Raw genomic sequence first — 144179 nt, forward strand, 5'->3', positions numbered from 1 at the left:
ATTTAGCTATAGGATTGCTGATCTAATCTAATCCGTTTATTTGGTAAAGATCTATCATACTTAACGAAAAGCAGTGTGTAAATGAATCTCAAAGCTGAAATGAATATTTACCATATAACTTAGGGACAATTTTCTCATTTGCGTATTCATATGAGGTTCAATGTCTAAGGCAATTATAATTCATACTCATAGAAATTCATATTCTTATATCTATCTGCAAATCGATCATGATCTTCGGACATCACTGACTTTTTCTGTTGCTATCTCAGTTTACATAGTGCTCATTTAACTCAGGAACATTGAAGTACAAAAAAAACATTGAAGTGACAAACTAAACATTGCTACAGCACAGCAGCACAAGGGCAAGCAATCACTCCTGCAGTAATGCAATTTCTTTAAAACAAATTCCACTTGTCTCAGCTCACACTCTTCATGACAGCAGGCAAACCCTCCCCTTCTAAAACAAAAGAAACCTTGTAGTGAGTCGACAGGCTTCAGTGCCTTACAATGAAGCATGGTCCTCTGATCATCAGATTATTGCATTGGACGTTCTACTCCTGGCTGAGCAAGGCGAGTCAATGTCCATGTTGTAAAGATTGTATCTATGCAAAATTTAGCTTGTAAACCACACAAAAACGTAAGGATCATCCAATATTATTTCCAAAGTTCTAACTGGGATATCTAACACAAATTGGAATATCCATCATAATGCAACATGGGGGCAGACATACCCCCATCCATATAAACGGGACTGAGGTGGAGCGCGTCTCCAACTACAAATTCCTCGGGGTACACATCACGGAGGATCTGTCCTGGTCCCTCAATACCTCCAAACTGATCAAAAAGGCGCAGCAGCGCCTTTACTTCCTGAGGAGGCTCAAGAAAGCTCACCTGTCCCCCCAGATCGTGACCAACTTTTACCGCTGTACCATCGAAAGCATCCTGACCACCTGCTTCACGGTATGGTACAGCAGTTGCACCGTAGCTGACAGGAAGGCACTACAACGGGTGGTGAAAACCGCTCAGTACATCATCGGTGCCCCACTCCCTGCCATGGATGCCCTCCACCGAAAACGGTGTCTGAGACGGGCCGGGAAGATCATCAAGGACCCCTCCCACCCTAACCATGGACTGTTTGCCCTCCTCCCATCAGGGAGGCGGTACAGGAGCCTCAGGTCTCGTACAAGTAGGATGAGGAACAGCTTCTTCAACAACACCATTACACTGCTGAACTCGGAGTCCCGCCGATAGATTTCTCCAGTCTCTCCGTCCACATTGTTTGCTTATAACCATATAACAACATATAACCATATAACAATTACAGCACGGAAACAGGCCATCTCGGCCCTACAAGTCCGTGCCGACCAATTATTTTCCCTTAGTCCCACCTGCCTGCACTCATACCATAACCCTCCATTCCCTTCTCATCCATATGCCTATCCAATTTATTTTTAAAAGATACCAACGAACCTGCCTCCACCACTTCCACTGGAAGCTCATTCCACACAGCTACCACTCTCTGAGTAAAGAAGTTCCCCCTCATGTTACCCCTAAACTTCTGTCCCTTAATTCTGAAGTCATGTCCTCTTGTTTGAATCTTCCCTATTCTCAAAGGGAAAAGCTTGTCCACATCAACTCTGTCTATCCCTCTCATCATTTTAAAGACCTCTATCAAGTCCCCCCTTAACCTTCTGCGCTCCAGAGAATAAAGACCTAACTTATTCAACCTTTCTCTGTAACTTAGTTGTTGAAACCCAGGCAACATTCTAGTAAATATTCTGTATTTTTATTTCTATATTGCACTATTACTACGAACAGACGCTAAACTGCATTTCGTTGTACCCATACTTGTATATGTGCAATGACAATAAAGTTGAATTGAATTGAATTGATTGAATTCACATGAATTGTAAATAAAGTTACAACCAAGCAGCAACCTGCTTCTAAATTGCTCGCATGAGATCCTCTGTCAATTCCTATACAGGAGCTCTAATTCCATACAGTGAACTCTTATTTTAACGGACCCCTTTATAACGGATTTTAGTTATAATGGACGGTCCTGCTGATCCACCGCAGGCTCGCACCACTTTTCCAGCCCTGGCTTCCGCCATCAAGGTGCATCAGTGAGCCCTTCTTCATCCAGGCCTGGCTTGTCCACCGCGGAACTGGGAGAGGGAAGCCACCGAGCCTGGCCCCCTGGTCACCCCGAAGGCCGGGCAGGAGGTGGAGAAAATCGGCCATGACGGTGGATGCTGGACAAGGAAGAACCGGGGAGCATCTAACCTTCCGCAACCTCAAGATCAGCTGCGGGAGGCGCCCCCAGGGAACGAAGGTGTAAGATGGCCGGGCCAAGTAGAAGGACGACGGGTCACGGGACGACTGGATGGAGGCGATGTCTTTATAGCCAGCTGCAGTTGGGAGTGGGAAATAGCACCAAAAGGAACTTTACAATCATTTTTAGATTTATCCCAGGGATTGCCAAGTTATTTCCTCCATCTCTACTGCTGCATTTGATCTATTTCTGAGGACTGGACTTTCCCTATCCTGGGCTTCACTATTCAATAATTTGCTAAACCTCTGTCACCCAATTCCCGATACGCTGTTACATCTCTCTATGATTTCCAAACACTTTACAAAACACTTCAGTCGGTCCCAAACTCTAACTAATTCCACTTTCCCTTCGAGTTGACATCTCTAAATTCAAGCACTTTCAGACAAGGCGTATAAAGAAAATGGTGTAACTCAGCGGGTCAGGCAGCATCTCCAGAAGATATGAATAAATTATGTTTCTGGTCCGGACTGACCCGAAATGTCACCCATCCATGTTCTCACGATATATTGCCTGGCCCGCTGAGTTACTCCAGCCCATTTTTTTGTATTATGTTCTCACTGTCAATAGTTCCGCAGCCTTTCACTTTTCTCATATCCAGTTAATACCAAATATAAGTAAAGACAGCAAAATATATTCATAAAGAATGCTTCATGTTTCAGTTAGGTACCTTAGACGTTTGAGACAATTGCAGCCTCAGTGCAGTGCTTTTTCTGAGGAGCTACCATTCTGTATTTAATATTCTCTGTCTTGGAACCAAGTTCCAGTTACACCTTGTGAGCAATTGCTTTGAGTAGATTTCGCATCAGAGTTTCAGTCACTTCAGAACACACAGAAATAAAATGAAAGCAGTTTTTGACTCAAGGGACTATCTCAGATGAAGAGTCAATTGACAAAAATTTGCGAAGATGTTTTCACAATCTTGAAGTGGCAAACATGTCAGTGTTCACGTTTTAATCGTGAATCCATCCTGTTTATAATCAATGAAATTGCAACTGTCAGGAACCTGGGGTACGATAATTTTGTGATGAAAATATCACACGTTTATTTCCTGCATGTTAAGTTGCTGATATCATTGTAATGGTGGATGTAAGGAACTAGGCTTCAGTGCACTGAGCGAATAACTCCGTTCTCCTTAAACAATCAGGTTGCAAGATTGTAAACGGCACAAGGGTTTGATGAAGAAAGTAGAAATTCTTAAGTATAAGCAAGTGAGCTCAATTTTAATCAGATACATGAAGAGCCATAAATAGAGAAAATAAGACAGACGCGGTGCTGGGGTAACTCAATGGGTCAGGCAGCATCTCTGGAGAACATGGATGGGTGACGTTTCGGGCCGTGAGTTTGAAGAAGTCATATAGCCTTTTTTTTCAGAGATGCTGCCTGACCCACAGAGTTACTCCAGCACTTTGTGTCTATCTTTGGTATAAACCAGCATCTGCAGTTCTTTATTTATATAGAAAATACAATCAGATTATAAGAGCAAGGAGGAAGAACCGGAAAGAATAAGAACAAATATTGATAAACATTCACAATAAAGCCAAATTTAAAAAAAACGTTCTCAGTCCTATGCATAACTGAGGTTTGTTTAAATGTTTGCTCTGTTCTCCAGTTTTCTCTTATTTTATCTGGTGTCGAATCATGCCTCAACAAAATAAATATTGTTGATGTATAATTCATTGACATCAGTAGTCGCTTAGTTTCCTGTTCAACTTCCATTCTGTGTGCAGTCAGAGGACAGGACATTTTGTTTCAGCTTGGCACAGGTAGAGCCATCCAAAGCCACATCAACAATAACATTCCGTGGCTTTGGACTTTTTAGCTTTTAGTTTAGTTTAGAGATACAACGCGGAAACATGCCCTTCGGCCCACCAAGTCCGCACCGACCCCCGCACATTAACACAATGCTACACACACTAGGGACAATTTTACACATACACAAAGCCAACTAACCTACTTACCTGGACGTGTATGGAGTGTGGGAGGAAACCGAAGATCTCAGAGAAAACCTACGCGGTCACGGTACAATCTCTGTGCAGACAGCACCCTTAGTCAGGATCGAACCCAGGTTTACGGCTCTGCAAGCACAATTATGCCCCTGTCCCACTTAGGAAACTTGAATGGAAACCTCTGGAGACTTTGCGCCCCGCCCAAGGTTTCCGTGCGGTTCCTGGAGGTTTTTGTCAGTCTCCCTACCTGCTTCCACTACCTGCAACCTACGGCAACCACCTGCAACCTCCGGGAACCGCACAGAAACCTTGGGTGGGGCACAAAGTCTCCAGAGGTTTCCATTCAGGTTTTCTAAGTGTTACAGGGGCATAAAAGGCTGCGACTCTACCGCTGCGCCACCGTGAGCGCTTTATTGTAGCTTTTCACAAAAAAGTGGCTGGAGTTTAATAACTGACCTATCATGTTTATATATTATTTATGGACCTTACAGTCATAAATACTTCAAGAAGGAAATACTTGCTCTTTTTATATATTATTTAAAACATGTTCTGTGTGCATCACTAGAAGACTAGTTTTTTGATACTATTTGATCATCAATCAAGAGTTCAAGAGTTCAAGAGAGATGTATTGTTATGTGTCCCTGGCCCTCTCTGATGTCAACTGCGATAAATTAAGGAGTCTCCATGACAATGCAAAATTTGATTTCTGGAGAACAATCTTGGTTTTCAGAATAGAAATTCACAACATCATTTGAAAAATATGTAATGATTAGATTATTTCTGTCAACTCCTCATTGAATAACAATCAAAACACCAAGTACTTGTGCTTTAACAGCAGGATGAGCGCTCAACTAAGAAAACCACGCCCAAAGCCAAAGTACTATCTAACTGAATATACCAAGTTATGCTAAGGACAATAACTAACTCCATATGCATTAAAAAGCTGCCTACATGTTAACAAGCTCATTTTTAAAAAAAAGATCATGTAGATCTATCACAGAAATATTTCAAATGTCATTAGAAACGGGAATAGTCCCCGAGGATTGGCGTACTGCGCATGTTGTTCCATTGTTTAAAAAGGGTTCTAAGAGTAAACCTAGCAATTATAGACCTGTTAGTTTGACTTCAGTGGTGGGCAAATTAATGGAAAAGATACTTAGAGATAATATATATAAGCATCTGGATAAACAGGGTCTGATTAGGAACAGTCAACATGGATTTGTGCCTGGAAGGTCATGTTTGACTAATCTTCTTGAATTTTTTGAAGAGGTTACTAGGGAAATTGACGAGGGTAAAGCAGTGGATGTTGTCTATATGGACTTTAGTAAGGCCTTTGACAAGGTTCCTCATGGAAGGTTGGTTAAGAAGGTTAAACTGTTGGGTATAAATGCAGGAATAGCAAGATGGATTCAGCAGTGGCTGAATGGGAGAAGCCAGAGGGTAATGGTGGATGGCTGTTTGTCGGGTTGGAGGCAGGTGACTAGTGGGGTGCCTCAGGGATCTGTGTTGGGTCCTTTGTTGTTTGTCATGTACATCAATGATCTGGATGAAGGGGTGGTAAATTGGATTAGTAAGTATGCAGATGATACCAAGATAGGGGGTGTTGTGGATAATGAAGAGGATTTCCAAAGTCTACAGAGTGATTTAGGCCATTTGGAAAAATGGGCTGAAAGATGGCAGATGGAGTTTAATGCTGATAAATGTGAGGTGTTACACCTTGGCAGGACAAATCAAATTAGGACGTACATGATAAATGGTAGGGAATTGAAGAATACAGTTGAACAGAGGGATCTGGGAATAACCGTGCATAGTTCCTTGAAGGTGGAATCTCATACAGATAGGGTGGTAAAGAAAGCTTTTGGTATGCTAGCCTTTATAAATCAGAGCATTGAGTATAGAAGCTGGGATGTAATGTTAAAATTGTACAAGGCATTGGTGAGACCAAATCTGGAGTATGGTGTACAATTTTGGTCGCCCAATTATAGGAAGGATGTCAACAAAATAGAGAGAGTACAGAGGAGATTTACTAGAATGTTGCCTGGGTTTCAAAAACTAAGTTACAGAGATAGGTTGAATAAGTTAGGTCTTTATTCTCTGGAGCGCAGAAGGTTAAGGGGGGACTTGATAGAGGTCTTTAAAATGATGAGAGGGATAGACAGAGTTGATGTGATCAAGCTTTTCCCTTTGAGAATAGGGAAGATTCAAACAAGAGGACATGACTTCAGAATTAAGGGACAGAAGTTTAGGGGTAACATGAGGGGGAACTTCTTTACTCAGAGAGTGGTAGCGGTGTGGAATGAGCTTCCAGTGAAAGTGGTGGCGGCAGGTTCGTTGGTATCATTTAAGAATAAATTGGATAGGCATATGGATGAGAAGGGAATGGATGGTTATGGTATGAGTGCAGGCAGGTGGGATTAAGGGAAAAAAATTGTTCAGCGCGGACTTGTAGGGCCGAGATGGCCTGTTTCCGTGCTGTAATTGTTATATGGTTATATGGTTATATGGTTAGATGCAAGTATATCATTAGGGTATCCCGGGCACCTCCCTTCACTGGTGTGTCGTTGAGTAAGGGCCTGTCACACTTGGGCGATTTTTCAGCAGACTGCCGGCGACTGTCGTGTTCGCAGCACTCACTGAAAAAACGGGAACTGGAATGGCGAGTGTCAGAGTGGAACGCACACACACACACACACACACACACACACACACACACACACACACACACACACACACACACACACACACACACACACACACACACACACACACACACACACATATATACTCACACACAAACACATCGCAAAGACGGGGGCCAGGGAAAGCGGGGGAGCACTGTCTGAAATTCACACGGTGCAAAGCCAAGGTGATAGAGACACTGCGATGAATAGGAAGGTTAAGACAGCTAGCTCAGTGTACGGTAAGTCCCTTAAGAGGGGGGGGGGGGAGAGGGGGTAGAAGAGGGGAGAAGGGGGGAGAAGGAGTGGAGACACTTTTAAGAAGCCAGACAACTTTTAATAAGCCAGAGATACACAGCTATGAAGTTTAGCGGGCATTTAACATTATAGGTTGGTTCTCCTTGGTTCTGAAAACTCGTGCTTGCGTTTTTTTTCCCCAATGAGAATGCCCGGTCAGCAAAGGCGATTAACTAAAACTACCTACGACTACCTCGACTACCCATAACTACATGGCGACCCCACTAGAACTGCACCTACGACTACAGGTTTATCGATTTTCTCCATGGCGACCAATTTTTGGTCGCAAATTTTTTTTCAACATGTTGAAAAATTTGCGACGACCACACTGAGGCCGCGACTAGTTCCCAGAATGCGGGAACTCCTCGCGACCACGAAGGAGTCTCACCAGAGACCACCAGCGAACATGTGGCGAGCATGTGGCGATCAAGAGGCGAGCGCAGAGTCTCCTGCACTCGCCTAAAAGGTCGCCTAAGTGGGACAGGCCCTTTAGGCCCACGACACCTCGGGAAAACTCAACAGTTAGTTCTGGCATCCCACAACAACCACCCTCAATACCTGCTCTCACTACATATGCTATCAGTATCTACTAAGTAAAGGAAACTGCATCAAATTATGTTTATCATCACTTAAAAGTATTTGTCGAAATTGATGCGTGTTGTTTATTGTAGATACTGGTGTATTTGTTTGGCCTTTAGTGAACAGTTTGTCACCTTATTAACAATAAAGACAATTAACTAGTATTTAGTATATTTACATTCTGTCTTATGAGTAAATGACTGCACATTAAAATTAAGCATCACAATGGAAAATACATGGAAGTCTATAGCCAAAATTAATGAAAAAAGTAACTATAATTAAATTGGTTCTGTTTCTAATCAAAAAACATGTTCTAAAAGCTGTTGGTTTTCTTAATTAACCTCGTAAATTAATTCATGGCTATGCTCGTCTTAGATACTAAATGGTATGGAATTCACATTTTACTATTTAAAAAAAAGTAAATGTTACAACTATAACAGAATACATCAACAGCTCTCGCATATGTCAAGGCGGTGCCATACAGTGGAATGGCAGGAATGAGATCCTGTCAGGGTGAATCACAACTATATAACCTCACGGTTCTACTGAAACACTTACAGAATTGTTAAATGTTTGTTTCTGCCACATAAAGATGCTATTTTTTTAGTGGTCGGTACAGTGGCTCAGCGGTGGAGTTGCTGCCTTACAGTGCCAGAGACCCAGGTTCGATCCTGACTATGGGCCTTGTCTGTACCAAATTTGTATGATACCCCTGTGACCGCGTGGGTTTTCTCTGGGTGCTCTCACACTGCAAAGACGTGGGTTAATTGGCTTCGGTAAAATAGTAAATTGTTTGGTAAAAAGTCTAAACTTTTCCTCCATGAGTGCAAGGTGTTATTCTCTAACTTTTTCTTCAAGTCTTGGTAATGTTCTTCAAAGGTTAACTGAATCTTGCAGCCTCTTTAGCTGTTGTGTTTCCAGTTCCAGGGCTTAAAGTCCTGGACAGTTTCACAGTCCAGTAAATGGACACTGGACAGTAAATGAAAAACTGGAATCCAAAAATAAACTTTCATCAAAGCCAATGACCAAGACATAGCTTACAATCTGATATGCCTTAACCATTGAATTGAATTGAATTGAATACCTTTATTGTCATTCAGACCTTACGGTCTGAACGAAATTTCGTGCCTGCAGTCATACATACAATCATACAATAATAAACAACAATAAACACAAATTAACACCACCACAGTGTATCCTCCAAGCACCTCCTCACTGTGGTGGAGGCAAAAATCTTAGGGTTACTGTCTCTTCCCTGCTCTTCTCCCTCTGCGCTGAGGCGATTCCCCACCGGGCGATGGCACAACAGTCCCGCGGCTCACCGAACCCCGCATGTGGAGTAAAGAGAAAGACATCTCCAATTATAGCAGTATTAAGTATTATTATTTTTAGTTTAGTTTTGAGATACAGCGTAGAAACAGGCCCTTCAGCCCACCAGTCCACTCCGACCTGCGATCTACACACTTGGGACAATTTACAATCTTACTGAAGCCAATTTATCTACAAACCTGTATGTCATTGGAATGTGGGAGGAAACTGGAGTACCTGGAGAAAACTCATGCAGTCACGGGGAGAATTTCAAACTCCATATGGACAGCACCCATAGTCAGGATCGATCCCGGGTCTCAGGCGCTGTAAGGCAACAACTCTACCGCTGTGCCACCGTGTCACTCCCAATTAATAATACCTGGTTTTGTATTTTACTTGTTTAATGAAAATGTACTTTAATTTGATGCCTATTTAGTTCATTCAAACATGCAAAGGTTTGAGTAATGACAGACATGTGAATGTTGGACCTTTCAATGACTGACCGGTGGCCCAAGCTTGCATTTTGCCTGTCTAGGCACCATGCTCTCTGCTCCAGCATTGTCCCAGGCACTGTCTTCCTCCAGGGGGCCCAGACCCATCTGGTCAGTGAGCTACAGGGCTACTCACAGTGCAAGCAGTGGGTGTACTCTCAGGACGGCCCTGATAAGATGCAGAAGACGATATTACCTGGACATGTGGGCTTATGTTACAGGGAGAGGTTGGCTAGGCTGGGACATTTCTCTTTGGAGCATAGGAGGTTGAGGGTAACCTTTTTGAGGTATACAAAATCACAAGGGGCATGAATGGTGAACATTCAGTCTCTTTCAAAATGTAGAGGATTTTAAAACTAGAGGGCACATGCTTAAAGGAGGAGGGGAGAGATTTAAGACGGACATCAGGGGCAACTTTTATATTCATGGGTAGTCTGCGTCTGGAAGAGGAAGCTATAGAAGAAGATACAATTTCAACTTTTAAAAGACATTTTGGAGAGATATATGGACAGGAAGGGTCTAGAGGGCTATGGGCCAAATGCTGACGAAATGGAACTAGCCCAGATTGCCAACAGCCAGCAAGACTGGTACAAGATGGGTTGAAGGGCCTGTTTCTGTGTTGTACAGCTCTATCACTCTATGCTATTGGATAAAGCTCCAACCCCAGAAGTGATAATGAAAAAGTTAAATAGTTGGCCTCTTTAAAAAAACATATTCCTGTGCACTTACATGCAAATACATATTAAATGAAATACCCTTCAGTAGGTCAAGTGGATCTGTTAGTTTTTAAGTGGAAGTGGAAGATTTGCCCTCATAATTTATTCACATGAACCACATCGGGGATGCGAGAATAAAAATCCCAGGCTCACATATGGAATAATTCTGAATATTTTTTCGCTAAACAATCTAATAATTGAATCCTGTCCAGCAGATCTCTTACATTGAATTAGACATTGCCTATTATATTAAAAAATCCCTCCATCCCAACGAGAAAGAAATACAAAAGTTAGACACAAAAAGCTGGAGTAACTCAGCGGGACAGACAGCATCTCTGGGGAGAAGGAATGGGTGAGGAACGTTCCTTCTCTCCAGAGGTGCTGACTGTCCCGTTGAGTTACTCCAGCTCTTTGTGTCTATCTTCGGTTTAAACCAGCATCTACAGTTCCTTCCTATACTCAGAAAGAAATACAATTCTTTCTTGATGAATTATGACACTGATGGCAGTCTGTCGAGGGAAAATAACTCTGCATTCACACGCTGTATCAGTCCCCCTGGATCTATCTAATTGAAATAAACAGTTGACAGCAAAACAGTATTTCTCTTTGTCGCTTTGTAAACCTATATCACTGCTGCTCAAAACTAGAGTGTGATGCCCCATTTTTACTCAGCCAATCTATACTTCTCCAAAATGTAGGCTCCCAGTACTTCTGATGAATGGTCATCTAGGTTAAGAGTAACTAAACCTTATCCTTACTAAGGTGGTGCGGTGCCTTGCAGCACCGGAGACCTGGGTTCGATCCAGACTACGGGTGCTGTCTGTACGGAGTTTGTGCCTGCGTGGGTTTTCTGCGAGATCTTCGGTTTCCTCCCAAATTCCAAAGAGGTACAGGTATTTGGCTTATTAAATGTAAAAATTGTCCCTAGTGTGTGTAGGATAGTGTTAATATGCGGGGATCGCTGGTCGGCACGGCACGGCATTTTAGTATCTCTAAAACTAAAACTAAAATCTGTAACTAAAACTCTATCAATGCTGCCCGAACCTTTCAGTGTTTCTGATATTTTCTGTTTCCAAACTATGTGACAAAACTATATTCAGATTAGTTTGGGTTAATTTAACAAAATATGAACATCATATATAAAATCAGAAACCAGCCATTCAGCCCCTTATTCCTGGTTCGACATGCAATAATATTAGAGATGATCTTTTATCTTAATGCAATTTTCCTACATTAACTAATTATTCGTGAATTCACTTAATAGCCAGGAGAATTACAGACCTTTGCCTTGACTATGCCACATACATAAATCTCCACGCTGCTCTAGGGCAGAGAGTTTGCTACCACTTGGGAGAGGAAATGTCTTCTTATCTTTGAAGTGTCTTTTTGCATAGCTTTCATTCATTTGTTTTATGTACCTTTCCATGTCTCTCGGTTCCCTCTCCACTGACTCTCAGTCTGAAAAAGGGTCTCAACTCGAAACGTCACCTATTCCTTTTCTCCAGAAGTGATGCCTGATCCTTTGTTACTTCAGCTTCTTGTCTCTATTTTCCTGTCTCAATCCTAAATGACTAATTTCTTATTTTAAGTCTGTGACCTTTGATTTTAGACACCCAAGCTAAGAGAAATATCATCTCTGCACCAACTGTGTCAATCCGACCTTAACATTGTACTTTCACACCAACTGGGGATCTAGATTGGGGAGATTCAATCTGATTACTAACTCAGCAGTTCTTCTCCTTGATTCTGAGACATTTACGCACGAATTGTTGACTCTTTGCTAACTCACACCAGCATCGCTGGGAACTCCACGTCAGGCAGTGTCGTGTCATATCTTTGTGTGCTGTGCCCTTCAATTTCAATATAATTGTATTCAATTTCAATTTATTGTCATTATCTCATACTAGAGACAACGAAATGATTTTTCCTTACAGTCAAGTATCATAATAAATAAATAAATAATAAATAAATAAAATATATTAAAATGAAAAAAAAAGCACAAACACAGAAGTCCACGACACAACATAAACACAACACAACACAGTGGCACCAAAGTTGAGGAAGGTACCATAGTCCAGCCAGCCTCCCCTCCGATCTTCCCAGATGTTCACCCGTGGTCGGGGCCTCCCACGCACCCGCAGTCGCCGCCACGGGCAGCCCAATGCTCAGGCCCTCACGCCTGGATGATGGAACACCGACGCCGAACCCCGACAGAGAACATCCTCAGCGGCCCGGACCTCCAGATCAGCCACCTCCCACCGGAGTCCGCGGCTCCCGAGTCCACATGCCGAGCCGGGCGGAGTCGCCGGACTCCGCGATGTTGATCAGCGCCGCCCGCGTTGGGAGCTCCGCGAACCACAGTTCCGCAATGTAGGTGCAGCAGGCCCAGCACTCCGGGGCTCCAAACGGCGATCCCCGGTAAGGCATCGCCCGCCCCGCGATGTATCCAGCGCTGCACCGCCGCTGCTGCTGCTGGAGCTCTGGTCAGTCCCGGCAGGAAAGGCCGCGCCAATCCAGTAGGTAGGCCGCTGGGGTGGGGGGGGGGGTGAGGATGCAACTCGAATAATTGTCGCATCCTCTCCAGGAAGCGACTGAAGGACGGTATCCCCCTTACCGTACCCTCTTCCCCCACATAAAGACATTTAAAAAACCCCACAAAAAACCTACTTCAACATAACAAAAAAAAAAAAAAAAGATACCGGACTGAAGGTGGAGGTAGCTAGCACCAGCGCCACCGGAAATACACCCACAGTGCTGTTTATGAAATCAGGGATTTTCTGCTTGGTTTCTTCTGCATGTTTTCAAAATAACATATGTAAGAACGTTAGACACCTACATAAAAAGAACAAGATGAAATGTTATTGCAAAAACGCAAAATTGCATTACCAGACTCAAGGTAAAAATGTGGTTTGTCAAATCAATTTCATTAGGATGCCGTTTCTGGGATTTTCATTCATGTTTGAGTGGCCACACTATGTGTAGGTGATCCCTGCAGAAATCCCTGCGTTCCAGTTTTCCACCCTTGCCCATCTCAGACTTCTTCACACCCAGTAATCTTGCGATCACTCTTCCACCCACTGATTACCTGCCTTGTCATTGTGGGATTCCTCCCATTCCTCACTCCAGAGTCTGACTGCCAATCCTTACCCAACTGGGTGATTGATCCACAATCACCCAAGACCTCCTACCCCTTTCAGATCTGTGATCCCTACTGGACTTCTCCATGGCCCCAGCCACACTGATGCCCTTCTTAGAGTCAAGCAAGAGTGCTCCATTGTTATATCTACCGACAATGCATCATTACAACACATCAATAGGCATCGCTACACGTACATGATATTCTTACCTGCAACAATGTAGCAGGCCCATAAATGCAATATACGCAGATAATAAATAATTATTTTAAAATTCAATAAATTAATCACCACAATAAGGATACAAAGGATACAAAGGATACAAAGGACATTTGTTATCACATACACCAAATGGTAAAGTGAAATTTGACTTGCCAATGCAGCACATGAATAAAGATAAGACACATTAAAGAATTTAACAATAAACATAAAAACATCAAATAGTGCAAAAAACAGGTTACAATAGCACTAATCATTTAAATGGATTAGGAGCCTGCCACAATGATTTGTGCTTTCCTTTATGCGCTGAAGTTCAAAATGGCTATATTTGATCTTAACTTGTTCTGCTGCTTGCAAAACATCGCCACATTCCTGCGCCAATGTTTCAAGAAGCTTTCTCTCGGTTGAGGATAATTTAGCGTAGCCCATTGCCTGAGGCCCACAACCAAACTGGTCACTGGAGAATCATGGAGCAACCGTTTAATGCACCTAGATTTACATCTAAATGCAAGCACAGCAATGCCAACCTCAGTGTGTAACTGTATGGCTGTGGTACATTCGTCTCATTATTGCTCAGGGGAAATGATAGCAATTGCATGAATTCACGCAGGATGTGAAAAACAAAGCTGACATAAATGTGAATTGTCACATAGAAACATAGAAACATAGAAATTAGGTGCAGGAGTAGGCCATTCGGCCCTTCGAGCCTGCACCGCCATTCAATATGATCATGGCTGATCATCCAACTCAGTATCCCGTACCTGCCTTCTCTCCATACCCTCTGATCCCCTTAGCCACAAGGGCCACATCTAACGCCCTCTTAAATATAGCCAATGAACTGGCCTCGACTACCCTCTGTGGCAGAGAGTTCCAGAGATTCACCACTCTCTGTGTGAAAAAAGTTCTTCTCATCTCGGTTTTAAAGGATTTCCCCCTTATCCTTAAGCTGTGACCCATTGTCCTGGACTTCCCCAACATCGGGAGCAATCTTCCTGCATCTAGCCTGTCCAACCCCTTAAGAATTTTATAAGTTTCTATAAGATCCCCTCTCAATCTCCTAAATTCTAGAGAGTATAAACCAAGTCTATCCAGTCTTTCTTCATAAGACAGTCCTGACATCCCAGGAATCAGTCTGTTCAGATGTAAAACATAAGCCAAACAAACAGGTAATGGGCAGGTTTCTCGTTAGTTCGAGATTTCTAATCAGCTCCATTTTGTGTACCTGTACACTCACATAAATATGGGTAATTGTCACATTCTTACAAGAGCACATTTACAAGAATATGTGGTAAGCTCCAGCACTTTCATTAAATCTCCTTTTTTACTTTCAATTAGAAATAATCTTTGTTTATTTAACAGTAGCATTTTGTGTTTTTCTTTTATTAATAAACCATCAATTTCTGAAATACTTATGAAAATGCAATATCAATTTTGTGCTCCACTATGTACACTCAGCAGGCAAAGTTCATGCTGCAGGGATGTAAATTCATTCAGTTATCCATTTTCTAATATTTTTCAGCTAACTCCCTGACAGGTACACTCAATGAGGTTTTGGTGTAAAAAAAAATTGAAAGAAGCACATACAGAAAATAATTCCCACAATACAGACTTCCGCAACGGGTTAGGCAACCTCAGGGTATAAGGTTAATGTTGCTGTCATTTTGAAATGTCTTTAAATGCATTATTTACTGGAAGAACATAAAAGCTAATATGGTAAGATCCGAATAGCCAATGGAGTGGGCCATTTAAACTATTAGAAACATAGAAACATAGAAAATAGGTGCAGGAGTAGGCCATTCGGCCCTTCGAGCCTGCACCGCCATTGTCTCCTAATCTGAGGAAAGACATTCTTGCCATAGAGGGAGTATAGAGAAGGTTCACCAGACTGATTCCTGGGATGTCAGGACTTTCATATGAAGAAAGACTGGATAGACTCGGCTTGTACTCGCTAGAATTTAGAAGATTGAGGGGGGATCTTATAGAAACTTACAACATTCTTAAGGGGTTGGACAGGCTAGATGCAGGAAGATTGTTCCAGAACAAGGGGTCACAGTTTAAAGATAAGGGGGAAATCTTTTAGGACCGAGATGAGGAAAACATTTTTCACACAGAGAGTGGTGAATCTCTGGAATTCTCTGCCACAGAAGGTAGTTGAGGCCAGTTCATTGGCTATATTTAAGAGGGAGTTAGATGTGGCCCTTGTGGCTAAAGGGATCAGGGGGTATGGAGAGAAGGCAGGTACAGGATACTGAGTTGGATGATCAGCCATGATCATATTGAATGGCGGTGCAGGCTCGAAGGGCCGAATGGCCTACTCCTGCACCTATTTTCTATGTTTCTAGGTTTCTATGCCGACCAGTGATCCCTGCATGGTCTGCACAGTAGGGACAATTTACTATTTTACAAAGGCATTGAACCTGCAGGCCTGTACGTCTTTGGAGTGTGGGAGGAAGTCGTAGAACCCGGGGGAAACCCACGCAGGTTACGGGGAGAACGTACAAACACCATTCAGACACGCACCAGTAGTCAGGATCGAACCCAGTTCCCTGGCGCTGAAAGGCAACAACTCTACCGCTGCGCCACCGTGCCTCCCCAATTGTATCGGTGCATCTCGTATATGAGCAGGGTCTGTGAAATTGATCCCTGGGATGGCGGGACTGTCATATGAGGAAAGATTGAAAAGACTAGGCTTGTATTCACTGGAGTTTAGAAGGATGAGGGGGTTCTTATAGAAACATATAAAATTATAAATGGACTGGACAAGCTAGATGCAGGAAAAAATGTTCCCAATGTTGTGCGAGTCCAGAACCAGGGGCCACAGAATTAGAATAAAGGGGAGGCCATTTAAGTCTGAGGTGAGAAAAAACTTTTTCACCCAGAGAGTTGTGAATTTGTGGAATTCCCTGCCACAGAGGACAGTGGAGGCCAAATCACTGGATGGATTTAAGAGAGAGTTAGATAGAGCTCTAGGGGCTAGTGGAATCAAGGGGGAGAAGGCAGGCACAGGTTATTGATTGGGGACGATCAGCCATGATCACAATGGATGGCGGTGCTGGCTCGAAGGGCCGAATAGCTTCCTCCTACACCTAGTTTCTATGTTTCTATGTTTCTAAATGCAGCCAATGTTTTCTTATAAAACATTAAAAGATTCTTCCTTCCAATCATCTCATCTTACTTATTTTCTGAATTTTTTTTCATGCACTTGGCTGCAGATCCATGTCCCCCCCCCACGGGGTCTCTGACCTAATGAATAATTCTTCACGAGAATAATTCTTCACAAGTGAGCCTTTTTAGACAGATAGGCAGGCATTGGAGCAGCAGCACATGAACCTGGCATTTGATCAACCAGTATTTGCAATGTTGGCACGAGTTTTGCCAATGATTGCGAACAACTGTCTCTACACCTTCTGTGTCAACAGAGCACCCGTTACTACATCTTAATATTTATTGCAGAACATGCCTTCGGCAAACTGGAACATGGAGCCGACATGGCCTGTGACAGTCATTGTCCCTGATCAGAGGCAGCAGGCAGCAGCGGCTAATGTGGTAGCTACACATGTGTCACTTCTGCTACTTTTCACAGAAATTAACGTCGCAAAGCTCCCAAACATACCTTCATTGCCGCATGTAAGAAAAAGGAGGAAATATTTAACAGTTAGATCGTGTTAGCTGCGAGCTTCAAAGGAGCCTCTATTTCACTGAGGGGAGAGTTGTGGTGTGTACAATAATGAGGAACCGGGGCTGAGTAAACAGGAAGGATCCTGGAGCGGCACGGTGGCGCAGCAATAGAGTTGCTGCCTTACAGCGCCAAAGACCCGGGATCTATTCTGACTATGGGTTCTGTCTGTACGGAGTTTGTACGTTCTCCCTGTGACCACGTGGGGTTTCTCTGGGTGCAGGTTTGTAAGTTGATTGGCTTCTATAAATTGTAAATTGTCCCTAGCCTGCTAGTGTACGGGGTGATCGCTGGTCAGCACGGACTTAGTGGGCCGAAGGGCCTGTTTCCATGCTGTATCTCTAAAGCCTAAAGTCTAAAGAACCATTTGCCTTAGTGGGGAGACAAAAACGTTTCGATCTGGAACGTCACCTTTTCCTTTTCTCCAGAGATGCAGTCTTACCCGCTGAGTTACTCCAGCGTATCGTGTTTATCTTCAACATTAACATATAGCTTAACCTGTCTTTCTGTCTTCAAGTTTTTTGCTGTCCATTTCTTGTAGTAGAGCAGTAGAGAGCATGCTGACTGGTGGCATCGTGTCTTGTTTCGGCAACGTGAGTGCCCTGGAGAGGAAAAGACTACAAAAAGTAGTAAACACTGCACAGTCCATCATCGGCTCTGACCTCCCTTCCATCGAGGGGATCTATCACAGTCGCTGCCTCAAAAAGGCTGGCAGTATCATCAAGGACCCACACCATCCTGGCCACACACTCATCTCCCTGATACCTTCAGGTAGAAGGTACAGGAGCATGAAGACTGCAACGACCAGGTTCAGGAATAGCTACTTCCCCCACAGCCATCAGGCTATTAAACTTGGCTCGGACAAAACTCTGAACATTAATAGCCCATTATCTGTTATTGGCACTTTATCAGTTTATTTATTCATGTGTGAGTATATTCATATAATGGTATATGGACACACTGATCTGTTCTGTAGTCATGTTCTGTTCTGTTGTGCTGAAGCAAAGCGAGAATTTCATTGTTCTTTCAGGGACACAAGACAATAAACTCTCTTGAATCGTGAATCTTGTATTCATCACACTCTTATATTCCTGTCTTCATTCTCTCTCTGTGAACCATATCTGCACCTCAGGCTCTGTCACCTCTGTGTTCAATATTATTGCTGGGTAGATGCTTATGGGTGTGGCAGTGGAACAAATATTTTGTGCGTTGAATAATTCTTTGCTTCATGTGCGAGAATCAGTGTGTATATTAATACGAGTGTGCTTTTAAATAGTTCAGTACCAACTGTGCCATTTCAATGTAAGATTTTATTTTAAAATGAATGACTTTCCATTAGTGCTGCAAACATAATTTTTGTAATTAATAGAAATGCATAATTAGCAGATATTTGGCATCTGCATTTATTAATCTCCATCCAGTTTAAAATTGTTGCATTCTACTAATAATGTTCCATTTGTGACTGGGAAAAAACTGTCTTGATATCGTGGGCCAGGAATAGAAGATTTATTGGAGAGATTCAAACAAGCAGCTCTAGATGAAGATGAAAGCAGTTTTGGAAACTCCTGTACATTAAAATACTTCAGAGAGGAAAGTGAGGGTATAGATTTAGTCATGTTTAAAAGTTATGTTTAAAAAATGTTGAGATCAGCTGATTGGTCCTCTCGCCTGTCAATCACCACAATGAAGGTAACGCCCCTTCTGGGGGGGGGGGGGGGGGGGGGGGGGGGTCAGGACAATAAATCCCCAGATACCTGGACGTGAGTCAGTCACTCTGGAAGATCGCGTGGGAGAGTCCACAACTCATTCTAAGCTGTGAATCAACTGGACTGTGAGTCTTCAATGTACTTGCAATAAATGATTTGTTAGCCCTTAATGATAATGCAATGAGTTGTTTGGCAATTTGGTGGCCTGCACTCTGCTCGAAATGCTATGAAATTGAATGTGGTGGGCTGCACTCTGCTAGAAATGCTATGAAATTGAATGTAGTGGCCTGCACTCTGCTTGAAATGCTATGACATTGAATGTGGTGGCCTGCACTCTGCTTGAAATGCTAAGAAATTGAATGTGGTGGCCTGCACTCTGCTTGAAATGCTATAAAATGGAATGTGGTGGCCTGCACTCTGCTCGAAATGCTATGAAATTGATTGTGGTGGTCTGCACTCTGCTTGAAATGCTATGAAATTGATTGTGGTGGTCTGCACTCTGCTTGAAATGCTATGAAATTGAATTTGGTGGCCTGCACTCTGTTTGAAATGGAATTTCAAAGAATAGCCGTGAGTGAACTGCCAGCCCACCAGCCCTGAGTGACTGATCTGCCAGCCCACCAGGCCTGAGTGACTGAGCTGCCAGCAGTAGAAACCATTTGGCCCACAATGTCCATACTAGCCCTCTGGAAACCAGTCCCTTCGGCCCACAACACCCGTACTAGTGCTCCAGAAATCTGCCCCCCCCCACCACTGGCCACCAATATTGGAATTGGTGGAGAGGTGGAATATTGCGTTGGGGGACCAGCCCTCCCATGTGAACATGGGACCCAATGGATAAGTTAGTCAGTCTGTTTCCAAGGATAGGGAAGTCTAAAATGAGAGAGCATAAGTTCAAGCTAAGAATGAAAAGGTTTGAAGGGTATCTTAGGAACACAGAAGGTATTGCTAAATGGAATGAGCTGCCAGAGGAGGTGGTAGAGGCAATTACAACATTTACAAGGCATTTGGACAATGCTTGTCTGAAGAAGAGTCCCGACCCGAAACATCACCCATCCTTTTTCTCCAGTGATGCTGCCTGACCCGCTGAGTTACTCCAGCATTTTGTGTCTATCTTTTGAACAATACATGGATAGGAGAGGTTTAGAAGGATATGTGCCAAATACAGGCAAATAGAATTGTTTAGGCAGGTATTTTAGACATTATGGATGAGTTGGGCCGAATTACCTGTTTCGGTGCTGTGTAACTCTGTGAATCTATCAACTATGAACTATTGTGGGACACTATTGTGGGATTAAGGCTGCTCCATTAGCGCCCAGAGAAATATTGCTACTTTCCACCTTGTAATCACATGCCTTCCTCCAAGGCGACTGTGCTATAAGGTCATATAATTTGTGCAAGAAGAAACAGTAGATGCTGGTTTATACCGAAGATAGACTCATAGTGCTGGAGCAACTCAGCAGGTCAGGCAGCATCTCTGGAGAAAAGGAATAGGTGACATTTTGGGTTGAAATCCTTCTTCAGTCTGCTTGCTGGATATATGTTTAAGAAGGAACTGCAGATACTGGAAAATCGAAGGTGGCCAAAAATGCTGGAGAAACTCAGCGGGTCAGGCAGCATCTATGAAGCGAAGAAAATAGGCAATGTTTCGCTTTGAAGAAGGGTTTCAACCCGAAACGTTGCCTATTTCCGTCGCTCCATAGATGTTGCCTCACCCGCTGAGTTTCTCCAGCATTTTTGTCTACCTGCTGGATATATGTCTTGAGATGTATGTTATGTTTATATATGCTGGATATATGGTATATCCAGCATTTGACTTACCGGATATCTATATTACTAAAAGTCTGTTCTTGACCAGTTTTGGCCTTCTGTGCTGCAATTTCCGAGAGAACGCCGCCACCTACGGCCGTCATTTTTGGCCACCTCGCTCAGAGGCCCCCTCCGCCGCATGTGTACCGAGGATTTTTCCCGTCAATTAAAAATGACAGAGATATTAATGTTTTTACAAAATTCCCCATTCTCTCTGCTGCCCCCGCTGGCGGCAGGGGGAGGGACTATAAAACCAGGAAGTGGTGTGCCACACAGTCTCTTCAAGATGGAGGAAGGCAGAGGGTCACGTTTCTCTGAGCTGTGAATAACACTGAACACATGTCTACTCAAATGTAAATGCCCTTAGTGGTTCTAGAATGCTTGCAGAATGTGTCTATTGGTTCTAAAGCTTGCAAAAAAGCGTGTATTGGTTCTAAAGTATGCAAAAAAATCTATTGGTTCTAAAGCTTGCAAAAAAATGTCTATTGGTTCTAAAGCTTTCAAAAAATGTCTATTGGTTCTAAAGCTTGCAAAAAGTGTCTCTATTGGTTCTAAAGCTTGCAAAAAATGTCCATTAGTTCTAAACCTTGCAAAAAATGTCCATTGGTTCTAAAGCTTGCAAAAAAATGTCTATTGGTTCTAAAGCTTGCAAAAAAATGTCTATTGGTTCTAAAGCTTGCAAACGGTGTCTCTATTGGTTCTAAAGCTTGCAAAAAATGTCTATTGGTTCTAAAGCTTGCAAAAAAATGTCTATTGGTTCTAAAGCTTGCAAAAAAATGTCTATTGGTTCTAAAGCTTGCAAAAAAATGTCTATTGGTTCTAAAGCTTTCAAAAAATGTCTATTAGTTCTAAAGCTTGCAAAAAGTGTCTCTATTGGTTCTAAAGCTTGCAAAAAAATGTCTATTGGTTCTAAAATGGTTCATACTAGCACTCCAGAAAGCCCTCCCCCCTCCCCCCTCCCTCCCCTGGTTGGCTTGGCTTGGGTGTGTCTTGAAATTGAAAGGCACTACTTACTGCAAATGCTGGCATGAAGTTGAAAGGCACTACTTACTGCAAATGGTGGCTTGGGAGCTTTGGCTTGAAGTTGAAAGGCACTACTTACTGCAAATGGTGGCTTGGTTGCTTTGGCTTGAAGTTGAAATGCACTATTACTGCAAATGGTGGCTTGGTTGCTTTGGCTTGCAGTTGAAAGGCACTACTTACTGCAAATGGTGGATTGGTTGCTTTGGTTTGAAGTTGAAAGGCACTATTACTGCAAATGGTGGCTTGGTTGCTTTGGCTTGAAGTTGAAAGGCACTACTTACTGCAAATGGTGGCTTGCGTGTGGCTTGAAGTTGAAAGACACCACTTACTGCAAATGGTGGCTTGGGAGCTTTGAAGTTGAAAGGCACTACTTACTGCAAATGATGGCTTGGGTGTGGCTTGGGTGTGGCTTGAAGTTGAAAGGCACTACTTACTGCAAATGGTGGCATGGGAGCTTTGGCTTGAAGTTGAAAGGCACTATTACTGCGAATGGTGGCTTGGTTGCTTTAGCTTGAAGTTGAAAGGCACTACTTACTGCAAATGGTGGCTTGGGTGTGGCTTGAAGTTGAAAGACACCACTTACTGCAAATGGTGGCATGAGGTTGAAAGGCACTACTTACTGCAAATGATGGCTTGGGTGTGGCTTGGGTGTGGCTTGAAGTTGAAAGACACCACTTACTGCAAATGGTGGCTTGGTTGCTTTGGCTTGAAGTTGAAAGGCACTACTTACTGCAAATGGTGGCTTGGTTGCTTTGGCTTGAAGTTGAAAGGCACTACTTACTGCAAATGGTGGCTTGGGAGCTTTGACTTGAAGTTGAAAGGCACTACTTCCTGCAAATGATGGCTTGGGTGTGGCTTGAAGTTGAAAGGCACTACTTACTGCAAATGGTGGCTTGGTTGCAATGGCTTGAAGTTAAAATGCATTACTTACTGCAAATGGGAGCGTGGGTACTTTGGCTTGAAGTTGAAAGGCACTACTTACTGCAAATGGTGGCTTGAAGTTGAAAGGCACTATTTACTGCAAATGGTAGCTTGGGTGCTTTGGCATTAAGTTGAAAGGCACTGCAAATTGTGGCATGAAGTTGAAAGGCACTACTTAATGCTAATGGTGGCTTGGGTGTGGCTTGGGTGTGGTTTGAAGTTGAAAGGCACTACTTACTGCAAATGGTGGCTTGGATGCAATGGCTTGAAGTTAAAAGGCATTACTTACTGCAAATGGGGGCGTGGGTGCATTGGCTTGAAGTTGAAAGGCACCACTTACTGCAAATGGTGGCATGAAGTTGAAATGCACTACTTACTGCAAATGGTAGCGTGGGTGCATTGGCTTGAAGTTGAAAGGCACTACTGTAAATGCACTTACTTCCTGATTGCACTGTATTGATTTTAGATAAAACGCTACCACTTACGGCTGTGATTTTTGGCCATCTTACTCAGTCCCCCCTCCGCTGAGCAGGTGCAGAGAATTCTTCCCACCAATGAAAAATAAAAGTGTTATTAGTTTTTTTTTAAATGTTGAGAATCTCTCTCCTGTCAATCACTCCATGAAAGCCACACCTTTTCCGGTGGGGGGGGGGGGGGGGAAGGTTATAAAACTCGAAAATGTGGGCGTGGCTCAGTCTCTGCAAGATGGAGGAGGGAGAGGTCATGACTCGCTGTCTTTAGTGGCTTCGCACCCTACTTCAAATGGTATGAAACTGCACTTGAATTTGGTGGCCTTGCACCCTGCTAGAAGTGGTAAGAAACTGCACTTGAATTTGGTGGCCTTATACCCTGCTTGAAATAGAATTTCAAGGATTAGCCGTGAGTCAACTACCAGCCCACCAGCCGTGAGTGAGTGAGTTGCCAGCACAACAGGCTTGATTGACTGAGACGCCAGCCCAAGAATCCATTTGGCGCACAATTTGCATACTAGCCCTCTGGAAACCAGTCCCTTCAGCCCACAACACCCATACTAGCACTCCAGAAAGCCCCCCCCCCCCCCCAACTGGCCACCAATATTAGAATTGGTGGAGAGGTGGAATATTGCGTTGGATGACCAGCCCTCCTGTGTGATGCTGGGTCCCAACGGGTCCCACTTAGTCTAGTCTATATTGCTAAAAGTCTCATCTTGACCACTTCCTGTTGTTCTGTATATCGATTTAAGAAAAAACGCTGCCACTTACAGCTGTGATTTTCAGCCATCTTACTCAGTCCCCTCCACTGCGCAGGACAAGAGGATTTTTTCCCATTGATGAAAAATAAAAGAGTTAGTAGTGTTTAAAAAATGTTGAGATTCTCTCTCCTGAAGGACATGCCCCTTCCGGACGGACTATAAAACCCGGAAGTGTTGATTGCCTCAGTCAGTCTCTGCAAGATGGGGGAAGCAAGAGGGTCACGTCTCTCAGCCTGAGCTGTGAAGAACACTGAACACATGTCTACTAAACTGTGAGTGGTTCTACTTACCTGTCATTGCCCTTAATGGAGTTTGAAAATATAGTTTGGAAATGCTAAAGCTGTGTTGCCTTTGGTTTGGAAATGCTAAAGCTGTGTTGCCTTTGGTTTGGAAATGCTAAAGCTGTGTTGCCTTTGGTTTGGAAATGCTAAAGCTGTGTTGCCTTTGTTTCGGAAATGCCAAAGCTGTGTTACCTTTGGTTTGGAAATGCTAAAGCTGTGTTGCCTTTGGTTTGGAAATGCTAAAGCTGTGTTGCCTTTGGTTTGGAAATGCTAAAGCTGTGTTGCCTTTGGTTTGGAAATGCTAAAGCTGTGTTGCCTTTGTTTTGGAAATGCCAAAGCTGTGTTACCTTTGGTTTGGAAATGCTAAAGCTGTGTTGCCTAATTAAAGTTGCCTTGCCTAATTAAAGTTGCCTTGCCTAATTAAAGTTGCCTTGCCTTCTATATAATTAAAATTCTAAACTTGACCACTTCCCGTTTGCGCTTTCTATTGATTTTAGAAAAAACGCTACCACGTACGGCTGTGATTTTTGGCCATCTTATTCAGTCCCCCTCCGCTCATCAGGTACCGAGGATTTTCCCATCGATGAAAAATAAAAGTTATTAGTGTTTAAAAAATGTTGAGATTCTCTCTCCTGTCAATCACGCCATGAAGGCCACCACCCTTCTGGTGGGAGGGGGAGTGACTATAAAACTCAGAAGTGTGGGCGTGGCTCAGTCTCTGCAAGATGGAGGAGGGAGAGGTCACGACTCGCTGTCTTTAGTGGTCTTGCACCCTGTTTGAAATGGTATGAAACTGCACATGAATTTGGTGGCCTTGCACCCTGCTTGAAGTGGTATGAAACTGCACTTGAATTTGGTGGCCTTGCACCCTGCTTGAAATGGAATTTCAAGGAATAGCTGTGAGTCAACTGCCAGCACAACAGGCTTGAGTGACTGAGCCGCCAGCCCAAGAATCCATTCGGCCCACAATGTCCATACTAGCCCTCTGGAAACCAATCCCTTCAGCTGACAACACCCATACTAGCACTCCAGAAAGCCCCCCCTTCCCCCCCCCCCCCACTGGCCACCAATATTGGAATTGGTGGAGAGGTGGAATATTGTGTTTGGGGACCAGCCCTCCCATGTGATGCTGGGACCCAACGGGTCCTACTTAGTTTAGTATGTTAATATATCCTTGTCTTTCAAAGTAAATTGGGGATTATGTGGCTAACCTGGCGACCGCACATTTCACTGAACCAATTGGTACATGTGACAAATAAACATATCTTGGAACGTACCTGAGAGTTCATATCCCCCCAATCTTCTATCTTCACTATCTTACTGTGGATGTGACGTTTCAGAAGCAGACAGCTGCTTTGTTACCTCTTCTCCCCGTTTGAGATTGGACAAGTTCTTTATCATTATCCAAATGCCTTCTGAATACAGAAATGAAAGGAATCCTTCTGCTCAGCCTCATTAAGGGATGTCAAATTGATTCAGATAGTCTTCCTTTAGCAGACCCACCATCTGCTTGCAAAAGAAACAGCACCTGAGGTATTGCAGATTACGTCTGCATGCTAGCTTGTTATTTGAAGGGATTGATAAAACAAGATGTCCATCATAAATCTTTCAGAACAGGAATATCATCATTTCAAAATACCGAAGGTATGTTAAATTACACCCATGTAGAAGACAACAACTTAAAAATGTTTTATCATGCAATCCAATAATCTGTAAGCACATTGTAAAGCCACCAAGGAAATTTTGTGTAACAGTTGAGAAATTTACACTAGATTCTGAGTGGTTTGAAATTTGGGATTTAGGGATTAATCCCCGGACTGATCTTTATTATTCAAGCAGAAGAACTAATCCCAAATCCCTCATGTAAATAACTGAAATGAATAAGAAAGGAAGTCATTTTAGGGTGAGGGGGGAAGATTTAATAGGAACCCCTAGGGGCAACTTTTTTTACACAAATGGCGGTGAGTGTATGGAACGAGCTGTCAGAGGAGGTAGTTGAGGCAGGCACTATCACATTTGGACAGGTACATGGATAAGAGCACCCATATAGTTGAAGGATTTTGGCCAAATGCAGGCAGGTGGGACTAGTGTAGATGAGACATGATGGTTGGCGTGGACAAATAGGGGCAAGGGGCCAGTCTCTGTGCTGTATGACTCTATGACTCAAAGTAACCTCGAGAGATCAGATCTAGTATTGGACGTATGTTTGTGTCTGTGTTTGGATGAGGGGACAGGAGGGAGGGGGGGGGGGGATAGGGTTGAAGAAGAAATTGAGGTTGTAGCTACCGAGGGTCAACAAGATTGGAGAGTTAGCAATACTTAAAGGTTTAGCTTGCTTTGATCTAGGGTAGGGAAATGGAGCATAAAGAACTAGCTCTTTATTTATTTTTATTGTAATTGGCTATCAGATAGTACCAAACCCCCTTTCCAGCCTCGGTTTATTAACAAAACCATTATTCCACATTTATCCAGTAATGGCTTTCACAACAGTAACCAATCTTTCAGCCTGATTATTCTTCTCTCGTACAGTAGCTACATCCTCTCAGTTCTGGCTACATCCCACTAAAACTCTACTAAATCATCGTACCTCCCACAGTGCTTCAATATTTTTTGTGCATTAGAAGATCAGAACTGTACACAGTAATCCAAGCAAAGTTATATATTCAACATCGCTTCCACGCATTTATATTCCAATCTCAACACTTTGTTTGATCTGCATATTAGTCAATCGATTATCACTTGTAGATGAGAATGGGTAATTGATCCATCAGTATGTATTTGTTTCTTGAAGATGGACCCAAAATGCTGGAGTAACTCAGCGGGTCAGGCAGCATCTCTGGAGAAAAGGAATAGGTGATGTTTTGGGTCGGGATCCTTCTTCAGACTCATTACCCTTCCCAGATCTCTTTGTTCCACAATCAATTATTCTGCCAGACCTTCAAAGAATAACTAACTTCTCCCATCCAACTAATATTAATCCCCTTCAATTTGCAAAGTTGAATTTTATTTTTCAATTCTCCACCCTTTCTACAAGCTTGGTTATTTTTTCCTGTATTTTACTTTCATGTTATTTACTATGTTCTCAGATTTGGAATCAGCAGCAAATTTCAACAAGATTACCTCAATTTCCTGTAAACATGTACCTCCAAGCCATCAGATATTTGAATTTGCACTAATCACTCTGCACTTTCTTTTGCACTTGCACTTACGCTTAACATGACGCTGCTGGGTACTGTCCTTCCTGTATATATTGTCCTTCGTACGGTATTGTCTGTATTATTTATGGTGGTGTATGTGGTGGTTGTATTGTACTGTATTGTATCTGTCAGAGTGAACCAAGACACATTCCTATCAACTGTTGACATGGCAATAAACTTCTTGAATCTTGAATCTTGAATCTTGAGATCCTTGGGAACAACATCTCCCATTTTCCATTAAAATGAAGCTGGTCGACAAGGACACGGTGGGCCAAAGATCCTATTTCCCCGCTGTATCTCCAAACTAAACTTAACTAAACTCAAGTAAGTGTATTAAAATTGTGAAAGGCATTGTCTGAAGCTTCATAAGTTCATAAGTTATTGGGACAGAATTAAATCATTCATCCAATCAAGTCTACTCTGCCGTTCAATCATGGCTTATCTATCTTTCCCTCCCCCCTCAACCTTCCTTCTCCCCGTAACCCCTCTTACCCTTAAAGGGCTTTCTCACGGTGCGACCTGAAGCAAGACTTAACAAGAGTTTAACATCGTGGGAACCTTCTGCGATAGCAGTACGGCATTCGTGGACCACCGAGGACCTCCGTGGCGCTAACGGCAGGTAGTCGTGTAACTTTGTAAGGTCGGGAGAAAATTCAAACATTTTTGAATTTCTCCAAGAGTGACTTGAGCAGCGTTGCAACATTGTATGAACGCAGATGCCAGTGCGATATCCGTGCGATATCCGTAATGACTCTACACGGGTACCGTGGGAACTCCTGCGAACGGTAAACCCGGAAGCTTGACAGAAGGGACATAAGGTGAGTAAAAAAGGTGGTCTCAATATCGCCAATGGACATTAGGACGTCCCACCTAATTGTCATTGTTTGAGAATCTTTTTCACAGTAAAAAGACTTGCAGAGATGCCTCTCAGAAAAGCGCAAAGAAAGGGGTCAAAGAAAGTCAGAAAGTGTTTAGCCATGCAGGTAAATGAGGAGGAAACTCAGCAAGAGAGACAGATGGAGAGGCAAGAGGAGATGCCAGAGATACCACTGCCTGTGGGCTCCTTGGAGCAGGGAGAGGGTGATCAAGGTGGATTTGAGATTGCCTCCCCAGTAGCTGTTGCCTCCCCAATATCCTCAGCAGACGATAACATAAAGGTAAGATGGCAGAAGGTAAGGCCATATAACTTCAACAGGGAACAAGAGGGGGAACTGGTGGAGTGGTACCAATGCAATGAGATTCTCTATGACAAATCCAGAGAGGATTATAGAAATAGGGAGAGAAAGCGCAACCTGCTGGAGACGAAGGCTGCGGAGTATCCCCGGTGCTCATGTGAGTATCTATAACAATATATTAGTTTATGCACAGGAGAACAATTTAATGTTATCCATGATTTAAAAACATACAATGCTACAGATGTAAAAGTGCTGTTTTTGCAGTTACCTTTAATTTATCTTATAAGTCTGTCTGTTCCCTGCAGCTGCAATGTAAAAGTAGTGGCAGACAGCTTTTACACCCTCTTTGTTTGAAGTGAGAATCATGTCTCTAAGAGCCATAAAATAAATTATGCATGAGGGCAGGCAATTTTCACTTGTAATGCTTGTCTTCAAAAAGGCCATCTGTATTTACCAACTTGTGCTCTGTTATCCAAGAAGAACAAGAAGTAGCACATTAAATGCGGAGGGCATGCTCTTAAACAAGCCTCTCTTTACTGACCAAAACTTTAATTTAACGGAATAGATCCAATGCTTGAAGTTCTATTTAATTCCAGCACACTACTTTAATGCAGATGACCAACTTTTGCAATGGTTCGCTAACCAGAGGACCATTTACGGAAAAATCACCGCACTTGGGACCAGATCCAGTCTTCTTCAGCAGAGGTCCCAAATTATTCTTTAACTCATTAAAGAGCTCGGGTGAAATTCTGACAAAGTTTTTGAATGCACTTTTATCCTCTTCGCACAGCACATTAAGCAGTTGCTCATATTGTCCAAATTGAGGTCTCCGTTGAAACATGGGCTTAACCCAGTGAGACTTCCTCTTAATTCTCTTTTTAATTAATCTCACCCTTCTGCCTTCACGCAATCGTTTTCGATGCACATGTTGCGCTAATGCATACAGCGCGTCAATGAAAATAACAACCAGCCTGTACTCGAACCAACTTTGTATAGGCATGTCTGCAAATGAGCCAATTCTACGAACGGAGGATATTTATATAGTGAGTGAAAAAAAGTGACATCATTTGTGCCACGTGATTAACTACACTACAGTCCACGATGTTCATTCACGATTAACGGGAAAGATCGGGAAACGGACAAGTCACTCGCACAAATGACAGAATTGCCGAGTACCGTGGGAACTCTTTATTTACCCCCCGTTATATCGTGCGGAACTCGTGCTGGACCACGACCACTTCACTCTTGTGACATCTTGGGTCAGGTCGCACCGTGAGAACCGGCCATTACTAACCACGCATTTCAATCTCCCATGTAGAAATACCCATTGGCGGCAGATTCACCACCCTCTACCTAAATAAATCCTTCCTCATCTCCTATCTAAAGCTATGTCCTTTTATTCTGAGGTTATGGCTTCTGGTCTGAGCCTAGACTCCCCCACTAGTGTAAACATCCTCTCCACATCCACCAGACCTTTCCCTATTCGATAAGTTTCAATGAGGTCCCCCTCATTCTCCAAAACTCCAGTGAGTACAGGCCCAGTGCCTTCAAACGCTCATCATATGTTAATCCAATCATTCTGGGATAATTCTCGTAAACCTCCTCTGGACCCTCTCCAATGCCAGCACGTCCTTCCTCAGAGATGGGGCCCAAAACAGCTCACAATACTCCAAATGAGGCCTGACCAGGGTTTTAAAAGCCTCAGCATTACATCCAGAAACTTCTCTGAATCCAATTTTCACTGACATTCTGCATCCAGCCGCTGACTCAAATTTATTCAGTCTTCAAATTACATGAATAACCAAATGACAAATTTTATTCAAGGGAAATTTATATTTTATTTTCTATGCAGTGATTAAAAATGTAGGTGCGTGTGTATAATAGAGTGCAGCGGTAGATGAGAAGATTAAATGTTCTGAATAAATGTCAGCTCTTATATTTATAAACTTATTAAAGACATGCTAAGCAGAGAGCAAAGATACTTTTCTTCATACTGAGATTCAGTATTGAAAATGCTGAGCTTTGAAGCCACGCAATTATCCTGTGCAACTTGATATGCATTAAGAAGGATATAAGCAAATTCCTAATGTTGCTAAATTGAGGATCTAATTGTTAATCCAGTACCAGGTGCAGAGTGAAGGAAATAAAAACAAGACCATAACGCACAGGCGACAACGTCTTTCACAATTTTAATACATTTAATTGAGTTTAGTTAAGTTTAGTTTAGAGATACAGCATGGGAGTAGGCTCTTTGGCCCACTGTGTACGTGTCAACCAGCGATCCCCTGCACATTAACACTTACCCTACACATGCTAGGGATCATTTACTATTTTACCAAGCCAATTAACCTATAAAACTGTACGTCTTTGGAGTGCGGGAGGAAACTGGAGCAATGCAGTAAACCCATGCAGGTCACAGGGAGAACATACAAACTCTGTACAGACAGCACCCAAAGTCAGGATTGAACCAGGGTCTCTGCCACTGTAAGGCAGCAACTTATCAAATGCATTCTTACAAGAGATCCATATTTAATGCAATGTATACTCACTTCCTGTTTATAAATCTTTATTTTCCATTACCTTCATTTGACAATTTTACTTCAGCTATTCCTCATTTTACCGTCACCTTTAGAGGTAGGAGATGTGCCCTTATACCTGAATCACATTCTCACTCCTCAGTTATGCTTCTGTATATCCTATACTGATCTGCAACGAAGCCCCGCTTGCAACAGCCTGTTCTGCTTCTCATTTTGCTTTATAGATTGTTATTTACTTATTGATGCCAATATTAATTCACCCAGGGGTTAGCAGGTACATGGAATGAGCTGCCAGAGGAGGTCCTATGACACAATTTAAAAGACACTTTGGATAGGAAAGGTTTAGAGGGATATGGGCTAAACACAGGCAGGTGAGACTCGTGTAGATGGGGGATCTTGAACAGTATGGGCAAATTAGACCGAAGGGTCTATTCCCAAGCTGTTTGACTGTATGGCTCAAACTTAAGGACATATGTGTCAGGATTCCCACTGTGTGGCAGCATTGGTGGTCACCGTAGTTCTCAAAGTTACTTTGACTGTTTTGAGAAACGTCTGGGTGTTATTTTTTTCAACATTTTAAGACCTTAGGAAAATGCATAAAAAGTGTGTGACAAGGAGGCAGAACAGAATAACAGCAGACAAATTCCAGCTCATGTCTGCTTCGAGGTGGTTTCAGAACTTTGTTATCCGCAGCAAGACAACTTGTGGACAGGCTGTAATCTACTACTGCTAGAGCTCATTCATGCCCCTAACCACAGTCCCTGAGACCTGTTGATAAGTATTGAAGTATGCTTGTCCATGTGTCAGACAGATGAGCGATTTATCCATCAACATAACCATCATGTTCACCTCCTTCATTATTGAACATGCTTTCTGTGTGCAAGAGATCAATGAGTTCTGTCGCCTGTCCATACTGTAGCACGTTGCTAATGTTGGTAAGCAGCCATATTTATGATCCAAAGATCAGTCCTAGTCTTACAGCATGGAAACAGGCCCTCCCGCCCAACTTGCCCATGCCGACCAACTTGCCCCCTCTACACTAGTCCCACCTGCCTGTGTTTTGCCCATATCCCATCCAAACCTTGTCCAAATGTAACTTAAAAGTTGCGATAGTACCTGTCTCAACAACCTCCTCTGGCAGCCATATATCCACCACCCCTTGTGTAATACGTTGCACCTTAGTTACCTCTGAAATCTTTCTCCCCTCATCTTAAACCTATGTCCTCTTGTTCTTGATTCCCCTACTCTGGCTAAAAGACTCTGTGCGTTTACGTATCTAATCCTCTCATGATCTTATACACCTCTATGAGATCACCCCTCATCCTCCTGCACTCCAAGGAATAAAGTCCTGGAGGAAAGAACTCAGTGGGTCGGCCAGTATTGGTGGATGGAATGGACAGGCAATGTTTTGCGCTCGGGACCTTTCTTCAGACTGACCTGCTGAAGTCCTCCAGCCGTTTGTGTTTTGCTCTAAATTCCAGCATCTGCAATTCCTCGTGTCTTGATATTTTTGATCCATTGGTTAGATCAATGAAAACTTGGAAGATTCAGTTGTAAGTTGTGATGGAAAAGTGGAAGGGCCTGTTCTGTGGTCAGGATTGGTGGAAAAGCCTGGAGAGTCTTCAAATTCACCACCAAACAAATAAGTGTGATGCTCCATGCAAATTCATATTCATGCAAGAAAATCGGTTTCCTGATGTACACTTTATGTCACAAGCATTCAGTATTTCCTAAATTTATCTGTTTAATTTTGAGCTTCAGAACACTTTTGAAGTATAAATAATGCTTTTGATTAAATCTTACTGTGATATTTGCTATTCACATTGATGTTATTTTTCTAAACCAGTTTTGTAATTTCACACATTTATGTTACTGAAATTACATTAGAAATATTATTTGCTTCCCACCAGTCCTTGTAACATTTATCTTCAATGCAGAATTATATTTAAGCAGAAGCATGTTCATGGTAATGTGCATGGAATGTAAATAATAGAAAATATGAATCAGAAAATGTTTCAGTAACATTAAATGATTGCAGATAATGCTGGTCCAATTCAATGTACCATTACAAATAAGATGCAGCCTAACAACATATCAAATGCTGGTGGAGCCGTTGCCTCCAGGACCAGAGACCCTGGATTCGATCCTGACCTTGGGTGCTGACTGTGTGGAGTTTGCACGTTCTTCCTGTGACCGTGAGTTTCCTCCTCCAGGTGCTCTGGTTTCCTCCCACATCGCAAAGACATGTGAGTTTGTAGATTAATTGGCCTCTGTAAATTGTACCAAGATAGAGCAAGTGTACGGGGATCACTGGTCGGTGCGGACTCGGTGAGCCGAAGGGCATGGTTTCCACGCTGTATCTCAAAATTAAACTAAACTAAACATAAACTCTGTAAATTGTCCCTAATGTGCAGTGAGTGGATGAGAAAATGGGAGAACATAGAACTAGTGTTAATGGGTGTCCGTGTGTCGGCATGGACTCGGTGAGCTGAGGAGCCAATTTCCAAGCTGTATCGCTAAACTCAACAGTAAAAATGTTCACTTTAGGCTGTAGAGTAAATCAGGAAATGAAATGCCTTTATTTGTCGTTGTAAGCATTGCATACAACAAAATTGTTATTGCCACTCCATTGGTGCATAATATACAAACATAAAAACACAGGACAATGTTTAAAAACTAGGTATCAAGATAACTAAGTAATCAGTACTGCACATGGTGATAGTAAAGCTCAAGGTGGGTAGCAGCATGGAAGAGTGCAGCATGAATAATACTCAGTGTTTTTTCATGTTGAGTGTGAAGATTGCTTTGGGGAAGAAATTATCTCTGAGTCTGGAGGTGCGTGTTTAGGCTGACCTGTAACGCCTGCCAGAGGACAACAGTTCAAAAAAGTGGTGTGTGGAGTCCTTGATGATTTTAGTGGCTCTGCTGAGGTAGCGTGAGGTGGCAATATCCTCCAGAGGTATCAAGCAGATTGTTCATTAATCTAATTGATACAATCACACAGTGCCACAACTTCTTGCTTTTGCAGTAAGATAACCAGTAAAGCTTTAATGAAAACATTAATGTGGAAGTAATCATAGCAAGACGCTAGTTTTGGAAGCCACAGTGCAGTGAAGAAGGTGTGTTGATAAGAATAATTTTCATCTACAGAGGAAACAGCACTAGAAATACATGAGAATATTGATACACATCACCAACAATTACTGTGAGATTTGGTGCCTTGTCATTAAATGGACAATCTCCTTTTACCCACTATGTTTCGGGAAATTAACAGTGAGGAAAATCTGCCCAAACATACTCACGTTATAATGTACGTTATAATGAACGTTATAATTATCACGTTATAATATCTTAATGGAGAGGCCAAATAAAATATATAAATCAAGGGGTCAATTAAACCATTGATTTCATAAGATCATAAGATAATGTGATAGGAGCAGAATTAGGCCATTCGGCCCATCGTCTACTCCGCCATTCAATCATGGCTGATCTATCTCTCCCTCCTAACCCCATTCTCCTGCCTTCTATGAATTTCCATGGGGCATCAGTTATTTCAACAGAACAAAAACTTCAATAGCACATGGAGCACAAAGAAGTTACTTTGAAAACTGATAATGAAAGTCTTCACAATGAAATGAATGTTATACCCGCACCGATTTCTGGTTAGGTTATGGAGTGGAAGTATCAGGTCAACCCTCTAGTTGCAACCTGTCTTGAGAATGAGCAAAATGGTGGCTTTAACTCAGCTCTGTCACTACCTCAGAATGAGAGGAATAGATTGTTTTGCACCTCTCCCTGTTAGACAGTCAACGTTACCATCACAGTTTGAGAATTAGATCAAGAATTTACACAATTTTGGAGAATTAAGGCAGCAGGTAGAGATATTAGGAGCTAGACTGTCGCCTGATCTCACATCAGTGCTTTAAGAAGGCCCATGCCTATTCCCAATGTGAGCTCCAGCTACCTTTAGTGAAAGTCAAAACAAAAATTGGAACGTGTGGATCTCCCGCAGTAAGTTAATTAGATATTTTTGGCAGACTGCATCTGGCTAATTCCTAATTATCAATGTAAACAAGACAAATCTCTGCAGAAATTCCAAGTTAATCATTTTAGATCTGAATTGATTTGTATCTTTGAGAAAATGGCATGGTTAAAAAGGATGGGAAGGTTTAGATGGATATGGGCCAAAGGCAGGCACTAGTTTGGATGGGCATCTTGGTCGGCATGGACAAGTTGGGCTGAGTGGCCAGTTTCTGTGCTGTATGACTTTGTTCAATGATTCGATGATACTTTATTGCCTCACTCAGTTCAGTTTAGTTTATTGTCACGTGTACCGAAGTACAGTGAAAAGCTTTTTGTTGCTTGCTATTTACAGTATATAGATGCACCAATGAGATAGCTAGTAGATCAGGACTGCTCGCTAGTAGATCAGGACTGCTCGCTAGTTGTGGTACAATGATTCAGTTGCCTGATAACAGCTTGGAAGAGACTGTCCCTGAATCTGGAGGTGTACGTTTTCACACTTCTATACCTTTGGCCCGATGGGAGAGGGGAGAAAAGGGAGTGACCAGGGTCCTTGATTATGCTGCTGGCCTTGCTGAGGCAGCGTGTGATATAAATGGAGTCAATGGAAGGGAGGTTGGTTTGTGTGATGGTCTGTGCTGCGTCCACAATTCGCTGCAATTTCTTGCGGTCTTGGATGGAGCTGTTCACAAACCAAGCTGTGATGATCTCATGTACCGAGGTACAGTGAAATACTTTGTTTTGCATACAACCCGGTAAAATTGCACAGCAGACCTCACCTATGCAGTACATATGACTCTAAATCAGAGTAGTTTATCTAAAATTAACACCTGTTGCCTGAAATAAAGGCTGGTATTTACATGGTGTCTTTCACACAGAGTATCTCAATAAAGTATATTTTAAGTGCAGTTGTTGCTGAAATTCAATGCTTTGTCAGAATCATTAATATAATTGCGCTTAAATCCAGAAGCTGACGTTAATTTATAAATGGATTTTTTAAGATTAGTACAAATACCATTAAGCTTATGGTTATGCAAATTAAGTTAAACACAAGATGTCTAATCTTACTAGCTACTGAAAATGAACATTAAGCTTAAAGTGTCGATTTTAATTCATTAGATTCTTCGTATAATATAGAACATTCAGATTCATATCACAATATTAATTTTGTTCCACAAAACTTATTTGAAACCTGGTTCTTAATTACTAATGGGAATATTGTGCGAGTATCTCTGGCCTTAGCCAGTGCTCTTATAGCAGTCTCTTACTGTGTGGATATTCATGCAGAAAACATTCAGTAATTAAATAGCTTTTTGTTCCATGCAGATATTTGAAAGCATAGATATTACTTTCAACAAAGGCTTTCTCTTTTGCATGAAAGTGCGAACAATCTCATTTAGAAAGATTTGTTATGACATCGAATCAATGAGCAGGGTTTTTCACATACACTGGAGGCACAAACCTAATATTTTCACAATGTTTCGAACTAATGATTAGTATTCCCATGATCTAAGATCTTGCCTGGCAGCATCCTCCAAAAATATAATCTCGTTCCTACGTTATGAATGTTTGAAGTGGAAACTAGAAAGCTGATTTAGTTTTGCATATGCAAATATAATTAATTGGATCTGACCTAAACTATGACAAACAAAGACAAGAAAACATGAGGTAACTAAACCAGCATGAGTAGCACGGTGGCACAGCTGGTGGAGCTGACCATGATCATGACCTCGGGTACTGTCTGTGTGGAGTTTGCACCCTCTCACTGTGACCGTGTGGCTTTCCTGCGGATGCTTGGGTTGTCTGCCACATCACGAGGGGGATGTATGGATTCGTAGGTTAATTGGCCTCTGGAAATTGGCCCCTGTTTGTAGGGAATGGATGAGAAAGTGGGATAGCATAGAACTAGTGTGAACAGGTGATTAACAGTCGGATATCGACTCAGTGGGTCAAAGGGTCTGTTTCTATGCTGAACCTTGAATTGTTTTCCAAATATAGCCTTAACTCAGCCAGATGTAAATATTCCCCAATCACATCCATAGATCGGAGCGGTCAGTGAACATACTGTCCAACACCACCATAATAAATTAACCAATCATTCTCAATATTGTTTGAAAATAGACACAAAAAGTCAGAGTAACTCAGTGGGTCAGACAGCATCTCTGGAGAAAAGGAATAAGCAATGTTTCGGGTCGAGGCTCTTCCACTTCATATTGTTTGAAATGGCCGCAGTGTTTTCTTGGAAAGCACCAATGAATGCAGCTAAGACTTTGCTGGACATGATAACATTTATTTTATCCTCCTTTGGTGATCAGAACATGCTTCAAGTAACCTGAAAAACCATGAATAGATTATGAAGCGTTGGACAAATCATTGTCGCCCATCCCTGCCAGCTGCGTTTGCAAAATGGAAGGGATTTGGCTTTGATGAGATGCACTGGAGCTGGAATCAGAATAGGATAGTCAACAGGAGGTTGACCGATAGGCAACTTGCTGGTCAAAATAATATCTTCGGCCAGCAAGTTGATTTTATTGAGTTGCTTTCTATTGGCCAGGTATCGCAAAATATTTCTTTCCTAACGTATAAAGTAACTTCAACTCCTCGGTGGCACAGAGGTGCAGCGGTAGAGTTGCTGCCTTACAGCTCTTACAGCGCCGAAGACCTGGGTTCGATTCCCGACTACGGGTGCTGTCTGTACAGAGTTTATACCTTCTCCCCATGACCGCATGGGTTTTCTACGAGGTCTTCGATTTCCTCCCACTCTCCAAAGACGTACAGGTTTGTAGGTTAATTGGCTTGATATAAATGTAAAATTTACCCTAGTGTGTGTAGGATAGTGTTATTGTGTGGGTAGTGCTGGTCGGTGCGGACCCGGTGGGCCGAAGGGCCTGTTTCCAGGCTGTACCTCTAAACTAAACTATATCCACATCCACCTTGTCAAGCCACATAAAAAGTTTGTACATCTTAGAGAGAACTGTCATTCTTCTAAACCCAGGGGAGTATAGATTCAAGCTGCATAATTTATCCTGATGTTTCAAACCCCTCATCCCATGAAACAATCTGGTGAGCCTTTACTGCATTCCATCTTTATCTTGCCTTCGGTAGGGAAACATGACGTACACAGTGCTCCAGATGTGGATCTACCAGAGCTCGATACAATTGGAGCAAGATGCCTCTACTCTTGTACTGAAATCCTTTTGCATTACAAGCCTGCATTTTCTTTACCTTTGTAATTGCGTGCTGAATATGCATATTAACTTCCAGTGATTTATGTACAAGGTCACCAACTCCTCTGAGTATCATCATCTTTCAATCTGTTCCTATTTAAAACCTATTCTGCATTTTTTGCTCTCTATCAGATCCCCGTCATCTATTTTATTCTTGTTTTAATAATTTGATGCAATATTATACATCTGTACACCTCTGCTGTAAATTATTTATTTACTTTTTTACATTTTAAATGTTTGTAAATGATTTGCGTTTTGCTGAGAATAAGCTTCATATTTGTCATCCTAAAATCATTAACTTTGGAGGGCATGATCAGTGGAAAAGACCTCTCTCTAAATCTAAATTTTCCAGAGTTTTGCATTGCACTTTTTTCAATTTCTATCAGTTTTGATCAATTATTTGATCCTCTTAATGTTATTCTTTGCTGTCCCTTCTTCCCAGACAGATACTGAAGAAACACATACAAAAACCACTCACAGTTGAATGAGTGAGGTTCGATCTTCAACAACTGCCTGTGAATGAAAGGCAATCTAGGCCATTGTTCTCAGCTTCAGTTCCTGTTGTCATGGTGATACACGGTGAGATGTAATAGCTCTCTAACCTCATGTCTTTGGTGAGAATGATTTCTTCTAAGGTCGTATTACTAACCCTCGTGATGACGTCATGCAGTCTCATAGTTGAGACGCTGGTCGTAGTTCTTTATGACTTCCAGTAAAACATGGAAAGGCACAGAGTGCTGGAGTTACTCAGCGCGAATAAGCTTCATAGTTTCAGGCAGCATCTCTGGAGAATATGGATAGGTGACGTTTTGGGTCGGGTCCCTTCTTGACCCGTTGAATTAAACCAGCATCTGCAGTTCCCTGTTTCTCCAGTTAAACATTCTCTTTCATGAACTTACCATGGATGTTGGGACAGAGAGAAACCAATTTTGTTTTTGAGTTTTAGAGAGGGTGGTGAGAGATGGAAAAAAAAAGGGACATCTCTGATAGAGGCAGATTTGCTGTGGGGATAGATCATCCAGGTCATCCAGGGTATAGGTTAAATCAAGGCAGTTAAAGAAAGTAGATGAGAAAAAGTTAGGGCAGTTAGAGTGTGATACAAAAATGCAGTTATATAGCGGGCAACACAATGATAGTGCTTATTAACCTGTAGATCTCGGCATCCCCCTTCCTAACATTCTCCTTGTATCCCACTAAGATAAAACCTTATTTATATCCAATTCCTCTTTGAACATTGTGATTGAATTTATTTTATACACTTTCAGCTTGTACAACCTAAACATTGCCTCTAACTCTTTCTCTGTCAACTTAAATCAGGGTCCACTGCTTTCCAAGCCTTCTATTGCTGAAAACTGTTTCTCTTTCTCAATTTATCTTGTTTTTGAACGTTATTCCTCAATCTTCTGTTAACTTTCTCTGCTATTGCAGGAAAAGTCGTGCTTTTTTCCACCTCCACATAGCACAGCTGTTGTTTTTTATAAATGTATTTTCTTTCTTGTAATGAAGCTGGGGATCTGAAATGCTTTTCAATAATTTTCTTGTTCTGCCACCATCAAAGAACTGGGTATGTACTTCCCCGGGTCTCCCTTTTGATTGATTGAAAGATAGAGTAAGGAAACTCGGCCCAATGAGTCCATGCCGACCATCGATCACCTGTTCGTACTAGTTCCATGTTATCCCACTTTCGCATCCAATCCCTACATGCTAGGGGCAATCTTACAGAGGACAGTTAACCCACAAACCAACATGTCTTTGGGATATGGAAGAAATTTCACACTCATCCGCTACTTCTTTGTCCCTGTGTACGTCCTTCTGTGAATGTCTTCTCGAAGTCAGGTACGAACCCTTCATCATTTTCTATATTTCTGAATTTCATCTCATGGACAACATTTGAAATGATGAGAGTATATAAAAATGATTTATGCTCCAGTACAGATCATTAATACAGATTAAAAAAATCAATGGACTTGGTAACGTCTCCCGAGGGGCCCCTCCCTTCAGAACTAACATTTCATGCAACTCTCTGCTGCCAATGTTTAACCCAATTCGATGTCATCTTTTGGGAGGGGGAGCAGGTCGTAGTCAGAGAATGAAGAAGGGTCTCGACCCGAAACATCACCCATTCCTTCTCTCCAGAGATGCTGCCTGTCCCGCTGAGTTACTTCAGCCTTTTGTGTCTGTCTTCGATTATCATCTTGCTTATTTATCTTTAATCCCTTTGGTTTGATTTTTCTAACCAGCCAACTGGTTCACCTTGTAAAATGTATCTAAGAGAGGTCAAAGTGCAGTGGTTAAGATACTGGGCCAGCAGTCAAGGTTCTGGGACCAAAGACATGGAATGAAATCCCACCGTAGCATCAGGCGAATTATAAGTAAATTAGAAATTAAATGTTGTACCTTGTCTCAGTAAATTAAATCTGGTGCTTCCTCCGGTCAGTGAAAATAGGTATGGGCATAAAATTGTTGGCATTGCTAGTGATATCCTGTGAATAAAAATATAAATCTATGTGACCCACAACGGTGTTGGGAATTTTGCACAAACACAATTAGCGCAAGAATTGCCAAGTTACTGTCAATGATGCATCTTCTTCACGGGCTTCAGTTCTTGTAATCTTCTCCAGCACAATCAAGGGCCTTCACAGTGGCGCAGCGGTAGGGTTGCTGCCTTACAGTGCCAGAGACCTAGGTTCAATCCTCACTATGGGTGCTGTCTGTTCGGAGTTTGTATGTTCTCCCCGTGACCGCGTGGGTTTTCTTCGGGTACTCTGGTTTCCTCTCATATCCCAAAGACGTGCAGGTTTGTAGGTTAATTGGCTTCTATAATTTGTCCCTATAGTGTAGGATAGAACTAGTGTATGGGGTGATCGCTGGTCGGTGTGGACTCGATGGGCCGAAGGGCCTGTTTTTACACTGTATCTCTAAACGAAACTAAACACAATGAAAATCTTAAAGTTTACTGCACAAAATGGAGGTGCGCTTTTAATACTGTACTAATTTGTATTTACTGCTGAATAATTTAATCCTAAAATCTAATTTTCTCGTTTTGTTTTATAAATCCCTCATGCACATGTATTAACATTGAGAGATTTTAATTATTCATTTTTAAAACATTTATGATGTCTTGGTGCCTACCTTCTTCATATTCATATGCTTCAGTCTTTAGTTAGAATAACAACTGTTTAATTAAAAACCATGCATTTTGAGTCCATTAAACAATGCAAGAGAAATTCACAATGTGACTAGCTGCTTAATGGCATCAGAGCCAACAATGCTTTTGAATTGTATCATTGATATTGTATCATTGATATTGGTGACACCAGTGGGCCTCAAAAAAAGGGAAGTTCTCACCACAGCGAAAACTAGATCTTTGGAGACACTAGAGACTGCAAATACCGTAATCTTGAGCTAGAAACATAGAAACATATTGCTCGAGAACCTCAGCAGACCAGGCAGCATCTATGGAGGGAAATGGACAGGCGGCGTTGTGATTCGGGACCTTTCCCTTCAGACCTGCTGAGTTCCTCCAGCACTTTGTTTTTCTCTCCAGATTACTGCATCTGCAGTCTCTTGCATCACCTTTTAATTGCTCCACTGCAAAATCTCATCAAAGTAAACCGGCTTTGAAGAAGTTCTCTTCCTCTCTCCTTTCTCCAATCAGAGTTCTATGAGACCATCTCTCACAGCGACCTCTTTGTGATTCTTTCAGCTCTCCTGCAGGTCGACCATGTTCCGACCCAAAACTCAATCTTTGTTGGGAGCATCATTCAAGTTCAGTAGTAAATGCTGCTGCTTGTCGCTAACCACAAATCTGGGGCCATTTATCTTATCCCCTCTGACAGTTCATCCAGTATCCTGCCATCAGCAATTCCCCTCATTAAATCATGAAATAACTCTCATAAAGTAGCAAACAACAAATTATTAATAGCATTGTTAACAGATAATGTCTCTAAGGGTTTTACCTCCAAGTGCCAGGCCTAATGAGTTACATGGTTAAGACTCTCTCTTTTCATCAAGAAAGGTGCATTTATTGCAACATAAATTGATAAATAGTCTATTCAGTTTCCATTCATTTCCTTCGTGACCCTCATTGTGACCCATCGGGAGTCAAGGTCTTCCTGTTATGCGGAGTGCTAATCTTTTGATCCAATTCATTGGATCCACTAACCCTTCCTTTAATGCTACATCGGCAAAATCTCTCTATTAGTGAAGACAAATACAAAGTGTTTATTTGGTACCTCAGCAATGTCATCTGCCTCCACAATAATAAATAATTTTAATTGTTCAATCAACGCATTGACATCCGTTTTGTTATTTATATGTTTCTGAATTTACCGTACCTCTTTATCAGCCCAGCAACCTGTTCATATACTCTGTCATAGCCAATGTAGTTTCTAATTGCAGCTCATTTTCTGCAGTGTTATGAACCCTACATTTGTCACAAACCTTTACTGTTCTGTTTTACCTTGAACTTTAACAGTAGGGCCCTGTGGACTATTGTACTGCAGTGGGATCTAGGAACACAAGGACATACAGAAGTTCCCTGAAAGCGGCATCACAGGTAAATAGGATGGTGAAGAAACTTTTTGAAATGTTGATCTTCATCAGCCACGGAATTGTTTCTTGAAGTTGGGATGTTATGTTACAGTTGGTGAAGCTACATTTGGAACATTGAGTTCAGTTTTGGTCACCGTGCTGCAGGAATAATGCCATTGAGCTGGAAAGAGTGCAAAGAAGATTTACAATGATGTTGCCAGGACCTTTAAGGAGTTTGGGCAAGCTAGGAATCTACTACTTTAATCAATGTTGACAGAGGGGGTGATTTTATAGAGGTGTACAAAATCACGAGGGGAATAAATAGGGTGGTTGCACAGTCTTTTTCTTCGTGGGGTAGAGAAATCAAGAACTAAAGGGCATCAGTATATGGATCGAGGGGAAACCTGAGGGGCAACCTTTTCATTCAGAGGTTAGTGGGGATATGGAATGAGCTGCCAGAGGTGGCAGTTGAGGCAGGTACAGTATCAATATTAAAAAGACATTTGGACAGATACATGGATAGGAAAGATTTAGAGGGATGAGGGTCAAATATGGACAAATAGGTCTATGGTTGATGGGGTATTTTGGTTGACTTGGATAGTTTGGGCCAAATAGCCTGTTTCTGTACTATGTGACTCAGCAATGTTACAAAATGTTCAGATTTTAAAAATCAAGTCTTTAATTTATCCCATCAGATAAAGCATAAAAAGAAGTTTAATTTGACACCTAATTCACTTTCATATCTTCAGTATTAAAAATGTTATGGCCATTTTCATACTCGGAAATTGGCATCTTGTTGCTTTTTCATTGACTTAACACAAAAGCTGTGATCGAGAACATTTAAAGGCCGATAACTTTCTTAAAATTTAAGAGAACTGAAAGAAATGTTCAGTTATTATAGATTGAAGCATTCTGAAACAAATATGAAACAATCTTACTTAGATTACTTGAAATTAAAGCATATAATTAGTTAGTTACCTAATTGTAGCTAATTACAAAATTCAATTACTAGATCTAAACATCTATCCATTTCTTAAGAATAGATTAACATTTTTAAATAGCCTAAGTGTCCAAATAACATTCACACAAGAATTCAGAATATAACATAATTTGAAAATCTCATTGTCATGGGTTCATAGGCCAAATGGAAGGAATTTAATGTTAATACCTGTAAATTAATGGCCATTTAAATCAGCTTGCGAGTGGGATTTTCTGGAACGGGATCATTTAGAACGTTCAGATGCAGTGAATTTATACCCCCATATCTGCAGCAAAAACATTGCCGGATCTTCGGGGGAAAAAATCACCATTTCGCAACTTAAAATGTCAATTAAATACATCTTATGAAACTTTTATACATTAAAAAAAAAAACTTTCTTTTACCTGGTCCTCCATAAAATCCGTCCCAGTTGTCGGCATTGACGGCTTCAGAAGCTGCTTTTAAAATCATTCCAGCGATTAACTTGTCAGGTGAATTTCTTTTTAAAACACACAGAACGGCCGTAGGAACGATTCTTTAGCAAAATCTTGCACTCCAACAAATATAATTCAGGACCCGGTCTGGAAAAAACCCCGTTTTAACCCCGCCTCCCCCTCAAACGCGCCAAAATCGAGCACACGGCCAGTGGCAGAATTACAGCGCCGCTGAAGGTAAGTTTTGTAACATGCCTATATGACTATGACTACCCAGTGAGCTTGAGTTTGGGATAATTGCTTTTCTTGGGGCACAGACAGTGTAGCAAAGGTCACATTTAATGCCTACTAGCTTTCAAATGACAAAAGATACAGATATGCTGGGTAATTTCAACAATGCAATAAATGTTGTGATATTTCAACATGAATGTATTCAGTAATTTTACTTAAAGAGGCAATTAATCAATTCCTGCTTTAAAAAGGTGATTATTTAATGGAAGATGAGCATAAACTTGAACCCTTGTATTGGCTCTTACCTCACTTAGGACAACACAGGGGAGCATTGCCAGAGACCCAGGTTCAATCCTGACCTTGGGCGCTGCCTATGTGGAGATTGCACCTACTCCCTGTGACTTGAGGGGGTTTCCTCCCACATCCCAAATACGTAGGTTAATCGGCCTCAGTAAAATTACCCCAAAAGTGTAGAGGGTGGATGAGAAATGGGATAACATAGAACTAATAGGAATGGGTGATCGATGATCAGCGTGGACTTTGTGGGCCGAAGGACCTGTTTCCATGCAGGAATTTATCCATGACAGTGACAAAGAGACTGCGTGTCATATGTAGGAAGGAACTGCAGATGCTATTTTAACTGAAGATGGGCTCAAAATGCTGACAGGCAGCATCTCTGGAATGGGTGACGTCTCGGGTCGAAATGTCACCCATTCCTTCTCGTCAGAGATGCTGCCTATCCCGCTGAGTTACTCCAGCATTTTATGTCTACCTTAAGGGCCTGTCCCACTTGGGCGTCATTTGCGCATCACGCAGGTGGCGCGCGAAGATTTTTGAATCCCAAAATCCTGGGGCGCCGCGCGCTACTGCTTTAGCCACCACGCCTCACCACGCGTAATGCACGCCATGCGCGCGTCACGTGAAGTCGCGTAAATGACGCGCAAATGACGCCCAAGTGGGACGGGCCCTTAAGATTGCATGTCATACTCTGCTTCTGAAATTTGGTTCTCTTAACTAAATCTACGAAGCGATACAGACACTGCCACATTCCACAGGTAACTGAAACATCTGAGAATGGATTCTTTATTTCTTTATTAAATCAATCCTGGCACTGGCTGCTTCAAACTGCAAAGGCAGATGACAAATAAATAGAGTAAAGTGGACAAGGTAGACTTTAAATGCAATAAAGTCAGTTGTAGGAGTGTCACTGATAAAAACACTTTTTATCATCCATCTCACTATTGATTTTTGCTGAGTGCAGCGGGTACATCAAGCCAGGGTCTGTGCAAGGATAACCTCAGGAACTAGTGATGCTCCCTTATATATAAAAATCTGCTTTGAAATGCTGTTTATCTGACTGCTGACCAATATCTGAAGAAGTGTCCCTACTTGAAACGTCACCTATCCATGTTCCCCAGAGATGCTGCCAGACCCGCTTAGTTATCCAGCACTTTGTGTCTTTTATTGTCATTTTATTACTGTATTCGTGTTTATTAAAGGACATTCTCATTAATGTGCACTTCTTATGTCAATTTCAGCCATTAATAACATTTCAATTAAATTACTAACGTTTATCTCCCATAACATGTCAGTCTTTCCAAAAGATAAGGCAATGGATTTGTTGGCTTTGACTTTGCGTGTGAGTTGCTTAACAGATTAAAATTAGTTTTAAAGCTGCCAGTGTGAATCATTTTGAATCGAGACCAGGTTTATAATCCACCTTTGTTGAATGCTCTCCGAATTTGTAATTGTGTCTGTCAGTGTCTGCTTTTACTTTGAGACCTGAACTTAGTTCATAAAATAAACTCACAGTACTGACAATGGATGGTGTATGCAGGCTTGGGGCTCAGAGCAATGGGGGTCTGGTCCTTCCCAGTTGCAACCAACGGTTCTAATAGGAATCACAGAATGATTGGTTGAATGATTGACAGATACAGCATGAAACAGTCCCTTCGGCCCACCGAATGCACACCGACCATCGATCACCTGCTCACACTAGTTCTATGTTATCCCACTTTCTCATCCACCTCCCTACACACTCGGGATGATTGGATACAAACCCAGCACATCTGTGGCATGTGGGAGGAAACCGGATCTCCAGGAGAAAACCCACATGGTTATCAATCAATCAATCAATTAATCAACCTTTATTGTCATCTTGCAAGCAACAGTGTACAGTGCAAAATGAAAAGACGTTTCCCAGGGAATAGCGGAGCATCGCACATGAAATTTAAAACATTTCACACATAATAACACTAAAAACATCCAGTCCCTGATGGAACAGTATAAATAAATAGTTAAAAGCAGGTAAAACACAACGTTAAAATACAATAAACCAATCATAAAAATGTCCGGGGCAGCTGATTTGAGTGGCCAGTGCCAGTTATTAAAGTGACCAGTGCCAGTTATTAAAGTGTCCGTGCCAGCCGCAGAATCAAGTGACTGTGAGTACAGAGTGACTGTTTAGCAGCCTCACAGTCTGTGGTAGGAAGCTGTTTAGCAGTCTTGTAGTCCGGGCTTTGATGCTTCGATATCTCTTGCCTGATGGCAGGAGATCCAGGTGTATGTGGAGGGGGTGCAGTTTGTCCTTAGCAATTCTCTGAGCTTTTTTCAGACAGCGGCTCTGGAACAGTTCTTGTACCGAGGGTAGGGAGACGCCAATGATCCTCTCTGCTCCCCTCACTACCCTCTGCAGAGCCTTCCTGTCCGAGCAGTTGCAGGTGGAGTACCACGTATTTATGCAGTACGTGAGTACAGACTCCACCGTGCCCCTGTAGAAAGTCCTGTGGATGTTGGTGGGGAGTGAGGCCTGTTTTAGTTTCCTCAGGAAGTGCAGTCGCTGATGGGCCCGTTTGACGGTCCCAGTGGTGTTCCTGGACCAGGTGAGGCTGTCTGTAATTTGCACACCGAGGAACTTTATGCTCTCCACTCTCTCCACTGTAGTGCCACTGATGTTGAGGGGTGTATGCTTTGGCTGCGCCCTCCTGAAGTCGACAACCATCTCCTTCGTTTTGTCGACATTTAATTCTAGATTATTTTTGCTGCACCAGTCCACTAGTTGTTTTACTTCCTCCCTGTACATTGATTCATCATCTCCGCTGATGAATCCCACCACTGTTGTGTCATCCGCGAATTTTATGATCTTATTGTCCCTGAATCTGGCCGCACAGTCATGTGTGAGCAATGTGAACAACAGCGGGCTGAGCACACAGCTTTGAGGGGAGCCGGTGCTCAGCGTGATCGAGCCTGAAGTGTTCTTGCCAACACGGACTGACTGCGGTCTCTCTGTCAGAAAGTCCAAGATCCAGTGACACAGGGTGGTGTTGAGGCCCAGCAGGGTTAGTTTCTCCACAAGTCTCTGTGGGATGATGGTGTTAAATGCTGAGCTGAAGTCAATGTACAGGATTCTGGCGTATGTGTTTTTGTTTTCCAGATGCGTGAGTACTGTGTGCAGCGTGGTAGAGATGGCATCCTCTGTAGAACGGTTGGGGCGATAGGCAAACTGGAGGGGGTCTAACGATGAGGGGAGGCTGGCAGTAATGTGGGGTTTCACCAGGCGTTCAAAACACTTCATTATTATTGGGGTCAGGGCGACAGGGCGGTAGTCATTTAGGCAGGCAACCACTGGTTTCTTCGCTATGGGGATTATCGTGGAAGTTTTGAGGCATGTGGGGACAATGGCTTGACTAAGGGAGATGTTAAAGATGTCTGTTAGCACATCTGCTAACTCCTCAGCACATTCCTTGAGCACACGTCCTGGGATGTTGTCGGGTCCGACTGCTTTCCACGGGTTGACCTTAGACAGGATTCTCCGTGTGTCCATTGAGTCTATGGTCACGACTGGCTGGTCGGTTTGTAAGCAGGGGCTGGCTCTCCCCTTGGGTGTGGTGTTAGCTGCATCAAAACGTGCAAAGAAGTTGTTCAGTTCATCTGGGAGAGAAGTGTCCGTGTCAGTTACCTGCTGCCTTGCCTTGTACCCCGTCAGTGTTTGGATTCCCTTCCACATCCTCCTGGTGCCTCCTGTGTCACAGAGGTGTCCCTGGATTTTCCCCGCGTAGGCACGTTTCGCTGCCCTGATTCCTTTTTCCAGTGCATTCCTGGTAGATCGAAGAGCGGCTGTGTTACCGGCTCTGTAGGCTGCATCACGGGCCCTCAGCAGCGAGCGCACCTCTGCTGTCATCCATGGCTTTTCGTTTCCACGTGCAGTGAAGGTTTTCATGATAGTGACATCCTCGGTGCACTTGGCAATGTAGCTGGTTACAGTCTCTGCGTACTCCTCGATGTTGATGAGGTCATCATAGGATGCTGCTGTCCTGAACACATCCCAGTCAGTGAGCAGGAAGCAATCCTGCAGTGCTGAGGCTGCTCCCTCTGGCCAGACCCTGGTGTGTTTTCTCTCCGCTCTGACTTGTTTTTCCAGAGGTCTGTAGGCTGGTGATAAAAACACTGAAATGTGGTCCGAGTGGCCCAGGTGAGGGCGTGGGGCTGCCTTGTAAGCCTCTGGGGTGTTGGTGTAAACCAAGTCCAAGATGTTCTCTCCCCTGGTCTCAAAATCCACATATTGCTTGAATTTTGGGAGCACAGTCTTAAGGCTGGTGTGATTAAAATCCCCAGCCACCACAATGAAGCTATCAGGGTGAAAGTGCAAACTACACACAAACAACGCCCGAGGTTAGGATCGAACTGGGCTCTCTGGTGCTGTGAGGCAGCAGCTCTACCAGCTGCGCCACATTTAATCCAATAGCACATTAAAAAATGAAAATAACTCATCGGGTCCTGACATTTCGGACTTACATGAACTTAAATGTTAGAAACTTCACCATCATCATAGCATTTGACAATAGTAACAACTTTCAATGTCAAACAATTCAAAGTGTTGCACAAAATTTGCCACTGAGCAAATAGAATGGACATGGAGACGTTGTTTCCACTAGTGGGAGAGTCTTGGACTATAGGTTATAGCCTCAGAATTAAAGGACATTCCTTTAGTCAGAGGATGGTGAATCTGTGGAATGCTTTGTCACAGAAGGCTGAGAAGGCCATGTCAATGGAGGTTTCTAATGCAGAGATAGATAGATTCTTCATTAGTATGGGTGTCATGGGTTATGGAGGAGGCAGGGGAATGGGGTTAGGAGGGAGAGATAGATCAGCCATGATTGAATTGCGGAGGAGGCTTGATGGGCCGAATGGCCTAATTAAACACTGATCACTTATGACCATATGACCTTACGAGCAACATCATGAGATAATAGTTTCGTTTAGTTTATTATTGTCACAATTACTGAGGTACAGTGAAAAGCTTTTTGTTGTATATTATCCAGTCAGCGAAAAGACTATACATGATTTCCATCAAGCCACCCACTGTGTACAGTTACAGAATTAAAGGTATAATGTTAACTGCAAGATAAAGTCCAATAAAAGAAACAATTAAAAATAGTTCAAAGATCTCCAATGAGGTAGATGGGACGTCAGGACCACCCTCAAGTTGGCGAGAAGACAGTTCAGTTGCCTGATAACAGCAGGGAAAAAACTGTCCCTGAATATGGAGGTATGCATTTTCACACTTTTGTACCTCTTGCCTGATTGGTGAGGGGAAACGAAGAGGTGACGAGGGTGAGACTGGTCCTTGATTATGCTGGTGGCCTTGATGAGGCAGCATGGAGTCAATGGAAGGGAGGTTGGTTTGCGAGATCGTCTGGCCTGCATCCACAACGCTCTGCAATTGTACACGGAAATAGGTAACGTTACCTATTTCCTTCGCTCCGTAGATGCTGCTGCACCCGCTGAGTTTCTCCAGCATTTTTGTGTACCTTCGATTTTCGATTTTCCAGCATCTGCAGTTCCTTCTTGAACGCTCTGCAATTTGTCGTGGTTTTAGATGGAGCGGTTCCCAAACCATGCTGTGATGCATCCCAATAAATTACTTTCTACGGCTCATCTGTAGACATGGGTGAGGATTGTTGCGGACATGTCAAACATTCCTAAACCTTCTAAGGAAGTAGTCAATGACCATTCGCTTTGTCAAAGAGGAAAGCTCTGAAGAACATCTGCACAAAGCCAATGAACCTACATTGGAGAAGGAGAGGTAACGACGGGAAGAGGTTCAAGGGGTATTCTGGAGAGACGGGACCAGCGTTCAGCATTTTGCAAGCTGGACACATATTGTTGCTTTGTTCTGGATAGGCACCCATCACATTCTCCTTGTTCTCACCACAGCTTTAAACATTAATTTGAGGGCATTTAAAATACCCATTGCACAAAAGATGGTGGAAACAAAATTCCTCGTCAAATAGTTCATCGTTCTGCCCTTCTGTCTTCCTTTTGCTCCATCCTTGCAATCTTATTCTACAAAGAGAACTTCAAATTGGCTTGCCATTCGTTTTAATCAAGTGAGTCCTCTCTGTGGTTAAGGCGTTATTTTTTTTTTTTTTATTTCAAAATATACTTTATTCAATTGGAAAATATATACAATTTCTGAACCATTCCAACAAAATTCATCCGACATTTTCGGAGACTATACAAACTTTTTCCAGTACAATTTTTTACATTTGTCAAATTTCACCAAACAGTCCCCCACCAGTGCCACTCTGTGGCCCCTGTTCAAGTAATAAATATATACAATGTGTACACAGTGCGAAAATTTCCATCTGACATTTCAAGTTCCACAAAAGATGTCCCCCACCTGTGCCACTCATGTGGCCCCCTGGTGTGGGATACCTTCCCTTAATTTAATTTGAGGGGCGTCTCCACCATACTGTGCCCCCCATGTCCAGCAGCGGAAGGACCCTAGACTGTGGCCCTCCCCCACCGAGCCTTGGCGTTGGCTGCACCAAGCTTCAGCGAGTCCCTTAGCACGTACTCCTGCAGTCTGCAGTGGGCCAGTCGGCAACATTCCCCGACGGACATCTCGCTCTGCTGGGTGGTGAGCAACGCTCGGGCAGACCAAAGAGCGTCTTTCACCGAGTTGATGACCCTCCAGCAGCACTCGATGTCAGTCTCTGAATGTGTCCCTGGGAACAGTCCGTAAATCACAGAGTCTTCTGTGACGGAGCTGTTCGGGATAAATCGTTCCAGGGACCCTTTCATACCTCTCCAGACTCGTTTTGCAAATCCACACTCTGCAAAGAGGTGGGCAACCGTCTCCTCTCCATAGCAACCGTCCCGGGGGCAGCGTGCGCTGGTAGTGAGGTTCCGACGGTGCAGGAAGGATCTAACTGAGAGGGCTCCCCTCACCGCCAGCCAAGCCAGGTCTTGGTGCTTGTTGGTCAGTTCTGGCGATGAGGCATTTTGCCAGACAAGCTGGGCAGTCTGCTCTGGGAACCACGCCACCGGATCCATCGAGTCCTTTCCCTGCAGTGCCTGCAGGACATTACGTGCTGACCACTGCCCGATGGACTTGTGGTCAAAGGTGTTGGTCCGGAAGAACCTGTCAACAGACGTCAGATGGGGCGGCAATGTCCAGCTGACTGGTACATTGCGTGGCATCTGCGCCAGGCCCATCCTTCGCAACACCGGGGACAGGTAGAACCTCAGCAGGTAGTGGCACTTAGTGCCCACGTGCCTTGGCTCTACACTCCGCCTGATGCAGCCACACACAAAGGTGGCCATCAGGATGAGGGCGACGTTGGGCACGCTTTTACCCCCGTTGTCTGCCGACTTGTACATGGTGACCCGTCGTACCCGGTCCATCCTCGACCCCCAGATGAACTGGAAGACGGCCCGGGTGATCCCCGTGGCGTAGGAGGGAGGGACAGGCCACACTTGTGCCAAGTACAGCAGACCCGAGAGCACCTCACACCTGATGACCAAATTTTTCCCGGTTATGGAGAGGGAGCGTTGCTTCCACAGCTCCAGCTTCCTCCCCACCTTGGCTATCCGCTCCAGCCAATTTTTGTTACTCGACTCAGCCCCCCCGAACCAGATCCCCAGCACCTTCAAGAAGTCAGGCTTGATGGTGAAGGGGATGGAAGATCGGTCGGGCCAGTTGCCAAAGAGCATGGCCTCGCTCTTCCTGCGGTTCACCCTGGCTCCCGTGGCCGACTCAAACTGGTCACAGATGCTGATCAATCTGCGGACCGACCTTGGATCCGAGCAGAAGACGGCGACATCGTCCATGTACAGGGAGGTCTTGACCTGAATGCCTCCACTGCCTGGCAATGTCACTCCTCTTATGCTCGCATCCTTCCTGATGGACTCGGCAAAAGGTTCAATACAGCAGACAAACAAGACAGGAGAGAGAGGGCAACCCTGCCTGACTCCAGACCTTACAGGGAAACTGTCTGATTCCCACCCATTGATTTGGACTGCACTACGGATGTCGGTGTAGAGCAGTTTGATCCAATTTCGGATTCCCTCCCCAAAACCCATTTTGGAGAGCACGTCCCTCATGTACGTGTGCGATATCCTGTCGAAGGCCTTCTCCTGGTCCAAGCTGACTAGGCAGGCATCCACCCGTCTGTCCTGCACGTAGGCGATGGTATCTCTCAGCAGCGCTAGGCTGTCTGAGATTTTCCTGCCAGGTACAGCACAGGTTTGGTCCGGGTGGATCACCCGTCCCAGAGCAGACTTGACCCGGTTGGCGATGGCCTTAGACAGGATCTTGTAGTCTACATTCAACAATGTTATGGGTCTCCAATTCTTTATATCTTTCATCTCCCCCTTCTGCTTGTAGATTAGGGTGATGCTGCCCTTCCTCATGGAGTCTGACATGCTGCCGGCTAGAAGCATGTCGTTGTACACTTCCAGCAGGTCCGGGCCCACCCAGTCCCACAGAGCCGAATACAACTCGGCCGGTAAGCCATCGCTTCCGGGAGTTTTACTCGAGTCAAAGGAGCGGATGGAGCCAGTCAGCTCCTCTAGGGTCAGTGGTTGGTCCAGACTCTCCTGCTTGCTGTCCTCCAAGACCTCCGTGATAGAGGACAGGAAGTTCTGGGAGGCGGTGCTGTCTGTGGCCTTTTGGTCATACAATTCCGAGTAAAAGGATTTGCAGACCCTCATCATGTCTGTCTGCGAGGATGCTACCGAGCCGTCCTCCTCCCTAAGGCTGTTGATCACAGAGCTCCCCCTGTGAACCTTATGGAAGAAGAAACGTGAGCACGTCTCATCCTGCTCCACATGGCGGACCCTGGATCGGAAGATGATCTTGGAGGATTCAGAGGTAAAGAGCCGAGCTTGCCGGTCCTTCACCTCTCTAAGTTCCTCCCTCACATCCACCCCCCTCGACTGCAGAAGGAGCAGTTGTTGCAATTCTGTCTGGAGTTGGCACAATTCCCTCTGACTCTGTCTTGCTCTCTGAACCCCTTTGGCTATGAAGAACCTCTTAATGTTCTCCTTGGTTGCTTCCCACCAGAGTGTCGGGGAGTCAAAGAGGGGCCTCACCGTTCTCCAACGTGCGTAGTCCCTCTTTAGCTCCTCAACGTTCTCTGGGGTCAACAGCTTCACATTTAACTTCCACGTCCCTCTGCCTGCCTTCCGGTCCTCCTGTAGGTGACAGGAAGCCTGAAGGAGGCAGTGGTCAGAGAAGAACACCGGCGTGAGGTCGGTGTGTCTCACCGTGACGGCCTTCGTGGTGAAGACGAAGTCTATCCGGGATCGGGCCAAACCGTCCGATCTCGACCAGGTGAACCGCGGCTGGGGCCCGCCTGCAGGGTCGCTGAAGGCGTCGTGCAGCCTTGCGTCTTTTACCGTTTCCATCAGGAACTTGGACGTGCTGTCCAGTCTGTTGTCGGCACTGCCGGATCGTCCAGCCGCATCAATGATGCAGTTGAAGTCACCGGCCAGAACGAGCTGCCGGGACGTGGCCAACAGCACTGGGAGCTGCTGGAGAACGGCCTGCCGCTCGCTCCGCACGGGTGGGGCATACACATTAATCAGCCGGAGCGGAGAACCACGGTACATTACATCCACCACGAGGAGACGCCCCGCAACCACCTCCCTGACCTCAGTGATGGCGAAGTTCCCTCCCCGCAGCAAGATCCCCAGGCCAGAAGCACGACAATCATTGCCCCCCGACCACACAGACAGTCCGTGGGGCCACCATCGCGACCACCTCCGATAACAGCGGAGGTGTGGCAACCCGCACTCCTGTAGAAAAGTCACATCTGCCTTGACCTTGGCCAGGTACTGCAAGGCATTAACACATCGCGCAGTGCTCTTCACACTGCGCACGTTTAAGGATGCTAGTTTGAGCTCCATTGTCCTTTAGAGTCCGTTTTCCTGCTCCCTCATGCCCACCGCTTCGGTGAATTGCCTCACCTTTCCTGGGCTCAGATACCCGGCCTCCTCAACGGGTTGGGTTTCCCCTGTGGTAACCCGAGGTGTCGTTGGGGGGGGGCTGCTCGTTTTACCCCCTTCTGGGTGCGCCGCTTCCCCCGTCTCTCGTGGCTGGGGCTCAGTGACAGGCTTACTGCTCCCGGAAACTCGGAGCTGAGGCCCAATGGCCGCTGCACTGCTCCCGGTTGCCCGGAGCTGGGGCCCATCGGCCTCTACGATACTCCCGGTTGCCCGGAGCTGGGGCCCATCGGCCGCTACAAAGCTCCCGGTTGCCCGGAGCTGGGGCCCAATGGCCACTGCACTGCTCCCGATGCCCTGGGGCTGGAGCCCCTCGACCGCTGCACTGCTCCCGATGCCCTGGTGCTGGAGCCCCTCGACCGCTGCACTGCTCCCGATGCCCTGGGGCTGGAGCTCCTCGATCGCTGCACTGCTCCCGTTGTCCTGGGGCCGGAGCCCCTCGACCGCTGCACTGCTCCCGTTGTCCTGGGGCCGGAGCCCCTCGATCGCTGCACTGCTCCCGATGTCCTGGGGCTGGAGCCCCTCGACCGCTGCACTGCTCTCGGTCTCCTGGTGCAGGTGTACAATCGTCCTGCACCTTCTCCTTTCCGCCCCGATTTTCTTCTTGTGGGGTTTCCCGTTCGCCTCATCCTCCGACGAGGAGAGGTTTCTCCCTTCTGTCAGGGAGAGAGACCGTTTTTTGGTGGTTTTTTTGGGCTTGCCATCCCTTTCTGGCCTCTGCTCCGTGTGCTGACCCTTCTGGTGTTTTTTGGATTTTACAGTAGTGGTTAAGGCGTTATGTTCAGTGGGCTTGCTGATGAAAATGCCACATCAAATCGAGCCTTCCATCTCTTGTATGTTAGTCCATGGGGAAGCACTTTTCAGAAAGGCTAAAACTGCATCGACAGATATAAAGAGCTCTCACCAGGGTGATAATTAGTGTCAGCAATTATTATTAGTCTTGACAATTATAATCCTATCTAAATCCTTCCGTGCAGAGTGCATTCCTGAAGCAGCTGGTGACCTGTGCTCTTAGCTGACATGAATATCAATGCTGATATTTGGGTGGATGCACTTTATTGAAGAGGGGAAAGAATGTGAAAAAGTTGGATACATTGTGTGCAGAGGAAACAGTGATGTAGCTGCTAAAACATCATCTATTGAACTGGTGACAAAGAACTTCAGTGCAGGTAATCAGTGCGGCCCAATAGCTCCCTCCTCTTCTTTCATTAGTTCATAAACTCTAGGAGCAGAATTAGGCCATTCAGCCCATTCAATCAACGCTAATCTATCTCTCCCTCTCAACCCCATTCTTCTGCCTTCACCCCATAAACCCTGACACTCTTACCAATCAAGACTCTGTCAATCTGCGGCATGGTGGCACAGCAGAAGAGTTGCTGCCTTACTGCGCTTTCAGCGTCAGAGACCTGGGTTCGATCCCAACTACGGGTGCTGTCTGTGTGGAGTTTGTACGTTCTCCCCGTGACCACGTGGGTTTTCTCTGAGATCTTCGGTTTCCGCACAAACACCAAAGACGTACAGGTTTGTAGGTTCATTGGCTTTGTATAAATGTAAATTGTCCCTAGTGTGTGAAATATAGTTTTAATATGCAGGGATCGCTGGTCGTGGACTCAGTGGGCTGAATGGCCTGTTTCCGCGCTGTATCTCTAAACTAAACTAAACTAAACCTCTGCCTTAAAAATACCTAATGACTTGGCCTCCACAGCAGTCCGTGGCACCGAATTCCACAGATTCATCACTCTCTGACTAAAGAAATTCCTTCTCATCTCTTTTCTAAAGGAATGTCCTTTTATTCTGAGGCTATGGTCTCTGGTCCTAGACTCGCCCACTAGTGGAAACACCCTCTCTGCATTCACTTTATCCAGGCCTTTCACTCTTCTTTCATATTATCAATAACTTTCCGCCCTGCAATGCCACGTGCCAGTTGCATGGTAATGGAGTGCAAGTCCCTGTGAATATTGAAAGCAGTGCGTGCTCCTCTGAAGGACATGTAAAAGATTTGGGTTCACTCAGTGAAGTCACTGTATCGTACTGTTGTCGTCATAGAGTCATACAGCACAGAAACAGGCCCATTGGCCCAAGTCGCCCATGCTGACCATGATGCCGCATCTAAGTTAGTCCTACTTGCCCACGTTTGGTCCATATCTCTGCAAACTTCTCCTATACATTTATCCATCCTAGGTTGTGTTTGCTAGAGCAAACATGATATCCGCCACCAAACAGTAACCAATGTGATCCTACCGATATGCCAACTGCTGCATGCTTGTAAGGATCAGAGTAACAGACGTTGAACATTGCTGTGACCCTAACAATTGCAAGCAATGCCATGCTACTTTGTCCGTTGCTTGTAGGCAATGGAGGGTGCTACACAGTGACAGACTCCCATGAGAATTACAGCCTACAAATTCAGCTTCTCTTTATCAAATTACAGATAACTTGGCTTTATGTTTAGTTTAGAGATACAGCTCTGAAACAGACCATTTGGCAGGCATGGATGGTTCTCCTTAAAGAAACACCAAACCAAGGTTCACCACTCTTGTAGTTGCAGTTAACTTTGTAGTTAAGGCCAGCTTCAGTGTAAATGGTCCATCCTATTCACAGACTTAAATATGCAACATAATTTTGTGCAAGTGAAGTCAAGATGTGTGTTACACGTCCTATGGTAGTGCACAAATACTCTGTCCCATGCAAAAATAATTTTTAGACTTAAATATTAACGACTGTTGGAAAAGCTAGCAATGAGTGGCCTTCAGATGAAGCAACGAGAGGAAGGTTCAATTTACAGCTTTCTACTGAGGAAACTTGAAAGTCAAATGAAGATTATTGCCTCAGGGAAAATGTTCATGCAAACTTAAGATGAGCAAGTTCATAGAATGAATAGAAATCCTGAGAACTGTTCGAATTTTTCAAATGGAAGATTTTAATATGTTGGCATATTACAGAGGTAGCCATCGATATCATCTTTCCCTCAATGAGTCCCAGTTCATGGAAAAGGTTTGGTAAAATTTTGACTCACTGTGAACTGCCCTCGGGCTATTTAAGTCCCCAACTTTTGCACCTAGTTTTGCATATATGATGCCCTGTGCTATTTATGCACTGCTTGGTTGCTTGAGCTTGCAATAGTTTTGCTCTGCTTTCAAGCAAGCATTTGAGAAATGTTCCTTGAAATCATTCTAATGGCAAATAAACTTTCTCTCTCTCTGTTCATTCACTCAAAATGTCAGTATTCTCATGTGGATAACATAATTCCTTCAGGTAGTTCCTCCCTAGGGTGGCACGGTGGCGCAACAGTAGAATTGCTGCGTTACAGCGTCAGAGACCTGGGTTCAATCCTGCCTACGGGAGCTGTCTGTACAGAGTTGTTATGTTGTCTCCCTGACTGCGTGGGTTTTCCCTGGGTGCTCCGGTTTCCTCCCACACTCCAAAGATGAACAGATTTATAGGTTAATTTAGCTTTGTTTTTTAAAAAAACGTAATTTTTTTCTAGAGTGTCGGATAGTACTAGTGTACAGGGATTGCTGTTTGGCAAGGACTCAGTGGGATGAGGGGCGAGATTTTGGGTTGTATCTCTAAATTAAACTAAACTAAACTAAACTAAATTAAACTAAATGATAAAGAGCTTGTTTTCAGCAACACACCAAGTAATCACTGGGAGATGTTGTAAATCCTGTGATTGGTGGATGTTTTCCCTATAGTCTGGGCAATATTAAGCATTTGTTTTAAGATTCAGTTTCTTCTTCCTAAACAGCCTCCTTGGAACGTAGACACCTTAGAGTCCACAAACTATGAGATTCTGCAAAATCCCTCCAAACTTATACAATGTTAACGTTTTCATCAACTCCTTTATCGATGCACCTACTAATGAGAAGAAAACGATTAGTTCCTCCCTTCTTCAATATCTTTTATGGTGAGAAAGTATTTCAGGATTTCTACATATTCAATCCGTGACTCAATTGCATGATTAAAGAAATCAAAAAGACCAATTGTGGTAATTTTGATTACGCCAGTGCAAATGATGTAAGCACAAACAATGAAATCAATCTAATTTAGTATAATCCTGAAACATCTCTGGTTCCTGGTCAGTCTCTGGTCCATTGATGAAACACTGAACACAGAAGCTAAGCGGGTTCTCAGATTTACTGCCATCTGACCTCCATCGCAATCTGTACTTATGCTAAAACATTATAGTTGCGTTCCTGAGACCCCTCTTGTTATAAAAAATACGTGTTACATAAGATAATTGTGTCAATGGGGAAAAGAGTGTTTGGGGTTAGGGAGCTTCAGACTTGCAAAATCAGTTATTTTTCCTGCAGGATTTTCAAAAAATAATGGTCTTTTTAATAGTGATGTTTGTTTTAGATACCGTGAGCAAAAATTGCAAAAGGCTGTGTGTTACAATGTTTAATTGAGTATTGTTGCACAGATGTCAATAGAAGCGATTGCTTGTCAATTTCAATGACCAATCGCGGTTACAGTAGCAGCTGTGTTGTTCTTAAGAGGCAATGGTGTCTGATAACTGTAGGAAGGTTACATGGGAGCAGGTTTCCCCCCCTCAGTTCTGTTTAAATCCAAGACAGCTTTTTTTCTGCTTGTCAATTTCCAAAGTAACTTGCAAGTGGTAAGTGGTTCTATGTTCCCAATCAAAATTGCATTATTACCATTCAGCCCATGTAATGCAAATAGTGTTCCCTAATTTATCACACGCATTATATCCAAGTTGTGTTATGGAAACATTTATGCTGCGGGTATTTATTACTCTTTATTTATTTATTTATTTATTTATTTTAATAGAAGTAAGTACAATAATATGGTACCATAGATACCTAGTATATATTGACATGTTACAGTTCATGTACAGCTTCTTATTTTTTTTATTTTAACAATAAAAAGGAGACAGAAAGAGAGTAGAAAAGAAATAGAGAAGTGTGTGATATCAGAGAGTGAGAAAAAGAAAATGAGAAAAGAAAGAGAATAAAGAGAAAAGAAGAAGAGGTAGAAAGCAGAAGAATAAGGGGAGATAGTTATTTGTTATTCTTGACCACCATTCACCCAGTCCTGAAACGGATCACTTTTACGTTTGTGTTGCACCATATGCTTGTAAGGAGGGATATTTATTACTTTGAATCCCATCTGAATCAATTAGATATTTGTATGAAAAGTAAACTGTCCAAATATTTTTGAATTTGAATACAGAAATGTAGATTGACGTCATTTCTTTCAATGTAAGTTTGGGAATAAAACAAAATGGAATGAAACATTTACAATTAAGTCTATTCTGTAGTTTGCGTCGTGAGAAAACCGAGATTATCTGGACAACAAAATTGAAACTAAATATGAGTAATGAATTGGGTAGTATTATTCTGGGGTATGGTAACTTTTTAATGATGCCGTTCTGTACTGTAAATGGTACCATCTGAAGCAATTCATCTTATCAGAGCAAAGCAGAAGACATGGTGAAATATATCAATGGATTCTTATTTAAAGCTACTGTGCTTCTCTGAGATTAATTTGTTGATTTTTGCACTGTAGTGTGACAAAAGCTACTGGTACAAGAACTTAATTACACAGATCACTGTCTAAAATAGATGTTGTGTCAGGGGTTTATAAATAATACGTGTTGTTCTGAGAACTGAAACGGAACAGCCAAAAAATTGTATAATTTCAAATTCCCTCAAGCTAGTTTTCCCCATATTGGAAATTCATGTGTTGTCACAGCTCTTTTAGGTAAACATTCATCTCTTGCCGAGTTCATTGCATCTAAACAGAAGTTGGGAGCAGACCAACCCCACTGTTGTTGCACCTTTCCCTGGTATAATGGGGGCAGATGCTGATTGAGGGCACATGGTGGCAGGGATGATGGACACGCAGGCACTGATTCCCAAGAAATGGTTCAGGAATTATCACCTATATGCAAGGCGGTGTATCTCAGATTTAGTGATTGTGTGGATTTAATAGCTGCAGGCAATGTTTCCCAGAGATTAGAAAATGTGCTACATTTATGGTGGCGGGAATTGATAGATACATTAGCTGCTGTTGGCCTGGAGATGAGGGTCAGTCCCAGACCTTGTAAACCTAGTTACTGTTAACTGACAGAGTGCCCTATTTTCAACAATCTTTCAATACGATCACTAGAGAGGCAAAGTTAAAATCATACATATCATCTTGACTTCAATGCAATAAACTTTGGACAGGAATCCAATTTGTGATGAGACCATGTAGAGCTTTTAGTGGCTACTGATTATGGTAGACTTCTTGCCTATGGTCTTGTACTATAAATTAACAGGTACATAGTGATAGATTTGTCTCACAAGTATGTCAAGAGTCAAGCGCATTTAATTATCATCTGATCAGCCATGATCATATTGAATGGCGGTGCAGGCTCGAAGGGCCGAATGGCCTACTCCTGCACCTAATTTCTATGTTTCTATCTGTACGAATAATGCGACAATGAAATTCTTATTTGCAGCCACATAACAGGCTTGTAAAAATAATACACATGGAGATTATATCATCATCATCATCATAATCATAATCATACTTTATTATCCAAGTATGTTTTGCAACATATGAGGAATTTGATTTGGCATACAGCCATACCAATAGAAAGCAACAAAACACACAAAATACATTTTAATATGTACATCCACCACAGTGACTCCTCCACGTTCCTCACTGTGATGGAAGGCAAAAAAGGTTCAATCTCTTCCCTTCTTTGTTCTCCCGTGGTCGGGGGCCTCGAGTCGGGGCGATCTTGACGGGCGATCTTGGCTCCCGTAGTGGTGGCGTTTGGGCCCTAGCGTCGGGGCGATCAAGTTCCTGCATCGGTGGGAATCTCAGCTCCCCGCTCGCCGGGCGATCTGACCCTGGGTCGGGGCTGGTCGAAACCTTCTACGTTGTTTAGAGCTCCTGACATCGGTCTCTACCCGGAGCGTCGATCCCAGGCAAGGGATCGGCTCCGATGGTAAGTCCATGTCCCCGCAGTGGGACTCAAAGTCAGTCCTGAGCAAGGCCTCCAGCTCCATATCTCCACGACCGGAGAAACGATCCGGAAAACAATCGCATCTCCGGCAAGGTAAGAGATTGAAAAAAAGTTTTCCAAACCCCCCCCCGCCCACCCCCACCCCCACATAAAACAAATCAGAGAACATTAACACATACTTTTGAAACACACACAAAATAACAAATAAAAAGACCAAAAGATTGTTGGCGAGGCTGCCATCGCGGCGCCAAGCAATGGTTTATCTATCTATCTATCTATCTATCTATCTATCTATCTATCTATCTATCTATCTATCTATCTATCTATCTATCTATCTATCTATCTATCTATCTATCTATCTATCTATCTATCTATCTATCTATCTATCTATCTATCTTTAAAACTGTGTGGCTGCCGCCTGCCGTCCGCCATCCGTCCGGCTGCCTTTCTGCCTTTTGATTCGTTCCATCGTGTGATGTCACAATGCCCAATGCTCACAGATGTCCAATCGGAATGGATTCATTTACATATGCCTTTGCACCAGCCCCAGCCCCAGCCAGATTCCCACCCTGCAACCGTGCTCCGTGCTTTGGAGGAATAGACCCAGGTGGTTAGTGTGACGGCGCACCCCCCCCGCAGCCTGTGTTGAAGAGCGTCATCACGTGTGTGCGAATAGAGAAAGAGGATTGGGGGTGAAAGGGAATGGGGAACAGATGGACTGCCCCTACCCCTCCCCCTTCCACTCTCCCTCCCCACTATTTCCCCTCTCTCCCCCCACCCCTCTCCCCCTCCCTCCACACTCTTACCCCTCCCTCCCCTACCACATCCCTCACCCCCCCTCCCCCATCCCTCCCTCCCCCTCCCCATCCCTCTCTCCATCTCCCTCTCCTCCCCTCCTCCTCCCACCCCCTTCCCTCCCCAACCCCCTTCCCTCTCCCCCCCGCCACCCACCCCCCTTCCCTCCCCCACCGCTTTCCCTCTCTCCCTCACCCCCTTCCCCCACCGCTCTCCCCCTCCCTCCACACACTTACCCCTCCCTCCCCTACCCCATCTCCCTCCTCCCCTCCCTCCCCATCCCTCCCCCCCTCCCCCACACCTCTTTCCCCAAACCCATCCCTCTCTCCCCCTCCCCCATCCCTCTCTCCTCCCCCTCTCCATCTCCCTCTCCTCACCCCTCTCCCTCTCCTCCCCCTCCTCCCATCCCATCCCTCTTTACCCCACCCCTTCCCTCCCCCCTTCCCTCCCCCACCCCTTCCCTCTCTCCCCCACCCCCCGCCCCCTAACTCCCTTCCCTCCCCACCCCTTTCCCTCTCTTCCCCCACCCCTTTCCCCCTCCCCACTCTTCCCCCTCCATCCACACTCTTCACCCTCTACCCCCTACCCCCTCCCTCCTTGCCTCCCTCCCCCCTCCCCCACACCTCTCTCCCCCTCCCCTCTCTCCTCGCCTCCCCCACCCCTCTCTCCTCTCCATCTCCCTCTCCCATCCCTCTCTCCCCCACCCCCTTCTCTCTACCCCACCCCCTTCCCTCTCTCCCCTGCCCCCTTCCCTCTCTCCCCTGCCCCCTTCCCCCTACCCCTCTGTCCCTCTTCCATCACTCCGCCTACCCCTCTCCCCCTCCCTCCCTCCCCACTCTTCCACTTCTCTCCGCCTATCCCTCTCCCACTCTCCCTCTCCACTATTTCCCCTCTCTCCCCCCTACCCCATCTCCCTCCTCCCGTCCCCCACCCCTCTCTCCTCCCCCTCTCCAACTCCCTCTCCTCACTCCCTCCCCCACCCCCTTCCCTCCCCCCACCCCCCTTCCCTCCCCCACCCCCTTCCCTCTCCCCATTCTTCCCCCTCCTTCCCACTCTTCCCCCTCTACCCCTTACCCCATCTCCCTCCTCGCCTCCCTCCCCCTCCCCCACACCTCTCTCCCCTACCCTCTCTCCTCCCCTCCCCCACCCCTCTCTCCTCTCCATCTCCCTCTCCCATCCCTCTCTCCCCCACCCCCCTTCTCTCTCCCCCACCCCCTTCTCTCTACCCACCCCCTTCCCTCTCTCCCCTTGCCCCCTACCCCCTACCCCCCTGTCCCTCTTCCACCACTCTGCTCTCCCCCTCCCTCCACACTCTTCCCCCTCTCTCCCCCCTACCCCTCTCCCCCTCCCTCCAGACTCTTCCCCCTTTCCCTCCTCCCTCCCCTCCATCTTCCCCTCCCTCTCTCCTCTCTCCCCCTCCCCTACCCTCTTTCCCCCCCACCCCCACCTTCTCTCACCTCCTCCCGCACCCCTCTTTCCTCCTCCCTTTCCCCCTTCTCTCCCCTCTCCTCCCCTCCCACCCCCTCTCATCCCCTCTCCTCCCCTCCCACCCCAACGTCCACCCCTCTCTCCCTCCACCTCTCCTTCCAACCCATCTGTGCCTCTTCCACCACTCTCCCTACCCCTCTGCCCCTCTTCCACACTCTTACCCTCCCCTCTCCCTCACCACTATTTCCCCTCTCTCCCCCCTACCCCTCTCTCCCTCCTATCCCACTCTTCCCCCGCCCCTTACCACTCTTCCCCTCCCTCCACACTCTTCCCCCTCTCCCCTTCCCCTTCTCACTCCTCCTTCCCGTCTCTCCTCCCTCTCTCCCCTTCCCCAACCCCTCTCCCCTTCCCACTCTTATCCTCCCCTTCCCCCCTCTCTCCCCCCTCTCTCCCCCCTCTCTCCCCCCTCTCTCCCCCCTCTTTCCCCCCTCTCTCCCCCCTCTCCATCTCCCTCTCACCTCACCCCTCTCCCACCTTCCCACCCCTCTCCCTCCTCCCCTCCCACCCCCTCTCTCCCCCCTCTCCCACCCCTCTTCACCCCCATCTCCCCTCACCCCCTTCCCCTCTCTCTTGTGCCACTCCCCGCTACCCCTCTCCCAACCCCTACCCTTCCCACCCCTTCCTGCCCTCCCCACTCTCCTCCCACTCCCCACTCTCCTCCCCCTTCCCATCCCCCTCTCACTCCCCCTATCCCGCTTTGCTCTCCCTCCCAAATCTCTCCCATTTCCTCCTCCCCCTCTCCCCTCCCTCCCCACCCCGTCTCTCCCTCCCCCCCTCCGCCTACCTGTGTGTTTGGGGGATGGTTAGTGTGAGTGTGATGCCGCAGTCCCCCCCCTCCCCCCCGCAAACGCGCGTTGGGGAAACAGACCCAACGGGTCTGCACTTGGTCTAGTAATAAATAAAAATGCAAAAATCAATAAATTAATACCCCGATACTAGTGCAAAAATCCCCCCAAATCCTTAGAGCAACTAGACAATCCACAGTTCATAGTTGAGTTTAGTGTTGTGTAATGTTCAAGCACATGATGGTTGATATATATATCTGGATTTACAAAGGAGATCATACTTACAGCAAGGTTATGTGAAGAGGATAAACTTTTGCTCGTTGTATATTTGGCATGGCTTTCAATTCTATTTTAAACCAATCACCTTCATTTACAGTATATGTCTGTTTTGATGTAATAAGTGGTCTATCACAGGACCAAATTTCAATGAGTTGCTGATTTATCCTTATGATTAAATATGTGACAGAAGCAATCAGAATGGGGATTTAGTTAGCAGGTAATAGTTTAGTTTAGTTTAGAGATACAGCGCAGAAACAGGCCCTTCAGCTCACCTCCACACCGACCAGCGATCCCCGTACACTAATGCTATCCTACACACTGGAGACAATTTATAATATTACCAATCCGATCTGGATACCGGAGAAAACCTGCGCAGGTCACGGGGAGAACAGACAGACAGAACACACAGTCAGGATCGCACCCGGGTCTCTGGCACTGTAAAAGAGCAACTCTACCACAGCGCCGCCCACAAATAGTGTGTACATTGGAGTCATAGATGGTAATTGTACTATGTGAAATCATTTACTTCATCTGGTCTTAAGACCAGCAGGTGTGCACAACATTGAGTCTCCTTGATGTAGTGGGCGGCACAGTGGTGCAGCGGTGGAGCTGCTGCTTCACAATGCCAGAGACCCCAGTTCAATCATGATGCTGTCTGTACGGAGTTTGGTTTTCTCCGGATGCTCCCAAAGACGTTTGTACAGTAGGTGAATTGGCTTCTGTAAATTGTGTAAGATGCGATACTGGGATAACATAGAACTGGTGTGAATGGGTGATCGATGGTTGGTGTGGACTCAGTGGGCCAAAGGGCCTGTTTCCATGCTGTATCTCTAAACTAAACTAAACTAAACTAAACTAAACTAAACTAAACTAAACTAAACTAAACTAAACTAAACTAAACTAAACTAAACTAAACTAAACTATCATCTCCATTCAAACATGGTGCATAGTGAAAACAAGGAATTGCAGACACTGGTTTACAAATAAATAAATAAGTAAGTTTATTGGCCAAGTATTCACATACAAGGAATTTGCCTTGGTGCTCCGCCCACAAGTGACAACATGACATGCAGTGACAGTTACGAATGACTCAGAAAACACTACACATTAATAATAATAAAACATTAATGATAAAACACCATTGATCAAGCATGTGAACCAACAAATACCAGATCAAAGGGAGGCTACAGATTTTCGGCTGTTGAGTAGAGCAACTACTCGTGGATAAAAACTGTTTTTATGTCTGGCTGTGGCAGCTTTGACAGTCCGGAGTCGCCTTCCAGAGGGAAGTGATTCAAAGAGTTTGTGGCCAGGGTGAGAGGAGTCAGAGATGATCTTGCCCGCTTGCTTCCTGGCCCTTGCAGTGTACAGTTCATCAGTGGGGTGACGGTTGCAGCCAATAACCTTCTCTGCTGATCCGACGATTCACTGCAGCCTCCAGGTGTTGTGCTTGGTGGCTGAGCCAAACTAGACCATGATGGAGAAGGTGAGAACAGACTCTACGAAGGCCGTGTAGAATTGGACCATCATAGCCTGTGGCACATTGTGTTTCCTCAGCTGCCGTAGGAAGTACATCCTCTGTTGTGCCTTTTTGACTGTGGAGTCTATGGTAGCCCCCCACTTAAGGTACTTGGAGATGATGGTTCCCAGGAACTTAAAAGACTCCACAGATGTGACTGTGGTGTTGTTGATGGTGAGTGGGGTGAGGGGAGGGGGAGCTCTCCTAAAGTCTACATAGAGTCGAAACAAGTCTAAATAAAGACAAAATGCTGGAGTAACTCAGTGGGTCAGCCAACGTCTGTGAAAACAATAGGTAACAATTTGGGTCGGGACACTTTTTCAGACTTTGAGGAAGGGTCCCGACCCGAAACATATCCTACCCTTGTTCTCCAGAGATGCTGCCTGAACTGCTGAGTTACTCCGGCACTTTGTGTGTTTATTTAGACACAGTACAATATGTACCATGCCTAAATACATATCATTTTTATATGTAAAACAAGAGCCTCCAAGAGCACAAACCTCCTCACATGCCTTTCTACTTCTACAGTCATACATTGGTAATATTTATATTTATTCACCACATCCTGTGAATAAATGGAATATCTGTGGTGGCACTATTATCCATCATAATTACTCTTGAACTGAAGAGCTTGTTTAGCATCAGCCATATATTGATGAGTCCGAGTAAGACAAAGGCCAGATCAAGTAAAGATGGAAAATGTCTTGAAAGCTATTAGTGAACCTGTACTTAAAAGTCCATTTTCTTGAACCTAGCTGCTACAGTGGAATTCAAACTAATGTCTCTGAGATCAAGGGTCCAGAGCATTGGTTACTAGACCAGCAGCCTATCCACCATCTTACTGTACCTGTACCCACCTTGATCTGTGTACAGCTCTTTTTTAGGCTTTCTGCTCAATTACAATGTCCCTTCAAAAAATTATTTTCCTGTTGGCTCTTTCATTACATTTTATGTTCACTCTTGGTAAAATCGGCCAATGATTTGAAATACATTCCTTGCTTTTTAAACATGGGGAATATACAATTTATGGCACAATATCCAATTAGGGTGGCATGGTGGCGCAGCGATAAAGTTGCTGCCTTACAGCGCCAGAGATCTGGATTTGTTCCTGACAAATAGCGTCTGCATGGAGTTTGTACGTTCTCCCTGTGACCGTGTGGGTTTTCTCCGGGTGCTCCGGTTTCCGCCCACATTCCAAAAAACGTACAGGTTTGTAGTTTAATTGGTTTTGGTTAAAAAAAAATGTAAATTGTCCCTAGTGTTTACGATAGCGGTAGTGTACGAGGTGATCGCTGGTCGGCGCAGACTTGGTGGGGCGAAGGGCCTGTTTCCACACTGTATCTCTAAAGTCTGAAGTCTAAAGACAATTTTGCAACCACCTGAAATCAGGTGCCATGAAAATTCTTGTTTTAATGCAAAAATAATTTGTTTCTCTAACATTAATAACAGGCTAATCACATCATCGAAAACAACGAGAGTTCAATTTCTAAGAAATGAAATTCCGTCTCAGTCCAGCTCCCACACAGCTGTCCTGGGGTTCAATATTGGCCTTAATTACTGTTGTTGTAGGAATATGTCTTAGGCTGCATATTCTATAACGAGGGATTCAATTCCTGTCTTCACTTGACTTTCCATTATTCCGAAGATTCAAGACAGGATTGCTGAAGAACATTTGCTATTTGCCCCAGAGTACAGCTCCAAAGATATTGGAAACACTTTAATCCTTTCAGCACAAAGCAGGCAGTTGTATTGCAATCTGTTAACCACCAGCGAGGCAATCAATACCTGGAGTGTGTGCCATGTACAACCTTCATGTCAACAATGTTCAAGCCATTCTCCCCAGAAGAGGAAAAGCATCAAACTTAATTATCTGAATGCGTATAGGATGCTACTGCAGGAATATTCTAACATCTCAAAAGTGAATTCCAAGTCACGTGTCATCTTGATTTTGAAATATAGATTATTTTTCCTCTGTTCCCAATCATTTACAATGCTGGAGCTACAATATAACAGCACAATCAGAATCTTCACCATTAGTACCGAAATGGGTCAGAAAACTATGTCCTTGCCACTTCCAATGATACTTACGGAAAATCAATATACACTGACCTCCCACAATCTAGCGCTTTGTGTTTTGTTGATTATTGTCATGTGCAAAAATTTGTTCTGTGTGTTAACCAGTCAAATTATAATATATACAATGGATCCTTTTCTCCAACAGTATGCTGAGAGTCGCCACATTCTAGCCCCATTGTGCAACTTCCAGGTCTCAGAAACGTCCGAGCTTGATCTAAGCAGATGTCCAATTACTTACAATCTACCTATGTGTCGTAGAGTCACAGACTCTTACAGTGTAGAAACAGCCCCTTTGGCCCAACTTGCCCACACTGACCAACATGCCGCATCTACACTCGTTCCACCTTCCTGTGTTTGGCCCATATCCCGCTAAACCTAATCCTATCCATATGCCTGTCTAAATGTTTCTTAAAAGTTGCGATAGTACCTGCCTCAACGACTTCGTCCAAAAGCTCATTCCATACACCCGCCACCCCTTGTGGAAAAAAGATCCCCCCCTGGTTTCTACTCAACCTTTCACCACCACACCTTTAAACCTATGTCCTCTGGTTCTCCATTCCTCTACTCCGGGCAAGAGCAGTGTGGAAGTCCTTGTAGCACTGTATCAATGAAGTAGGCGTCAGCCTGGCCCAGCTGATGCCTTTGGCTCTTTCCACCGTCGCTCCGTATAGTTGCCGGAGGCTGCGGTTAGTCCACTCAGTCACCCGGCTGCTATCCGGCCTCCCGTGGCCACCTCCTCCAACACCATGACCCGCGGCCACCACAACTGTGCCTTCTGTCGCCTCCATTAACCAAGGGAAATCTGAATGTTCGTGGTGACAGAAGAGTTGCTTCTCCTCTCAGCTTCTGCCTTAAAAGAAGCTATGAGCATAAGAAGCAAGATGTAAAAGCAAGGACCAAGATGTCGCTACAAGGAACTGCAGATACTGGTATACATAAAAACACAAAGTGTCTTTGAAGGACATGCATCAGTAACGTTTCGGGTCAGGACTCTTCTTCAGACTCAAGAGGAGCCTGGACTGGAAGCATCACATCCATGTCCTTCAGAGATGCTGCCTGACCCGATGAGTTACTCCAGCACTTTCTTTTTTTTTAATATAAAAGAAGCAAGCAACTTAACATATCAATTATTATTATATATGCATTCAATACAAAAAAAGTACATATTGACCAAGCACCTATTGTTCTTTCTATAAGTGTTTGTATTCCACTTGGCTTTACCTACCAACCGCATCTGTGCAGAGTTCTCGTGGTGGCTGGAGTTGGGCTGGAGAGTAGTTGATCAGGTGCAGTTTGAATGCCAGGGTATACAAGACGCGATCAAGCAGCTCCGAGCTAAGGTGGCCAAGCTTTGCCATGATCAGTAGCAGCCTGTTGCAATGTGTAGACACAAGGAGCTGCAGATGCTGCTTTACAACAAAAAAAGGCACAAAGTGCTGGAGTGACTCCAGAGATTTCTCAACGTCTATGGAGAACATGGATAGGGCATGTTTCAGGTCGGGACCCTTCTTCAGACGCATTTGTTTTCTGAATCAAATCAGCCTGAAGAAGGGTCCCAATCTGAAACGCCATCTATTCATGTTCTCCAGAGATGCTGCCTGACCCGCTGAGGTACTCCAGCACTTTGTGCCTTTTGTTGCAATGTGTAATCTGACGTGCATGCATGCTAGGATTGAACATGCGGAAGGTGGAATGTGCGGTATGTGGAGTCATGTGTAAAACACAAATTGCTGGAGAGACTCAGCGGTGAGGCAGCATTTGTGGAGGGAATGGACAGGTGATGTATCGGGTCCCTTCTTCACTGATTGTAATGGGGGGGGGGGGGGGGGGGGGGGGGGTTAAAGCCAGAAATGGTGAAAGATTAAATGCACAAGTGCAGTCATGCTGATGCAGGCAGATGTGATTCATTGCTCATTGCACTGACCTTGTACCACAAATGAGAGCACAATAATTCTTATTCTGTACAGGAACCGCATGCTTTAATTCAACTCCCAGTCACCTCCTCCCAGCACTGCTACATCTTCAGTGGAACTTCTCTTCTGATGTGCCCCTCCCTCATCTGCAAGTAAGTCTACCTCACCACTTAAGAGTTCCCACTTCTGTCTCTTCTCATCCTTCTCACCAACAGTTTGATCTTACCGACGTGTACAAGATCATGAGAGGAATGGATCGGATAGACACACACAGTCTCTTGCCCAGAGTAAGGTAATCGAGAACCAGATGACATAAGTTTAAGGTGAGGGGGGAAAGATTTAATAGGAATCTGAGGGATAACCTTTTTCACACAAAGAGTGGTGTGTGTTCGGAACGGGCTGTCGGAGGAGGTAGTTGAGGCAGGTACTATCGCAATGTTTAAGAAACATTTAGACAGATACATGGATAGGACAGGCTTGGAGGTTTATGTGCCAAATGCAGGCAGGTGGGACTAGTGTAGATGAGACATGTGTGGGCAAGTTGGGCCGAATGGTCTGTCTCCATGCTGTAAGACTTTATGACTCTATGACTCCATAACAGCCCCCAATCATTATCAGTTCCCTTCTAAGAAGTTTAGGCGTAATTTCAATCAATACGAATATTGTTCAGCTCCTGAAATTGCACCCCTTAATGAAAAAAAAATCCATGATAGCACAGGAATTAAAGGACAAAGTATTTTCAAGGCTTGGCTGTGTGAACAGCAATGCTCCATGAACCTCCATTTTTTCCCATGGTTTCCAACACACAACAAGTTTCTGTCCCTGTTTGTTTTGGATATCCTTGATCACAAGCTAAGTTGTTTCACTTTTTCACTCTGACAATACGTTGTGAGTTCATTCATCCTTTTCATCAAAGCCTTCTCCCCGGAACGACGATAACTTAAATTGAGTGCAGGTCATTCCTTGGGTATAAATTCAACTTGCTGACCACTTCACTGATTTTAGACTCTAGAGGTTTCTCAACAGGCTTCATATAACCCTTGAATGAACTTTCAAAGCTGGTTCCCTTTCAATTCTCCACCGTCCGCACGCAATCCCTGGCTCACACAGTCTGCCCATTAGGCAATGAACGGTCAAAATCAATATATCCTTAAAACAAATTGGAAAGATAGCACATTTCTCAAGCAACTGTCAGCCACTTGGATAAAATATATATCAACACCCTTTCTGCAAGTGGCTGAAAGGTCAATTTCACAGTGAGGTGCTTGGGTAGCAGCCACTTACCAGCATCATGCATGAGCAGCTGCATCAGACAGACACACTCCATACACTTGGCATTGAAATCCCAATGCAATGGGAGTAAACACTATGTAAGATTTTGAGCTGACGTTTTGTATGCCTGCACTGTACTTTATTATCCCTTAAGAATTATGCTGATTAAATCCACTCCACGTTCCCTCTACTGATTGGCAATACTATTCTTGATTAGCCAAGCACCTGCATAAATTAGGCTTTGGGCCCATTCTTTGGAAAGTGACCCAATACGTCACACACGTGACCAGATGTCATCACAATGCGATGCATTAAAAAATTCTTGTAAGAGATTAATCTTATTCATTGCTGTTTTCCTACCTACGGAGCTATAATGCGTCTGCTAAAGATATGAACATTCTAGCTTTTTAAAAATCACAGTTTGTAAAATGCTACCGTGGGGATGTCACACACGTGACCCGTCATATTTGACCTCTGACCTTAAACAAACATTGTCAGCATAACGTATACATATTTTACTTCATAAACTGAAAAAAATATGAATCATATATACAGTGCAAAATAGTATACCTGTAACGCTTTCAGAATTAGAAGAGATGTATTCAACAATGTTTTCATCTTTTTGGATCACATGTGTGACTAAGAATGGGCCTTTGGGTGAGATGGATGCCATCAAAGATCTCCATCATTTAATCAGCCTTTATCACTGAGGCTTGCATTCGGGGTTGATTAGGTGGACCTTGATTATGAGACCATTTCATATTATTCCCTGCTGATTTCCTTCAGTCCAGTTGCTCTTTGTTCTGCTCTTCAGTGGTAAGAACTGTTAACCGTGGCTTTCCATTCAGCCTGTTCATGGCCATCTTGTATTTAGAAATGGAAATGGTACTTTGAAGAGGGCGAAGAGGTGGGTATACTGACAAAGACGGGTGGGGGGGGGGGGGAAGTGGCGCAGTGGCGCAGTGGCAGAGTTGCTGCCTTACAGTAACTCTATCCAAGCCCTGAGCTCAGCCACCTGGCAGACATCTTGCTTTAAAATAAATAAAGCTTCCCTATCAGGCCTCCTTCACTCCAGATCAGGGGTCACAGAACCAGGGGTCACAGTTTAAGAATAAGGGGTTGGCCAGTTAGGACTGAGATGGGAAAAGATGGAGAGTTGTCAATCTGTGGAATTCTCTGCCACAGAAGGCAGTGGAGGCCAATACACACGATGTATTCATTAGAGAGTTAGATATAGCTCTTAGGGCTAACGGAATCAAGGGATATGGGGAGAAAGCAGGAACAGGGTACTGATTCTGGATCATCAGCCATGATCATATTGAATGGCGGTGCTGGTTTGAAGGGCCGAATGGTCTACTCCTGCACCTGTTTTCTATGTTTCTATCATCCCCGGTTTGATCTGCCAACTGAACTTGCTCACTTTGATTTCTATATTTACTTCAACTTTCTCACCTTTCGTATTATTAAGTAGAGTCTCAATCCTGCCCCCTCCCATCCCTCCCCTGCTCCCCTCTCCAAATCTCCTAATTATCTATTTCAGCAAGGAACAAACAGATAATCCTTTTTTTTAATTAAAAGTGATCAGGAAATGTTGATATTTAAAGGGACCTAAGAATCGTTCACCGAAATCGGACATGCAGGTGCAAATGGTGGAAGACAAATGGTACGCTAGGCTTTATTTCCACAGCAATTAAGTACAAAAGTAAAAATGTCACACCTAGATCCTCTGTAATCATAGTGTTGACTACATTTTTGGTCTCTTTATAGTCATTGAGTTATATAGTCATACAGAACAGAAACAGACCTTTAGCCCAACTAATCCATGCTGACCAAGATCCCCCATCTAAGCTAGTCCCATTTGCCCATGTTTGGCCCATATACCTCTAAACCTTTCCTATCATTGTGTCTGTCCAAATGTATTTTAAATGTCATGGTACCTGCCTCAACTACCTCTGGTAGCTCATTCTGTATGCCCACTGCCGTTTGAGTGAAAAAGTTGCCTCTTTCCCCTCTCACCTGAAACTTGTAGCCAACTCATTCTTGATTTCTGCATCAATAGACAATAGACAATAGACAATAGGTGTAGGAGTAGGCCATTTGGCCCTTCGAGCCAGCACCGCCATTCAATGGGATCATGGCTGCTCATCCCCAATCAGTACCCCGTTCGTGTCTTCTCCCCATATCCCCTAAGAGCCCTATCTAACTCGCTCTGGAAAGCAGCCAGAGAACCTGCCTTCACCGCCCTCTGAGGCAGAGAATTCCACAGACTCACCACTCACTCTCTGTGAGAAAAAGTGTTTCCTTGTCTATGTTCTAAATGGCTTACTCCTTATTCTTAAACTGTGGCCCCTGGTTCTGGACTCCCTCAACATCGGGAACATGTTTCCTGCCTCTAGCGTGTCCAAGCCTTCTTCCTCTCTTTTTCCCTCATGATTGTATAAACCACTATAATATCATCCTTCAGCCTCCTAAGCCCTAAGAAATAGTCCAATCCTGCCCAACCTCCTGCAATAGCTCGGGCCTCCAAATCCTGGCAACATCCTCGTAAATATTCTCTACATTCTTTCCAGCTTAATGGCATGTTTCCTATAGCAGAGTGACCAAAACTGAACACAATACTCCAAGTTGGCCTCAACAGTGGATTGTACAACTGTAACATAATGCACCAACTTCTATACTAATTTCCCTGACTACTGAAGGCCAACGTGCCAAAGCTTCCTTCGCCATCTTATGTACCTATGACTCCTCTTTAACTTATCTGAAGAAAGTATATACTTGCATCAGAGGCAATACAGAGAAGATTTACTAGCCTGGTCTCTGAGGTGGCAAGGTTTTCACATGAGGATAGATTGAACAGACTGCACCTCCATTCTTTATATTTTAGAAGAATGAGAGGTGAAACAGAAATATATAACATTTTTAAAGATCTTGGCAGGCTAGATACAGGCTGCATGTTTTATCTGCCCGAAGAGATTGGAATCAAGGTTACAGTGTCAAAATATGGTTGGCTATTTTTAGTTGAATTGATAAAATTATTCACTATAAGTGTGGCATATATTTGGAATTCTCTATCCCGCAGGGCTGTGGAGCCTTAGTCATTGATTGCAATCAAAACAGAGATCAATATTGGAGGAATCAAGGGCTTTGAATGATAAGGCAAGAAAATAGCAATGAGGTGAAAGTTCAGCCATGGTCTTATTGAACAATAAAGTAGACCCGTGGGATCAATTGGCCTACTTATTTTCCTATCTCTTATGTTTTTATGTACTTTCCCTACTTCACCCATTCTACATAAACATTTCAAATTAAATGGCACATAACTTTATCACTGCTTTTACAAGGTTATTCCCAGAGTATTTAATCATTTGTACCTCTGGACATATATGACAAGAAAAAGCTTTATGCTACATCTAACCCTGTGCCTTTTACATTCCCAGTTTACCACGCACCTGTTAGTGGAAGCTTGTGTCGTGCAATTGGACTGCTACCTGTACTATATCATTGGATGTCAAAAACCCTTCATTGCTGTGAAGTGCTGATGTATCCCGCAGAACCTTCCATAAGTCCGTCTTTCTTTCCTAATTGTCTATCCTCATATAATTGGAATCTTCCCATGTACAAGAAAAATACAAAGGGAGATTGTTTAAATTAGTTGAAGAAGCAAGGAACTGCAGATGTTGGTTTACAAGAGAAGACACAAAGTGCTGGAGTAACTCAGCAGGCCAGGCAGCATCTCTGGAGAAAAAAGGATGGGTGACGTTTCGGGTCGGGACCCTTCTTCAGACTGGAAGAGAGGAGAGGTAGGACAAAGCCTGGCATGTAATAGGTTGATGCAGGTGAGGAGGGTTTATTGATAAGCAGATGTTTGGACAGCTAGTGATGAGAAAAACAGAAAGTGTGAGACAAAAGCATTGAAGAGTTGTGAATTGTGAAGCTAGAGGAAGGAATGTGGGTGGAATGTTGGTTAGTTGTCCATTAGGCCAAGAAAATGCAGGTTCACAGATTATGTTTTTGCAACAATCATTAGAATTGGGGTTTTTTAACCAACTTTAAGCAATGCTTAATTCTCTGTGTCATTTTCTATGAAAGCAACAATTTTTATCTCTTTTCTTTGCTGAAACGTTCCTGTTTCATTTATCTTCACCTTCCTCGATCTGCTATTTGTGTCTGAGGAAGAAATGTTTATGGACAGGATCAATTAATTAATTGAGTTGTGCAGCCACAAAGTTTAATGCCACAATCGAATCTGATGCTGAACTTGTTGTTCCTAAGATGTGATGAGCTACAATCTGTCCTTGCTACATCCCAGCTTATTTGCGTTATTGCAGTCCGTCTAGACAGCCAAGCTGATTAACATCTGTAATTCCTTCCTATTTCTTGGCCACTGAGGTCAGATACCAAAGACCAACTCATTATATTTGCCAATAACATGAAAACTGACGAAACACAGTTATCTAAATGCTTGATATAGGTCTATTAGAATGCTTGACAAAATTTTTCTTAATACTTTTTTAATTATTGCAATCATGAATTTTCTTTGCTGAATGCACATACTTTGACCCTGAGACAAATACATCAAATATACATCAGATTTCAACATCAAGACACAGTGATGCAGCAGTAGAATTGCTGCCTTACAGCGCCATAGACCCAGGATCGATCCTGACTTTGGGCGCTGTCTGTAGGGAGTTTGTACATTCTCCCTGTGACCGTGTAGGTTTTCTCCAGATGCTGTCGTTTCCTCCCACACTCCAAAGACATAAAGGCTTGTAGGTTGGTACACAAAATTGCTGGGGAAACTCAGCGGGTGCAGCAGCATCTATGGAGCGAAGGAAATAGGCGATGTTTCGGGCCGAAGCCCTTCTTCAGACTTGTAGGTCTCCAAGGCTTGTAGGTTAATTGACTTCTGTAAAGATTCTCTGTAAAAAAGTGTGTAGGACCGAATTAGTGTATGGGGATTGCTGGTCGATGCAAACTCGTGGGCCACAGAGCCTGTTTCAATGCTGTATCTCATAAAATGTACATCTGCCAGGTGAACATGAAACATTAGGGAGGGGAAAGTATTACTAAAGTCGAATAAGGGACGTACCCCTTGATTTCCTCACTAATTGTAGAATTAGAAACATAGAAAATAGGTGCAGGAGTAGGCCATTCAGCCCTTCGAGCCTGCACCGCCATTCAATATGATCATGGCTGATCATCCAACTCAGTATCCTGTACCGGCTTTCTCTCCATACCCCCTGATCCCTTTAGCCACAAGGGCCACATCTAACTCCCTCTTAAATATAGCCAATGAACTGGCCTCAACTACCTTCTGTGGCAGAGAATTCCAGAGATTCACCACTCTCTGTGTGAAAAATGTTATTCTCATCTCGGTCCTAAAAGATTTCCCCCTTATCCTAAACTGTGACTCCTTGTTCTGGACCTCCCCAACATCGGGAACAATCTTCCTGCATCTAGCCTGTTCAACCCCTTAAGAATTTTGTAAGTTTCTATAAAATCCCCCCTCAATCTCCTAAATTCTAGCGAGTACAAGCCGAGTCTATCCAGTCTTTCTTCATATGAAAGTCCTGACATCCCAGGAATCAATCTGGTGAACCTTCTTTGTACTCCCTCTATGGCAAGAATGTCCTTCCTCAGATTAGGAGACCAAAACTGTACGCAATACTCCAGGTGTGGTCTCACCAAGACCCTGTACAACTGCAGTAGAACCTCCCTGCTCCTATACTCAAATCCAATTGTAGACGAATTGCAGAAACCCTCACGCTTCAACAATGCATGACTGTGTACAACTGGGGAAGGAGGAGTAAATCAGTAAATGATGGGTCAAAAGACCTCTTCCTGCACTGTAAATATTACACAGTATATGGCAAAATGTACACCAATGCCATTAAGAGCGGCCAACAGCTACATTGACAAGGAACTGAGTAATGATTTTAGCATTCAATGTAATGGACATATATCAGTTCTCAGTAGCATTCACAATGAACACTCGATATCTGTTTGGCCTTTAATTAATTGTTTTTTTTTGAATAACCCATTAAACCTGAGAGATGCTTGGAGGAAAATAAATCATATTTGGGTAGAGGATGAAATTAACTTTTGATTTGAAGCCTCAACTGCTTGAACAACCCAGCCATTTATCTAATTATTACGCATTCATCTTACTCCCAGGAATATGACCTTGACCTTTGATTGATGCAGAGTCCATCATTGATTTAGGCCAGTCACAGAGTAAATCATCTTTCAGAAACATTCAACAAAAATTATCTGTTTCAGGCTCATACTTTGAAATTCAAAGCCAGTGGCAGTGTTTTGTGCTATTTATGAAATGTTGGACTTCTCCACCTTAAATTGGGCTTGGGGATTTAAGGGTATTAAGGGTAACCATATCATTTGTCGATTCCCGCTACATCTCACCAGGCAGCTCATTTATTTGGAGAGATGGGATCAGCCCTCTGGTTTAAGTTTAGGTGTAGGTTTATTATTGCCATGGGTACTGAGGTACAGTGAAAAGCTTTGTTTTGCATGCTATCCAACTAGATCAAATAATGCTATATATAAATACAATCAAAGCAAACTCAAGTACAATAGTACTTGCATGCATACACCTCGGTACACATGACAATAAACTAAACTGAACTAGCGAGTAAGGGCCCGTCCCACGAGCATGCGACTGCATGCGGCAAGCGTGACCTGACGGGGTCGCATGAGCCGTACGGCCTCGCGGGGCCGGTCCCACTTCGATCGCCGGAGCCGTATGGAGTTGTGCGGAGCTGGTCCCGACATCGCGCGGGGCTCCGAAAAACTGACACATTGAGGCCGTACGCACCGCCTCGACGGGCGTACGCACCGCCTCGACGGCGTATGCAGCGTCTTGACGGCGTACGCCTAGCGTGAACTTCCCGCGGACTTCGCGTGAACTTCACGTCAACTCGTACACGATCACTCGACCTCCACGCGGCCTCCGCTTCCGGTTTGGTCGCGCTCGCCGCATGCAGTCGCGTGCTGGTGGGACAGGCCCTTAAGGAGGAACTGCAGATGCTGGTTTATAGCTGGAAACTCCGTCTCCCCAGACTCTCAGCATGAAGAAGGCCCTTGACCCGAAATGTCACCCATTCCTTTTCTCCAGTGATCCTGCCTGACCCGCTGAGTTACTCCAGCATTTTGTGTCTGTCTTTGGTGTAAATCAGCATCTGCAGTTCTTTGTTTAGGTTAGGTAATTGGAAGAAAGTTAAAAACGTACCTTGCCTGGGGCTCGTTTCGCCCTTGCAGCTATTCCTGGCTGATACAGCTGGCCTGCATGGTTACATGGATCCTTCAGTTAGACCTCAAGGTGAAATATCTTGTTATAATAATAATATACAAATCCCGTTTGTACAACCAGCTGGAGGAAGTTATCATTGTTGCCTTTCTATAAAATTGCCTCTTGTGTGCAGTGAGTGGATGGAAAAGTGGGATAACATAGAACTAGTGTGAACAGGTATTCAATGGTTGGCGTTGACTTGGTGGGCCGAAGGGCCTGTTTCCATTGCTGTACCTTTAAACTAAACTAGACAAGCAAAGTGGCATGTGGAGTGAGTAGACAAATGGAGTTGAAGCAACAATTATAGAGGCATGGAGTTGTATGGCACAGAGAGGGGCCCCTCAGCCCAACACATGTCAACCAATATGTCTACCTTGTTAATCTCATTGTGCACGTTAGGCTAATAACACTCTACTACTCTCCTGTCCAAGTATCTGTCCAAATGTCCTTTACATGCTGTAATTTGTGGTCACCCCTTAGCCTCCTACATTCCAGTGAGAATAAGCCCAACCTATCCAATTTCTCCTTGTAAGTAAAACCACTTGTAAATAATGTTGACATGTCTCCTGTGGTGCAGCATTGAGAACAGTACACAATACTCCAAGTGCAGCCTAACCAATGTTTTGTACATTGCAACTCTTATACTCAATCCACGTCCCAACTCTTATACAATGCTCTCACTGAATAATCTTATTGAATCGCAATGCTCGAGGGACAATGGGATTACTTCTGCTCCTGTTTCATGTGTTCTTGGGTAGGTTTCTTATTTTATGCATTTCAATTCAAGTCTCACCCCAGCCTTCGCTACTATAAGGAAAACAGCTCTGGTTTATCAATTCTTCCCTCATCGCTGAGCTTTTCCAGATTTTTATTAATCAAAAAATGTATTCAATTATTAAAAATAATATTTACAGTACAATACAACAAAACAGAACCCACCGCCATAATATAAGACAAACAAATATACGAAATAAACTACTATACAATTATGTTACACTCCTTGTCAAGGATGCAGTGCCCAGCGGTCCCGGAAATCCCCCAGGGTGCCCATGGACAGTGCGTAGTCCCTCTCTAACACCACCCAGGCGCGGACGTAACCCTGGAAAAGGGGCAGGCAGCTGGCTCGGGCATAGCCTTCTTCCGCCTGGCGCCATGACTCACGGATGGCCAGCTTGGCCAGGCCCAGGAGTAACCCAACCAGGACATCTTCAGCACTACCCTCTCCCCTACGCACAGGGTGTCCAAAGATGAGGATGATGGGTGAAAAATGCAGTCAGAAGGCAAGGAGCAGCCCCTTTAGATAATGGAACAGGGGCTGCAGCCTCACGCACTCCATATACACGTGGTACACAGACTCTTCCAGCCCACAAAAGTGGCAGGCGGCTGGCGAGTCTGTTTACCATGTGTATATGGAGTGTGTGAGTCCACCCTCACAACCGGAAGGCAACACCGACCGCCGCTTAGTGTCTGGACGGTGGACCAGGGCGAGGAAGTGCAGGGTGTGGAGGAGGAGCCCGTACAGGACACGCCTCCCTGCGTCTCCGGGGGAGATGAAAGGTGTCGAGGAAAGGTGGCTCAAATTGTGCGAGAAGGATCACGGCGCCTGGGTCCGACGAGTACTTCCGGCTGAGCGAGGGTTTGCTCAGCCGCAAGTACTCCATACGCTTGAGCCTCCCAACCCGGGCCATCGCTCTCCGGGGGAGGGAGCGGTCGATGGCAACCAGGTTGCAGACTCTCAACAAGTCCCCGTAGAAGCCAGTGATCCCCAGCAGGACGACATGGCGGAAGCCCACCATCGGGATCCGAGTACCACCTTGAAGGCAGCGGAACCATTGGAAAAAGTGCTTCACCAGCACGTGCCACCTGGGAGGATGCCGTGGGTTCAGGTATTTCTGCAAGGTTCTGAGGCGGAGAGCTGCCAACTGGGTGCCAATGCACACCAGCGACTGACCGCCCTCCTCGATCGGGAGAATCAGGACCGCTGCTGAGATCAAGTGCTTTCCGTTGCTCCAAAAGAAGTCCACCAACTTCTTCTGGATGATCCCAGCAAAGGTGGCTAATGGGACCAATGTGGTCAATCTGTACCAGAGCATGGAGGCCACGAGTTGGTTAATGACCAACACCCTGTCGGTCATTGGTAGGAAATCACTCTGACGTGACCCGACCAGCGCCCCAGCCAGGCGTCGAATTTAATCTCCAATTCCTGCCAGTTCGCCAGCCAGGTCTCTGCAATGGGACAGGTCGACTCCCAAGTAGAGAAGGTGCATGGTGCGCCATGTGTAAGACCTCATCTCCTTCGGGAAGGAGTCCACCTGACAAGGGCCCACCAAGAGTCCAGAACATTTCCCCAGTTGATCCTGGCAGAGGAGGCGGCTGAGAAGACTAGTTGGCACCTACGCATCCTCTGCAGGTCGACGGGGTCGGTGACCATGAGGAGCGTGTTGTTAATCCTGGTCAAATTGGAGAGGCTAGGACCCTAAAATTGAGTAAAGGCATCTGGGCTGCTAGGCCATTTGGTCAGTTTAAAAGTGCTTTCTGTAGAAATGGGACCAGCTGCAGAATGGTGCGAGTTTGTCTAGAGCCTAGATCAGAGCTGCAGAAAGAGAATGGGAACATCTGCAGACCCTGACAATTAGGTGCAAAATGCATAGAATGGATTGGATAAATGCAAACCAGACATACACATTGTAAATAATGTTGCAAAGCTTTACTTTGCTGAATGTTGATTGGGTTAAGTATTGAGCCTTGTCTGGTTTTCTTGCATATTAGGGCAAATGGTGCGATGTTCATATCCTCTGAGAAATACTATTTGAATACAATGTATTAGCCACTGTATTATTGGGTTAGGGAAATGTCTGTCATGTATGGGGTTAATCGATATCTGTAAATGGATTGTAAAGAGACCCCTCGAGGTCCGGGGATCTATAAAGTCCGTTGCCACGAGTTCCTGCGTCGATATTCTGGGAGAGCGCTTAGGACTGCATGACCTTCTGGAGTGTCTCTGTTTGAGTGAGGCCTAGCGGGCTTGATCAGGCAGATATGAGGATCGAAATCGCGGTGGTTAGGTACAGTAGTGGGAACTGTAATTGTGTTTTGTCAAAATAAAGTTTAGATGCGCAAGTGCTTGACTCGGTGATTTTTGACAAACTAGACTGGAGGGAAGCTTAGAACGAGCAATTTACAACAGAGTGGACCACCTCCATGTCCGGCTTGCATAGAACCATGCCCGTCATCCTCCTCCGAAGCAGACTAAGGAATGGGTCCACGCAGATTGGGTACAGTTGGCCCGACATGGGGCAGCTCTGACGCACTCCTCTTTGGAAGGGAATGGGGGGCTTCAAGGATCCGTTTAATTTGACGAGGCGGGGTATAAAAGCTGGATCCGGGCCACAAAGTGCGATCCGAAACCAAACGCCCGCAGTGTCCTCAGCGGATATTCGTGATCCACCCTGTCGAAAGCCTTCTCCTGGTCGAGGGAGAGAAAGGCAGGGCGAGCTTTTCCAGCTTGGTTACTTCTTGGTAAAATTCCCCATGCCCTGTCCTTTCACCCAATGTGGTGACATGAACTCTAGATTGTACTTCAGCTGTTTACTACCTAATGTTAGTTAGTTCTGTCCTACTATCCTAGCACAACATCCCTGCTCTTATGCAATATAAAATAAAAGCAAAATAATGTCGAGTGTACGCTGCATTTGTGAAGACAGAAATAGAATTATTCTTAGAACAATGACCTTTCATCAGAACAAATAACAGATAGAAATTTCTAGAAAACAATTGGAAAACAGTTGGAAACAGTTAGAAACAGTTGGAGGGCAGCACGGTGGCACAGCGCCAGAGACCCAGGTTCGATCCTGACTACGGTACTGTCTGCACTGAGTTTGTACGTTCTCCCTGTGAACGTGTGGGTTTTCTCCGGGTGCTCCGGTTTCCTCCCACACTCCTCAAACGTACAGGTTTGTTGGCTAATTGGCTTGGTAAAAATGTAAATTGTCTCAAGTGTGTAGGACCTAGACCTAGTGTGTCTGCACTGACCAGCGATCCCCACATACTAACGCATTTTAGTGTGCGGTGATCGCTGGTCGGTGTGGACTTGTTGAGCCAAAGGGGCTGTTTCTGCGCCGTATTTCCAAACAAAATTAAAACTAAACTAAACTAAATTGCAGAGAACGGGAGAGGGATGGAGAGAGCGAAAAAGGAAGGCAAGTAAAGGAGTGAAGACCAAGATAGATTGAGTGACATCGGTGCTAACTACAGGAGGGAAGCATTACTAGAGGAGGAGATGAATGAAATCTGAAACCCGAAGGAGAGAAAGGAAACAAATGAAATGCCATAAATATGAGCTAGAAGACTGGAATGGCTGATTATATGAAATTGTTGAATTCATTGTTGTGCCCTGAGGGCTGTAATGTGTCAAATTGAAATATGAAATGTGGTTCCTCAAGCTTCACTGGAGCTGCGTAGGAAGCCGGCAACCGAGGGGTCAGAGTGGGAATGGAATGGAAAATTAAAGTGGCAGCAAGCTGGAAGCACAGAGTCACCTTGTACACAGACAGAGGAGTTCTACAAAAACCATCACAAGGCTTGCATTTGATTTCTCCAAAGTAAAGATCATACTGTGAACACCAAATGCAGGGCACCACATGAGAGGAAGTGCATACAAAATCCCACTTCACTGGGAAAGAATGTTTGGATTCACAAGCTATAGGAGTAGAATTAGGCCATTCGGCCCATCGGGTCTACTCCCTGCCTCCTAATCCCATTTTCCTGCCTTCTCCCTATAACCCTTGATGACCTAATCAAGAAACATTCTAATTAAGGGTTCTTGTGCAAAGGGGACAGAGGAAGGTAAGAGAGTTAGTGTTGCATCTCCAGGAATTTCACACACAGGTGATACGAGAAGGAGGGCAGCCATTTAGAGATGGAAGAACCAAAACATTGTGGAAGGAGTTGTCCCTTCAGAACTACCATACGGAGGCCACCGTCTTATCTAGCCGTCCACGATTAACAATAATTGGCCATTCACTCAAGCGTTCCACACTTCTCAGTGTCCATTAATTGTATTCACTTGCGTTATTTCATCTTCCCCACTGCATTATCTCACATTTCTCTGGATTACATTCCATTTGCCGCTTTTCAGCCCAACTAATCAGACCACTGATATACCCGTACGGACTAAAGCTTCCCTCCTTGCTGACAACTGTATGATTGCTTTTTTGCAGCATTTGTAAAGTTCTCTATTATGCCTCTACATTTGTTTATTACATATAGCATCGAGCAAGGGACCCAGTAAGGAGTCCCAAGGAACCCACTGATAACAATTTCCAGTTACAAACCCCCCCCCCCCCATCTCTCAGACCCTATGCATCCTGCTACTGACCCCATTTTGAGTCTAACTTGCCAGTCCTCCTTGGATTCAAGGGCTTTTTTTTTTTCTACCATTCTGTTTCGTGGGACCTTACTGAAAGTTGTGTAATCATTGTCAAATGTGGTCCTTATCCAATCTCCTTGTTATCTCATGAAAACATTCAGTCAGTGCTCATCGAACTGTTCTTGATTAATCTGTGTCTTCCTAAGTGTAGGTTTACATGGAACTCATTCTAATGATTGTTGCCAAGGTTTCAAGGTCAGTTTATTGTCACATGTACCAATTAAGGTACAGTGAAATTTGAGTTACCATACAGCCATACTAAGTGAAAAGCAACAAGACACACAACCACGTAAAAGTCAACATAATCATCCATCACAGTGGCTTCTACATTCCTCACTGTCGGAAACCATCCGAAGTCGGGGTGATCAAAGCCCCCGGAGCCGACGATCAAAGCCCCCGTCGGGGTGATCGAAACTCCCGCGTCAGGGCGGTTGAAACTCGCTCCGCGGCATGGCGCTCCCGAGTCAGTCTCTCCTTACCAGAGGCCGCGGGCTTCACAATGTTAAACTCCACAGGCCCTGCGGTTGGAGCTTCGATCCCCGGCAAAGAGATCGCAAGCTCCGAGATGTTAAAGTCCCGCAGACTCCCGCAGCTTGGAGCGCCGGGTCGGTCTACAGGAATGGCCGCCAACTCCACGATGTTTGGCCGCAGTGGAGACGGAGATACGATATGGAAAAAAATCGCATCTCCGTCGAGGTAAGAGATTGAAAAAAAGTTTCCCACAACACCTCCCCACCCCCACACATAAAGCACTAAAACATACATTTTAACACATACTAAAAATAACAAAAAAGAAGAAAGGACTGAGACTGTTGGTGAGGCAGCCACTGCTGGTGGCGCCACCCGGTATCAAAGGGTTCAAAGGGTATTTAATTGTCAGGTGTACCAATTAAGGTACAGTGATACTCGATTTATCTCGTTATGGGTTAAGGTTTGACACTTAGTGGGCCTAGTCTTTTCTTAATTACCCTTTATGTTTACCAAAATAGAACCATCATCTTTGGATTTACACAGAAAAAAGCTTGTCACTGTACCTTGGTACACATGACATTAAACTAAACTAAACTTTAACAAAACTAAACTAAACTGAACCAAGGGACAGTGGTGGAGTTGCTGCCTTACAGCGCCAGAGACCCGTGTTCGATACTGACTACGGGTGCTGCCTGTACGGAGTTTGTACGTTCGCCCCGTGACTTGCGTGGATTTTCATGTAGGAAGGATCTCCGGTTTCCTCCCACATTCCCAAGACGTACAGGTTTGTAGGGTAATTGGCATGGCATAATTGTAAATTGTCCCTAGCGTGTGTCGGATAGTGTTAGTGTGCGGGGATAGGTGCGCACTCGATGGGCCCAAGGGCTTGTCTCTGCGCTGCATCTCTAAACTAAATTAAACTAACTAAACTAAACTAAGTTAAACTAAACTAAACTAAAACAATTTTCTTTGATTTTATTAACCACTTTTTCAATATCCACTATTTGCTTGCCAGCTTTCCCTTGTAACTAACGTCACACGCACACTTTCTATAATCCTGGCTTTCTGGTTTGTTAAACCCCTGTCCCACGGTACAAGTTAATTCCAAGAATTCTCCCGAGTTTGCCCTGATTCGAACTCGGAGATTTACGGTAATGGCCACTCGTCGGTACTCGGGGCTCTCGTGGACATGTTGAAAAATCTTCACGTGTCTTCCCGTGCTTACCTGCCGTTAGCGAGTCTTCCCGAGTACCTGCCGTTAGCGCTAAGAGACGTCCCCGAGCTCCGACGTACCCGCTACGTTCATTCTCCGTGCTTACCACGAGTTTGATTTTTTTAAAACTCGGGAGAGCTCTTGGAATGAACTCGCACCGTGGGACAGGGTTATAAAGCTCTAGTTGTTTGATCAAGGTTTACATTTTATGCTTACCTTAACGTACAGGCATCTTGTCATTTTGGGATGCTAGACTCAGTAGTCCTGTCCTTTTCATTTGTTGAAAGCTGTTTAGTTGAAATACTGGAGACACCAGCAGAACGACCTCATCTTGATCTGAAACTGATTTACCATCTAAATTTTCAGTCCACTGTTTCGAAATCAAATGTTGACATTGTAAAATCGGCTTTCATCCAAATTTGAAGCTTTCCTTTTTACCTTTCACTTATCTCTGTTAAATCTAACTGAGGTGTGAGCACTGCCCAACCAGTGATCTTTCACAGAAACTCAGGGAGAGCATGCAGACAGCAACTGAGGTCAGGATCGAACCTGTGTTTCTCGTCCTGTGAGGCAGCAGCTCTAAGAGCTACGCAACTGTGCTGCCACTATTATCCTTCTGTTTTACCAGAGAGGTTATAAAGTCATTGCTTTATAAGAAGCGCCTCTGGCGAAAAGGAATAGGTGACGTTTCGGGTCAAGTCTGATGAAGGATCTCGGCCCGAAACGTCACCTATTCCTTTTCTCCAGAGATGCTGCCTGACCTGCTGAGTTACTCCAGCATCTTCGGTGTAAAGTAGCATCGGCAGTTCCTTCGTACGCGCTTTATAAGAAGCATTTTTACACATTAATTTGGAACAGCCGAGAGGACAATGAGAGAACAATTTCTCGTGCCAGAATTCCGAATTTACTTTCGCAGCTATATTTATAGCATTGAAAAATGCCCTTTAAAACCACTGAGGACAGTATAATGGGACACACTCTCGGCAGAATCGTCACATCAGGGAGTGCAAGGTGATGTGCCAATCAGACCAGGAGGAGGCCCTGTCAAATTATTCAGTCAAACTCTGCTGGGAGAGAGAGATAGACACACATGCACACAAATATTTGAAGCATTTCACATCTAGATGGTAATTTATTCCATTCATTAAAAACCCTCTGCAAAAAAGTTTCTCCTTGATTTTCATTTTGTTAGTAGTTTATGGTGCTTTAATTCCTGGGCTCTCTTGACAATGCAGGGGATTGAAATCTAAGTTACGTTTTTTTCTTTCTTATTATAAACTCCTGGATCGTGACTGTTATATCATCCCTTTTCTCTGAGGTAAATATTTTGAGTGCCCGCACTGACAATATTGAAGTATTCCGTTCCTTCAAGACCAGCCTTATTGAAATGCTCACAAATTAATTACTGTAATGTGCACTCTGCGTGTCATACTGCAGAGAAAGACTTTGCTGTTTATTGTGTGGGGCCTTGCAGACAGCCGGTGCATTTTCAGAAGATTACAAACAGCCTTGGCTGAGTGAAAGAAACAAAGAATTTAGGAAGCCGGATCAGTGTAGTGAGCCCTTCGAGTCTATTCCAACATTCAATATAATGATATCATCAAAATTCAGTACCTTGTTCTCCAACCCATCACCTCCCACCACCCTGGTCACCCTGTTCCTTCCCCCACCACCCCATACACTCATCTCCCATCTCTGAGTCCCACATTTCCATTTATCCCCTCTTTCCTCTCCCCCTGTCCCTTTCCACCCATATCCTTTCGTCCAGCTTTGCATTTTACTCTTCCTTATCTAATACCCTTTTTGTCTCCTTTTCACCTCTAGCCTCTGTCATTTACTCCACCCATCTGCCTTTCATCCCTTCCCCCATATATCCACCTATCACTTGTCGGGCTTTGCCCCATCCCCACCTCTCTTTTCCACTTTCTCTCGCCCCAGTCCATCATTCTGATCCCGACCTGAAAAATCATCCGTTCATTCCCTCCACAGATGCTGCCTGAACCGCTGATTGCCTTCACCCCGTTCTTTTTGCTCAAGATTCCAGCATCTGCATTTTCTGGTGTCTTCATTGAACTGTTCTTGCTGTCTCTGCAAATCACTTGAGGTCTTTAGCCATTAATACTATATCAAACTCCTCATGAATATACTTAATGGTTACGTTCACAGTAATTCTGTGTACTGCTAGTGTAGCAAACATGATTCTTTAATTCCATGTGCACTTTGTGTGCAGGCAGATGTCACGTTAATAAGAAGAGATGAGAAGACTCTCCATATAAAAACATTGAAGATCTGTGAACACATCCATAATATTACCCAAATGTTATAATTCATAAGTTCCTAAGTTATAGGAGCAGAATTAGGCCATTCGGCCCATCAAGCCTACTCTGCCATTCAATCCTTCCTTCTCCCCATAACCCCTGACCCCCTTTCTAATCAAGAATCTGTCAAACTCTGCCTCAAAAGTATTCATTGACTTGGCCTCCACAGCTGACTGTGGCAATGAATTACACAGATTCACCACCCTCTGACTTATTCTTAGGACATAGCCTCTGGTCCTAGAGTCTCGCACTTGCGGAAACATCCTCTCCACATCCACTCCATCCGGGCCATAACGTCACCTATTACAACCAAAGTTAAACGATGAATCGAACACAATTTAAAAACAGACTGGAATAACTTAGCAGAACAGGCAGCATCTCTGGATAGAAGGAATGGGTGACATTTCGGTTCGAGACCGAAATGTCCGATCAAATGTCCGACATTTCGGTTCGAGACCGAAACGGAGACCGAAAGGTGTTTTGTCCCGAAACACCACCTGTTCCTTCTATCCAGATAAGGGAATGATGTTTAGTACAAGGTAATGCTGCCAATTCCGCTAAGTTACTCCAGCAGTTTGTTTCCTTCTCCGGTGTAAACCAGCATCTGCAGTTCCTTCCTACACAAAATGTTAAAAAAGCATTGCCAGCCACTTTTTCATAAACTGAATTCATCATGTTTTATTTTGAGTTTTGAACAAAATAAATGCATTAAGCAATTACAGAAAGGACAATCATATGATTAAATTTGCCCACGGTAGTGGCTTATTTGATTTTTAATCTGTGTTTTTTCTGCTTCAAGACAACATCTCCCAAAAACCCATATCTGAAGTTGATATTGTGCCCTGAATTGTCACCCTCTAGGCTGAAAGCTAGGCTGAAAACATGTAAAGGACTGGTCTGCATCTTTTGCCATTAGTCAGAACTGTAATTCTCTTTGGTTTCCAACATTCACGAAAACATAAAGTTTCAAAAGTGATGATTTCAATAAATGCATCCAAATTTCTCTTGCATAACAAACTTATTTTCAGTAAAACACAGCCAGTTAACTACATTGCACTTTTAACTTTTGCACTTTTTATAATGCATTTTTAATTTTGCTTTTCTTTTCTTTTAGTTCTTCTATTTTATTTCATTTTATTATTTCATTTATTGTATGACATGTTTTTATGTGAAGCACTTTGAGTCTGCCTCGTGTATGAAATGTGCTATATAAATAAAGTTGCCTTGCCTTGCCTTGCCTTGCCTAAAAGGAAATTAAATCAATGCTCCAATTTAAAAGAGACCTTGCACATATAGCTACCAGCTTGAATATTTGAATTAGTGATGTTCTGCTATATCTCTTGAGAGCAGAAAAGTCAATTTGTTTCTCTGCACAGAACAATATTTGTATTTATGCCCATTTGAAAATGATGAACTTTGTCAGATTTTAATAAAACATTACATAAATACATATAGATCTAAAAATATGTTGAACTGGGACTCATGCAATGAGATCCAGGCAGAGGGGAGAACACAGCCAAACAAATGCTGCGTCTTTTGTTGGGACATTGTGCTGACAGAAACTGATCTATTCACCACCTTGCAAACAATATTTCAACTTATGTTGGCAAATTATCAAAATTTGCTGCTGACAAAAAGACAGAAGGAGATACTGCGGTGATTATTTGATTTTGGTCATTTAAATCAATGTTCATCAGAATATTAAGACACTTATTGATAGAGTGTCAATGGATCTTCTACGTTTACCTCAGAGGTCAGGTCGATATTGTTTGCTGCACCTGGTACTGATGGAGGTAGGATTCAGCCCTGATGCCTTTGAGGCTGTGGAACAAATTACAGATCGTAACAAATCTCGAGGCTTCCCCTGACTGATCCAGACTGCAAATTCATTGTTGAATACGTCCAAGCTCTGTTCATTCAGACTGTGGATGGTAGTGTGTGCTTGATGTAAAATGCATTTTTCCCATGTGTAAGTGGGTCAGACATCAGAGTCAACAGCCATGCAGTTGTATCTTGTCACCTAATACTCACCTTGTCATTAGCTGACAGGGTTCATATTCAGATATTAGAGCGTACTGCTGCAGAATGGCATTATATCTGCTGTCAAGATATCAGGCATTGGTCTACATGTTCCTCCAGACGTGGTTTTAATTGAAAGATACAGCATGGAAACAGGCCCTTCGGCCCACCGAGTCCATACTGACCGTCGATTAGCAGTTCACACTAGTTCTATGTTATCCCACTTTCCTGACACACTGGGGGTAATTTACAGAGGCATATTAACCTAGATATGGAAAGAAACCAGTGCACCCAGAGGAAATCCGGACGGTCACAGAGAGAATGTAAAACTCCACCCGAGGTCAGGATTGATCTCAGGTCTGTGAGGCAACGGCTCTACCAACTACTCTACTGTGGCTGATCTCTATCCAGAGATAGGTTGTAATTCTAGCCTTGCTGAGTAAGTTGATGTGCTGCAAATGAGTAAAGTAAAAGTGGGCGTCGTGGTTGCTACATCACTGCGCCAGAGACCCGGGTTCTTTACGGAGTTTTTTACGTTCTCCCTTTGACCTGCGTGGGTTTTCTCCGGATCTCTGGTTTCTAAACACTCCAAAGACGTACAGGTTTGTTGGCTAATTGGCTTGGGTATTATTGTAAATTGTCCCTAGTGTGTGTAGGGTAGTGTTACTGTGCGGGGATCGCTGGTCGGTGCGGACTCGGTGGGCCACAGGGCTTGTTTCCGCGCTGTATCTCTAAACTAAACTAACCTATACCTGCGCAAAACCTTTTGTGAGGCATCTGTACATCAGTGTAAGGGAGGCCCATGCCATCACACACCAATGGAAGCCTTCAGTATTTGCACTGCTATGATGCTGCTCAACCTGTTGCCCAATGGCTAGTGTGATGCACACTCCCGCTCCGTGAAATTGAGAATATCTGTGACCTCCATTTTGTGTGTGTATCTCCCATTATAATGTTTTGATCAAATACTAATACACAGCAAATGGACTTTTTTTTCTTGTGTGTTTGTTGTGATACACCTGGGAATCAAACTGCCACATAAAAAAAAAGTGATGTGGAAAACATACCTGCAGGCAGAGAAAGATCAGAGGTAAGAGCAAATACGACTCAGCAGAGGCTGCAAGAAAAGTGCCAAATAGGTTTACCAGAACTCAGGAAAGGTCTTTGGGCCTCACAAAGAATAGATATAAGTTCAAACAGCGGTGAACTAAATTCAGCATTGGTATTGAGTCTGGCCATAGCTTCATCAGCATCGTCTAGAGTTCAGTTTCATTTATTGTCATGTGTACTGAGGTACAGTGAAGAGCTTTTGTTGCTTGCTAATCAGTCAGCAGAAAGGTAATACATGATTACAATCGATCCATTTTCAGCGTATAGATAAATGATAAGGGAATGACGTTTAGTACAAGGTAATGCCATCGAAGACCGATCAAGGAAGGAGTGTTGTAAATCCGCTGAGATTCACTAATGCAATGGGTGAATTTTCAAATCAAATATTTTTAGTTTACACCAAGAGGTGCTGAAGAGGTGTGAATATGTCATCAACTCGGTGAAGAAAGATGCTCTTTGGTCTGCCCAATTCATGTTGATCTCCTGGCAGAGTGCGATGTCCATCAGGGAATGTTGCCGACTGGCCCGTTCCAGACTGCAGGAGTACATGCTGAGGGACGCACTGAAGCTCGGTGCAGCCAACGCCAAGGCTCTGTGAGGGAGGACCACAGTCTAGGGTCCTTCCGCTGCTGGACTTTGGGAGGCAAGGTCTGGTGGGGACGCCCCTCAAACGAGGGAAGGGATATCACCCCAGGGAGCTACAATAACAAGGATGTAAGGATATTTCTGTGAACACAACCAAATATGATGCTAATGAATGTAGGTATAGCCGCTGCGATGGTCGTAAGAATTTTTGCACACTCTTGTTTTGTATGTATTTTTTAAACTGAATAAAGTTTATTTTGATTTTTTTTAAAGTGTGAAAATGCCATGTTATGCCTGGATAAATGACCCACATCTAAGCAACTAAGCTGCACAAATTGCTTTTGCAGGATTTAATGACTCAGAACTTGTGGTCAGTGGTGATGGAATTGCATGTCCTGCTGACCATGGAAGCATTCCCCATGAAGATCCCATGCCGTCCTTGGCTGAGTTGGCCAGGGTTCAGTAGATGTAATCATCCAGCTGATAGAGCAGCGGATCTCATTGATAGAATGCTCACGGTACGTTTTCTGCATCATGTAAACTGGCTGCACAAAGTTGACAAAATAGACATATGATTATTTTGTAACGCTGGAAGATGAACTGTTTTAAACTATTTATATAAAGCAACGTTTTAGACTCCAGTATATTTTGGCTGTAATAAATAATAGGGTGGCGCAGTGGTGCAACTGGCAGAGCTGCTGCCGTACAGCGCAAGAGACCCGGGTTCGATCCTGACCTCGGGTGCTGTCTGTGTGGAGTTTGCTCGTTGTCCTGTGAGCACATGGGTTATCTCCGGGTGCTCTGATTTCCTCCCATATCCCAAAGTAGTGTGGGTTTGTGGGTTAAATACCTATTGAGATTGAGATCAATAACTGGGCCAGTTTCATCTACAGTCCTTCCAGCCTCAAAGACTTGGCAAATATGAAATAATATAATAATCTCGAGCTTCATCTGCACCTGCTCATTTCTACATTTAAGCTGGAAGCCAAGTTTCCTGAATGCTGGCTGACGGCGCAAAGCTTATGTGACGGGCCTTGGTAATGGAAAAAAAGGACAATAGATTGTTTATGCAACTCCCAACTGCAGGCACACAGCTAAGGCAGGATAATTAGGTTCCCACCTGATTGCTGCCAGTGAAATCATTTCCCTGCTGGTCCTGAGGTCTTGAACCTTCCCATTATCTGCCCGCTGAGTACCAACTGATATTTGCATATGTCAGGGTGAGGCCCAGTGATGTTGTGGTTGACGTTTGTTGCTTTTGCTCTCCAAACGCACTCGTGCTAACTTGGACTGAGATTAGCGAGATTTAACAGCAGCCAAGATCAAAGCAGATGAGGAGTTCATTATACAGAGGTGTTTTGAGATTTTGAATACAGATTTTCTGCATCTCATAAAGGAGTAAATACGACTCACTGTGAGAAGGAAATAGTCTGCCATGTTTCACGCCCATCACAGGTTGCAAAGGCAACTCAATCATATTGATTAATGTTTAAGAAGGAACGGCAGATGCTGGAAAATCGAAGGTAGACAAAAATGCTGGCGAAACTCAGCGGGTGAGGCAGCATTTATGGAGTGAAGGAAACAGGCAACGTTTCGGGTCGAGACCTTTCTTCAGACAGATGTGAGGGTGGAGGGGGCGGGAAGAAGAAAGGAAGAGACGGAGACAGTAGGCTGAAGGAGAGCTGATAAGGCGAGGAGAAAGCAGGGACTACCTGAAATTGGCGAAGTCAATGTTCATACCGCTGGGGTGCAAACTGCCCAAGCGAAATATGAGGTGCTGCTCCTCCAATTTACGGTGGTCCTCACTCTGGACATGGAGGAGGCCCAGGACAGAAAGGCCGGATTCGGAATGGGAGGGGGAGTTGAAGTGCTGAGCCACGGGGAGATCAGGTTGGTTATTGCAGGTTGCTTATTGGAGGTGTTGGGCGAAGCGATCACCAAGCCGACGCTTGGTCTCACCGATGTAGAGCAGCTGACACCTAGAGCAGCGGATGCACTAGATGAGATTGGAGGAGGTGCAGGTGAACCTCTGCCGCACCTGGAAAGACTGCTTGGGTCCTTGGATGGAGTCAAGGGGGGAGGTAAAGCGACAAGTGTAGCATTTCCTGCGATTGCAAGAGAAAGTGCCAGAAGAGGGGGTGATTTGGGAGGGAAGGGACGAATTGATCAGGGAGTTACAGAGGGAGCGGTCTCTGCAGAAAGCAGACAGGGGAGAAGATGGGAAGATGTGGCCAGTGGTGGGATCCCGTTGGAGGTGGCGAAAATGCCGGAGGATTATTTGTTGTATGTGACGGCTGGTAGGGTGGAAGGTGAGGACAATGGGGACTCTGCCCTTGTTACGAGTGGGGGGATGGGAAGTGAGAGCAAAGTTACGGGGTATTGAAGAGACCCTGGTGAGAGCCTCATCTATAGTCGAAGAGGGGAATCCCATGAAGAATGAGGACATATCCGATGCCCTGGTGTGGAACACCTCATCCTGGGTGCAGATGTGGCGTAGACGGAGGAATTGGGAGCAGGGGATGGAGTCCTTACAGGAAGCAGGGTGGGAAGAAGTGTAGTTCAGATAGCCATGGGAGTCAGTGAGTTTATAGTATTGAATCGTACTGAAATATTTCTGAGAGAATCTGCTGCCTCTCCCATTTAGTTTAGTTTTAGTTATAGAGATGCAGAGCGGAAACAGGCCCTTCGGCCCATCGAATCTGCGCCGACCAACCCGTACAATAACACTACCTTGCATAGAAGGGACAATTTACAGAAGCCAATTAACCTGCAGACCTGCACGTCTTTGGAATGTGGGAGGGAACCGGAGCACCCGGGGAAATACCACACTGTCACAAGGAGAACGTACAAACTCCACACTGACAGCACCAGCTAAACGTAATCAAACTCTTGTCTCTGGCATTGTGAGGTGGTAGCTCTCCTGCTGCCCAACTGTACCTTCCCAATGCAGTTGACTCCTGCAGGATCAAGATCAAGATCAAGAGAGTTTATTGTCATGTGTCCCTGATAGGACAATCTTGCTTTGCTTCAGCACAACAGAACATAATAGGCATTGACTACAAAACACATGAAGAAATAAACTGATAAAGTGCAATAACAGATAATGGGTTGTTAATGTTCAGAGTTTTGTCCGAGCCAGGTTTAATAGCCTGATGGCTGTGGGGAAGTAGCTATTCCTGAACCTGGTCGTTGCAGTCTTCAGGCTCCTGTACCTTCTACCTGAAGGTAGCAGGGAGATGAGTGTGTGGCCAGGATGGTGTGGGTCTTTGATGATACTGCCAGCCTTTTTGAGGCAGCGACTGCGATAAATCCCCTCGATGGAAGGAAGGTCAGAGCCGATGATGGACTGGGCAGTGTTTACTACTTTTTGTAGTCTCTTCCAGCATCAAACAGGCAGTGAGAGAGGGGAGATAAAAGAGTAAAAAATCCGTAAGCAATGACGCATGATTGTCTTTCAGAAAATACGCACTAGTGTTCACCAGGGAATTAGAACAACCTTTTTCAATACCTTTTAATAATATAGACGATCAACACAAAATGCTGGAGTAACTCCACGGGACAGGCAGCATCTCCGGAGAGAAAGAATGGGTGACCTTTCAGGTTGAAACCCTTCTTCTGACTGAGAGTCAGGGGAGAGGGGGACATGGAGATGTGGAAGGGTAAGGTGTGAAAACAAGAGATCAAAGGTGATGCAGTTCAAGGAAAATGTAGAATGGATCACTGTTAGCTTAGGGGGTGGTGAGAATGAGGCATGAAATGGATATAGGTGCCGAGAACATAATTTCAAATTATGCAAGTAATATAAGAATTCAGGTGAACATTGTGAGAATAGTAAATTAGGGCATGCACATGGTAAATAAAAGCTAATGCAGATGTGAATAAAGAGAGCAAAATTAAGAGAAGTAATATAAATAAATGGTACAATTTCAAAGGAATCCAGAGAATCATAAGAGTTTCATGCACAGAAAAATGGACAATGGCAGATAATGTGATTGAGAAGCGTATAGGGTCCTTGTGGAGTACGATAAAAACATCTGCAGTTGGGTGGACTGATGGATAGAGAAAGTGAGAACACTTGTTTATTAAAGTAGCATTGTTATGATCTGGAACAGTGAAAGATATTCTAATGTTATATGGTTAGAGCTTCTGTAGTGTAGCTCTGACAAATAAATTGTACAACATCATGGGCCAAACTGTTTCCAACTATGTTGTAAGATTCTATGCAATCTTCTATTCTTAAATTAAGTTACACATCCTTTCGACAAATGTTTTACGAAAATATATTCAAGTAATTATACACTTGTTAATTTGGCACAGCCATGAAATTGAATATCTGCTATCATAATTTAAGTAAAACAAAGAAATATTATCAAATGGTTACATTCAGCACTACATGTTCAAAACTACTAGCTAAATTAATGAGAAGCATAATAACTCAGCATGTCATGAGCTATTACCCTTATCATCATAAGATAATCAAAGGCTATAAATTGACAACACTACATGTTCAAGGCTACTTGCTAGAAACTCTTTAAGGCTCTCTTTCCAATCCTTTCCAATTGACCATATGTCCAGTTTGAGGAAAAGAGGAACTCCACCTATTTTTCAGTTTGTTGAAGAAAGAAGAATACTGGTGCTGATGCATCTTTCACTTGCAGGGCATCTCAAAGCCCTACACAGCTAATAAATAATTTTAATATGCAATCTTTTACGTCACATAAGTAAACAGAGATGTCAATTTATGTTAAGAAATATTTCAAAGATTATGTAGCCATACCTGCAGAAAGAGCGACCAGCTCCATCTGCTATCATTATATCATCTGCTCCATTAACGGGGTGAGGCAACTATATAATAGACTGGCTCTCACTCAAACATTGATGAGAGGCATAATAACTCAGTTATTATAACTGACCTCATCAATTTTTGATTGGGAGCCATGAGTTATTACCCTTATCATCATAAGAGAACCAAAGGCTATAAATTGACAAGATGTTAGGAATGTATTCACAATTCATCTTATGATGAATAAAACCAAGTAAAACCAAGTGCTGGTTAATGGGATTAATATGGAAGGATGCTTCTTGCTGTTGGGCATGGAGATGGTGAGCCGAAGGGCCTTTATCTCCAATGCATAATTTGGTGGCTCCAAGAATGACTGTCGTCATCTTAGTATATACCTCTTCGTGACTTGCTCCCGGTTTTAAGATGTCGCGTTTCATGAAAGATTATCTGTAATAGAAGACGGAGATCTATAAAAGAACTTTACTGGAAGTAGTTAAAAAATTCATATTGAGTTTGAAAGTTCAATGAATCTATTTCATACTCCTCCACCTAATCGCCCGTGTTGCTTACTTAATCCCAACTGCTGCTGTGCCTCACTGTTTATGTAGAAGTTCCCTGCGGCAGTTATCTTGACAGCTTGTACTTTGTCTTACATTGCTCATCCACAACGCAGACACAAGAGAGTGATGTCACCTATCATTCATGTCAGTGTGGTAGCAATTTCATTTCCATGTGGATGTAACAATTGGCAAGATATTAATGTCAATTTCACAGCTGGTGTTTGCACTTGGAAGATGATGATATGAGCATTCATAGGAGGATAGATGTTATAGTCTCAGTAGAGTGTAGCCAGATTCAATAAAGAGATGATGCTCAACGAAAATGGCAACGTTTGATCTTTTTATACTTTAAGAGGTTAATCAAGTAACAGAACAGCTAGGAACCGCAAGGTACCAGCAATGGGCTTGACATCAATTTGTATACGAAAAGGCTCTTTGTGACTAATATTATTGTTGCCTTGTGTCAATAAACACTTCCCTTTTGTTAAGTGAAAAACAGACTGCTGGAGGGACTCGATAGGTCAGGCAGCATCTGCACAAGGAAGTGGACAGATGACATTTTGGGTCTGGACTCTTCTTTATATTGAAGAAGAGTCCCAACCCATAACGTTGTCTGTCCATCTCCCACCACAGAAGCTGCCTGACCCACTGGGTTCTTCCTGCAGTTTGGTTTTGACTCATCTTGTCTCTCTCTTTAGTTACTGTAAGTTCTGTAATGGTCATCACAGGTTATTTGCAAGCTTTCCTGTGGTGGCGCGACTCACGTTACAGCGGCCCCTACAGCCTGTCTGTCTTTTTTTTTTTTTTTTGGCTAGCTAAATGTAGTTGTTAAATACTGTTTTTAACTGTGTATATTTGGGGGAGGGGGGGGGAGAGGGAAACTTTTAATAATCTCTTCCCTGCACGGGAGACCCGACCTTTTTCCTGTCAGGTCTCCGTTGTCGTTGGGGCCTAGCACCTTGGAGCGGCCTCCAGCCGGAACGACCTGGGGGCTCCAGTCACAGAACTGCGGACTTACCATCGTGGGGCTGGCCGGCCTTGGAGCGTGGGGAGCGGTGGTGGCTCGCTGCTGCGGCCCGACCCCGGAGGCGCCAGCTGTAGACCGGTGGACTGGGACATCGGGAGCTCGTGGGTCCGGGTGGAGACCGCTTTTCGGAGCTCCCACAACGCAACTTCTCCAGCCCGTGTCGCGGGGTTGGAACGACCCGGTGCGGGGCCGTACATCGCCCCGCGCGGCTTTAATGGCCGCGGGACATTCCAGCGCCCACCGGGGGCTCCAACATTGTGGCTTTTGGGCCTGGAGCGGGGCCGTACATCGCCCGGTGCGGCCTTAAATGGCCGTTGGACTTACCATCACCCGCCTGGGGCTTCGACATCGGGGGAGAAATGGTGCAGGGGAGAGAAAAGACTTTGCCTTCCATCACAGTGAGGAGGAGATTCACTGTGATGGATGTTTGTGTAAATTGAATTGTTTGTATGTCTTGTAGGAATTGTCTTTGTTTGTATGGCTGTGGAAACTGAGTTTCGTTTGAGCCTCACTGAGGTTCAAATGACATGTAATAAATATTGTATTGTATTGTATTGTATCAGAGATAGTTTTGTTATTAATATTTTGCTCACTTTCATTGATCCATTTTCAAGCATTTGGAATCTTCAAAGCAACTGTAACAATATCTTTAGCCTGGTTACAATACTCCTTAAACACCTCGTGATTGTCGTGAAAGGACTACTCCAGTTTGAGAATTAATATCTCGGAACTGTAATTATGAAAAAGCAATCTTCCTTGTGCCAACGGGACTCTAAATCGGTTCTCAGACTTATTGTTCGACTTGTTAATCTCTACATTAATAAGGCTGATTCAATGGGATGATAAATGAGTATGGACATGTTATGGTCCATATACAAACCAGCAGAAATCAGATTGTACAGACTGAGCTATCCTTAAAAAATAAATGCTTGGGAAGATAATAAAAGCGATTTGTGATAATAGGTGCACTTCATATTTTGATTTAATCTTTGATAAACATAATGGCCCAAAGCTCTTAGTACACCATAAGCAGGCATCACAGCTGTGTTAGAGGAGCCAGTCTGCTATCCATATCTTTCAATTAGTGTTACACTTAACAGGCTACTTTATACAAATCCCATTTATTTTGATCAGGCACATCTTTAGTAATGTTATTTTCCCCTAATGTGTCCTGCTTATTTTATTCCCACTATCCTAGATTTTATATATATATATTTTTAAATGTACTACTCCAAACATTTAAGAAATTATTTTTTCTACATTATAAAGAATATGTTGAATATGTACCTTTTACTTTTTTTAAATATAAATTTATTCTGCGATATATTGAAAATGTAATCAAACGGTCAGGTTGAAGCTGCAAATAAAATAGCTTGTAGAGACAAAAAAATGCAGATACTGGTTTATACTGAAGATAGCCACAAAGGCCTGGAGTAACTCAGCGGGCCAGGTAGCATCTGTGGGAAAAAAGGATGGGTGACATTATGGGTCGGGAGGGGGTGGAGGTACAAAGCTGGAGGTGAGAAAAGACCAGGACCCGTTGGCCTAACTAGTTTGTTTCTGTACTTTGAAAGGTAATATCCTTTCCAATGTGCACCGATTACATTGTGAAGTTTATGTGCTTTTGGGGCATTTCATTAAGAATAGTTTATTTTATATAAAGAAAAAATTAACTGCATGCCATATTGGCATGATTATTAGGATTATTTTCAGTAAAAGGTTATGGGTTTCACTTCCATTAAAAAAACTAGCCAGTGATAAAATATGAAATGTGTGTTTAAGAATGGAATGGAATAGTTTATTGTCACATGTGATAAGGCACAGTGAAATTATTTGCTTCAGTTCAGTTATTTATTTTTTAATTACTTTGCAAAAAGTTCTAAGCACCTGTTTTCGCTTCTTCAATCTGGGGCATTGTGTGTAGATTGATGATAAAAAAATGAATTTAATATTATTTTAGAATAAGGCTGTAATGTAACAAAATGTGGAGAAAGTGAAGGGCTCTGAATATTTTCTGAATACATTGTACACAGGCATGCACGCATATGAGCAAATTGAAGGAACAGCACCTCATATTTCGCTTGGGCAGCTTACAACCCAGTGATATGAATATTGATTTCACTAACTTCAAATAACCAACCCTCCCCCACCCTCGTTCTCTGACTAGTTTCACTATCCTCCTGATTAATTTTACTAATTGTGTGCGTCATTGTCACCTTCCCCTTAGCTAACAATGAACCGTTCTACATTTCCTTGATCATCGTCGGCTTTGATCTGTCGTTTTCACAACTTACCCTTCCATGTCTCTAGGCTTCCTCTCCCCTGCCTGAATGAAGAAGGGTCTCGACCATAAATGTCACCCGTTCCTTCTCTCCGGAGATGCTGCCTGCCCCGTTTAGTCACTCCAGCATTTTGTGTCTATCTACCACTTTTCCATGGATTTGAAGCAGTTTTGCCATTTATAATAACTGAATATTATTGCATTCAAACAAGCAACAAGCTTTTATATTAGTTAATTATAAAAAGGCTAATTTTATTTTTGTTGTTGTTATTGTTTTCTGAGGAAATAATGTTGAGAGAATGTTGCCAGCCCTGCTTTGCTCTGACCTTTTCTTACCTCCAGTTCCCTCCCCACTACTTTCAGTCTGAAGAAGAGTCCCAATCCAAAATGTCACCCATCCCTTTTCTCCAGAGTGCTGTCTGACCCGCTGAGTTACTTCAGCAATTTGTGTCTATCTACGTTGAAAGAATGTTGAGCTGCTTGTTGTGTCTGGGTAAACTGCCCTTACAGTCACCACTAGAGGGCTCTGCCCCGAAATGTATGTTTTTCTCGGAATGAGTCCGGGGCCATCTTGACTAGTTTTGAGACAGCCATTTTATCTTGAAATAAACACACTGACGGGCTCAGAACAATAAGAGTCGATTGTGAGTTATTAGCCGTCAAACACAACATCAAACATATTAAGAACACAGTGATTGAGACTGATCTACAGCCTACCCCTGCACCTATTTTCTATGTTTCTATGAAATAGGAACCAGAATGCGCTGCGCAGTTCCTCAAGCCTGCACTGCCTTTCAGTTCCCAACTCTGCTTGTGACGTCTTAGTAGAAATCTAACACATTTATCAGACATGATAAAGATGGCGGTGCTGGCTTAACAGCTGCGGCCCACCTGCAGTCCGTCTGTTTTTTTTCTTTCGTTTTGTTCCTTGTCATGTTTTAGTTAATTTTGTTTTATTAAGTTGTGAATGTGTGTGGGTGGGGTGGGAGAAACATGCTTTGGTCTCTTCCTTCGAGGGATGCGACTTTTTCTTCGGTCGTATTCCCCCTCTCCATCTGCGCCGAGGCCTAATGGCGGAGCTGGCGGCATCGGAGCTGTAACAGCGGCAGCAGCGGCGGAGACCCGACATGGCCCCGAAGCTGTGGCGGTGGCGGCAGCAGCAGCGGCAGTGGAGACCCGGCTCGGCCCCGAAGCTGTAGCGGCGGCAGCAGCAGCGGAGACCCGACTCGGCCCTGGAGCTGTGGCGGTGGCAGCAGCAGCGGAGACCCGACTCGGTCATGGAGCTGTGGCGGCGGCAGCGGCAGCAGCGGTAGCGGAGACCCGACTCGGCCCCAAAGCTGTGGCGGAGGTAGCGGCAGCGGAGACCCGACTCGGCCTCGGACCCGCGGAGTTTGAACCGTCGCCTCGGCGCAGAGGGAGATCAAAGAGGGAAGAGACAAAGACTTTAAGATTTTGCCTTCCACCACAGTGAGGAGGTGTTTGGTGAACTCACTGTGGTGGATGTTAAATTTGTGTTGATTGTGTGTTTTTGTCATTTTTTAAATTATATGTATGACTGCAGGGAAACAAAATTTTGTTCAGACCGAAAGGTCTGAATGACAATAAACGAATCTAACCTAATCTAATCTAATCTAAAACTTCAAAATGTGATTGGTGAGTTTGTGATGTAACATGTCATGTCATAAATTCACCACCTCTGCATCTAGAAGGACAAAAAGATAGACACAAAATTCTGGAGTAACTCAGCGGATCAGGCAACATCTCTGGAGAAAAGGAATAGGTGATGTTTCGTGTAGGAACCCTTCTTCAGACTTTCAGTCTGCTTTCTATATCTTTCAATTAGTCTTACACTTAACAGGCTACTTTATACAAGCCCATTTATTTTGATGTTATCAGCTACCTATTTAGTAACGTTATCTCCAAATGTGTTCCTGCTTATTTTATTCCCACTTACTTAGTTTTTATACATTTTTAAAATTTGCTGCACTAAGGTACATTTGAAGAAATTGTTTTTCTGCATTATAAGAAATATGAATATTTACCTTTTGCTTTTTAAAACAGAAATTTATGCTACCAAAAATTGAAAATCTAATTAAATGGCCAGGTTGAAAATAGTTGGTTTCCTAACTTTGGCAGGTTATATCACTTCGATCGTGTAGACTTTCAGTCTGAAGAAGTGTTCCGAACCGAAACGTCACCTATTCCTTTTCTCCAGAGTTGCTGCCTGACCCGCTGAGCAGCATTTTGTGTCTATCTTCCATTTTATTAATAAATATTGAAAAAGGTTGCTCTAATTCCTTGGTGAATACTAGTGCGTATTTTCTTCGGGTGTGAAAGACAATCCTACGTCACTGCTTACTGATTTTTGACTCTTTTATCTCCCCTCTCTCACTGCCTGTTTGATCCTGCAGGTTTCCAGCATCTGAGGTTCCTTCATATACATCTCGAAGGACAAGGGTAGTGGACACAGGGGTAGATCACCAATTCCTCCATTTCAAACACATTCCTGACTTGGAAGTTGTTCCTTGTTCCTACTCATCATTAAGCAACAATTTTGTATTTGACTGTCAAATAACTCCAATAAACATAGAAACAGAAAATAGGTGCAGGAATAGGCCATTCGGCCCTTCGAGCCAGCACTGCCATTCAACGTAATAATGGGTGATCATTCATAATCAGTACCCGTTCCTGCTTTCTCCCCATATTTATTGATTCCCTTAGCCCGAAGAGCTATATCTAACTCTCTCTTCAAAACATCCAGTGAATTGGCATACATTCCCTTCTGTGGCAGAGAATTCCACCGATTCACAACTCTTTGGGTGAAAAAGTGTTTCCTCATCTCAGTCCTAAATGGCCCACCCCTTATCTTAAACTGTGACCACTGATTCTGGGCTCCCCTAACATCGGGAACATTTTTCCTACATCTCATATATTATTCAAATCCCTTAATAATTTTATGTTTCAATAAGATATCCTCTCATCCTTCTAAAGTCCAGTGAATATAAGCCCAGTCGATCCATTCTTTCCTCATATGTCAGTCCCGCCATCCCGGGAATTAACCTGGTGAACCTACGCTGCACTCTCTCAATAGCAAGAATGTCCTTCCTCAAACTAGGAGACCAAAACTGCACACAATACTGTAGTCTCACCAGGGCCCTGTACAACTGCAGGACCTGCTTGCTCCTATCCTCAAATCATCTTGCAATGATGGCCAACATACCCTTTACTTTCTTCACTGCTTGCTGTACCTGCACGCTTACTTCCAATGACTGATGTACAAGGACACCCTGGACTCGTTGCACCTCCCCTTTTATTTAATCTGACACCATTCAGATAATGTGTAGGAAGGAACTGCAGATGCTGGTTTAATCCGAAGATAGACACAAAAAGCTGGAGTAACTCAGCGGGACAAGCAGCTTCTCTGTAGAGAAGGAATGGGTGATGTTTCGGGTCAAGACCCTTCATCAGACCATTATTACCATTCAGATAATAATCTGCCTTCTTGTTCTTGCCACTAAAGTGGATACCTCACACTTATCCACATTATACTGCATCTGCCATGCATCTGCCCACTAACCCAACCTATCCAAGTCACCCTGCAACCTCATAGCATCCTCCTCGCAGTTCACATTGCCACCCAGCTTTGTGTCCTTCGCAAACTTGGAGATGTTACATTTAATTCCTTCATCTAAACCATCTAAATGGAACTTATTATTTAAATTATGTGAAGCACTTTGGGGTCAATGCAAGTTGACTTAAAATGTGCTATATAAATAAAGTTTACTTACTTACTTACTTACTTACTATTAATATATTGTAAATAACTGGGGTCCCAGGACCGAGCCTTGTGGCACCCCATTAGTCACTGCCTGCCATTCTGAAAAGGACCCGTTAATTCCTACTCTTTGCTTCCTGTCTGCCAACCAGTTCTCTATCCATGTCGATACCATACCCCCAATACCATGTGCTCTAATTTTGCACCGTGATCTCTTGTGTGGGACCTTGCCAAAGGCTTTTTGAAAATCCAGATACACCACATTCACTGGCTCTCCCTTATTCATTCTACTTGTTACATCCTCAAAAAAATTCCAATTCCAAGATTAGTCAAGCACGATTTCCCCTTCATAAATCCATGCTGATTTTAACCAATCCTGTCACTGCCTTCCAAATGCGCTGCTGTTACATCTTTATTAATCGACTCAAGCATCTTCCCCACTACCGATGTCAGGCTATGGTCTATAATAGGACTGCAGAAGTTTGCACCCCTTTCAGAAGGCCAGATTAAGTCTGAAGAAGGGTCCCGACCTGAGACGTCACCTATCCATTTTCTTCAAAGATGCTGCCTGACCCATTGAGTTACTCCAGCATCTTGTGCCTATCTTTAAGATTAGAAAATTGTGGTCTTGCTAGTGACAGCCATGGATGAACAATCATGGTCCTGGGGAAACCCTAAGCGGGGCAATGACATCAAGGAGGTGGGCAGTTCAAATAACTAGGGATTGAGTCAGCAGCTCGGCGCTGCAACAGAGATTGAGAGCCACATGTAAAATAAATAATTGGAAACAATGGGGCTGATCAATCAGCTTTTTTTTAGTGTAGTTTAGTTTAGAGATACAGCACGTAAACAGCCCCTTCGGCCCACTGGGTCCGGGCCGACCAGTGATCCCTTCACATTAACACTATCCTACACCCACTCGGGACAATTTTTACATTTACCAAGCCAATTAAACTACAAACCTGTACATCATTAGAGTGTGGGAGGAAACCAAAGTGTTAAAAGAAGGAACTGCAGATGATGGAAAATCGAAAATGCTGTTTTATAAATGAAAAAATCAATACTGTGTTATATATAAGGGACTGAAATAAAAGCTATGATATCTTTCCATTGGCTTTTTTATTTGGGAACTTTTATGTTAATGGTAAACTACAGAGCTGTTTGAAGAAGGGTCTTGATCCGAAATGTCATCTATTCCGTTACTCCAGAGATGCTGCCTGACCCGCTGAGTTACTCCAGCTTTTGCCTATCTACAGAGCTACAAATCCTTGAGTAAACATGCATCACGGAAAGAGATATTATTCTGCACTTAGAATGCCATGTAGCTCTTCCCTGGTTTTATATGCACGGTGATAATGCAGTAAGGTTTACATTACATTTCTGGCTTAGTCCTGTCAGGTTTGAAGGGGATTCCTCAAAATGTATTTCATCAAAACCTAATCCATTCATTTCTGCCTCATGTGTTGGGACGCAAGGTGAAATCCAGTTGTCACTGTAGGGCCAATAATGTCAGGAGCCCTTGCGCTGCATAAATTGCAGTGCATAAATTGGTCTTCACCCCAGCATAACATCGGGCCTGAGGTTTGATAATATGTCCATGATGATCAGTCCAGTGTGAATGTGGGTGGGCTGCTAAAGCGTTAAAAGGTTTTAATTGCAAAGTTACGCATGTGTAGAAAGGAACTGCACAACCGAAGATAGACACAAAGTGTTGGTGGGGTAACTCAGCGGCTCAGGCAACATCTCCGGAGAAAAAACATGGGTGACATCCTGAGTCAGGACCCTTCTTCAGGCTCAAAGCTATGCACCCAAGTTCATTGAACCTTCAGTCTTATCTAAATTATCTAATTAAACTCCTCATTCCAAAGATTCAATGGTTTACTGGCTCTTTTATTATCACATGTACCAAGCTTCAGTGAAATTATTTTTTCGCTTACGGATCAGTAAGATAAATACCATACATACCATACATAAATACAATCCCCGGTTAAGTGCATAATGCATAAAAACATCCTATTGAGTAACAATGGGAGAGGTGCCAGGTTTTGGCACCATTTCCAAAGTCCCAGTTGCAGCAGATCATAAACTCCTGTTGCAGCCGGTGTGTCCATCCGGTTTGCCAGCGAACCACCCGGCCTTCAGTCTATATGCCCCGGGAGGGGGGCGGTGCCACCCCCAGCCAACCTTGAAGCCACAGGTGATAAGACCCCCGGTTCTTTCTTACCAGCCCTTTGTCCACCGCCGCCGACACCCTCCGCCCTCCTCCTCTCCGGTTCCCGGTCTTCGTGGACGGGCAGGAGACAAGCTTCGGACGAGGCTCCCCACTCCAGGCGGGTTCACTGGTGCCGTGGTGGGCAAGCCAGGCCTGCAGCCTGCCAGGAGTGACAGTAAACGCATTGCATGTCCAGAGGATGCTGTTACTGATTTCAAAAAATTAATGTTCATTTGGAAAGGAAAATCAGACAAATTGCCAAACGGCTGCTGAATTGCTACTGCCTGGTCTGCATTATTGCAAAAGAATGTTATATTCCAGAGTCTCGGCTCTCTTCCAGTAGCTAAAGCTTCCCACGGTTTTACATCATCCAGTGAATTAGATGCGTATACTTTTTGCCTTTAATATCCTTTCTATAAACAATCGTCCAAACCATAGTTTATTAATTGTATAAATTAACTGAAGTTTCTTTTTGTGTACGATCCATTTTTCTCCGTTGCATGTTAATCAATACAACTGGTAGGTATCTTCCATTACAGCTGCAACTGAAGTTGGAAATTGCTCGGTTTGGAATATTAGCAATTCCTGTAACTCTTAAAACTCGCTATCATATCTGCTTCTACCATCTCCTGCTGGCAACGAGATTTACTGTAGGTGTCTATTGCACTATGTGGAAAAAAAACACATCTTGAAACATTCCCTTTTCATCTTAAACCTATATCCACTAACATTTGACCCATCCACCTTGGGAAAAAAAGACTCTATCAACCCTAAAAAAAGATGCAAAGTGCTGGAGTAACTCAGTAGGTCAGGCAGCATCTCTGGATGAACTTGATAGGTGACATTTCGGTTTGGAACACTTCTTCAGATCTTGAAGAAGCTAATCAGTTAATCCTGACCCAAAATACCACCTATCCATGTGCTCCAGAGATGATTCCTGACCCACTGAGTTACTCTAGCATACTGTGTCTGTTTTTGTAAGCCAGCATCTGCAGTTCCTTGTGTCTCAATCTATGCCTCTCATAATTTTCTATACTTCCATCAGATTTCCATCAGAGGTCCTTCTGCAGTTGTACAGAGTCCCAGTGAGACCACACCTGGAGTATTGTGTACAGTTTTGGTCCCCTAATTTGAGGAAGGACATTCTTGCTATTGAGGGAGTGCAGCGTAGGTTTACAAGGTTAATTCCCGGGATGGCGGGACTGTCATATGCTGAGAGAATAGAGCAGCTGGGCTTGTACACTCTGGAGTTTAGAAGGATGAGAGGGCATCTTATTGAAACATATAAGATTGTTAAGGGTTTGGACACGCTAGAGGCAGGAAACATGTTCCCGATGTTGGGGGAGTCCAGAACCAGGGGCCACAGTTTAAGAATAAGGAGTAAGCAATTTAGAATGGAAACGAGGAAACACTTTTTCTCACAGAGAGTGGTGAGTCTGTGGAAATCTCTGCCTCAGGTGGAGGAGGATTCTCTGGATACTTTCAAGAGAGAGCTAGATAGGGCTCTTAAAAATAGCGGAGTCAGGAGACATGGGGAGCAGGCAGGAACGGGGTACTGATTGGGGATGATCAACCATGATCACATTGAATGGCGGTGCTGGCTCGAAGAGCCGAATGGCCTACTCCTGCACCTATTGTCTATTGTCTATTTCCCCTCAGCCTCCGATTCTCAGAGAAAATAATCTGAGAAAATGATAAGGTGAGTTTATCCAACCGCTCCTTATTGCTAATATAATCCATTCTAGGCTGCATCCTGGTAAACCACTTCTCTGAAGCATCCACGTCCTAATATTCTTTGCGTCTGTTATGTTCTTTGTGCTGAGGCGGAGGCGACGGATGTGAGGGGCAAAGCCGGTAGGAGTGTGAACCAGTGTCTGGCCTTCCCTGCCTTCAAGGTCGGCTGTGAGAGGCACCCCTGGGGCGCAAAGGTGGATGGGTGAGGAAAGGAACATCCAGAACTCCAAGGAGGTGATGGCTGTAGGCTCTGATGCAGCCTAGAACTTGCCTGCATCGGTCACCGCCTGTAAAACTTAGAGCGCGACTGGACTTTGCGAATGCCGTCAAAACCTGGCGCCTCTTGCGTGCGGTTTCAGTGTACTATTTCGGTACACTTTGCTACAAGGATTGTGTTCAGGTATGGCGATATTTTACTGGAAAAAAGGAGTTTCACTGTGCGTTTGCACATGTAATAATAAAGCACCGATGACCATTGAAGATTTAAACATTATTTCCTGTGTTTATCCTTAGCTCTTCTTTCTGACGTCTTGCAATGTTTAATTCATTGGTCCAGTTATCAGAGTTCAGAGCCTTTGATCCAGAGACATCATTTCAAGATCAACCATGGCAACAGGGAAATTTAAAATTCAACATATTTAGATAAAATCTATAGCTTAGAAGTTGCCTGCCTCAGTAACAATATGCATGAAACAGCCAGTGTTTTTCTTAAAATCCTACCCTGTGTGAAACCTGGCCTATATGCGACTTCAGAACAACCAATATATAACTGAAGATATAACGTTACGTGACAGTGGAGGGTACGAAGGATCTAGAGAAGTTGCAGGAGGAATTAGACAAGAAAATGGCATGTGGGAAACCATGAGGTCATCCACTTTGGAAGAAAAATAGGATGGTGGATCATTTAATCAAGTGGTGAAGGAACCTTTTCAAACACGCATTATTAAAGGTCAGCATGCAAGTGGAGGAAGCAACTAGAAAGACAAACAATATGCTGGCCTTTATCAATTTGAGAATAAGAGTAGAAATGCCTTGTTCCACTTTGAAACAACCTTGAAGAGATATCACCTGGAGCATTGTTTTGTGGGTCATGTCTCACTACGAAGGCAGGATATACCTGGAGTGGACGGAGTTCAGAGAAGGTTCACAACACTGATTCCTGAAATGGCAGGTTATTGGTATGAAGAAAGATTAAGCAGACCAGATTAAGCAGGGGGGCACAGTGGCACAGCGGTAGAGTTGCTGCCTTACAGGCCCGGGTTCGATCCTGACTATGGGTGCCTGCCTGTACGTTCTCCCCATGACCCGCGTGGGTTTTCTCCAGCAACTCTGGTTTCCTCCCACACTCCAAAGACGTTCATGTTCGTAGGCTACATTCTTTGGTAGAATTGTAAATTGTCCCTAGTGTATGTGGGATAGTGTTAGTGTGCGGGGATCACTGGTTGGCGCGGACTTGGTGGACCGAGGTTCTGTTTCTGCGCTATACCGCTAAACTAAACTAAACTCTACTAGACCAATTCTGTGCTCTCTTGGAGTTTAGGAGAATGAGAGCCCTTAGTGAACGAACCAAAGACTGTTTGGGCTTGATGTTTTCGCTGGCTGTGGTGTTTAGAACCAGAGGTCATGGTCTGAAAATAAGGAGTAAACTATTCAGGAAAGAGATGAAAAGGAATCAATTCTTCCAGTGTGTCATGGAGTGGGTGAGCTGTATTGTCCAAGATGCTCTGCAGTTTGAGAAGCATCCTCCTCTCCCAAGACCACCTCCCACGAATCTACCTCCGCCCCCAGGATGGAGCCAGCCTTCCTGATGAGCTTGTTAATCCTGTTGGATTCCGTGGCCTTCGCCCTGCTGCCCCAGCACACGACAACAAAGATGCCACTGGCTACCACCGATTGGTAGAACATCTACTGCATCTTACTGCCTTCTCAAAATGTACAGCTAACTCTGTCCCTTCTTGTACAGAGCCTCAGTGTTCCTGGACCAGTCCAGTTTCCTGTCAAGGTACACTCCAAGGTGTTTGTACGTCCTGGTATACTGTTCCTCTCCTCCTAAAGTCCACCACAAACTCCTTAGTCTTGTCGGTGTTGAGCTGCAGGTGATTCAGCCCGCCATACTGTGGTCATCCAGTCAGGTAGTTGGTGATCCAGGACACCATTGGAGCATCCACCCGCATCTTCGTCAGTTTGCTCCATAGCAGTGCAGGCCGGATGGTGTTAAAAGCACTGGAGAAGTAAAAAACATGACTCGCCAGTGCTTCCCAGCTTTCCAGGTGAGCATAGGAATGATGGAGCAGGTAGATGATGGTTTGCTCAATTCCCATCTTTGGTAAGCGAACTGCAGGATGTCCAGGTAGGGGGTTTAACCAGAGGTCGCAGGTGAGTGAGCACCAGCCTCTCCAGGGACTTCATGATGTGTGAAGTCTGCACCATTGGTCTGTAGCCATTTGAGGAGCTGGTTCCTCTTTGGTACAGGAACCGGGCAGGATGTCTTCCACATCACAGAAACCCTCTCCAGTCGCAGGCTCAGGTTGAAGAGATGCTGGAATACTCCGCACAACTGGCTGGCACCCCTGGGGTTGACACCATCGGGACCCATGGCTTTGCTTGGGCAGAGTCCTTCCTCACCTGCTCAGCCTTGGTGATCAGGTGCGGCAAAGATAGGTCAAGGAAGTGGACCGGGGGACTGAGGGGGAGAGTCTGTCGGGGAGCAGGGGGAGGGTGGGCAGCGGCCCCACCATCAAATCTAGTAAAAAACAGGTTTCGCTCATTGGCCCAGTCCTGATTGTATTCCCTCCCCAGGCCACTGGTCTTCTTGTAGCCTGTAATGCTCTTCTTACCGCTTCACACATCCCTCATGTTGTTCTGCTGAAGTTTCAGCTCCAGCTTCCTCCTGTAGTCATCCTTGCCCTGTCTCAGCCTCGCCTTCAGGTCTTTCTCCACCCGTTTCACCTCCTCCCTGTCACCAATCCTGAAGTCCATCTTCTTCTGGTTGAGAAGGGCCTATCTACAATTTAGGGCCAATTTACAATGTTACCAAGCCAATTAACCTACAAACCTGTACGTCATTGGAGTGTGGGAACAAACTGGAGATCCCGGAGAAAACCTACACAAGTCACGGGGTGAACGTACAAACTCCGTACGGACAGCACCCGTAGTCAGCATCGGACCTGAGGCTCTTGTGCTGTAAGGCAGCAACTCCACCGCTGCGCCACCGTGCTGCATGAATTTATTGAATGCCAGAACAGTCACAAGGGACCAAATGTCCTTCTCCTGGTTTATTTCTTATGTCCTCATGTTTCTATAATGTCCATCCCTGTCTGCAATCATTCATTGTGCAATTTGAGTTTGTCAACAGCAAAGAAAAGGCAACCACAAAGAAAGCTCATTAGATTGTGATAATCACTCAAGGGGATTGTATCTGTTCCTTCACTGCAGGAGTCATTTCAAAATAATCACAAGCCTTCACTTGGTTTCATACCAGTCAAGAGTTTAGTTAGGAAAACATCACGTTTAATTTCAGCCTGCCTCACTGACGTGGACACTTGTCTGATCATCTGGCTCACTAAGTCCCCATATCCCTTGATTCCGTTAGCCCTGAAAGCTATACCTAACTTTACACCTAACTATTTTATATTTCATTGCATAATTCATAAGTTGCATTTTCCGTCAAAGGTCTATGTGGTCTATTAAATCATCTTTAATGATTTTAATTTGTCAGCACACAAATGCTCAATGACATGTCATTACAATTCTAATCTCGCCTACTATTAATTGTTCTAACTATATGTACAAGAAAAGCATTCAGAATTACAAAGCAAAAGCTCAGGCACAGCATAAGTGATGCAACAGTTGTAATTTTCTTTTGGTTTCCAAACTGCAAGCTTAGGGAATTACTTTCACTTTTAAAAAAAAACTATTATTCCAAGCGATCCTTCACTGAAAATTACAGTACCATCTTCATGAATCTAAATAGCATATCTGACAAATGATTTATAACTGATTCAGAACCAGTTATGTTGCATTGAACTTCAAAGTTCAGAGGGATTGATGGAAGACATGAATTGATTATTTAATGTCCGGGAATGTAAATTTAAAAAATAATTTGAGCTCTCACTGCAATTTATAACAGAAGATGAGTGATTTTGTTTTAATTATTTCAGCCAGTTCAGCACTTACAGAATTTCTGATTCTGATCTGAGAGAGTAACAATGAAAATATAGGAACATCGGTAAAATCACAGTTGTTTCGCACTAATCAGGAACAGTTCACAGCTGAACAGTTCTGCCGACACAGTGGCGCCGTGGTAGAGTTGCTGCCTGACAGCACCAGAGACCTAGGTTTGATCCTGACTGTGGGCTAGTGCGTACGATGCAAACTGGGTTAACGTAGAACTAGTGAACTGGTGGGCAGCATGGACTCAGTGCGCCGAACGGCCTGTTTCCACGCCTAAGAGGAGAAGAGATTATAGGGGGATCAATGCAGTAGACAGTAAGAATCTTCTTCCCATGATTGGAGTGTCTAAGACAAGAACACATAATGCTTTAAGATGAGTGGCAGGAGGTTGAGGTTTCTACAATTATAAATTCAGATAGGCCAGATATCGGAATCTTTTTTCTACGGTAGGAGTATCAAAAACAAGAGGACATAGGTTTAAGGTGAGAGGATGGAGTTTTAAAGAGGACGGGACGGTCTCGAGAGGATGGGGCAACACGGTGGCACAGCTGCTTTCCAGCGCTTTGAGCGCCGGAGACCCGGGTTCGATCCCGACTACGGGTGCTGTCTGTACGGAGTTTGTTCGTACACACCGTGACCACGTGCGTTTTCTCCGAGATCTTGGCTTTCCTCCCACACTCCAAAGACGTATGGGTTTGTAGGTTAATTGGTCCAAGTGTAAATTGCCCCTAGTGTGTGTAGGATAGTACTAGTGCGCGAGGATCGCTGGCCGATGCGGAATCAGTGGGCCGAAGTGCCTGTTTCCGTGCTGTATCTCTAAACTAAACTAAAGGATCTGACTGCACAACTATTTGACTCTACGGCCCAAATTTTATTACTGATTTAATTTGACTTCATGGCCCAGATTTTATTACTGATTTCCCAGTTTCTATTTCATATTATCTTCCAGCTCATTAGTGCAAATAGAACTTGGAGTAATATTTGCACAGTTGTGACTGGAAATCACAAAATGAAATTCTGAAACTGTCTTGCTTAAAATATGATAATGTGAATAACCAGGGAGTTGCTCACTAATGGAATTTTGAACATTACTTCTGAATTATGGATGAGGAATATCATTTGACTAGGGCTCAATGTACCTTGTGACAAGTTTGATTCGTTTGACTGGCAGGCTCAATTTTCACATGAGGAATTCAGAGCAGGAGGCAAGTCTCACTAATGAGTAGTTTCAATTAGACTTCCTCAGATTTAATTTTGATGTCTTATGGACAGATATATGAAACTAAAATACCACAGATGTCACAAATTGGAAATAAAACCCCAAAACGGATGGAATTCTTCAACAGATTAAGCAGCATCTGTGGAGATAAATATATTTAATGCTTTACCTCACACGCTCTCCGTCATCTCCAGGAATTCAGTTCTCTAGGCCCCCATCCCCTCATCTTCACCATGGACGTCCAGTCACTCTACACCTCCATCCCCCACCAGGAGGGTCTCAAAGCCTTCCGTTTCTTCCTCGACCGGAGAACTAACCAATCCCCGTCTACTGATACTCTCCTCCGCCCTTACATCTCTTGACTCCATTCAAGGACCCAAGCAGTCTTTCCAGGTGCGACAGAGGTTCACCTGCACCTCTATTGTATATTGCATCCGCTGCTCTAGATGTCAGCTGATCTACATCGGTGAGACCAAGCGTAGGCTTGGCGATCGCTTCGCCGAACAACTCCGCTCGGTTCGCAATAATCAACCTGATCTCCCGGTGGCTCAGCACTTCAACTCCCCCTCCCATTCCAAATCAGACCTTTCTGTCCTGGGCCTCCTCCATGGTCAGAGTGAGGACCACCGGAAATTGGAGGAGCAGCACCTCATATTTCGCTTGGGCAGTTTGTACCCCAGCGATATGAACATTGACTTCTCTAATTTCAGGTAGTCTTTACTGTCTCCTCCCCTTCTCAGCTCTCCCTCTAGCCCTCTGGCTCCTCCTCTACCTTTCTTCTTCCCTCCCCCCCCCCCCCCCCCCCCCCCACCCTCACATCAGTCTGAAGAAGGGTTTCGGCCTGAAACGTTGCCTATTTCCTTCGCTCCATAGAGGCTACCTCACCCGCTGAGTTTCTCCAGCATTTTGTCTACCATTGTCCAGCATCTGCAGTTCCTTCTTAAATATTAAATGCTTTAGTCCATTTCTTTCAACAAAGCTGATCACTCCATGGCAGTGGAGCACTTTAATGTAATGTTGAGGCTCTATAAGATGCTGGTCAGGCCGCATATGGAGTATTTTGAGCAATTTTGGGCCCCATATCTTAGGAAGGATGTGTTGGCCCTGGAGAGGGTCCAGAGCAGGTTTACGCTCAGGAATGAGTGGGTTAACATAGGATGAGCATTTGATGACACTGGGCCTCTACTCGCTGGAGTTTAGAAGAATGAGGGGGAACCTCATTGAAACTTACTAATCGTGAAAGGCCTAGATAGAGTGGATGTGAATAAGATGTTTCCACTGGTGTGAGAATCTAGGACCAGAGGTCATTGCCTCAAAATTAAAGGATGTACCTTTAGGAAGGAGATGAGGAGGAATTTCTTTATTCAGAGGGTGGTGAATCTGGAATTAATTTCAGATTCATAAGGTTGTGGAGGCCGACAGAGTAGAGATAGATAGATTCTTGATTAGTATGGGTGTCAGAGGTTATGGGGAGAAGGCAGGAGAATGGGATTAGGAAGGAGAGATAGATCAGCCATGATTGAATTGCAGAGTAGACTTGATGGGCCGAATGGTCTAATTCTGCTCCTAGCACTCAAGGACATGACCTTTAGACATGGTCAAACCCTGGGTTCATGTAGCTTTAGCCTTTGTATTCCAGACCTTTAGATACAGTATGTACAGGTCAAAATGCCATTGTGTTTTCTTGATTAGCTTCTGTACTTGATTGGTCTAACATGCTTACCCAGGTATGATGTTGCAGGATAAATAATAATGACGGCTAATAATTAGTAAATAGGGATGTGGTTTGTGCTCATGTGGTGACAGGGAACAGCAGACAAAGCCTAAAAGTAGAGACATGGAATGCAGCATTGACGACACACAAGTTTCAGTAACTTCATTGATTATGTTATCGTGTGCACCCATTATTGTCACAGAAAATTGGATCTTTTGTTAACGAAGTTAGACTTGTGGATAATAATCTCATTCTGTTTGTCACCTAATTCTTTCTGAGTTCCATCCTGTGTATGACCTCGTTTTACTGTTTTTCAAGTTTCTGTGCACGACCTCATTTTATTGTTAGTCAAGTTTCTATACTTAAGACATCATTTTACGGTAAACCTTCTATGTAATCTTGTCATCAGGGAATATAAAAACTGTACCAAAGTCACACTTGGTAGGTTAGCTTTGGATGGTCTGCTGGTGTGCACCAGTATAATAAATCGCCCGTTACTTCAAACACCTACTCCGTGTGGCCTTTCCATTTTGCTCCTACATATGAAAACACCTAACTCTCTTTGGGACTCCATTGTTTCCAACTTCATCTTTTAGAAAGTACTTTTAGTCTGTCCATTTTAGATTCAAGGTGGAAATGAAATCTATTTGATATAGAATTGTCTTTTCACTCAATTAATTGTGCCATGGTGTATTTCCGTGCTGTAATGGTGATTCTGTGGTTGATACTGCAACGTAGAAACAAGGAACTGCAGCTGCTGGTTTATACCAAAGATAGACACAAAGTGCTGGAGTAACACAGAGGGGCAGGCAGCATATCTGGAGAAAAATGATGGGTGACGTTTCGGATCGGGACCCTTCTTCAGACTGACAGTAGGGGGTGTGAGGTTGTTGAAGAGCCGGAGGCAAGGAAATACCAGGACCATCAATGATTTGGATGAAGGGATTCAAAGTAACATTAGCAAATTTGCAGATGACACAAAGCTGGGTGGCAGTGTGAACTGTGAGGAGGATGCTATGAGAATGCAGGGTGACTTGGACAGGTGGGGTGAGTGGGCAGATGCATGGCAGATGCAGTTTAATGTGGGTAAATGTGAGGTTATCCACTTTGGTAGCAAAACAGGAAGGCAGATTACTATCTAAAAGCCATTTAGAACAGAGACTAGGAAACACTTTTTCTCACAGAGAGTTGTGAGTTTGTGGAATTCTCTGCCTCTGAGGGCGGTGGAGGGCGGTGGAGGCCGGTTCTCTGGATACTTTCAAGAGAGAGCTAGATAGGGCTCTTAAAGGTAGCAGAGTCAGGGGATAAGGAGAGAAGGTAGGAACGGGGTACTGATTGTGGATGATCAGCCATGATCACAGTGCTGGCTCCAAGGGCCGAATGGCCTACTCCTGCACCTATTGTCTATTGTCTATTGATCAATCTGGCTGATCGCATATGACTTCAGGCTAGGCAGTGTCTGGTAAACCCATTGTTGTCTAGGGAAGGTGTGATCTCAAGAGGGAAACAATGTGAGGAACTGTGGAACTGGTAAAACAACTCGGGTGGATGAAGGGTGAGGTGGAGGGGACTGTAAAATGAGGCTAGTTAAAATTACAGAAATCAATATTCAGACTGCAATGTTTTCTCACAGATTTGGCAAAAAAATATAGGCTTAATTCAAGACAGTAAAATGTAGATTGATTTTACTCATATTTCAGCTACAAAGTTAACATGTTGTTTTTATACAATAACTATCAACCCTTTATAGATTTCAGTAAATATTGGTAGATATTTCCATAAGCACCTTTACTGAATTTTAATAACTATTGCACATCATTGGAACACTTACAACCCACAGATACTATAATAAACAGTTTATTCTGACATTCTCCTCTGGTCAAATTTTTAAATACATATTGTGTTCCAACCCACTGGTCTGTTGCCTTCACCAGCAGTCAAACATCAGGAATATAGAATTAACTCAGAAATGCCATTGAAAAACTGTCTTTCAAAATTAAAATTGAAATCTTTCATATTTTAATTATTTTGCACTCTTTTATTAGTGTGTGCCGAAGTTGTATGTTAGCAATTATTATTTTGAATAGGAGGCAGTTATCAGTCTTGAAATAGTGACACAGTGTGGTGCATGGATGGAACAAGCATGTCCTGGGATACTGACCAGCATCCAGTTACAAAATATTCCAACAGTGCTCCACAATTCCGTCCTGTATACTTACCTTTGGGGTCAGAATTAGACACTGAATGGGCCACCAGTTATAATGTCCAATGCAAACTCCCAATAGCACCACTGTGCGTGATATTAATCAGTGACAGGAGCACAATTAGGCCATTCGGCCCATCAAGTCTACTCATGGCTGATTTCTTGATCATGGCTGATTTCTTGATTCGTATAGGTGTCAGAGGTTATGGGGAGAAAGCTGGAGAATGGGGTTAGGAGGGAGAGATAGATCAGCTATGATTGAATAGAAGACTTGAAGGGCCAATTGGCCTAATTCTACTCCTATCACATGATCTTTTGATCTCATGATCTATCTCTCCCTCCTAACCCCATTCTCCTGCCTTCTCCCCATAACCCCTGACACCCATACTAATCAAGAATGTATATATATATATCTTCCTTCAAAATATCCACTGACGGCCTCCACAGCGTTCTATGGCAATGAATTCCACAGATTCGCCACAATCTTCCTATGCTAATAAAATGCCAGTCTATTTCTGACAGGTGAATGGGACAAGCTTTTAATGCATTCTTTCAAAATAGCAGAGACCCAAACACCATCAGAAAAAGCTACTAAGTGTTGTACCATTCACTACTGTCCTGTTCTTGCCCAGCTGTGAGGAGGACAAGTGGCACCCTATCTTCACAAGCTTCCTGACAGACAGGAAGCAGCGTGTGAGGCTGGGAAAGCACATCTCGGACCCGCAAACTCTCAGCATAGGAGCACCGCAAGGCTGCATACTCTCCCCTCTCCTCTACTCTCTCTACACCAATGACTGCACCTCCACTGACTCCTCTGTCAAGCTTCTCAAGTTTGCCGATGACACAACCCTGATTGGACCGATCCAGGATGGGGAGGAATCTGCCTACAGACAGGAAGTGTTACAGCTGGCGTCCTGGTGCCATCGCAACAACCTGGAGCTCAATTCTCTTAAGACAGTGGAATTGATTGTAGACCTTATGAGAGCTCCCCCTCCCCTCACCCCACTCACCATCAACAACACCACAGTCACATCTGTGGAGTCTTTTAAGTTCCTGGGAACCATCATCTCTAAGGACCTTAAGTGGGGGGCTACCATCGACTCCACAGTCAAAAAGGCACAACAGAGGATGTACTTCCTGCGGCAACTGAGGAAGCACAATCTGCCACAGGCAATGATGGTCCAATTCTATACGGCCATCGTAGAGTCTGTCCTCACCTTCTCCATCATGGTCTGGTTTGGCTCAGCCACCAAGCACGACACCTGGAGGCTGCAGCGAATCGTCCGATCAGCTGAGTAGGTTATTGGCTGTAACCTTCCCTCCATTGACGAACTGTACACTGCAAGGGCCAGGAAGCGAGCGGGTAAGATCATCTCTTACCCCTCTCACCCTGGCCACAAACTCTTTGAATCACTTCCCTCTGGAAGGCGACTCCGGACTGGCAAAGCTGCCACAGCCAGACATAAAACAACTTTTTTCCACGAGTAGTAGCTCTACTCAATAACCAAAAATCTGTAGCCTCCTTTTGCTCTGGTATTTTATTTAATTCACATGTTTAATCAATAATGTTTTATTATTAATGTTTAATGTTTTATGTGCCATTCTTAACTGTCACTGTATGTCATGTTGTCACTTGTGGGCGGAGCACCAAGGCAAATTCCTTGTATGTGAATACTTGGCCAATAAACTTATTAATTCATCTACCTGTGATGCCACTTTCAATGAACTATATACCTGCACTTCTAGATCCCTCTGCTCTACAACACTCCCTAGATCTCTGCCCTTGTTAGACCACCTAAGATGCAACACTTCGCTCTTGTCTGTATTAAAATCCATCAACCATTCCTCATCCCACCTGACCAACTGATCTAGATCCTGCTGCAACTTGCAGCCATTACACTATCTACAATACCACACACTTTAGTGATATCTGTTCTTGAAAAAGTAGCGATGAAACGCTTTCTCGAACACTGCAGTCTATGTGATGCAGTTGCATCGTATGTTCCAGGATCTAGAGATAATTGTAAATAAGATCAAAGTATTTCTAAGTCAGGCCTGTGTGTGACTTGAAAGGGAGTCTGCAGATGATGGTGTTGTCACATCATTGTTGCCCCTGTCCTTCCAAGTGGTACAGATTGGTGTGAGGAGCGAGCATGAACCACGAGGCATGTTTCTACGGGACAAATTGTCCTGGTGAATGTACTCCTGAAACGGCAGTATTTTTGTAGCAGAAAAGAATAATGAATGAATGAATGAATGAATGAATACTTTATTGTCACAGGAGACAAGTCACCATGATATTCTTTATTTTGCAAACCCCCTCACAGTGGTTCCCCCACAGCGGGTCCTCCTTTGTACTCCCCTCCCCACCTCATGGCAGTTTCCCCACAAATAAATGTTCAGGGTGGTGGATGGGGATGCAAATCAAACAGGATGCTTTGTCGGTGGTGGTGTTGAAGGACTTGTATGTTGTTGAAGTTGTACCCATCCAGACATATGGAGAGTTGCACCCATCCGGGCAATCCATCAGCCATCTGACTTGTAAATTGTGGAATGTCCTTTGGATACCAGGAGGAGAGTCACTCGTTGCAGGACACTCAGCGTTTAACCTCCTCCTCTAGCCATTGGATTTCTGTAGAAAAAAGGAACTGCAGATGCTGGTTGAAAAATAAGGACACCGAGTGCTGGGGTAACTCAGCAGGGCAGGGAGCATTTGTGGAGAACATGGATAGATGACATTACAGGTTGGGACCCTTCCTCAGAATGATCACTATTTATGTAATCAGTCAGGTTGGGTTTCTGGTCTTTGACAGTTTGCAAGATGTTGATGATGAGGGAAACTTGGTAGGACTCAATGTTAATACCATAGAACAGTATCAGACTTTACTGGACCTTGCACTAAATGTTATTCCCTTTATCATGTATCTTTACACTGTGGATGATGTGATTGTAATAATTTATTATCTTTCCATTGACTGGTTAGCACACACCGGAAGATTTTCATTGTACCTCGATACACGTGACAATAAAATAAACAAAACTAAACAGTCGGGTGCAATATTGAAATTAGAGAGTTTATTGCTTGGTTTCCACCAATTTAAATTCGACTCAAGATTCATGATGCCAACTTGATCAAATGCTGCCTTAAGAGCCCACAGATTCTCCAAGATCTAAATTAAGTAAATGAGTATTTGAATACTTAGTGCTGCTTCTTAGTAGTATTGATATCTTTCATCACATTGATCATGGTTGAAAGAAGCCCGATCGCTGGTAATTACCGAGAATGCTCTGTAGACTAGTCGTTCCTGAGTAATTATCTACACTGATGATTAGGCCGCAGTGTTGCGGAAGTACCAGAACAGCTTTAAGTTTAGGCTTCGTATTGTCACCTACCGAGGTGCAGTGAAAAGCCTTGTTTTGCATGCTATCCAAACTGATCGGCTATATTATACATGGATACAATCAGTTCAAACTGAAGCACAACAGTTGTAGCAACGGAGAAGATACAGAATGCAGAATATAGTTCCCAGCATTGTAGCACATCAGACAAAGTACACTTTCTCAATGGGGTCGAGGTGAATCAAACAGTACACTAGCTTATGGAAGGACTGTTCAGATGTTTGATAACAGAGGGAAAGAAACTGTTGCCGAGCATCAAAGCACACAACTGGCTTGGCATAACAAGCCTTCAACAATAAATGGCATGCTTTCAGCTCTCTTTGCCTTTGCTGTCACTAGTGCTCTAAGCTGTTTATCAGTATCACTGGGGTGCATTGAATTTGCTGAAGACAAACTGTTGGGATGTTGGAAACATAGAGAGAAACTCCTGTCAACACCTGACAAGAGCTCGTATGACAGAACATCAAATATAATAACGTACAGTGCATTCAGAAAGTATTCAGACCCTTTCACTTTTTTTTCACATTTTGTTACGTTACAGCCTTATTTTAAAATGGATTAAATTCATTTTTTTTAATCATCAATCTACACACAATACCCCAGAATGAAGAGGCGAAAACAGATGCTTAGAAATGTTTGCAAATTAATTAAAAAGAAATAACTGAAATATCACATTTACATAAGTATTCAGACCCTTTGCTATGACACTCAAATATGAGCTTAGGTGCATCCTGTTTCCATTGATTATCCTTGAGATATTTCTACAACTTGATTGGAGTCCACCTGTGGTAAATTAAATTGATTGGACATGATTTGGAAAAGCACACACCTGTCTATATAAGGTCCCACAGTTGACAGTGCATGTCAGAGCAAAAACCAAGCCATGAAGACAAAGGAATTGTCTGTGGACCTCCAAGACAGGATTGTGTCGAGACACAGATCTGGGGAAGGGTATAAAACAATTTCTGCAGCATTGCAGGTCCCGAAGAGCACAGTAGCCTCCGTCATTCTTAAATGGAAGAACTTTGGAACCACCAGGACCCTTCATAGAGCTGGCCGTCTGGCCAAACTGAGCAATCGGGGGAGAAGGGCCTTGGTCAGAGAGGTGACCAAGAACCCGATGGTCACTCTGACAGAGCTCCAGAGTTATTTTGTGGAGATGGGAGAACCTTCCAGAAGGACAACTATATCTGCAGCACTTCACCAATCAGGCCTTTATGGTGGAATGGCCAGATGGAAGCCACTCCTCAGTAAAAGGCACATGACAGCCTGCTTGGAGTTTGCCAAAAGGCACCTAAAGGACTCTCAGACCATGAGAAACAAGATTCTCTGGTCTGATGAAACCAAGATTGAATTCTTTGGCCTGAATGCCAAGCGTCACGTCTGGAGGAAACCAGGCACCGCTCATCACCTGGCCAATACCATACCTATGGTGAAGCATGTTGGTGGCGGCATCATGGTGTGGGGATGTTTTTCAGCGGCAGGAATTGGGAGACTAGTCAAGATCGAGGGAAAGAACGGAGCAAAGTACAGAGAGATCCTTGATGAAAACTTGCTCCAGAGCATTCTGGACCTCAAACTGGGGCGGAGGTTCACCTTCCAACAGGACAACGACCCTAAGCACACAGCCAAGACAATGCAGGAGTGGCTTCGTGACAAGTCTGTGAATGTCCTTGAGTGGCCCAGCCAGAGCCCAGGCTTGAACGCGATCGATCATCTCTGGAGGGACCTGAAAATAGCTGTGCATCGACACTCCCCATCCAACCTGACAGAGCTTGAGAGGATCTGCAGAGAAGAATGGGAGAAATTACCCAAATACAGGTGTGCCTAGCTTGTAGCGTCATACCCAAGAAGACTTGAGGCTGTAATCACTGCCAATGGTGCTCAACTGTATTGAGTAATGGACCTCTCCCACTTGGGCCATTTTTTTCGGCGACTGTCATAGTCATAGCAGATCACCGAAAAACTGGCGACTGAACCCCCCTACGACAACGTCTACAACAACCTACCAGATAGTCAAAGTCAAGCTACGGCAAGCTTCCGGCGACCCATTGGGCGACCCACCTACAACCACACCAACATGACCTACGTCTACCCGCGATAAGCTACGATAAGGTAAGACAATTCAGTCGCCACTACCTGTCGCCGGTTGACGTAGGTAGTTGCAATGGAATTCATCGAAGCCAGCATCGATGATCACCTACGCCATCCTGGCGACAACCTCCGTCATCCTGGCTACAGCACCTACATCAGGCTACGATCATTGGCGTCAAGACCACGGGCACTGACTGTCGCCGAGAAAAAAGGTACGACTCTTTGGGCGACTGAGGAGACCATACTGGCGACCATGTGGCGACAGCCTAGTCGCCTAAAAAATCGCCTAAGTGGGACATGCCCATAAAGGGTCTGAATACTTATGTAAATGTGATATTTATTATTGATTATTAATTACTTTGCAAACATTTCTAAACACCTAAAAAAAAAAAAAGAATCCATATTAGAATAAGGCTGTAACGTAACAAAATGTGGAAAAAGTGAAGGGGTCTGAATAGTTTCTGAATGCACTGCAAGTGGAAAGAATATATCAAGCTAAGATTTGGCATAGAACTGTACAGCACAGAACAGGCCCTTTGGCCCACACCATCTGTGCTGAAAAGTGATCTTTATTCAGTACAATTAAATATAAACTAATTTTGAGATTTAATAAGAAGCAGTGATTTTCGCAGTTGTGCTGTTAATGAACACTGTTTTATATTGGTGGTTTGTTTTATTGAAGCATTGGTCCATTTGTAGCCAGGCAGCTTTTTATATTGGGTTAACTGAACAGACTGTGAGCGCAGTATTGCTTTATTGAAAGGTATGGAATGAAACGGATTAAACAGCAACCGAGGGGTTTATGTGAAAGACAAGCATGCATAAACGATATTGTGTTCTGTGAAACCCTGTGGTGCAGTTCCTAATTATTGAGGACGTGTTGCAAAGCCTTCGTGAACGGTGCCAATGTAGTTTGTTCTGCAATCAAGTGTAATAATTTCAGTTATCCATCCCGCCTGCCTCTGTCAATTGTTTGAGGCTCTTGCCATGCTGCAAGGGGTATCACTGGTACATCATTGTAGTTCATACTTCCAGCTGCTTTCGTATGTTCAATCCCAATAGCCAGCATTATTTGTCTGCCGTACTTTAACCAATTGTCAACCCACGTCTTGCTCTAAGAGTTTTGAATTCCTTCCCCCTGCTCCTGTTGACGACTAATGCCTCTGTCCCACTTAGGAAACCTGAACGGAAACCTCTGGAGACTTTGCGTCCCACCCAAGGTTTCCGTGCAGTTCCCGGAGGTTCCCGGAGGTTTTTGTCAGTCTCCCTACCTGCTTCCACTACCTGCAACCTCCGGCAACCACCTGCAACCTATGGGAACCGCACGGAAACCTTGGGTGGGGCGCAAAGTCTCCAGAGGTTTCCATTCAGGTTTCCTAAGTGGGACATGGGCATTAGCACCATCAGTTCCAACGCCCCGATGCATTTTGTGGTCTTCTAAATATTGTCTTGCTCCTTCAACTCCCTGACTTTTCCATGATTCTGGAAATGTACTATTCTCCTCTTGAGTGGTCAATTTTTTTCTGAGGAATAGATCGTGTGTGGACGCACAGTCTCTTGCCCAGGGTGGGGGAATCAAGAACCAGAGGGTAGTAGCTCTTATCAATAACCAAAAATCTGTAGCCTCCTTTTGCTCTGGTATTTTCTTTAATTCACATGTTTAATCAATAATGTTTCATTATTAATATTTTATGTGTCATTCTTGACTGTCACTGAATGTCATGTTGTGACTTGCGGACGGAGAACCAAGGCAAATTCCTTGTATGTGAATACTTGGCCAATAAACTTATTCATTCAATTAATTCATTCATTCATTGGGGAAGATGAAAAGGGGAAAGATTTTATAGGAATCTGAGTGGTAACTTTTTCACGCAAAGGGTGGTGGCTGTTTGAAGGAGGTGAAATGCCAATTGAGGCAGGGTTGATTGCAATGTTTAAGAAGTCATGAGACGGGTACATAGATAGGACAGGTTTAGAGGGATATGGAGCAAATGTTGGCAGGTGGGACTAGTGTAGATGGGACTTGTTGATCGGTGTGGGTAAGTTGGGCCGAAGGGCCTGTTTCCACATTGTATGACTATGCCTCTAGTGACTCTAGGAGCTGACACCAAGATTTCCCTCGGGATCTGTACCTTTATGATGGACAACTGGAAATTCCTCCTGTTTTTTCCTGTACTTCTGCCGGCGGGGGCAGGAGAGATGAATTCCAGCCCAGGTTTCCCATTCAAATTGAAAGTTAACAGACTTGTAGATTGGTGTTCCATGACTGGTGTGCTTGCTCTATTAGGTTTTCTAATCCATGTCAATCGCCTCCTGAAAGAATGAAAGATTATGACATATTAAAATGTGCTCGAGATAAAATTTAAACATGCCATAAAAAGTATGATAAGGGAGCAGGAGTAATCCATTCATTTCATTGTGCCGCCTCTGGCACTCAGTAAACCTGTTGCTGCTCTTTTACCTCAGAGCCACTTCCCTGGTTAACTTCATGCCCACAGTTTCCTTTAACTATCTAAAAATCTATCAATTGGTGGGTAAATGGAATGAGCTTCCGGACGAGGTAGTTGAGGCAGGTACTATAAAAGCATTTAGAGGACACTTGATCAGGTGCACGGAAAAGAAAGGTTTGGAGGGCTATGGGACAAACAGGAAGCAATGTTTCATGTTTTATGTGTCATTCTTAATTGTTACTGTATGTCATGTTGTTACTTTGAGCAGAGCACCAAGGCAAATTCGTGTATGTGTACATACTTGGCCACTAAACGTATTCATTCATTCAAATGGGCCTAGCATAGATGGGGCATCTCGGTTGTGTAGATCAGTTGGGTCAAAGGGCCTGTTTCCGTTCTGTATGTCAATAACTCTAATTGCTGCCTTAGGTATAGTCAATGTCTGATAATGTCAATGTCTAAGTATATCAGTTGCCTGATAACAGCTGGGAAGAAACTTCCCACCCCGAATCTGGAGCTGTGCGTTTTCACACTTCTACACCTTTTACCTGATGGGAGAGGGGAGAAGAGGGAGTGACTCATCCTTGATTATGCTGCTGGCCTTGTCAAGGCAGCGTGAGGTATAAATGGAGGCAATAGAACAGAGGTTGGTTTGTGTGATGGTCTGGGCTGCGTCCACAATTCGTTGCAATTTCTTGTGGTCTTGGATGGAGCTGTTCCCAAACCAAGCTGTGATGCATGCTGATAAAATGCTTTATGTGGTACATCTGTAGAAGTTGGTGAGAGTTGTACGGGACTTGGGGAGTTGTAGGAAACTCGGTGGGTTGAAGGACCTTTTTCTATGCTGTATTTTTAAATTAAAGTAAAAAATTAGCTGAACCTTATTTCCCTGTCATAAATCCATGTTGACTGTCTGAACCTATTTTCTCAATTCCCTTTCCATTACCTTAATAGATTCTGCATTTTCCAACTTCAGATAGTTCTACTATAACACAATACGGTGTTCTGAAGAAACTTGCATTTTCTTGCAAGCTGTGAAGACAATTGTGTCAATGAGGGAAAGGTGGTTATGGCTGAGGAATTTCAGACAAAGTTATTTTTCAGAAATAAAAGTATTTTTAATTGCTAGACATTTACTTTTGTTACTGCAATACTAAAAATACTGAAGGCTTTTTGTTACATTTATTAATGCAGCGTCACTGCACACATTTCAATCAAAGTGATGGTTTGTGAATTTCACACATAGCTAAACTAGCAGCTGTATTCTTGAGGAACACTAGTATCTGATCACTGTGGGGTTGTTGCATGGAAACAGTTTTTTTGTTCTCTAGACTTTTTTTCTATTTCTAAAGTAACTTTTAAGTTGTCTTGGGTTCCTGATGGAAATCATGTTATAAGTGGATGCAGGTATAATTCATGCCTGGATGTTCCTTGTTGTGTTTCCGGAACGGTACAATTAAACCATCATATTTACCGTCTCTTCTGCACATAACTTAATAAAACCATGTCTTGCATGTGAATTTCTGGGTCTTCTTGATTTGGATGAATCCTGCTTCAGCTGATAATGTTACTTAGATAGAGAGGAGTTTTTTATAACAAAATTGGGAGAATTCAATGTTCATGCCCGCAGGATGCAGACTCCCCAAGCGGAATATGAGGTGCTGTTCCTCCAATTTCCGGTGTTGCTCGCTCTGACCATGGAGGAGACCCAGGACAGAGAGGTCGGCTGGGGAATGGGAGGGGGAGTTGTCCCCTTCCTCAGCCCTCGGGCTGTCTCCTCCCATCCATCAGCCCTCGGGCTCCTCCTCCTCCTTTTTCCTTTCTTCTCCCCGCCACCCCCCATCAGTCTGAAGAAGGGTTTTGGCCCGAAACGTTGCCTATTTCCTTCGCTCCATAGATGCTGCTGCACCCGCTGAGTTTCTCCAGCATTTTTGTGTACCTATGTTATTTAGATATATCAGTACAGTATTATTTGGACTTTTATTGCAGTACAAGTGCAATGGTTAAATATTCCATAAGAGAAAGAGAGTGACATAACTTTATGTGCGACTCTCGTTAGCAGCGGCCTCTGCAGTCCGTCTGCGTTTTTATTATTTTATGTCTATGTTTTTATGTAGTGTTTGTTATTTTTTGTTGGGGTAGTGTGGGGGGGGGGGGGGGGGGGGAGGGGGTAACTTTTAAATCTCTCCCTGCACGGGAGGCCCGACCTTTTCTTTGTCGGGTCTCCGTTGTCGTTGGGGCTGCAACGGGAGCGGCCTCCAACAGGAAGACCGGGGGCTGTGGTGACGACTACTCACCTCACCGTCGCGGAGCTGGCCGAGTCCAGAGCGGGTGGAGCTGTGGTGGACGCTGCTGCGGCCCGACCTCTGGAGATTTGGTGGCTGCAACTGCGGGTCTGGCGGACGGCGGCACCGGGAGCCCGCGGGTCCCTGGAGGGAGACCGCTTTTCGGAGCTTCCGCAACGGCGACTTCTCCCGCCTGAGTTGCGGGGTTGAAGAGCTCCTGGAGCGGGGCCTTACACCATCGCCCCGCGCGGCTTGGAATGGCCGCGGGACTGCGAGCGCACACCGGGGGCTCTAACACCAAGAACCCGGTGTGCGACCTTGCATCACCCGGCGTGGCTTTAATGGCCGCGGGACAATTCGCCATCGCCAGCCGGGGGCTTTGACTTTGACTTTGACTCTGACATCGGGGGGGAGAGTGCAGTGGAGAGAAGTTTTTTTTAGCCTTCCATCACAGCAATGTGATGGATGTTTATGTAAATTATGTTGTGTCTTGGGTCTATTTGTTTGTAATGTATGGCTGCAGAAACGACATTTCGTTTGGACCTCAAGGGGTTCAAATGACAATAAATTGAATTGTATTGTATTGTATTTATCTTCTCAAAAGAAAAAAATTGTAATTGGTTGTCAACAGACTATATAATTGACAGGCATACACAATAATAAACAAATTAAAAACTTTCCCTGTAACAAAAAACTGTATATTAACGGTAACTTTTTAAGAATTTATTTCTCAAAGAATATAAATCTATTTCTATTTCATAAGAACCATCATTAGAAAAGATCTTCCTTACATTTTAGCAGCCCAGATTACGATAGCAAATGGAAAAAAAAAATGCTCACAAAATCTGTACAGATCTTCTATTGGTTTTAAAGCATCCACATTTTATAATGATATTCGAACATTATGTCTTTAAATTCTGCTGCAATCTTCAGAAAAATAAATGCAAAAAAAGAAAACCCAGTTACAAAAAGTCCTGGAAAATAATGAAGAAAAAATTGAAATAAATTAATTTGGACATGTAAACATTTTGTACAAAGTCCACAGTAATCTTCATGATGAAAATTAAATTGACAAATTACACATCTCAATGATAAATCTCTCTGAAAAGCGACCGAGATTAAGGCTAATTTATGTTGAAATACAGTCTCGTCAAAATGCATCCGTGAAAGCATATTAGTGAAAGTCTAGTGATATAATCTATGCATGTGAATGCCACCACACATCTATGCTTGAACATTAATATTCCTCTAAAGTGTACAATATATGCAAGTCCATGTTCAGTGTCTGACGAAGGGTCTCGACCCGAAACGTCATCTATACCTTTTTTTTTCTCCAGAGATACTGTTTGACCCGCTGAGTTACTCCAGCTTTTTGTGTCTATATTCACAATCAGCAGCCGAGCTTCATAATGTTTCTTTAGTTTAGTTTATTGTCACGTGTACCGAGGTATCGTGAAAGGCTTTTTGTTGTGTGCTAACCAGTCAATGGAAAAACAGATACATGATTAAGGGAACAACGTTTAGAGCAAGATGAAGTCCCGTAATGTCTGATTAAAGATAGTCCGAGGGTCTCCAATGAGGGAGATAGTAGCTCAGGGTCGCTCTCTAGTTGTTGATAGAATGGTTTAGTTGCCTGATAACAGCTGGAAAGAAACTGTCCCTGAATCAAGAGGTGTGCGCTTTCACACCTCTATGCCCTTTGCCTAATGGGAGAGGGGAAAGACTATCAGTTTCTGACACTACTGGTGCTAAAAGGAGTGTGCCAAGAAAGGACACAAAGTGCTGGAGTAACTCAGTGGGTCAGGCAGCATCTCTGGAGAACATGGATAGGTGACATTTTGGGTCGAGACCCTTCTTCAGACTGTATTCCAGCCCAGACCTACTGACGCCATCACCGACACCACCGTCGGCCCGCTTAGCATCCTCAGCCGCTTCCCGGCCATGCCAACCACGACCCACTGCCCACTTCCCACAGCCCACTGCCCATTGGTCACACCCACTGCCACTGCCCTCTGCCACTGCCGATCCTTACCTGCACTCCTGCCGTGGGCCGTGATCATTGACTCCGCCAATCCGCGCTTCTCCCTGCCGGCTGGGGCCTTCGACACACCTGGATTTCAGGCCCAGTTACAGGTTGAAGGCCTCCACATCACGTGGTCTGACTCTCCTGCGGATGTCCTGATGCTCCCCTCCCCCATAGGAAATCTCAGTATTGGCACCACTGGATCCTGCTGCCCTTCCCCCTCTTCAAGCCACACTACTTCAACGAACCCCCACCCTAACTCCCCATATCTGTCACTGTCGGAGTTGATGCTCAACTGAACCTCGATAATAGCAGAAATATTTGCAATGTTGCAATAGTTGACCATGTGTTATGGTCACATGCAAGAAGTTGTATTGTACATCCATGCAAAATTATAGTCTGCAGGTTTTCATAAGTCATAGGAGCAGAATTAGGCCTTTCAGTCCATCAAGTCTACGCCGCCATTCAATCATGGCTGATGTGACTTTCCCTCTCAACACCATTCTCCAGCCTGCTACCCATAAATCTTGACACCTGTACTAATCAAGAATCTATCAATCCCCTTAAAAATATGTCTGAAGTCTGAAGAAGGGTTTCAGCCCGAAACATCACCTATTTCCTTCGCTCCATAGATGCTGCTGCACCCGCTGAGTTTCTCCAGCATTTTTGTGTACCCTTAAAAATATCCATTGACTTGGCCTGGAATTCCACAAATTCACCACCCTCTGACTAAAGAAATCCTCCTAATTTCCTTTCTAAAGGAACGTCTTTTTATTCTGAGGCCATGGCCATCATCCCCCCCCCCCCCCTACAGTAACTCCCCCGGGTATCCCTCCGCCCCTCTGATCCCTGCCCTTACCACTGTTGTGTTCTCACCATCCCCAATCTGAATAAGGGTCTCGACTCAGAACATCACCTATCCATGTTCTCCAGAGATGGTGCCAGACTCACTGAGTTACTCCAGCACTTTGTGTATTCCTTTTGTGTATTAACCAGCAACTGCAGTTTTTTTTCTTCTTCTGGAGTCTGCCAAGAAATGTTTGGTAGTACTATACATGCATATCAGGAGTGCTTTGTTCTTTGCCTTTGAAATTCACTAATAATGACTTCAATGGGAGTATTTTGGGAGCTATCTCTACAATGTAGCTTGTATAATGCCACCAACCAGGGAGGTTTCTTGGCATTTGCACTGACTGCTAATTTCTATTGGGTAATTTATACAGTTTTAGGCATTCTTAACAAATTTTAATCTTGTTTTTCAACAGAAGAATGCAATTTATAAAATAATTGGATTCAGTCATCTTTTACATGTTAGACTTTTACTGTCACTGTTTATGTTGGCAGTAGAATCTTCACCAACAACAATGTCCTGAAGCTATTAGAAACACCAGAAATGACTATCTTCATTGGGATCTAGGCCAAGATATAGAATCTGACTTGCATATTAAGAATATTTGGCCCATCTGGTCCATGCCAGCTCCCAGTAAATCAATCTCATTTATGCCATTTGCTCTCTTATTTCCCTGTACCCCTGCCACTTTTTCTCCCTTCCATGCCCATCAACTGTACTTTCATTCTTTTACACTAAGGGATCATTTAACCTGCCAGCTCAAGTTTGTGCTGTGGGAAGAAACCCGAGTACCGGGCAAAAACCTGCCCAGTCATGCAAACTCCGAACAGACAGCATCTGAGGTCAAGCTTGAAGATCACAATGATCGAGTGGAGCTCCCTGGACCCATGAGGAAGCTGCACCAAGTCTTTAGACTTTAGAGATACAGTGTGAAAACAATCCCTCGGCCCTCCGAGTCCACGCCGACCAGTGATCGCCCAGTACACTAGCACTATCCCACACACTGGGAATCATTTACAATTTACAGAAGCCAAATAACCTGCAGATCTGCACGTCTTTGGAGTATGGGTGGGAACCGGAGCACCCGGAGAAAACTCGTATGGCCTCAGGGTTAAACGTACAAACTCCTTGCAGGCAGCACCAATGGTCAGCATCAAACCCGGGTCTCTGGCGCTGTAAGGCAGCAACTCTACTGCTGAGCCACTGTGCCGCCCTTTTGTCATCCTTAATGATTATCCACAAAGTACTGGTCACTTGGCACAAAAGGTGGTATCTTGGTTAGTATTTTGAATCACAGTGGAAGCATTCAGTATGGTCTTCAATACCATCAATCCTTTATTACAATGATGAAGCCCCAATCAGCATCAATGGTGCCCAAGTGGAATTGGTTGAGAGCTGCAAGTTCCTAATATTGTTGACATCTATTACCAACTATCTGTCGTTGACCAGCAACATCGAAGCAGCAGACACAAAAGCTCCCAGTTGCCCACCGAGTCCATGCCGACCATTAATCACCCGTTCACACCAGTTCTATGCTTTCCCACAATCTCATCCACTCCCTACACACTAGGGGCAATTTAGAGAAGTCAATTAACCTACATGCTCATATATCTTTGGGATATGGGAGGAAACTGGAGCATCCGGAGGAAACTCATACGCTCACAGGGAGAACGTGCAAACTCCACACATATGTCAATCAAGTATCGAACCTGGCCCTGTGAGGCAGCAGCTTTACCAGCTGCACCAAAGTGATGCCCACAAAGGCACCTGATGGTTTTAAGGATTCTGCAAAAAACATTCTGGATCCAAACTTCCACTTGAATTCAACTATCACAATATACTAACGTATGGTAGATATGGAAGGCCAGCCATGCTGAGCCTCTGTGCCCTTCTTCATCTTATAGAATCTTATAGGGGATCTTATAGAAACGTACAAAATTCTTAAGGGGTTGGACAGGCTAGATGCAGGAAAATTATTCCCGATATTGGGGAAGTCCAGAACTAGGGGTCACAGTTTAAGGATAAGAGGGAAGTCTTTTAGGACCGAGATGAGAAAATCATTTTTTACACAGAGAGTGGTGAATCTCTGGAATTCTCTGCCACAGAAGGTAGTTGAGGCCAGTTCATTGGCTATATTTAAGAGGGAGTTAGATGTGGCCCTTGTGGCTAAAGGGATCAGGGGGTATGGAGAGAAGGCAGGGATGGGATACTGAGTTGGATGATCAGCCATGATCATATCGAAAGGCGGTGCAGGCTCGAAGGGCCGAATGGCCTACTCCTGCACCTATTTTCTATGTTTCTATGTTTCTTGCGTATGGCGTGCACAGCCTAAAGTTGTAGGACAACTTGTTCTATTTGATCTTATTTGATTATGCACGCCGGGTTGAGGGCGGACCACGTGAAGGTTGCAATCTTCCACCCCAGCCTCTGTGTCTGAGAATACTTCTATAAAGCAGAGCAGACAATGGCTCAGGCAGGGTAATCTGACGGCCTGCTTACTAAACACCCTGCTCATCTTTTTACAGCTCATTGCCTTTGAGCTATTTTTTAAAAGTCTCTGATAATCAAAAATATATTGAAAAGCTAGTAAGTAGACAATTAAAGCTACTACATGATCAACATTAATTAGGGGGCGCTGTCCTGTGCACGGCTGCCCAGCCAGCAGCTGTCTGTCTTTTCATCTTTTTATTTTTTATTTTAGTTCGTTAAGTGCTTTGTTTGGAGGTCTAGACTTTTTTATGTGGGGGGTGGGGGGGGGGGAAGGGGGAAACTACCTTTCAGGGTCCCTACCTGGTCGGAGAGGCAGCTTTTCTCCGGGCTGCAGCTTCGACCCGTCCTCGCGGCCTACCAGCGGGCTTGGAGCGGCGTTTCCTGTCGGGGACTGCCCAGAACCTCGACTTCGGCAGCGGCACAGCGCTGGAGCGCTATCGCGGAGCGGGCGATGCCTTGTCCTGGGTCGCCGCGCTGGAGCTCCGGTGAGCTGAAGATCGCTGAGGAAAACATCGCGGAGCTGCGGGACTGTGGAGCGACCAGCTGCGGGCGGCGGCGCTGTACTTTACATCGGGAGCCTGGGATCTCTAGATGAGATCGCCAGTTGTGGAGCTCCAACCGGCGCGGCCTTGTCGGCTTTGGAAGCCGCGGCCTCCAGTACGGAAGCAGCCATTCCAGGGTTCCCAAGCCGCTGAGAGGACTCTTCCGACGCCGGAGCAACATCACCCGGCGAGAACGGCCTGGAACATCGGGCCTCCGTAGAGGCAACTGTGGAGGCCTCAATAGGCCCGACTATGGGTGAACTGGGGTTGGGGACTGGACTTTGTGCCTTCCCTCATAATGGGAACCATTGTGGGGGGATGTTCTTTATGTTTAAAACTCTTATTAATGTTATGTCTATATTCCTTCTTTATGTGCTGCAAAATGGCAAGAAGCATTTCACTACACTACACCTAGGTGTATGTGAATGTGACCAATAAAATACCTTTGATACCTTTGATACATACCAATTATTACAAAGATCTTGTTTTTTGTAAAACACATTAAAGAAGTGGAAATTAATTAAAACAGAAAGATAAAAAATACAAAGTAAAATAAGTAAGCACCTAAGTTAGCAATTACCTTTCTGCTCAAGGTAGAAATAAGTAACATAGAAACATAGAATATAGGTGCAGGAGTAGACCATTCGGTCCTTCGAGCCACCACCACCATTCAATATGATCATGGCTGATCATCCAGAATCAGTACCTTACGTTCACTGACTGATGTACAAGGACACCTAGGTCTCGTTGCACCTCCCCTTTTCCTAATCAGACACCATTCAGATAATAATCTGCCTTCTTGTTCTTACCACCAAAGTGGATAACCTCACATTTATCCACATTATACTGCATCTGCCATGCATCAGCCCACTCACCCAACCTATCTAAGTCACCCTACAGCCTCATAGCAATTCATTAAAAGCTATATAATTCAACAAGCAGTGGAGGCAGTTCTATGTAAAAACATAGAAAATAGGTGTAGGAGGAGGCCATTCGGCCCTTTGAGCCAGCGCTGCCATTCATTGCGATCATGGCTGATCGTCCCCAATCAATAACCCGTGCCTTCCTTCTCCCCATATCCCTTGATTTCACTGGCACCTAGGCCTAACTCTCTCTTAAATCTATCCAGTGATTTGGCCTCCACTGCCCTCTGTGGCAGGGAATTCCTCAAATTCACAACTCTCTGGGTGAAAACGTTTTTTCTCACCTCAGTCTTAAATGGCCTCCCCTTTATTCTAAGACTGTGGCCCCTGGTTCAGGACTCGCCCAACATTGGGAACATTTTCCCTGCATCTAGCTTGTCCAGTCCTTTTATAATATTTTATGTTCCTATAAGATCCCTCCTCATCCTTCTAAACTCCAGTGAATACAAGCCTAGTCTTTTCAATCTTTCCTCATATGACAGTCCCGCCATCCCAGGGATCAATCTCATGAACCTACGCTGCACTGCCTCAATCACAAGGATGTCCTTCCTCAAATTAGGAGACCAAAACTGTACGCAATACTCCAGATGTGGTCTCACCAGAGCCCTATACAACTGCAGAAGAACCTCTCTACTCCTATACTGAAATCCTCTTGTTATGAAGGCCAACATTCCATTAGCTTTCTTCACTGCCTGCTGTACCTGCACGCCAACTTTCAGTGACTGGTGTACCTCCCCCTTACCTAACCTAACCCCATTGAGATAATAATCTTCCCCCTTGTTTTTGCCACCAAAGTGGATAACCTCACATTTATCTATATTTTACTTCGGAGTCACGTGAGTGACTACGTGAAGACCCCGCCAGCACACATGCGCGACATAGCGTCTCACGCAGTGCAACAGCGACGGGCGGGGGGACGAGCTCTCCCGCAACAGAGTTTAAAACGGGACCTACAGGTAAGTTAAGCTTATTCTGAGGTCGTTATTCCCAAACCTTGTTGTGTTCTGTGCTTCTAGAGAACATGGACAAGGGAAGAAAACTAAAGAAGGTCGCGCCCCGTTCGACTGTGATGGATTTAGGAGGGTTCCAGCAGTGTGGGGCGACCGGCGGCACCTGGACCGCACTCGCTGCGGTCCACAGTCACCGACGCAATTTCTGCCCAGCCAGGCCCAACGCAGCAAGCTGCTCAGTTCGAACCACCGCAGCGGGTTGGAGGCAAGGCAAAGCAGAAGTCGATCCGGCCGATAGACTCGGACGAGGCTATCAGGAAGACGCGCTGCCCGAGAGCAGCAAAGGTGACCGTTTGTCCCACATGGAGCGGTTGATGGAGCAGATGCTCCAGCAGGACTTGCTCCGGGAGATGGGGCAAGCCCGCCATGGGAGTATCCGGCACTGTCCATCGCATCTCCCTCGACAGAGGGGAGCGTTGGTGGCCAGGGCTGGGTTGGTCAAGAAGAGGGGCTCGTGGCTGAAGACAACAGCAGTGTGCTGGGGGTGCAGGACCAGGAAGAGCTGGTGGGAGTGGTTCCCTGTGGTCCTCGACATGGTCACTGAACCACTCATGACCATTTCCAAAAGACCAGATCTGTTGGCCCATCCTGTTTCGGGCAAAAGTCATCCGTGCCATGACAGGATAAATCTGTTGGCTTGCAGAATTTAAAAAGGCCTCTGTTGGAGCTGGGATTATCGGACAGGACCATGAACATGATCACAGCAGCCTACCGACAATCAACCAAGAAGCAGTACCTCTCCAGCATACGGAAGTGGGAAGCGTACTGCTCGAGGACTGGGGTAGCATACAGAACAGCTACAATTACGAACGTCCTGGAGTTCCTATCCAGCCTTCACTTCGATGAAGGACTGAGTTATAGCACAATTAACAGTACTAGAAGTGCTTTGTCAGCCTATCTATGGCAGGCACCAGGACAGCAGTCCATAGGATCTCACCCACTGGTGGCCAAACTAATGAGGGGTACTTATAACACCAATCCTCCTAGACCCAGGTACACCCAGATCTGGGACATCAGTGTCGTCCTGACATTACTAAGGGGTTGGTCACCAGTCAGATCCCTGTCTCTGGAGCAGCTAACTCTAAAAACTGCCATGCTGATGGCCTTGGTCTCAGCCCAAAGGGTCCAGTCCCTAGACAAACTAAGACTGGACAATATGGTAACATCAACTATTGAGATAACATTCAGAATCTGGGAGCTGGTTAAGCAGAGCAGACCGGGAACTTCGGGACTGACGATGGAATTCCGGGCGTACCCACCTGACCCCCGTTTATGTGTCATGTCACATCTATTGCTTTACATTAGCACAACTAAAGCCTTAAGAGGGAGCGAAATGGCACTATGGGTTAGCTACAAACAGCCACATGGTTGGGTGTCAGTACAAACCATCTCAAGATGGCTCAGACAGGTTCTGGGAGCTGCTGGGGTGGATACTGACATTTTTAAACTCACTCCACCAGGGCAGCAGCAACATCGGCGGCCAGAAATATGGAGGTACCAATGGGCCATATTCTGGCAACAGCAGGATGGTCTACGGAAAGGACTTTCCAAATATTTTATAACAAGCAGATTGCCAAACCTGCAGTGTTTGCAGAAAGAATTATAAGTTCTGCAAATATATAATTTATCCCGAGAGAGCATTATTTAAAAAAATTAATATTGTTATTGTTTTTAAAAAATTGATTCATGTTTAATTACGATAACATACTTCCTCCCTTGGATGACTTCGGCAGTGAGTGAAGCATGGACTGTTCCACGGCTTGAAATCACAGATCTTTAAAATCTTCACGTAGTCACTCACGTGACTCCGAAGTAAAATAGTAAGATTAAACGAGAACTTACCAGTTTGAAGTTGAAGAATAGATTAGCAACTGTTTCATCCTAGATGCCAATATCTTCCGCGTAGATTGTTAAGTATGGCAATTTTCTAATAAAACACCTCATGCGATAGTGTTTCTCTGTTAAATCTCAAAAATAAAATTCAGTAAGATGCTGTAGTTCGGAAATTTGTTTTTCATGTTATCCTCGACACTTGTGGGATTTACAAGCTTCTAAATCCCTATAGAGAGTCTACCGTGTAGTTCCAACAATGTGGAACTAGTTTGGATTCACCACCACATTGATTGGTCATGATTCAATAACTTCTGTCATTATTGTTATTGAATGAATAACAAAATCACGCACGCATGCCATTTTGATTCATCAACTATCAAAACATAAAGATGATTAAGCTGTTCACTAAGCAAGAAAAATATAGTCCTCAACATGCCATTTCATGGAAAACTGATTTTCTTTGCAATTAAATCCCTGATCAGGTATGATTTGATTTACAGTCAGTTGTTTTTTCCCCATACATATGACACGATTCAAACATATTCTGTCATTCAAAATGCATCGAGTGAATAGATAGTGTAAAAATGTAAAAATTAAGTTACATTATTTTCACCATGCAAAACAATGCAACATCTAGAAGCCATTTGGTTGTACAAATTGCATAAATAGCATCAAGCACAAGCCAAATGCTATTTATGCAATTTGTACAACCAAATGGCTTCTAGATGTTGCATTGTTTTGGATGGTGAAAATAATGTAACTTAATTTTTACATTTTTACACTATCTATTCACTCGATGCATTTTGAATGACAAAATATGTTTGAATCGTGTCATATGATTTCATTAAACATTTTAACCTATGTATGAAAAATTATTATTCTATCGAGAGTCAGATACAACAGCTTTCATCCATAATTTACTGATGGAACTTCCTATTAAATTGTCTGCATAAGAGGTTTGCTTTCCATAACCGGATAGAATAAATCATTCACCGTTAATCAACTGTAGTTCACTATCATTTGGCAGTTCTTTTAGAGAAATTATAAATGTGCCTTATTGCAAGTCATGTAAGGAAGAAAATTGGTTCATAATGCATTAGTTGCTTTATTGAATTATGAGGAGCTGTTTACTTATGTGGTCTGAAATTATTTTTCAAAGAAATAAATGTGCTTCCGGCCATTACTAAATATGTCAGTACAATGGAAATGAAAATTAAGAAGTGTGATCTATTTCAACTTTATTAAATCAGCAGAAAAGCATAAATATTATTATTATTTGTTTAAATTATATAAGAATCTTCTTTGATGTGAAAAATCCACTATCATTGTTAATATATTTAGTTTTAGAAGTACATTCTCCAACCAGATAGGCGTACAATCCAGCGGTGTAAATGATGAATTGCTTTGTCATTTTACCACTGTGATAGCAATAGGAAAAGTCATATTTTATGCTTTCTGCATGTCTTATGCGCAGTGAAGTAATGCTGAGTAAAAAGTTGTGTGACAGCAATCAGGGGCTCTTTCCCAATCAATGGCTGCAATCAAAAACCTATGCTAGCTACACTCTAAACATCAACCATCCCTCTGCCTCCACAGATGCGTAATGACTTGCTGAGTTACTCCAGTGAGTTTTAGCACTCTTTGTACTTGCTCTGCAATCTACAAAGACCATGGTTGATCTTTTACCTCGGGTAACCACATTTCCGTTGATTTGTTTAATGTATAAAAATCTATCCATCTCTTTCTTAAATACATTCAATCACTAAATTACTGCAGCCCTCATGCAGTGAAATACCAAAGTTCATTGCCTCCTGGGTGGAGAAATCTCATCTTGTTGTAGACATCCCAAACATCAGAGACATCACCTCTGCACCTGGCCTGTCAAGTTGCGTAACATTTGTGTGTGTTTGAATGAGATTCCCTTTAATTCTTCTGAAGGGTCAAGAGAAGGGGCCATGTTCAGCCAATCTCTCTCTTCCTATGCCAAACCCGTCAGATCAAGAATGAATCTGTTGAACCTTCAATGCACTGTTTCTATTATGTACTGTATATAAAAAAAACAGGAGCAGGTGTAGGTCAGTCAGCTTCTCCAGTCTGCTCCGCTTTTCAACATGATAATACCAAATTTTCCGTCTCAACCCCATTTACTGCTGTATCCCAATATCTCTTAATTCCTTTATTTTTAAATAATCTATGAATCTCTGTTTTGGTATTGGTCTGGGTTTACATATTCTCGCATGTACCTAGATACAGTGAAACACATGATATCCAGGTAAATCACACCATCTATGTGTGCAATCAAGCCATGCACAGTACGACAGGCAGTTTGCAATGACAAAAATAACCAGTGTCCAGAACACAATGTTACAGCATTAGAGTGTAACAGCTGCAGAGAAAACGCAGATTCAAGTCAATGGTTCAATGATACTTTGTTATCGCATGTACTTAGATATAGGGAAACTCTTTGTTTTTGCATACAATGCACAACGTACACAATAAGTCGCCATGTTTCTGGTGCCGACGAAGGTACAAAAATACTCATTGGAGTCATGTTCGTTCCTTTTCGCTCTCGGCATTTACCCTCCACACCCCCCTTCCCTGCCGGGTGCCTCTTTGTTCTCACCAACATGGGGGGGAAAACATTTCTGAGGAAGTAGAGGCTAAAATTAGTTTTAGCTATCGTGATTGCAACAATGTGCTGGACCCAGGACTGACCATCAGAGTTGTTTGTGCCCAGGAACTTGAAGCTGTTGACTCACTCCCCCTCCGATAATGACAGGTGCGCTGTCCCTCGACTTTCCCTTTCCAAAGTTGAGGGACAAATACTCTTTGGTCTTTGTAATGTTAAGAGCAAGACTGTTCTGACATCCCTCAACCTGATTATCGATCACCCTCCAGTACTCCAGACTTGTCATAACCTATTAATCATCCAACAATCCTGGTATCGTTGGATCAGGAGCTGTGTCTGGCTACACAGTCATCTTCTTCTTGCGTTTGAGTCAGCAGGAGTCCGCAGCAGGGTAATGCCATCTGGTTCGACATCCGTAGGTGCCTGCCCCAAAGAGGGCGCATGCTCCGGGTTGGCGCCAAGCTGTGGCGCTGCTGCTGTTTCTGCTGGTTGTCGTTTGCCTGACTGAGGCTAGTTGACAGGGCTCACTATGGGGTGGTCAACACAGCCATAGGTATTGGTAAAAGTTGCAATGCAGAAAAGAGAGCGTGGGTCGATGAGAATAAGTATGGAACTTGGAGACCAGGGGAGAAATTTGCACTGTCTCCACTCTGCTGTTCATGTACAGATTTTATATTTTTAAAGGATGTTTTTAACGGATATTTTTAAGGCAGCGATGTGGATAGATTCTTGATTAGTATGGGTGTCGGGGGTTATGGGGAGAAGGTAGGATGATGGGACAAAGAGGGTAAGATAGATCAGCCATGGTTGGATGGTGGAGTAGACATGATGGGCTGAATGGCCTAGTTCTGCTCCTACAACATGGTTATGAACTTATTTTGGTCACAGGTTGTGCTTCCCATTCAAGATTTAGCCATATCAACATGAGTAGAGTTGAATGTCCAGATATGTGGCCAAGCGTAGCTGACCTGCGTTCACCACTGTGGATCAAAGACAAACCTCATTCGCAAAATTTTAAGAATCTACATAAATTGAGGAAAAAAATTAAGGAAAATAAATTGATATATGGCCATTCCATTAATCATCTTTATGGAAGTTAAAAGACTCACAGAGCGATTACCATTGAATTGTTTCCAAAACTTGTTTTAGGTTGTTATTGCTGTAAATTGCAGGTAAAAATGATTGCTATGTGTCAGCTCATGAAATAGATTATTTAAGTCAAATGTATTCAAATACAGTGTAAAAAATCAAGACTTGGTCTACAATTATTGAATGTTTTAGTTTTAAAGAAATTTGCATTAGATTACCAATCCACACGGAACGGTTCTGTACATAATGGGTTTCTGCAAATGTCTGCTGATTTGCTGTTTATTAGCCAATATTATATGGTTAAATTAAGATTTCAATAATTTCAATAATAAATTCTTCAACACATTGAAACTCATTTGGCGGTACCCGGACAGGATGCCGAAGGATGAGAAGCCGAAGCCAAGAAGCCGAAGCCAAGAAGCCGAAGCCAAGATGCCGAACGGACATCACGTCGAAAAGCCAAGATGCCGAACAGACACAACGGCAAAAGGACACAAAGCCGAACGGACACGACGCCGAATGGACATGAAGCTGAACGGACAGGACGCCGCAAGGACATGACGCCGATAGGAAATGACGTCGAACGGACATGAAGCCGAAATAATAAATAGGTATAAAACACTTTTAAAAAAATCTATATTTGCTGCAAGAATTGTTGTACCTTGTTACATTTTAAAATAGTTAAATTGTTGTACCTTGTACGTCTCCTGGGATGGGTTTGGTCTGACACCTCGTCAGTCATCGACAAAGGTCAGCGATTGGTCCAGACCCCCACGTCCATTACATCACTGCCTCTCTGGTAATTGCAGCAGCTTGGAGTCACTGCCACCATTTTACAAATGCAAGCTCAAGCTCCCTCCCCCCCCCCCCCCCCCCCCCCCCCCCCCCCCCCCCCCCCCCCCCCCCCCCCCCCCCCCCCCCACCCTCCCATCTCCCCCAGCCAATGATGTGATGGACGCAGGGACCAATCACTGACCTTTGTCAATGGCTGACAAGGTGTCGGACCAAACCCGTCCCCGGAGACGTCAAGTCCATTCGGCATCATGCCCGTTCGGCTTCATGGCTTTTCGACGTCATGTCCGTTCGGCATTGTGTCCATTCGGCTTCGTATCCTTTCAGTGTCATGTCCGTTTGGCTGTGTATCCTTTCGGCCTCGTGTCCGTTTGGTATCTCTCCAGGTAACTAACCAGTGGATTGCATCTTGCAGTGTAGCCTCTGTATTTCTGTTCATGATGTCTTCTGTGGATAGTGGTCATTGACAAATCCACACCTGACTCCTGAAGGGTGTTTCCGATCTGTCAGACAGGTATTTATTAAATAATTAATTTTTCTTTATTATAGAGAAAATTCTGTCAACAGCTGTGGAGGTCTTCCTTGGCCTGCCAGTCCCTTTTGCGATTAGTAAGCTCACCAGTGCTCTCTTTCTTCTTAATGATGTTTCACTCAGTTGATTTTGGTATGCCAAAGGTTTGGCTGATGTCTCTAACAGTTTTATTCTTGTTTCTCAGTCTCATAATGGCTTCTTTGACTTTCATTGGCACAACTTTGGTCCTCATGTTGATAAACAGCAATAAAAGTTTCCAAAGGTGATGGAAAGACTGGAGGAAAGACTAGATGCCAAGAGCTCTCTTATACCTGCATTAAGGCAGCATTTAAACACACCTGATCAATTAAAAAAACCTGTGAAACCATGTGTCCCAAACATTATGGTGCCCTGAAATTGGGGGACTATGTATAAACACTGCTGCAATTTCTACATGGTGAAACCAAAATGTATAAAAATGGCCTTTCTTAAAATCTGACAATGTGCACTTTAACCACATGTGATTTTTTTTCCAATTACAAATCTCAAATTGTGGAGTTCAGAGATAAATAAATAAATGATGAGTCTTTGTCCCAAACATTATGTAGGGCGCTGTATAAGGAAATCAAGATGAGCTTTGTGGGATATAAAACATTCAATGTTTGAATCAAAATGTTATTACACATTCCAGTGGGAAGAAAAAATGTAATACAATCCATGTTCATGAGTGATAGCAACATTATGTTCTCTTTTTAAATCATTATATCAATAAATAAAAACAAAACATATTGGTCATGAATTAAACATGTTTCTCTTCATTACAAAGCAATTACCTTGCAATAACTTCAAAAGTTGAGATTGTTTGTTAACCAGATTTCTCTCACTACAAACATGAAAGCTTTTAATCAAGGACCGACAGTTCTTGTGGAAAGCTTTGTAAAAGTACAAGGAACAAGGATTATTGTCACCCTTAACAAGTGAACTAAAATAGTCAAATATGAATGTCAATCACACTGGAGACTTGGTGGAGCATCTGGTTTTCTTACCTT

The sequence above is a fragment of the Amblyraja radiata genome, chromosome 11 (genome assembly GCF_010909765.2).
Source record: "Amblyraja radiata isolate CabotCenter1 chromosome 11, sAmbRad1.1.pri, whole genome shotgun sequence".
Lineage (NCBI taxonomy): Eukaryota > Metazoa > Chordata > Chondrichthyes > Rajiformes > Rajidae > Amblyraja > Amblyraja radiata.